At 47.9% G+C, this 141,602-nt stretch overlaps 10 protein-coding genes across 10 annotated transcripts in view; 5 read left to right on the forward strand and 5 right to left on the reverse strand.

Moving 5' to 3' along the window:
• The first annotated feature begins 7,141 nt into the window (after positions 1–7,141).
• LOC128724976 (uncharacterized) lies at positions 7,142–60,335 on the forward strand. Its single transcript, XM_053818695.1, has 10 exons — positions 7,142–8,187; positions 36,448–36,560; positions 49,687–49,838; positions 50,976–51,125; positions 55,437–55,607; positions 55,692–55,871; positions 55,939–57,951; positions 58,052–58,174; positions 58,245–58,380; positions 58,469–60,335. Exons 1-10 carry the CDS (start codon positions 7,142–7,144, stop codon positions 59,356–59,358), a joined length of 4,974 nt encoding a protein of 1,657 aa, XP_053674670.1. The 3' UTR covers positions 59,359–60,335.
• A 544-nt stretch (positions 60,336–60,879) lies between these two features.
• Positions 60,880–62,492, reverse strand: LOC128724977 (uncharacterized). The gene is made up of 5 exons (XM_053818697.1): positions 62,372–62,492; positions 62,207–62,271; positions 62,014–62,136; positions 61,238–61,714; positions 60,880–61,152 (listed from the first exon to the last, which is right to left on the reverse strand). The coding sequence occupies exons 1-5, from the start codon at positions 62,490–62,492 to the stop codon at positions 60,880–60,882; spliced, it is 1,059 nt and encodes a 352-aa protein (XP_053674672.1).
• Positions 62,493–63,395: 903 nt separating this feature from the next.
• On the forward strand, positions 63,396–64,449 carry LOC128724978 (uncharacterized). Its single transcript, XM_053818698.1, has 2 exons — positions 63,396–63,542; positions 63,628–64,449. The coding sequence occupies exons 1-2, from the start codon at positions 63,396–63,398 to the stop codon at positions 64,447–64,449; spliced, it is 969 nt and encodes a 322-aa protein (XP_053674673.1).
• A 2,223-nt stretch (positions 64,450–66,672) lies between these two features.
• LOC128723632 (nuclear factor NF-kappa-B p105 subunit-like) lies at positions 66,673–76,535 on the forward strand. Its single transcript, XM_053817393.1, has 10 exons — positions 66,673–66,718; positions 70,315–70,827; positions 70,918–71,541; positions 71,628–71,732; positions 71,812–72,501; positions 72,567–72,837; positions 73,672–74,125; positions 74,196–74,843; positions 74,927–75,079; positions 75,951–76,535. The coding sequence occupies exons 1-9, from the start codon at positions 66,673–66,675 to the stop codon at positions 75,029–75,031; spliced, it is 3,456 nt and encodes a 1,151-aa protein (XP_053673368.1). The 3' UTR covers positions 75,032–75,079; positions 75,951–76,535.
• Positions 75,835–92,034, reverse strand: LOC128723633 (myosin light chain kinase, smooth muscle-like). Its single transcript, XM_053817394.1, has 5 exons — positions 92,001–92,034; positions 79,873–80,167; positions 79,556–79,697; positions 79,269–79,468; positions 75,835–76,180 (listed from the first exon to the last, which is right to left on the reverse strand). The coding sequence occupies exons 1-5, from the start codon at positions 92,032–92,034 to the stop codon at positions 75,835–75,837; spliced, it is 1,017 nt and encodes a 338-aa protein (XP_053673369.1).
• Positions 92,035–93,704: 1,670 nt separating this feature from the next.
• LOC128725355 (ninjurin-A-like) lies at positions 93,705–96,454 on the reverse strand. Its single transcript, XM_053819095.1, has 3 exons — positions 96,296–96,454; positions 94,336–94,668; positions 93,705–94,260 (listed from the first exon to the last, which is right to left on the reverse strand). Exons 1-3 carry the CDS (start codon positions 96,452–96,454, stop codon positions 93,889–93,891), a joined length of 864 nt encoding a protein of 287 aa, XP_053675070.1. The 3' UTR covers positions 93,705–93,888.
• Positions 96,455–97,643: 1,189 nt separating this feature from the next.
• Positions 97,644–98,848, reverse strand: LOC128725750 (ninjurin-A-like). The gene is made up of 2 exons (XM_053819517.1): positions 98,729–98,848; positions 97,644–98,661 (listed from the first exon to the last, which is right to left on the reverse strand). The coding sequence occupies exons 1-2, from the start codon at positions 98,762–98,764 to the stop codon at positions 98,287–98,289; spliced, it is 411 nt and encodes a 136-aa protein (XP_053675492.1). The 5' UTR covers positions 98,765–98,848; the 3' UTR covers positions 97,644–98,286.
• A 1,529-nt stretch (positions 98,849–100,377) lies between these two features.
• On the forward strand, positions 100,378–120,527 carry LOC128725243 (uncharacterized). The gene is made up of 7 exons (XM_053818971.1): positions 100,378–100,398; positions 104,794–105,129; positions 112,706–112,789; positions 113,673–113,874; positions 117,552–118,274; positions 118,335–118,777; positions 119,031–120,527. The coding sequence occupies exons 1-7, from the start codon at positions 100,378–100,380 to the stop codon at positions 120,525–120,527; spliced, it is 3,306 nt and encodes a 1,101-aa protein (XP_053674946.1).
• Positions 120,528–134,670: 14,143 nt separating this feature from the next.
• On the forward strand, positions 134,671–136,635 carry LOC128726485 (probable serine/threonine-protein kinase kinX). The gene has a single exon (XM_053820298.1). The coding sequence runs from the start codon at positions 134,671–134,673 to the stop codon at positions 136,633–136,635; it is 1,965 nt and encodes a 654-aa protein (XP_053676273.1).
• Positions 136,636–140,874: 4,239 nt separating this feature from the next.
• Positions 140,875–141,602, reverse strand: part of LOC128723405 (nicotinamide riboside kinase 1) — a 1,564-nt gene continuing 836 nt past the window's right edge. The window contains exon 2 of the mRNA XM_053817142.1: positions 140,875–141,602. This exon is cut by the window's right edge and continues 307 nt beyond it. Within this exon, the coding sequence (XP_053673117.1) occupies positions 141,109–141,602 (494 nt within the window). The 3' untranslated portion in view covers positions 140,875–141,108.

Consider the following 141,602-nt stretch of genomic DNA (forward strand, 5'->3'; position numbering starts at 1 on the left):
GACTCACCGGATCTTTTTGCTGTCGGAAAGAACCAAAAGACATCGCAGAGAAACCACGGAAGGAGCTCGCTCTCTTTGTATTTTGCTCTCACTCGTTCGCCTGCTTCGATCGCTTTCAGCGGCTCTAAAGTGACGGAGAAAATGCGTGAGAGATCTGCTGCGTTGATAGAGTGAGCCTGGGCTCCAGGGTAAGGGATGGATGGAGGTGTTGCAAAACGGTTGCGGATTTTTCATCCCCCTAAGCACCCGCCCATCATCCCTCTCTGCAGGGCCATCATCCTACGCACCGCCCCACAGCTCTCGAACCGTCCCGACCGCTAATCTTGTCGCGGCAATGAGAAGCTAGGATTTTAACGACGCCATTTCGAGCGGTAGGCCTGCTGGCCTCGCCGACCGCTTGATAAGCCGCTTTCGTGCATTAAAACACCATCTTTATGAAACCAGCTTCCCTACCTGCTGGCGCTCGCATTTAATGCCACCCCGAGGGTGAGTAGGCTAAATAAATCAGAACGATGCCAGTGGACAACATATTTTCCAACCGCAAAAAAAACACTGGTTGTTGTGCAGATTTGCGGACGAAAAGGATGTTCAAGACGCACAAAAAACCAATCAACCGTTGCGCACGCATACCGGCATTGGCCCTTCGAGTTGTTGAGTGGAACACCCGAAATGATTTCGCCCGTCCCGGGGTTGCTCGAAAGCTAAAGCCTTCATTCCTTATCCTTGCATTGCTGTGAGAGGAGAGCCTCGTCGTCTGCCCAAACCACTGTTGCAGCAGGTGGGCAAGCATTGCGCGCATGTCCTTCTGGTATGTTCGAAGGCACCTTTCGTGGGCGTCCGAACGGAGGCGCATCCTTTCCATTCTACCCCGCGCAGGTTACCGGGCCTTCGCCAAAGAAATGCGAACCCGAATAGAGGGCTCGCAGATTCTTCTCCGAGCGATCCCCGGAGCCGCGGGCGTTGTCCTGGCGATGGGTTTTTAGAGCAACGTATCTCCCTGCTCCGGTGGAATGTTTCTGCTGGCATATGCTGCTTGACTTCGATTGTATGCGATAACGATGGGCAGACGGCTGAGGAGGAAAAGGGTTTTTTTTTTAATTTTTTTTTGTTCAATGTAATTATTTTTCAAATATTTTTATTCAAATTTATTTATTGTGCTGATAAAAGAACTAGCTCTAGTATATGTCTTTTTTGTAAACATTATTAATGTATCAAACATTGTGGTATAAACATATATGTTTTTTCGGGCATTCATCCACTCATCAATTTCAAGAATACAATATTCCCTCACATCTTTACTTCACTCTTACCTCACTATTCATACTGCAAGAGGGGATCATTCTCACAAGGATACAGAGCCTGCAAACCTTCTCAAAAGAACGCTCATTGTTAAAAATCAATCACTTCTGCGCTTTGAATGCCTAGTTCACTTTCGTACTGCCAACGTGATTGTTCCTGCGGATCAACTACGGCAAGCTCGGTTGCTTGGAATGTTGGCAAGAAAACCACTCCCAACAACTCCCGTCAGCTCCGGTCACATAAGATAAAAAAAAACCTCTCTTCCTGGAAACGATCGCTCCCGATCCACGCACTGCAATCGCACAAACTGCACCGACACGATGAGCCACTTCCCCACCGGACTGCGGAATGCATTCCGAATTCGGTTGCACCACGAACCGGCCAAGCGCATCGCCGGATGAAGTGCGTCTGCACCGGGTGTGACACAACCGCCTCAACCTGTTCCATCGCTTGGCACGAAAAAGCGACACACGCGGACAGGGCAAGAATGGGAATGGAATGCACAGGGTGTCCTACACGGCGGGATGCTGCGACTATTTGCTCTAGTGGTGGAGGCGGCCGCTCCAGACCATAACGGAACGGCTGGAAGATGGCCACCGATGTTATGGAAAAATGATTTCAAACGAAGTGGAAAAGAACACCAAAACAATCCGTACGCACGGAAAAGCCAAACAGAGCAATTGACTCGAGTAGAATGGAAGCGGGAGGGAAGGAGAGAGAGAGAGAAAGAGGAAGAGAGTGAAAAATAGGAAAAACAAAAACGTCACGTCGAATCGTTCGGAAAGGGAGCAGTTAAAGAAGGAAGTTCATGTGTGGTTTGTGTGTGTGTGTATGTGTGGCTTTTCTTTCCCCGAGGAAGCATCCGTTGTAGCTTCCTCGATAGCACCTTAGGCTATTAAGAACTCCGAGCCACTAGAGCAATAGGGCTGCAGTAGAAGAAAGATAAAAGAACTCCAATTCAAGATGCGCAAGCAAGGCGAAGAAGAAAAGGAAAACCAGCCCCCAGCATCTCTAGTTCAAGCGGCAGGAAGATGCCGCTTCTAAAGCCACAACACCGAAACCGACCGCGAATGGGTCGCGTTGTATCCCCCTTCTCTCTCTTTCCCTATCTCTCTTTCTCATTCCCCGTCCGTATCCAACTCGCGTCCCACTCGTTGGAATGCGGCTCCCTTTCGGGCGGAATTTCTCGGGAAGCGAAGGAAGAAATATAAATAAAGGCAAGGCAGCAAAACAACAACAAAAAAGAATGTTTCCAGTTTTCTATTCTTCTTCGGTGGTTGTGCATTTTGCCGCATTTGCCACTCTTTACCATCACCACACCAAACCCAGCAGCCCTGCAGCAGCGCCACCGTTCTGCGGCGCATCTTTCTTTTCTGATGCGCCTGGACTGGAGCCTGGATTCGGAGAAGCAAGCCGAAAGCACACCTTATTCTTCTCCTTCACCTGGCCCTCGTTTGTGTAGCGTGGTGCTAAGGAATGCAGAAGCGCATTCGTCGATAAAGTGCATCATCGACGATGACAACTTGGACAGCTTGCGCCAATTAGATGTCTATAATTCAAAAGCACGCTTTGTTGCTCGCTACTGCCTGTTGTCCGTAGCTCGTACGGGGGCTCCATTGCGTGTGGCTTGGGGGGGTTTTCCTCGTGTTCTAGTTGTATCTGTGTGTGCCACATAAATTCCCCGTTACACCGACGGTGAAGAAAAAATGAAAAACCATCAACGAGAGATGTGTCTGATGAATGGGTCGAAGAATCGTTGGGGAATTTCGGTGGGGATTCCCGATCGGATGACAGAGTCCATAGCAGAAGCGTGAGCTAAAGCTTATCACTCTTTCTTGTTTTTGTGTAGAAATACTTGCCAGTCTGGAAGAAAAATTCGTGTTAGAATCGAAGAAAATAAATATCACTCAACTATATTAAAAGTGTTGATAATTTGATGTTAAACTGTTAATTAAATCCGATTTTTTTCGATTTGTTTTAGGAAAATGATTTGAAAATAGATAAATCATACTACAACTACTAAATATAAACTTTTCTTTTATTTCAGGTTTGTACTGATTTTTGACTCTTGTGCTTGAACAGATGCAGTAAGTAAACACAACATACTATCAAATGCATTATTGAACTCTGTGAAATAAAAATTATTATGCAATTATAGTACTTGTTGTATATGGGACGGTAGACCTGAAGTTTTCCACTCAAAAGAAACTGCAAATCCATTCAAGGGTCATTTGGATGCTGCAATTGAGCATCTACCGCTCTTTTCCAACCATTATTACTAAATCAACCTATGCCCGGTACTAATACTCGAGCAACAAAGACATATTTCGCTGCTGTTTCATATGTGTACTATCATTTGCTCCTCCGCTTACTACTAACACCACGCTACAATCATAGTATTCCTGGTTCGCAAGGATTCCTGGTTCGCGTGGTTGTATCTGTGTGCTTCTCATGAATAATCGTGACCGGGAAAACTGTAATCAGTGCGGGTTTCACAATGGGTATTTTTGGCAAATACCTGTGAGGTATGGTAATGTACATCGTGAATTTAGCAAACAAGCCCTTTGGAGTATCCTTTATGTCTTGCTTGCTGTAACATTTCGTTTCTAAAGCATATAAAAACACTATTTGCATTGCGGCGAATTGGTTAGTTTTGGATTCGCCTGCAAAACACCACCAATACCTTCGTCGACGGAAGCGCGCGCGCTGTTGCTATGAAACCTCCCTTCATGAAAGGGAAAATATTCGAGTAGCGAGCACAGTGGAAAATCTCTTTTCCATTTCAGCTCCACTCTTCACTGCCGTTTGAGGCGGTATCGCATGAGCTTTCTCTCGCGTTTTATTTTGTTTGCTCTCGGCCGCAAGGACACACGGTATCGAAAAGGATATCCGGCCCGCCGGAAGGTGAGCGGGTTTTTGCTTCCGTTGGAGAGTCCACGCGATAAGAGCGCCCCTTTTTTGAGAGAACACAAGCGAGAGTGAACCGTCCATAGACCGGCAACTGGCGACACCCCATCCTAGCACTTGCCGGTAAAACATTGCCGTTCCGGGCAGGCGGAAAATAAAACCCACACTAGTGAACGTGCGCGCAGCCTGTCGAACCGCGACAGGATACGCTGCGAATGCTAGCCAAGTTCTCGACAATCGCTCAATGTGTTGTTCCGATTCTTGCTGAACGGGTGCGATTTTTATCATCGTTTGCTTCAGAAAAATGCAAAATAACGTGTTGTGTTGTTAGCTACTGCCGGAATCATCTTCATGCAGATTGAGAGCAAGACAAGTGGAAAAGATTTGCTTACAATAAATGTCGAGAAGCAGACCGGAAAACGGTATTGCGTTGGCAAAATGCACCTGAATTTGCATTCGGTCTGCATCAACGGGAAGTATAATCGTGCGGTGACTACACGGTTGTGCAAAATGCATCCAACGTGCTGACAAAGGTGTGTGCGTGTGTGGGTGTGCATGAGAGTGATGGCAGAAGGACATCTTGGAAATAATGTGTGTGCGAGAGAGCGAGTGTTTTTTGGGTGTTTCTAAACTCGGGGAAAACATTAGAATATTTTGGAAAATCTTGGAAGAAAAAAAAAACAAAATGCAATAATATTGCAGTGTGATATGTCAAAAGAGTGTTGTTTTTCTTTACATGACGTTGGTTAAATGGCATTAGCAAGCAATGGATTATTCGCATCCTTCATTTTGTGCAGTGTCCTCTATGTTGATTTTTATTATTTTTCTATTATAATTTGGTAAAAGCTGTATAATTTCATATCTGCTGTTTTCAACCAATTTTTAATTACTATGTTGTATGTGTTACCCTTTGAACCGGCCTGGAAAATTACGTGTTTACATTTTCTCTCCGCTAAGAAAAATTGTGCTCCAAACGACGTCATCACACAGCGGTTTCTCTTGCTCCTGCGTTGAGTACATTTTTCCTCGGCTTACCCTCTGTTTGGTGTGCGGTTGCATGCGACCTTTCGAACACGCATAACGCTGAAATATAGCTCCAAGTATCAACTAACAAAATGAGAGAAAGCGATGAGAGCACGAGCGGGGTCTCGAGTACGATAAATCGAAAGCGAAAAGGAAAAAAAAGGCTATCGCCTGGGGTAAAGAACAGCTAAGCCCGAGGATGGCGGCGACATTCGTAGCGTAATCGATAATTTTCCGTCTATTCACCCCAAAACCACCGTTCTTAATGCGACGGAACGGAGGTGTAGGTGTAGGTTTTGCTCGAATAGACAACGGCACGGGCGCTGTAGGCAATACTGGTTAAGGTGCAGCAGAAATAAGGGATGGTTGAAACGATCATTGAAAGGAGTAATCCTTAGGGCGACGCGTGACGAAAAATTCCATCCCTTAACGTTAACTTCTATTAAATAGTTGGTCTATCGGGGAAGCCATCCTGGTTTTGTTGTAAAGTTTTTGAGGATATATTTTCGAATCTGCGATGAAAGCAAATTTTCAGCAAATTCCATGACGCTTTGCGCTTCTATATGGTTGGAATCACTCGGTATAATCCTTAAAATCAATAATACTCCGGTTACGGGGTTTTAAAAAAAAATAGTCCACTCGTAAGCAGACGAAAGTAAACCAACTAGAGGGTGCCGTAAGTCACAGTCCCATTGCTTTCACCGGTTTCGTGCTCATGAAGGATGCGTATTCTGAGAGAAAATGAACATTCAATTGTCTTTACGGCTGTCCCTCTCTCGCTCTCTCTCTCTCTCTCTCTGTTTCGCTCTGAATGAAAATTCTCCATGAAAAGCCCATACATGCAAACGTTCAAATTCACGCAAGGATAACACCGCGCACTTGTACTTGTTTGCGTGTGGCTGATGTCGTTTGTCCAGGTGTGAGTGTGCAGTCATTTTCCCAAACATTCAGCGTCAAGACCGGCGCATAAAAATTTCCCTCGAGCCATCGAGCCAAGAAGCTCCAAGGGTGGCAGGGGCGGCTAATACGAGGCATTTGGGTGTCTAATTTTTCCACCCATCCGAAATTTCCATCCTGGGGTGGAAAAATGGTACAAAATACACGCCCTTGATCCTACTGAGGCACGCGCCCGTACGTACGACCGCCGGGCGGTTGCGTATTAGGTTACATGGAATTAAATCTCACCGAAGCGCCCACTTTTCCATTGGGGGACGAAAAGCAACTGTGATCTATTTTTGTACCACTCCGACTCTGTCTGTGTTAGCCTTTTTGCTTGGGGAGACGACAAATCCTTTGCTTCGCTCGCCATCGCCCGCATTCTATTTCAGCATACGGTGGCCCGTTGGCCCTTGTTGAACGCGGAGCTCCTGTGCATTTTTTTGAAGCCGAAGCCTCTTACTTTCTTTCACGATGTATTTATTTTGATTTATACTCTCCATTCTTCAGGGCAAACGAAGAAGGTGCATGGGTTATCGGCGTGCCATTTCGTATATGCTAGTTTAAACAACACAATTTGTGTTGACACACAGGTTGACAGGCTTCAGTTCCATGAATTGACTATACTTGTTATGCATCCGAGGAAAACTAATCAGTATTTATTTTATTTCACTGTACTTTCGTTGCTTTAATTTTGTTTTTGGTGCCTTTGTTTCGTATTTAATTTCTAAATGTTTTCTTTCCATGAATTAAAACACTTCAAATCAATCGGTTTCTCTTAGCTAGTGCGTCGAGCTAATGCAACGTTCTGTACATAACTCATGCCGTACCATGCTCGATGGTGCATTGCTTTTGAAAATAACTTTTCCAACTAAGTAAAATTCCAAGTGTGTGTGTGCGTGATCAAACCAAGTGCCAAAAGTGCCAAAAAAACCTACATTTCTACCCTACGTCTAATAATTCGAACCATCCCGGCATGTCCTTCTCGCACAAACGAAAGGCCCACTCGCATGGGGTTTCTATCGGTTGCACTGATGACACGATCAACGAAGACGATCGACAGCAGCAACAGTCAGGTCGGCGCCGTGTGTTCCTGTTGCCAACTGCGGACACTAGCGACGAGGACGATGATGACGCGTACGCCGAAATAATGTCTGCAATCGCCGCGACTGAGAAGCGCGAGCTGGAACGTTGCAATGAACGCAATCGCTGCTCCATCGAATCGCTGGAGCAACCTGACACTGATCTTAAAGTGTTCGATGACCACGGAGCAATGCTTGACCACAAGTTTGATCGGCTAGTGTCGGAAGTACACGGTTTGCGTGATCAAATTGGAGATCGCATTGAAACGTTGAACCGACGGTTAACGCAGACAAACCGGCTCTTCCTGGCGCATCAGGACTATGGTCAGCGATCGAACCGGGCCGGGGATCTGCTACTGGCAGGTATACCAACCGATTACGAGGGTGAAAGACTGCGCGAGTGTTTCGTGCGTATTGCACGTAAGCTTGGATACGCCGAGAGTGAGATTCCGATTGTGCACATCCGGCGTCTCGAACTCGGTACAACTACTCCGACTACCGGAAAACCACCTTTACCTACGCGCTATAGTGCCAACGTGCTCGACAATGTCGGAAGGACTCGTAGTTCTTCCAAAATGCGAGCGGTAGTTGTTCAGCAGCCGCAACCGGCCGCCGTTCACGTGCAGTTCGTTTTCCGGAATGCACGAAACGAGTTCTATCGGCGGTATCAAGAAGGAGGCCGTGGTGGCACCGGGTTGTCATTTCAAGAGCTCGGCTACGACGGATCCACCGAGCGGGTGTATGTGAGCGAAAATCTAACCCGTAGCAATGTCAGCCTCAAGGCAGAGGCAATGCGATTGAAGCGCGATGGCAAGATCAAAAGTGTTTTCACCGTGAATGGTCAGATCTACGTGAAGCGATCGGTTGATCATCGGCCCGAACTGATCACCAATAGCGTTGATCTGCTGCTGCTCGACGAGATCAAGATGAAAGCAAACAAGTAAGTCGTCGACTCGACGACCCTCTCGTTATATGCTGCTTGTTTTAGGATGGCGTTCTATTTTTATTTATGCAGAAAATGCATTCGTTTCTTTTTCTTTCTGTTTGAGTGCTTTTTATTATTGCTCAACCTCATTTTATGTTGCTGCTTTGATGTGATAAAGCATTAATTCATTTGTTGCAAGATTTTAGAAAGTTGTTATATTTGTGAGACTTTATCAATGATTTATGTTTATGATTTGGTTGCTTAGCAATATTCAAGTAATTCATGCGTTTGACAAATAGATAATTATATTCTCTTGCATTAAAAAAATGCAATCAAAAATTTGTCCGAGCCCCCCTCCCCTTAGCCATTTTTCGTTAATAATAATATAATCGATGTAATTTCATCAACTCACCGCTTCGTCCACTTGTTAAGGCGGGCTTCTGGCTCCGGTGGCTGATAAAAAGGCCTCGTTTGCTGGGAATTATTCCGTTTTGATGCCCAGTTTCGGACCTTACCCAAACCAGGAGACCATCGGCCCGTTTGTGTACCAGAATCGTGGCTCAAGGAGTTTCCTTCCATTCACCTCTCGACACTACGTACCGCAAGCACACCATCGCCGAGGCATGGCATTGTTTGCCATCTGCGAAGTTCCAGTAGGCTGGAACTAGTTTTCGACGGTGCTCTCGCCATTACAGTTGGCCGTCGTTTCCGAGTATGGGATTTTCCTATATTTCCTCCCGCCCCTTTCGAAGGGCTACACGCCCTCGTTGGCCTTGGGTGAAGGCTTCCTGCGACCAAAATCAATAAGACGTGCTAGGGTGGCCGTGTGAAGCGAGAGCGCCCACATCCTTTACCCAAGAGGGCAGTGAGCAGAATCGAACCGCAATCGATCGCCCGTCCGTCTGTGTTCGCGGCCTCGGGCGGGCGCCTTGGGGGTTTCATCCGCCATTAGCTTTGTGTCGCTGCATCTTTCCGCCTACCAGGACAACTGGCCGGAGGATTGTAGCGTGCTCTGGCGGGCCCGGGGAGCAAAAGATCAATAATAACTCATTTTACCGCCTTCCCACCGCAAGCTAGATGGAGTCTCGCCTGTGCCGGTGGGAATGCAGATGCCACCCGGGGGGTGGGCTGCGCCACCACCGAGGGGGTGGTTTCCCACGAATATAAAATTGATAATATATTAAACTGGCCCGTCGCCGCGCCTGGGGGACATCCTTCCATAACCACAAACCGCCGTCTCAGGAGTGAAGTGGATCTTTGCAGTTGTGATGGAGGAATGGAGGGAAGGATGGTTAGTGAGGGTGGTGCATTAATTTCGTCCACCGGGGCACTGGTAGATCGATGGTTTGCATTGCTTCCCGTGGGTAAATCGGCGAGACCAGTCCGACCGGGCGTTCCTTCGGTGCGGTTTCTCGCTTGACTGGCGTTGGCTAGTACAAATCACTTTTGCGCGCCACCAGTCGGATGGGGGTTGATATAGAGGAGCATTTTTAGCATTTTCTCATTTTTATGCACTTTCAGTAATCGGTGATAGTTTTAAAAATGATTGAATGAATGCAACAAACTCGTTTGAGAGAAAATAATTAGCTGTAAGCTGATTTTTCTAACAAAGTCATAAAGCAAACAATGGGTATTGCAGATTTATAATATATCATTACTTTATATTATATCCTGATTTATGCAGATTTATAACATATCCTGATTCATGCATGAAATACCCATATGAACAGATAGTTTTTTTTACTGATTGTGAATTTTCATTAAATAAGTAATTTAGACAATTCGTTGCTTAATCAACAATCATTCGTAGCTGTTATGGCATTTTCTTACATTTTTTAAACTTTTTCATGAAATTCGGTGAACAAATGTTGCGAGTCACATGAAAAAATTTTTTTTTTTAATTTTGCGTGTCGGCTCAAAGACAAGCAATATCCTTCTTCTGCTACAAGGATGACACCTGTCGATCGAGTGATTAAGGCAAGATGAACCCTTCGAAAGTTTAGCCTCCCTTCAGGAGAGCCACTTGTGGCCGGTTGTCGTAATCCATTTAGGATCCCTTAGGCAGTACTAACCCTTTTTTTATGTCGCTTGCCTGCAACACTTGAATTTTGATGTTCATCCACTCTCGTCCTCCAACACCTGTCGTCAGCATCATCCCTTTTTTCGTGTTGCGTTCTCATTTTCCCCACTTGGCATAAATATGCGTTTCCGGCGGCATAGCTCACCCTGCAACGTTCCAGTCTCCCAGCGCACGCCATCATTACGGAGGTAAATGCGTTGGTAATGCTCGCGTTGATGGGCGTGGCGAAAAACATTACCCTTAGCTCGATTAACGCGAAAATGGGGATTCTTAGCTCGACCGACGGTGGCTTACGATGAGAGGAGATGTAGGTGACCGATAGGGGTGGTCGATGGTCGATGTTTTATTGAAGGAAAAATTGTGAAACGATAGCCCTGCCGACATGAAGGAGTCGCCTACAAAGATGTAGCAAGGCTGGAAAATTGAGCCTTGCCGCCCTTTTCGCGTTAAGAAGCTAGCTCCTGCAGTGCAAGGACGACTTCGTGGAAGACCAAAAATAAAATGGGCACCAAAAGACCGTCAACGCCCGTATTATTAGCACCGTTTAGTAACGTAGCATCCTACCCCCCGGAGCTTAGTAGCCGGCAAATACGTTGGGGTGAACAATCGCCCCTTTTTCACACGCCACTCTCATCAAACGCCAGGCAGCAACTCACTCTCCGAACGCGCACTTCAGGGTATGCGCTTACTTTCGGTGTTGGGGAGGGGAAGCGTGATGTTACTTAAACTCAAATATCATATTTGGTCCACCATCATCATGCCACCCTCTCGAACGATGCCCCAAATCACCACCCTTAGCTAGCCTATTTTTTTCTCTGCCAGCTCTCGTCCGTCGAATCGCGCGCGCGACGACACTCACGAGAAGAGGACTCGCTCACGCCCAGCCCAAGCTTGCCCCAAACGGTGGTGTGAGTGTTTTCCTCACCCCCATCGCTGTGCTCCCCAGTGGCTCTCCGAGCCACCCCGCGTGTTTTGTGTGGCTTTTTTTTTACATTTAGATTCGTTGTTTTCTTTCTCGCGAGTACGCAACGCACGCGGCGCTCTGCGCGGCGACGATGACCTTGTGGCTGGTCGAGCAGTTCGTTGAACTTTTCGTTAAACGCGCGCGCCAAATAAAAAAAAACAACACACCGAAGAAAAATAAATAAATACCAACACACGCGCGCAAACCAAATGTGTAACCGCCGTGTCGCGCCGCGCGCACGCCGCTTTCTGGCCCGAAATCAAATTGAGAATCTGTCGCGCGCGCGTTCAACTACACCCAACTCCCACCCCCCTGGTTACTCCACACATACACATGCGTGCACACATCCAAAAAACTATTCCCTCCCTCCCCCTTCCCCCCATCTTACCTAGCCCGTCCTTTCACCATCTTTAGATCGGTTGGGGTCGTCTCCGCCCCATTCGGTCGGCCGCCATCGTTTCCATCGCTACCCCTATCAGGAAATGTCGGAATGGACTTTGCTGCTGGGGGTGTGTGCGTAGGCTCTCTAGGCACATGTTGGGTGGGTAAAGGGTTAGTCCGTCCACACGTGTGTGTGTGTTTGCGCGCTTGTAACAAGTACCTCATTGTGAAGTTGATGGTGGATTGATAAGTTTAGGGAAGTTGGACATCTCCCGGAGGTCCCGACGATTGATCCCTCTCGGTGAGCAGAACATCCCTTCAAGCTCGACGAAAAATGGCAACCGAGCACAAAAGCGTCATTGCGGCTGTTTGGTCCCGAAATCCCTGTAACGATGATCCTCGTTCGTTGCGTGTCCTTGTCAGCAAGGATATCCCACCCCAAAACAGTGATCAAATGTGTGCATCCTTATTCCACGCTGGGGCGTGTTCCGTTCACTTTACAACGCCTGCCGCATTCTGATCGCTGGCGCCGCAACGATTAAATATTCGTACTGGTGTTGCTGCTGTTGCTAGCGCTTTGGTGCGCATTTTTGGGGGAGCCTAGTATATGTGTGTCGATGCGATCGACACCGAGCCCGGTCACACGTGCTCCATTTTATCTCGTCTGCCCTTGTCGGTGCGGTGACGACTAGCCGTGGTTGACGTCTTAAACTCGCAACCTAGTCGGAGTTAAGTTTGGAGGTATGAATGGTTGGTCGAGGCTAATTTTTGTACACCTTCTTAATGGATACACACTAATGAAGACTGTCTTTGGATCCTTCCTAGGGTAGTAGAGAGTAGATTCAGCGAGGTATTCTGCGTGAGTGTTCACCAGCGTGCTCAACATAGCTTGGGGCTTATGAAGTTGCGCTTGTAAAAAATCCTTTTGCTTTCGTTTAATAATTCTCTCATTTACATGTATGCTTTACATCATTGGAACACTGAATTGGTGTGTTAGAAATTTGTTAGCTACTTTTATGCAATTGATTCAAATAAAATTCGAGTAAGTCATGGAGGCGCTTGGTAGCTCATCGAAAATGGCGCTAAATGTTTATATCTATCTGATCAAGGAGGTAACTTTTTGGACGTAATAAGTGTTTAAATTGTACCTTGTATGCATCTTTGTTCATATTGATTGGTTATGATATTTCTAAAATTTATCTTATTTCCAATTGAAATTTGTAATGTGCAAATGTTTTAAAACCAGTTATAGAAAATTCAAACTTATTTATTGTGAAGTTACTGCCCTATCAAATGAATTGAAAATCATCTGCAAGAGGCGTATCCTTCAACCATGAAGCATAAGCTCGTAAACAAAACCGTGTTTGGTATCGAGTTGTGCTTTTATGCTTCCGTCCATGTGAATCAATCAATGCACATGTGTTGAGAAAAACGGTCCTCTTTCTTCGAGGATCGACGCCAAATCTGCTGCCAGAAAGAAACTAACGCCCTGTAATCGCGACTGGATTTTGAGTGTGCTGCTGGAGGCAACGCGTATGTGCGTCGAAATAAAGATATTCAAATTGGCGGAAGAGCTCTGTTTAGCATATATTGTCGTTGCGTTAACACAGCCAAAATGGTTGGTGGTAGCTTTCGACAGAATCACACCAACACTTCCCAAAATCACAACAATCCCAAAATCTTCGCGAACGAAGTAAGAAGTGTCACCGGAATGGCGCAGGACAACGTGATAATGGCGTCGTGAACGTGGCTATATAGTTTTAAGCGCCACAGATTCGTCTAGGCTGGGTGTTATTCGTGTTGCTTTCTTTTTCGAACGCTAGTCGAAGTTGCCAAAGCAATTGCCAGACGTGCAAATATGAAATACGATAAAATGCGACATATAGCGATAAAATTAGGCTTATTTAGATTTTTAATAATCTTCAAAAACCACGATCGATCGAAGTACCAGATAAAATTGTTTTTAAACTATGTCTATCGATAGTCACTTTATTGCGTTATCACCAAAGGAAAAGCTCTCGAGTTATGGCAATGAAACGAATTATCGGTAGCAATGGCGTCCGTCTCGTATTCTACAGCTCACCCAACGATTTCTTAATATGCACCGTGCTGCCAAGAAATAACACGGTGAAAAGAGAATAGTTAAAATAGTTCAAATGCTTTTCTCTTCATGGTGAGTTGAGGGTTTGTGACTTGTAATGGGAATTATTTTCCACATTCGTTGTTTGTTTCAAGCAACTTTTGTTCAACTATTTTCATTGCTTTCCTTTCGATTGATGTTAAGCTTGAACTGGTGAAATAGTACCTCAGGTAAATTCAATAGTTGTTCATCCTTATTTAGCTGGATGAAGGCTTTTACCGATGTGGCTCCTGGTCGATTACTTTCGTGTCTTTAATCTCGTTGAGCTCGTTGAATTCTCTCGCACTATTTACCGCACTTTTAGGTACATACAAATGTGGGAGCAGTCCAACGTGACGTCCCGTTAAACCCTTTTCTTAGCGTTTCATTTTCTCAACTAACCCCGTCAACGGCTATAGGTAATGCGGCGTGCATCAGAGTGAGATAATCGGCAGTTTCACTTCGAACCCTGATAGCTAATGGGGAGGCTTTGCCGTATGCAAGCTCGGCGTGTTTTCGTTTTTTTTCCCGTGCGCCGTCGGCGGTTCGGAGGCCGAAATGTAATTATCACACTTTGCCGGCAATTCCACCAATCATCGCGCACCCTGTTGCATATCGATGCGCATCCTCTTATCCTTTCGCCCTTCGAGTTGGCACGGCTCGGGGATTCCGCGACCGGCGCCACTGGCGAATCCTTGCCGAGCGACCCGGGGCCGGATGTGCAATCATCAGCTGGGAAAATGAACTGTTAATGGAAAACAACGCCCCCAAGGCAAATTGCGATGATTTCCTTGCTTCCCGCAGCACCCGGGACGAAGAGTGAAGTGTATGGGATGAGAAACGCGCAATGAAGAAAAATCCTTCACCATAAAGCAATTTCATGCGCCCTTGCGAAATGCCTGCATGAGCGTAGATTTTTTTGCCATTACCAGCGTTTATTATTTGTTTGCTTTTTTACTTGAGATTTCTTTAAGGATACATCTTTGTTAAATGTTCAGACTTCTAAAAATCCTTTATAATATGTGACAATTACTTCAAGTTTGCAATTGTTAAAGTGCAATACCGAAGAATTGATACATTCAGAGTCAAGATTTTCATAAAGAACCTTGCGTCTCCATCAAAATTTTATTTTAGTTACCAAATATCAAACATTTAACGGGGGCATTATATGTAAAAAATAGAGTATTTATGCTAATTTATTTTTTCTTTTCCTTTACAGGTAAGTGTTCCTGGCTATTGATGTTCGATTATGATTCTGCCTAATATGAGTGGATATATCAGTGAGTGATTCATTCGATTTTCTATCTATTTTACAAATGAATTAACATTCTTCTAATCTGCTTGACTTATGCCATTTCTCTCAAATTCGTGTATTTTTCCTTAAAGCTTGATAATGTTTGATTATATAGTTGTTTCTAAATGTTTGGGTGTCATGCAATAACGTTCTCGATATGTGACAAAAATAAGAACTATTTCTCTCAAGATGCGTTCTACTTGATGCCATAATCAGTTCTGTAATTTAGGCTGGAAGTGCGTTCTTCACTTGATTTCAAGATATCATGCACGTTCCCATAGCTTGCAGTCTTCAGATTCGACTTTTACGCATTCTCTGCAATCTACGTCTGAGGCAGCTTACGACCTGCAAGGTCTGATGTTGATCACATACGTATCCACACACACGCAAATGCCACCCGACAATAGGCACCTACACCACGACGATCGCTCGATCGCTTTTACTATCGTTGTTTATGTTTCCTTGCATCCTCCGCCACCTTCCGAACCGGTCCAACGGCAGCAGGTAATTTCTCAGCCCACAAGGCGGGCCCACTGATCCTTCCTGGAATTTCATCCGAAGCGAAGCGCAGCATAAATGCCGTACGACGCCGTTTGGTCCCTCACCAGCCACCGCATCCCACGCTTCTTCTGGCCCCGTTGGTGCGTCTGGCATGTCTGGCTGGATTCGTTTGAATACTCACTCTCGTCCCGCCCAGACCCAGATGCATTTTTTCTCTCCATGCTCGAGACGCGATCTCCGCGTGGCGTGTGCATGTGGTCGTGCCTGCGTGTGCAGCGCACTTCCGCGTCTGGCTTTTTCTCTTCTTTTGTTGCTGCCGTTTGGGTTTCAACTCTGTCCTCTGGCATGTTTGGTGGTCGGTTGCCGCCGTTTTCGACGCTCCGGTGGTGGTCAAAAGCTTGCTGGGTCTTGCTTGGGTTGGCAAGAGAGGTGGACAGAATGGACAAGGAAGCCTCGATCACCTTCCCAGGTCCTGCGTCGCGTTCACCCAACGACGGGTTGGCCCAAGAGCTGTTCCCGTTATTTGCAGCGCCATTGGCGTCGACGACTTAAGGACCTCTGGAAGACGGGTGTGTTTTTTCGTCGTCTCGATGCTGTGGCATCACTGACGCTTGATGGTGTTGATGCAATCGCCGATCTCTGCGCGTCGTCTGGTCAGCAGCAGATCCAACGGCGATGCGGGCGATTTTCTTGCATTCAAAACACCAAGCTTCCTTGTGTGAGCAAACGTCGAAACTGGCTTTTGCAGAGGCCGAGTGCATTCGTGCGTTCTCTCTTTCATGTTCTTGCATTCTCTCTTTCAAATTCTGTCTGCCTATGTAACCGGTGTTATTGTTGATGAAGCGAACTTCGATGAGCTTTGGAATATTATGGCGGGAAAACTCAGTTGTTATTGTTTGCATGCTGCTTTCGGTTCATTCCACACCATATTTGATAAATATTTTCAATGGGCTTACTCTTTGTTTGTGCAATTCGCTCTAATAGATGGAATTTTATTGCATTACAAATATTTCAAACTGTTTGTTGTATTATTAGCTCGACTCTTGTTTGTTTATGTTACCATTTCGAAACGCTATCAATGCCTTCACATGAATTTAATATATCTTTTTCTACCTCACTAACGTATTGTTAACGAATTTTGAAGGGCTTGTTTTTTTTAATCCAAATCAAACACAAGCTCATAGTAACCCAGCAGCGAAACAAAAAAAACGGAAGTAAGAAGTCATTGTACCGCACACACGTGGCAAGTTTCCATTAATTAATTTTTAAAACACGAACGCGAGCGACCGAAATAATCTAGCCTCATTCGACGGGCCAGTGATCGCGGGCTTCCGAGCTTTTATCGCTAACTGCTAAATGCTGCTAATTGGAATATGATTTAGAGAAAAAAGAGAGAGAGAGAAAGAGAAAAAAAACTGCTAGGCCACCCCAGGGAAAATGACGAGCAAGATCTGTTATGATCATCGGGTCATCATCATTTCCCCGTTGTTCTTTGTTGTTGGTGGCTACCCGTACTCCATTTTCCATAGGTGATTTTTATCAGTACCTTGATTTTGGCGCTTAAATTAAATATTTAAAGGATTCTGCAACCACCGGTAAATGGCTTCATTGATATTTTTTAACGAAGGGCAACATTTATTTATTTTTCATGTAGTATAGTAGTCTATATTAGTACTATTTGTTCTAATTCGCATGTTAGAATAATCTTCATGCGTGTGAATACTTCGTTTGCAGACCATAGGCTTCGTCAACACACGGCATGTGCCAGACGCGCGCTTTTAATCGTACCTAATGACTAGTTCCGCTCAAATTTGTTGCGGTCTATGGATTATTGCGGCAGGACTCCACCGTCCTCCGGACAAAAAGTGTAATCTGCGAAAGCCTGCTTCAAGTCTTGGCTGATTCTCGAACGCCTTATGCGGTCCCACCTCTGCTTTATGAAGCGCGGCGACGAAAAGCCGTGTATCACGCACTAAAAGGAGTGTGGAAGCAAAATGTACAAGCTGCTTGGGGAAGGACATGAGGGAGCAAGATAAGAAGCATGACGTCGTAGGGTGGCAAATGGTTGGCAAATTTGTGATTCGAATTCAATCTCAGTTACGATAGCCCCTTCGTAAGGGGAGAAATGGGCGCAGAAGGGCATCAGAAAGCATAAAATAAAACACACTCACACAATCGGAGCAAACACTACCATGCCGAACAGCCAACGGCACGTGACTGAGATGATTATGACATTAGAAGACGAGCCACCTGATGAGCCAACAGGTCCGCCTCCGGGTTAGGCCTTTGGTTTGGTCGTTTGATGCGTTTTTTCTTGTGCCATCCTTCTCCTCAGCCTTGCTCTCGTTTTCTCCCACACTCGGGACTTGACTTTGGTGGCGCTTTTCCTCGCTCGTTTCCTTTGCCAAGCCGCTGATTGTCGCCCAGCAGTTCCGGTTGAATTCCCGTCCGCGGCGGAAATCAATTCGCTGGGCTGGGCTGGTGGTTTTTCGCCCCAAACCCTCTCCCAACGTGGCTTAAGGTCATGTTTTCACTTAGTCCGGATGTTTTATACACGAGCCGAAAAAGATTAAGGTTTTACAAGCAAAGTTTCCACGGGCCTGTGTGTGGGTACCATTTTCCGCCACATGAAGTGCGGTTTCCTTTTGGGTGTAGCTTTTCGTTTTGAGCTCATCCCACCCCACGGGTTGTCGTACGAATCGGGGAGCCCGCTTTCGGTGGAGTGAAATAGTTCTCCTCGCCCGATTGCTAATGAGGAGGATTTTGTTGTACATACCAACGAACGAGGTGCCAACTCTGTGGCCCACGCGGCAGGGTTAAGTGCCCTCGTTCTGGATCGTTTGACTCTGGCGCAATCCATCATGAGGTGCCTCAGCACTACAGCGAGCTGGTGAGCTGCACGATCCGGCGATTAGCTGGACGGGTATCATTAAACAAAAAGCCCAGTGCGGCGTGATTCTTTATTTGCTCTCTTGATAGATTCTTCAACCGAACAAGCAAAATTAATGCTCGATTATAACCCCGTGGGCTTGAGCTACAATTGGGTGTTTACGCGGTTGAAATTATTTATAGTGATAGATACGGTGATAATAACATTCTGTTAGCCATCTTCAATCACAGGGTTATTGGAATAGAAAATGCAACTGGGTGGAGCCAGCCAACCTGTCTGCTTGTGCATTATCAGCAAATAATGCCTCCATTCGGGACGCACCGGTTCTTTGGCTGGAGGAGGAAATTTTCGCCGAGCTTTTCCTCCTTCTACAACATCACGGCCCACCGGAACCGGTCCCAAAGCCTCCGAAACGCAGGGCAGTAACCTTTCACCGCTCCGAAACGAAACCTGCTAATTTCCACCGGCTAACTGGACTGTTTCATTCAACACACGCCACACCCGCTCTGTGCCACTGCCGAGGATGACCCGATGTGTGAGGTTTTGGGTTTGTTTTTATCTTTTGTTTAGCATCTTAAATCCCGCTGCACGATTCGCTCATTAGCGAAACGCGGTGAAGATAGATCCGTTGGCCACCAGCGGCGGTCCTCCATCGCATTTCGCCTTTTCCCTGACCCGAAGTCCACGGCGGTAATGGGTTTTGATGGTGAGCTTTTGCCGCGCGTGAGACTCATCTTCTCCTCCAGACCAGTTGGTGCCACAGATTTTTGCCGCAAATTGACGGAAGCCCCACTCGAAACGATGCGCGGAGATGAATTATTTATATTAGCACGTTGCTGTCGTTCCTCGTCGGTGTGCGCTTTTTTTGCGGATTTTTTGTTTTGTTTAAATTTACGTTCGGAGATCTTTTTAACGGTTTCGACGAACGGTGGACGAACCCTGTGCGAGATGCGATCGATGGGTGAGGAATGGATTAATTACACCCAATTTGTGCTGATTTGCTTCTCAATCTCACTTCGGGAATTCGGCATCAAGGCGACCAAGGAAGTATAGTGTCCTTATGCAATCTGTTAGAGGAGAAGCGCAAACTCAAATGCTACCTGAAAGGATTTAACAACTGCCCCACAAAGTTGCACGCTGCCTGCATGGATGGATGCTGCATTATTAATGTGTTCCACCCATTTTTTGTTTGCTTTTAAATTGAACCGTAGCTAGCACGTTGCCGGTGGGCTAATTGTTTCAATAAAACGGCAACCAGTGTGGAACCGGTTGCGTATTATCAGCCCATCTGCGCTTAACTGGCTGTTGATGAAACGAAAGTGAACGTGTCCACGCCCACGCCCTTCCCGTAGGGCTAGAAGAAGCCGTGCCGGTTGGGTGGGTGGCGGCGTCGGCTGGGTTATAGGGTGCAGGGCGTTCGGGGATGGAGAAAGCAAAACTCTGTTGGCTTCTTTGACCAGACTGCCTGGCTCCTGCGCTTGCAGCAACGAGAGAGATTATAAATCGGAGCTCCTCCGTTTCGTGGAGCCAGCAAAAGGGCGGTGCACGCAAAAAGGGACTCAACCACCCAGTCAATTCTCACGGGTGGGCCTCTCGCTTTTCAGGGCGGGTTTTTCTGCACAGAAAACCCGCTCTGCAGGCTGCCGAGTTCGCATTGGGGGATTATAAGATTAGTTTCAGTTTTAATTGAAGTGCAATTTAGCGTTTTTCTTTTAATTTTATGTTGAACTTTCTTCGAACTGCATGCAGTGTTGGTTTGAGCGTTTTTTTTTTGTAATTTGACACGATCGTTGCTTAGTTGGAGGGGTAAAGCTGAAACACAAGCTTTGCTGAATAATTGCATGTTTAAGTGACAGAAATATCCTTTTAGTTTCCATTCGAAGGACCTACTGTTTGCTGCTGATTTTCTTGCGGTAGCTTAAGAATAAATGTAAAAAGCATGGTACACTTTTTTTTCAAAAATTGCTCGGTTAAAATCGTTAGACTCTGGGTAAAATATTTTAAATATCAAATATTGTAAAAATCACCTGAACAATTTTGGAAACAGAAAAAGATTTGTTTGAATAAAAAAGGACACTGCTTGTGTGAGATGTAAACTTGCAGAACCGAAAGGGCGCGTTCCGTGACGACAGCAGCTCAATCCGTTACGTAATGATAGCGTTCCGTATCGCTCTCTAATCAATGCGTTTAGCCTCTAAACAAATGCAGCATTCGATACAGGAGCATGAGGAAAAAAGGACGTGTCGCTTAAATCTAAGGTGTGCTTTCTTCCTTTTTTCATCCCACGGAAAAGCACCGCTTCCTGCGAGAAAGGACTCCGCACACACGACCGCGACATTTTCCGTGCGCACAATGTCACGTGCTCGCAGTTCGTGGAATGTAGCGTGACAGCGCGTATGTCACGCCGCCGTTCACACTCGCTCTCTCCTATTCGTCACTCTTCTTCGAATACTCGCTCTCCCTCTCTTGTTTGTTCGCTTGTTCTTTCGCTCTTTTTTTTTCTCGTTTCGCGCTTCGAAACGTGAGCACACTGTTTTTTCCCGCTCCATCAGGCACGCTCTCAAAATGAGTGCGCTCACAGTGTGAGTACCAGCATAGCGCGAGAGCCCACACGCGGAAGAGAGAGAGAGAGAGCGAGTGATCGAGAAGAGAGCGAACGTACAAGCGCGGCCCAAGGGAGCCGCTCGGAAACATTGCAGAAGAAAAAGTTAAACTCATTCCGATTGCGAAGATCGCGGCGGAGGTATCACACGCGCGTTGCGGCTCGTTCGTTGTGTGTTTTTTCCCTCTCTTCCTTGCATTCATTGTTTGGCTGCGGTTTTTACCTCCGCAGTTGATAATTGCGCATGCAAATTTTGCGCGACCGGATCGAAAGTGAGAGTGTGCCCGCCGTTGGCAGCCCGTGAAGCGGAAACCTCCGAAAAGCTCTGCTAAAGAAGGTGGTGCAGAATTGACCGCGCGCCTCGTGCGTGAAGCTGAATGTGCCTGAATGTGTGTAGTGTGGGTAGTGGCGTCGCAAAGTGTGAACCGCCGTCCTGTGCTGCGCAAGAAGCAAGCCAAAGGTGACACTGTGTAAACGCAGCAGCGAAAGGCGCGCCTCGAAGAAACTGAAAACGCCAGCAAAACTTTGTGAGAAATCCGCGCCACCGTAGTGTGCTCCGATACCGGGAAAGCCAGCGCCGCGGTTTTCCTGGAAAGCGCGCGTGTGTGCGACCGACAGTTTTCCGGATCCTTTTTTTTTCTCTTGTGCACACGTACACACACACACACACACGCACGCGTGTGCGCGCGTGCACACAAACACAGTAGCGGCATCCCCGTGAACAAAACATCGCCAGTGTTGCGGAGAAGCAAAAGGGGGAAAAAAAAACATGGAAAAACATAGCCGCAGCGTTTCACGTATGGTAACGGTGGCGGTGGTAGTGGAGCAAAAGAAAATGGTGGCCGCCGTCGGTGGTGAGCTGCGTCGCCGTCGCCGCCGCCGTCGGGTGGTAGAAACGCAATATTTTCGGGTTCCACCGTAAGCGACCGCCGACGATGACACGATGATGATCATCATGACGATGACGGTGCTGATGATGAAGTGCTAATGAATTGTCGTCGTTGGCTTCGCACGCCGCCGCCGGATCAAAAGCACACTCAGAGGCGCTTGTACGGAAGGTTCCGTCGCGTTAGGAAGTATGTGTGGTGGTGGTCCACCGGAGTTGGAGTGGGTGTTTTGGGGAGGGACAGGAAGAAAGCACGCGTGTTATTTGTCCACCCTCCCTAGGCCCTTTACTTCCTTCGTTCGTTTCTTCCAACTTGTGGTAGAGGGAGGTCGAACAAAAACAAACAACAAATCCTCCCAATGGAAATGTGCGCGCTAAGAGAGTTTGTTGTTGGGTTGGAAAAGCGTGTTTCGCGGAAAATCGTGAAAAATTCGCCGCAGGAAGTTTTTGCGCGCGAACACCAAATCCTCTTAGCAAGGAGAAACGGGGAACTATTCGCGGAAAAAGAGACCCCCGTGTGTGCCCCCCGGAAAAGCTGTCCTCATCTCTCTCTTCATCAACCTGATGGAATTTTCGGTCCACTTCCGGATTCACGAAACCCCAGCCCCACAGTGCGTGCGTGTTGTGCCGCCGAAACGACTGAGTGTAAAGGAAGTGCATTGAAGCGAGAGAGAGAGAGAGAGAGATAGAGAGAGAACGGTGTTCGTGTGTGAGTGCGTGTGTTCGCTCTCGCTCCGTCATTTGTTTGCTTGGCGCGCGTCGTGTGAGAGATGGCCTTGGAGTTGGAGCAGAAGGAGGCCGAAGGAAGCGCATCGAGTGTACGAGACAGAAGCGTCCAAGCTGCAGGAAAAAGAGAGAGAGAGAAAGAATGAGAGTTTCCGCGAGAACAGGAAGGAGAATGCGTTCTAAGTTTGTCTCTCCCCTCTCTGTCACTCCGCTTGAACAGCACCGCGTGTGTGTTTCGCAAGGATATCTAACAATTTGTTCCCTCTCGCGGGCGCTTCGGTGTGCGTGTGGAATCCCCCAATCAAGGCTCCACTCCATCGGTGTGGAAAACGTCCCCACACTTGTCGCTGTTTTGGTGGAAAAATGCGTGTTTTCCCAAGTGCTACTCACGGTGCGCATTGAAGGTGGCGTACGCGCGCGCGCGCGCGCGTACCAATGTATTGCTCTCTCGCTTGCACACGGGAAGTATGTGCGTCTCGCTCGGTTGCACATGACGTTTCGTGCGGCTCACGCGGACCACTTGGATCGGACCGAGACGCGCCAAAAGCACGCCAAGGAGCGTGTGAGTGTGTGTATGTGTATGCGAAGGGGGTGAGGATAGTACCACCGGTGTTGCAGAATTATGGAGCCCTCCCCAAGCCCACTGTGCTTCTGAAATGTACGCGAGAGCGAGATAGCGAACGCGTAAACTTCTCCCGCGTGCGCGCGTGATGATGTGTGTCCGCTAGCGTGAATGTCGAAGGTGAGTTTGATTTTGGGGAGCGTCTGCTGGGTGCACGTGCGTACGCGTGTGTGTGTGTGTGCACGCTCGCGCCTGAGGGGGTGCGTTGTTTTGTCGGCTCTTCTTTGAGGCTTCATTCTAAGGGATGTGCGTGCGTATGTTTGCGGTGAAGATGGTTTTGGCGCGCTCCATCACGAGCTCGATGTTTGCTTCATGTAAGCGAGATGGGAAATGAGAGAAAGAGAAAGAACGAGTGCGAAGAGAACTTGTGACGAACTCGCGTTCTCGTTCGAGTGTATGCAAGAAAGAGAGAGAGAGATGTGAGAGAGAATTTCGAAAAGTATTTTTCCTTTACGTGGCTCTTTTCGCTTTCGCACTCATATACTCTCTTTCTCTCTCTCGTTCTTGTTGTACATTGGCTAGTAAATTTAAACCATGATCGACTGGGTTATAACGGCCGGTTGTGTGGTGGTGTGCGTGTACTCGCGTGTGCGGTGTGGCGCAGCCGCCCTTCGCTCATTCACGCTCACTTCACGCTTGTGGGAAGTTGGTGCGGGTTGGTGGAATGGCATGAAAGAAGACTTTCCGTCCCGCGGGACACGTAACACGAAGAAGACTGGCATCCCGTAGTACAACACAAACCGCGCGCTTCGTGCGAGAGAGAAAACGAGTGAATGAATAAGAGAGAAAGCGGGCTCGTCCAAGTGTAGCAGCTCGCTCGCTCACGCACCCTTCTTTCAGACGATCGTTCGTTTGCTCTCGTTTGAAATATATGCAACGCGTGCTTATCGGGTCTCGTTCGTCCCGTCTCTGTCGCACATTCTCACTGGACGGTGTGAGAGCGAAATGGGCGATGTAAAATTCCAGCAAGCCATGGGTTCGCCCTTTGCCGTCGCCGCCGAGTGATGGTGTGTGGTTTGTGAAGCGAAGCATAGGTTCTGTTTTCAGAATGGTTTGTACGGAAGGAGTTGGTGTTTGAGAGGGGTTTGCTGGGGGACATGGAAAGGTGGCACGCGGCGGCCGGGAATGGGAACGAACGGTTTTTGGCTTCTCAAAATATGAGGAAAAAATCCCAAGTAGACGGACGAGAAGAAGAAAAGTGGACGAAAGAAGGCAAGAAAAAGGCATGTAATGTCTGGGAAAAAGGGGCGCACATCTCTAACTAAGGTTGTGCGTACGTTTGTCGTTTTAGTCCGGTGAGCTTCGACCGATGGTCGAATCCCGGGGCGAGCATAGTTTACCTACTTTATAGATGAAACTTTTCCTACGAGAGCTGTCGCCCGGAAAGCCAGCTCCTTTGGATGATGGTTAAACTTTTCCGGAAGTTCGTTTGAATTTGAGGATCAAATTGGAAAGGAATTGTGGCACAATATTCGCCATGTACTTTTACTGTTGATTAAACGGCTGTTACGTGATGGAAATGGCTATCAGACATGTAAATAAAAAAATAATGATTTTATTAATTTTAATTTTTAAATGTGATATATACTTTTATAGAAGACTGACAACAAAGGTTTCAGAATTGATCATTGATCACTCACCAGGAAGATTATGTTTGAAACTAATGTAAATAGTTTAAAACGCATGTTTTCAAAATTGAACAAACCAGTCAATATATTATTTTAGTAGTATTAAACTGCCTTACTCATCACTTCTTGACCTAACAAACCTCGGGGAGACCCGACCGGAAACCATCACGACGTCCATGTATTTCGATTATTTTTCCACTTCCGCTTGCTTCCTCTTGCGGTTTTTTTTTATTCACCAATGTGTGGGCTCTTTTTTCCTTCACTCGGTTGGGTCCTTTAGATTAAAAAAATGTCTTATAGGCGCTTTCGACACACGCGCGCGCGCTTCTTCATTTCGTCCTTCCCGTCGAAAGGATGAAGCATGTGTTGGTGGTAATGATGGTGGGGGAAGAGGGCTAGAGTGGCTACAGCCGAAGAATAAGATGATCAGAAGCGAGTAAAATGGAGGTATTTATTGGTGGAGAAGAGAAGCATTTTTCGACCTTCTCGCTCATGCATCAGGACCGTTGTGCGTGACGGTTTCTTTCTCCATGCCTGCTTTCCGTTCTTCTTCTGCTTCCTCATCCTCACGCACACGCAATAGGAACGCGATTTTTCTTCTTGCCAATGGTGCCCTGTTGTTGTGCGCCTGCTGCTGCTTTTCTTCGATGTGAGACTATTTCTCTCCTCTTGCTCGCACCGTTCTTCTGTTCTTATCTTCCCTCGCCGGTCTGCTGCGTTGCCTTGGTGTCTTTTCTGATCACCGGATCGTGTATTCTTCTGCCCTGAAGAAGCCCGCGAGAACTCACTCGTATCGTTGTTTTTTTCTATCTCTCTCTCTCTTTCGCTTTTTAACCACCCATCGAGGCTCTCTTGAACCGTATGCGTTGGTAGTTGTCCGCACGGCCGCCATTTTGTGTTATCCCGTGGAAGTGAGAGCGAAAACAGCTCGTATCGTGCGGCCTCCGTCTCGCATCTGAGAGAACGCACCGTAGCATCGCTCTTTTGTCGGATTCAGTGAGAACCCTGTGAAGGAGAACTGTCTCTTTCTCTCTCTTTCTCTGTTATGTGCACCCCAGACAGATCCTTTTCTCTTTGGTGCGTTTCTCTTGGGGAAAATTCGGCCAGGGATGCTCATCACTGTTGTTTTGTTGCTACTTGCGACTGGAAAATTAGATACTGCGAATTTGAAAGCGGCATTTTGCGCACAAGCAAACTAAAATATGTTATCAAATAACGAAATTGTATTTAACTCCAACATATATATTGTGTATTAAATTAAACTACATCATAGCTATGATTGTTTATTTGAGGAGATTATTCTCCGACGTGCTTTTTAATAGATCATTCAAATCCTATTCCCTAAGGTAACTAAAAATTAATCGATAATTTCCTATGCGCGCAATGAAAGGAAAATTATATAAAATAAAAGTTTTTTGTGCCTTTTGCAATTTTGCGTTTTTCGGAAAAGCTAGGCTGGCTTCTCGTTTGGATACTTTACCTTCATCTTTAACTCGTTTTGGAGAATGTGTAAGGGACAGAACGAGAACAGCATAAAAACTATGCTCCGTCTCACACACACGGCGTGTACATTGTATGTGTACGCTAACGAGCCAACACACGAATACCGCGCTGTGACTTCGATGATAATGCCGATGACGATGACGATGGAGAAAGTAGCGTGGGAAAGAAACGCCCCAGCATAAGACATTTTTCTTATGCGTGTGTTTCTTCTTTTTCTTCTTCTCCCTCTCCTTGCTGTCTTGTCCTTCGTAAGCCGCCTGCTTTTGGGTCCTCCACTCTTTCCCTGTCCATTTGTCTCCATTCACGGAATGTTGTTCTTCCATCTCTCTGTCGTATGCTCTTCTTGCGCCCTTGGGCGGTTGCGCTTTCCTCCTTTTATCCAATCCATCCTTTTCCTGCGCTTCTCATCGGTACCGTTCGGCTTCCTTTGGGGCACAACATTCCCGGATGTTTTTTTCTTTATCATATTTCCATGGCCGTTTGCTCCTGCTTCAGGGACACACAACAGAGAATATTTATATTGAAGGAAGTTGTTAGCCTTCGTTTCAAATTTAGAATGAAATTTCTAGCATGGGTACATGAATAAAATTTAAGAGTTTAAATAGGAAATAACATGCTTAAGGCGTTTGGTCGTGTTAGTTGATTATACGAAAAATGTCTTTCTAGGATGCTAGAACATTGCCCAAGACGTATGAACGGTCCCACATATTCTAGCACTGCGCTCAAATAGGCTGCATATGTTTAAAGAAATCGTAAGATGTGCAAAAATATGTTTTGATTTGTCTTGAATTTTGAATAATAATAATAATAGTAATAGAATTATATAAATCGCTAGAAATTGTTCGAACTCTTGATATGACAACATGTTCTGCGATAGTTCAAGCTGAAAAATTAAATCAGCTATGGCTTGCATCTCATTGTGGTGCACATCTCGCGGATTATCAAGCATTACGTCATTTCCGGGACATAACTTTCTGTTCTGTTTTTTTTCGGTGCTCAAAGCGATGAAACGAAGAGACGACAAGGTTCGGAAAATAATAAAAAAAATGTCTCAAAGCCCGCCAAACCGCGGCAGACACATGCTCATTCCATGAACATCGTTCGGCAAGTAACGGCGGCAACAATATTAGAAGGCATGTGAAAGGCAAGCATGAAAAGAAGAAAAAATCTATCTCATCAAAAATCTACTCGAAATACGGTTTTTTTCTGGGAAGACAGTAGTTCGTTGTATGTGTAACACGTCTTTATGCCGTTCATTCATCGTTTTCTATGAAGTTTCTAAAGGACCAAAATGAATCGAAAAAAGTGCGCTGTAGGCTAACATGACTTTTGTGTAAGCACATTTTTATCCTTTTCCGTTTTAGTGACCTAATTTTTTGTTGTTGTACTAATCGCACAACAATGTAGGTTGAACTTTGTGAACCATTGTTTTTGTTACATGTAACATTATCCAGCTCTGGTAGAGATGATAAATAAATTTACAAGAATATAGTTTTATTTCGTTCATTATAAAAAAACAATCCTTTAAATCCGTTACCTTTATTATTCGATCCAATTTCATATAAATTGAATTAAACACCAAAATCCCACGATCAAGGAAAGAAACGCATTTCGTGTTTCTTAAAAATTCCGCAATTCCGGTTTCGCGGAATTCCCCAGGCATATCGGTGGCTTTGCCTTCGAGAATTACGGATCATTTCATCCAGGCGCCTGCACAGCCCTTCTTTTAAATTTCTCTGCCTTTTTTTCAAATCCCTCCTCGCACGGCGCGGTTGAAGGAGGTAGAGGTAATGTTTTGTTGTCAGGATTGGCTCTCTCCACTGTCTTTCGAGGGTGATGATATTTTTTAGGGATGCTTTTGTTTGTGTCGGGGGTTTTCCCGATCAGATCTGCAAAAGTTCCATGCGTCGGCTTGTTTTGTTCGTTCCTTCGTTCCGGCGGGTGAATTCCACCGTTTAGCGGGGAGCGCAGCGGGTCTCTTCCACCTCTTCTGGCCCGCGCGAGGCCTCCACAGTCGCTCGACCGGAGGACACATTGTGTTGCGCCGAAATCGGGAAGAAAAGCGCTAACCAGAAAATATTCAAAAGAGACTCCAACAACGAGCGTGCGTTCGCGCCGGCAAGAAAACATCAAAAGTGGCGCGAAAAAATTACACACGATCGTAGGAGCGCCAAAGAGGACGCTTCTCATGGGTGGGGTGGAGGTTGCAGAAGTGGAGCACCACTATCCAAGGGGGGGGGGGGGGGAGGCTTGGGTGGTGGGAATGTGTTGGGGTTGTTTTTTCCACGTTCCAAGAGCAGAGCTGGGAATAAAGTATGAAAATGTGTGTGTGGTGCTCATCACGCGGAATGCCGCTGCGTCTCCTTCTTGTTGTAATTTTGGTGGCTTCTTCGGAAGCTGGTGGAAAATGGTGTCGAACGGGGGGGGGGGGGGAATGATTGCGCCAAGAGATGACCCACCGCTGATCGCGAGACGCGTCTCCTCGACGTATTATTATTTTCTTCTGATGCTGCTGCTGCCCGTGGAAGCGAGGAAAACAAAACTAATCGAAAAAATAATATGCGGGGCAAATTATTTCACTCCCGTTCGTTGAATGAAAGGTAGAGAAGGGGTGGGTGGTAAGAAGGATGTTTGGCCGACGTTAGTGTGGCCGGTTTTTATCCTTTCTTTATCTCCCTTTCTCTTGTTAATCATTGCATCGTGTGGTCCACACACGAGAAGGACGCGTTTGCGTACGAGAAGATGCTGAATGCTGTTTACGTCGTTTTGGTGTGGCTCCTGTTCAAAAAGGACCTCTTGATTTGCTATTGCACAGATCAGTTTATCTGTAGGGCGAATTTCTGCATCACTTACCCTAATTTATCGAAACAAAATTCATCTTGTTTTCTCACATTGCAAAAATCTTACGCTTAAATCTCATCGTGCGACAACCATACGTTTTTTGTTTGGGCTGAGTACCTCATCAATGTCTAGAAAGCCTCCCATCGTAACGGCTGAGAAAGTGCATCACGTAAACTAAACGTAAAGGTGAGTGAGTCTTTTTGATGCAATCTTCGAGAGAGCCGCTACCAGGCGCTGATAATCTCTTCCCCAAATGCAATCTCCGCTTTGCTGTGCAACGAGTGCAACATGAGAGAGTGAGAGAAAAATGAAACACAAACACATCTGCATATGTGCATGTGCATTTAAAAAATGGCTTTGTCGCAAGGGCGTGGAGGAAAATTAAAAGGCGTCAAGTTGTGCGGTCATGTTTCGTTTCAATTTGGGGCGATATGTGGTGGGGTAGAAGAGTGGGTGGAAATGGAAGTTGGAAGAGAAGAAACATCCCACCCAATCCATCCCTCGTTTTCTTCTCCCATGGGGTGGTCCCTCGGTAGTGGGGTTGGATGGAAAAGAGCACCTTTCCTTCCTCCGAAAAGCGATAGTAGCATTCGTAGTAGTAGTAGCCATAGTAGTTGTAGAGTTGATCCCGTGGGATGAGAGTGGTTGTGATTGCAGCATATTGATGGTCTCTGCGCGTGGCGTCATGAACGAGAGACCGACCAGCAAAAGAGAGACGGAGAACAACCCCCCAATCGTCATGTTTACGTGTATTGGAAAGGGTGTTGATCGAAAAGGGGGTCGGGAAAGGGTGGACAGGTCTATGGGGTAGCGTGGTGAGGAGGTTGGAGAATGTTGGGCTGAGGTTGTGTTGGCTCGATTTTTTTTATCAATGGGTTTAAAGTTTCATTCATTAATGATTCCACGCCGCGACGACGCGATGATCACGACGACTGTGAATGTTGTTTTTTTTGTGTGTCTCTTTGTGCTCTTTCGCTTTGCCTTCTCTACCTCTCGGGTTATCTTTTGTCGGTGTTTTTTTGGTTGCTTCCAATACTTTTTTTTGTACACTCTGAATTTGTGTCTTGTGTTATTTGCTTCTCAGCTTCTTGGGTTTCTTCGTTCTCAAAATAATGCTCCTCTACGCTTTACTTTTGCGTTGGTTCTGATATTGAAAATGGAAAACGTATTTGTAGACGGAACCAAATTTATTTTTTTTAATTCAAGAACATCGTCTTTTCTTAACTCATTATGATACATTTAAATCAGACACTAATAAGATTTTCTTTCAATTTTGTCTACTTCCAGGTACGTGTTTCGTTTGTACAGAAAAATAAAGGAAAAGTATCCTTATATCTCACGATAATGCGTAAGTGGTTAAGGTGTCTTAGAACCAAAATAAACGTCCTTTCACATTGATAATGTTAAACGCCTATTAACTCAATTTGTGTTTGCCCAACTTTTCCCACATGGAGCACATTTTCCGGCTCATACAGGGCGATGTACCCCGAGTAAGTTGTTTATTTGGCAACGTAACAAAAAAACGCTTAAATTCAATTCCAAATCGGGAGGAAAATGAAATGGGTTGGATTTTTTCCTGTTATATTTTAGACAGTTTCCCTCCACTTAAGCTCCCCTGGTATGCGACGCAGAGTGCGCCAAACGAGGTCAAACGAATTCCGCCACGCCGGTTCGTGGGGTGGTTGCAAGGTGGGAGCAAGGAAATGGGATGGAAAAAGGGGGGTTGTATGTGTAGAAACACTCTTGTGTTATCTCTCTCGCTCGCTCACTCGCCGTTCCCATCGGTATGCGGTCAATGACGGCGATGATGATCGCACTGATGACTGTGTCAATGATGTGTCCAGGTATATCCGTGGGAAAAGTCAACAAAACTGCACCCGTGGCCGACCGCACAAGCCCTCCGGTGTGAGTGAACAAAATAAAAATAAAACATCGGTGGAGCAAAGCAAGCACAACACACCCCTTGGAAGCGCTGGGGGTGCGATTGTGTGAGCGAGACAAGAAAGCACTATTTGGGTGCGGTTGTGCGTGCGTGCTTGTGTGTGTATGAGATATGCTCCAAAAGTGGCCTTTTTCGGTGGGTTCAATATTGTTTATTTTGCTGTTTTTGGCGTTATTCGCTTGATTTGATGGAGGCCACGGTAATTGGGAACGCGGATGGGATGTTTGGTGGATTGGGTCGTGAAGATTGAACCCCTTCAACAGTGTGATCAAGTGTCAGTGCTATTGCTGAAAAAACCGGCACTACGATGACCTAATAGAAATTTATTTTTATACATTTTTTTCATATAATTATCGCTTAAATCAGGTTGATATTTTTATTTAAATCCACCAAAATGCTAAGCTAATTTGTGATACATTTTTATGTTGTATGTTTACTCGAAAATGTCTTTAAAACATTTAACTGTTGTTAACAGACACAGGTTTGGTTACACATGATCTTTGTTTGTTTCAAGATGACAATAAGTTTATGTTTATATTTTTACTCATTTTTATTATCCTTAAAATATCGCCAAATGCAACACGGCGGTATGAAACATCGCATCATCAGCCACCGTTCATTCCACGTTGGCGGCATGTCGCCCGGGGGCATCGTACTCGTGGTCTGGAAAAGAGACAACATCCACCATTCACTGCGTCACCCCCACCCTTCCACCATGGGCGTCTGGCCATACCTCATCCCTTGTCCTTCGATCAGCACCCCGGTGTGGCATGTGGCCAGAATTTACCGTCAGCCAAGCACGAGAAACCCCTGCACTTGGGGTGCAAGCCTCGCGTCCCTCAGGCTTCACATACCCACACCCCTCTTCGTCGCCGACATTGGAATGTGGTCCTAAAACGGTTCCAGAATCAGGTATCCACCCCAAGTGCACACACACACACACAAACGTACCCTCGGTCGCATAAAGCATACATTTCGTTGTCTCTCTGTTTCGTCCTCGCTCCTGCGCTCGCGCAATTTGGGTTTGTTGGGAGTTGGGGAGGAGGGAGAGGTTGTTTCGAATTCTCGACGCGTTCTCTGGAAAGTCAAGGGTATTCCGTTTCTCCGCCGAGTCATTTGCAATTTGACCACAAAACGTGGGGCGTTGGTCGAAGGATGACTGAGCTTTACGGATCGTCCTGACTGGTGACCGAGTGCAAATTTTGTGCCAAATGGCTGGGAGAGAAACAGAGACTTTCAAACTCGGCAAAAGATCCGCTCGATTCGTTTGTTGATGGTATTGATGCACTGAAAGCATCTTGAGTAGGAAAAATGATAAGCATTTACTGCACTACTATACTCTTTTTGTTTTTCATCAAGCATTGAATGTTTTTTTATGATTTATTTTTCCACAAATTTGTCGGAATATATCATTTGCAATATATGTTGGCTGATCACGATGGCTAAATGTTACACAAACGTGAAATTGAAACAGGTATCTTTTAAGCGAAAAATATTGCATATTTTGTTCCCCTAAACTATTGAAACAAGCGCACCGATACAGTTAAAGGAGGAAAATTAGAAAAATCATCCGCTACATCTTCTGGACCACACGGTGATGGGGTGCTGGTGACGACGGGCAGGGAGAAGAGAAAGGCGAATAAGGCGCACGTCGCGCCACATTCCGGCACACGCGGAAAGATTGGCATCTCCAGCGGTGAGAGTAAAAAATGCCGACGAAACTCTCCCAATCCGTGGAGGAGGGAAGTTCGCTGGGAGTCGTACATTCCAAGGAAACCACAAGGAAGAAAGGATGCGAGGGGGTGGTCTTGTGTAACGGCGATTAGCAGCGGGGCCGGTTTTAGCCTGTCGACGCGACGGCTGCTTGTGCCCCCGTAGCTTATGAAAGGAGGCGAAATTATCTAGCATCGTCGAAATGAAATAAAAACACACACAGTTATACGCGCACGCCAAAATACAAACTGCGTGTGGTGTTCCTCCACCGAAAAGAGGGTGTGTGAACGCTTTAAAGGCACCCCCCTCCCACCCCCACGCAGGAGGAGGAAAACCACAAAGCTCACCATGTGTTGTTTTTTCTGCGAAGCTTTTAAACAAGAACAAGAAAAGCACGCATGGGTGTGTGTGTGTGTGTGTTGAATTCGTGTGTGGTTTCTTTTGGTGGTTTGTTCCAGAAGCCAGGAGCCTGTGTGAGAAGGACCAGCCCCCCTTTCCCCTCTCCTCCCTCCTCTCTTCTCTTAGTCAGCTCACGTCTCTCTATCTCTCCCGAAGCGCACGCAATCCATCGATCGATCGGTCTGCTGGCTGGCGGAATGTCAATGACCGCCGACAAGTGAGACTCTCCCCCTTCGGGTGATCCCCCCACCAACCGCTGCTGACCGTTGATCGATAGAGAATGTGTGATGGGTCCACGTCGTTGGGAAAAAGGGGGATGAAAATGAAGGGAGAGCGCGAGATAGAGAGAATGAGAAACAGCGGCAAAATGGGGAAGAAGAAAGACAAGCATAAACCGCGCGGATGAGGATGGGAAGGCAACTCCCCGACAACGGGTTCGAAAATGGGATGGAAAAGGCAAAGGAAGGAGAGTGAAAAACTAGAAGAAAGTCTCCCAACACAACCGCCGTAGCGTTTCTTGGCCTCTCTACGGGTATTTTCTTGCCCATTTCCTTCGTCGTCATTCATCGATCCCTACGCAGGGAGGGCTTTTTCCCCAGGTGGTACAAAGGTGAGCGGGTGGGAAGGGGAATGATGAGAAGAAAGAGAAAAGAGTCTAGATAAATTCTCTCCCATCCCTTCGTTCCATCGATCGTGCAAAGCACAACGATCGTCACATCTGAGCTAATGTGGAAAAAGAAAGGAAACATTGGAAAGCATATGGGTTGTAGCTGATAAAAGGGGCATGATGGAGGACTACCAGAGGGAGAGGAAGGGGGGAGTAGGGGTGGGGGTGGGGAGGTGGAAGAAGTAAAGGCTTCAAATAAACAACAACAAACCAGTTCGAGACCACGTTGAAGGAAAAAGAGCCTCCCGGGAATGCCTCGTCAAGGCGCATATTGGGGCAAAAAGGTCTCTCGAAGGAGAAAAAAGGGATTGCGAAAGAATGTTTAGGTGGCTAGAGTGGGGTGATTTGTAAGGTGTGTGAGGTAGCAGGGTCGGTGGGTGGTGGTAAACACTCGTGAGGGGAGAAAAAATCGAATCGATTGAGGAATCGACGGATTGATCCCCGAATCGTTTGGGGAATCGATCCCCGAGTAGTGGGGAAAAGTTGTTTAAAAACCGATGGAAAGGAAAAAAGGAGAATGCCTATACGCAAACACACGCAGTCGCACACTACTTGAAGCTCTACGTTTCATTCTGTCTGCGATGTCCCCATGCCAAGCTGCTCCCCTCAATATACCCGTTACTCATAAGCTCACTTATGGTCGTTTTAAAACGAAAACGAAACGAAAGCAGCAGGAAAATAAAATTGTGGAAAGACGATAAACAGGAGAGAAAGAATGCGTTAGCTCGTTCATATTTTCTTCTCCTGTTTCTCAATCTTTTACCGATGCGCTCCTGTGCCGTTCTTCTGTCTTAGCCTTTTACGTCCCATGCCTCTGGCAGTGTTGTTACCCGTTGCATTGGAATGCGTGTCTTTCGTATCCCGCAGCCGTATCCCGGTTCTTCTTTTTTCTGTTCATTTCCCCCCTTTATGTTGTTCTGTGTCCATTTGCTTTCCTCTTTGATTTCGTTTCCATTTGGTTCGTTGTTGTTTATCATTTTCGGTTTGCCCTTTTCGCTGCCGACTTTGGCAATTTTGTCATTTTTGTCTCAAAGTGTTTGGGATTTCCTTTCGTTTTAAATAGTTTGTGCTGGTTTTGGTTTCATTTATTACATATGCTTGTGCTATTTGACATATTTCTTCTATTAATTTTTATGTTTCACTGTGAATTTTACTATTTTTTGCCATTTTCATTAGTTGATTTATTGTGTCTAATTTTTTTTCTATGTCGATGTACATCAATCAAGCATAAATTTAAAGCGTTTTTTCAAGACTGACAACTATGCAAACTCTTATCCCGACCGTAACTAATGTTCAGGCAAACATTTTGCAACAGCATGCCCCCGTGAACCGCGAATAGCGTGTACTGTTACGAATGGCGGCGCGTTTGGCTCGTAAAAGGAGACCATCAGCTATTCTGCCCAAGTCCGGTTGTCGCGAGTACCCAGCCGGAGGTATTTGTGTCACCTAACGGCGGCAAACCCGCCTGGAATGTGCCGGTCCGGCTCGCAGCGGAGTCTGGCCGAAGAAGAAGCCACTACTGGAAAGTTGGAGAAGAAACAACGCCAGCATATATCAGGGGCAGATCTCTGCGGAGAGAAACCGCGGCCAAGTTCTCCTTTCGCAGGCCGCAGAACTCCTTTCCGAAGAAAGTTCCCCAGCGAAAGGAGTCGCAAAGAGGAAGGCGAGTGTGAAAGATGCGAATGCCAAACCTGACCCAACCACCATTCCCCCTTACGTGGCGGTGGGTGGGCGTTTGAGGGGAAGGGGAGGAAATGGGTGAAGGGTGGTATGCCAATAAAACACTTGCCACATTCCACAGCACTCCGGTGGCGGCTTTTACAGTTAGGTTTTTATGCATATTTAACAACAATCTGAGAAGCTCTCCTTCTTTCACTTCGAAGCAAAAAGCCACCGGTGGGAGGGAGCATAGCTGTGGCCAGGGAGAGAGGAAAGGCATAAAAGCAAAGACCGGCTTGAATATCAACCTACCTTTGCGCCCCCAGGGGGGGGGGGGCTCCATCGGGATCGGGTTGTTTTTGTTTTCTCGCCGCAAATCTCGACCGGTGTGCGGTCCTCACTTATCACGCTTTTCCACGGGTTGATCTTCAACCCCTTCTGCTTCTACAGGGTGGCCCCGGGGAGGGTGGCTTTAGCTAGATTGAGAGTTTTGTGTGTTGCCCATTTCGTGTGGTCCGCCCTCCCTTCCCATGTCCCATGTGAAGATCATTCGGAGAATGGTATGCGGTTTCGCCGGAGGCTTATGGCCTAGCCCTGTCCGCCAGTTGTTGTTACAGAAGTCTTCTATATATGGGCAGAAGTTTTCAGAATTCATTCGAAAGCAATCTCTCATCCCTGTGTGCTGCAGGAAACAATGTGTTTGCTGTGAAACCACCGTGATCTTCTTTAATTGAATTGAAATTCCTCGAATCATTATTATCTTGTTGGAAATTGTTCTGGTTGAAATTGTTTTAAAAACATACGAAAAGTTGTATTAAAACTGTAGCGTGACATTTCGTCTATTTTACTTTTTTACAGAGATTTCTACCCACGGGTCCTGGAGCACATCATCAATACACAGTCACCGCAAGTGCTGTGTCGAGATTACAAGGAGATCCTGGGCACGCTCGATATCATCTCCACCGATCAAGGTAAGAAAGAACACCATTGTGCATTAATTTTCGATTGGTATTTAAGAATGTTATCATTAATATTCTGAGCATATTAGGTAGCTTATTTGTTCCCCGTTGGCATGGAAATGTTGGTGGTATATTATAAATATACTTAATTTGGTAGCGTTCAGTTCATCGAACCCGATCTCAGAGAATGCGCACAAGAAAGTGCAGCGTAATTGGCACCCTCGGTTTCGTCCTTCTTGGTTTGCGATCGTGACGAACGGAGAGCTGCGTTTTAGTCGTAATTTACGCACCCCTTCAACAACCCTCTTTTGGTCGATAGCATCAGGCAGAATTGGTTGCATTCTTTCTGTGCTTCACTTTACTTGCGATGTATATCTCCAAACGTTCGCTCTTTTCGCTTCGTTTGACGTCCTTTTCCGCTGATTCTGGATTTTACTTCTGGAGATCTGATCCAGTTTGGCTACTCCTTCATATTCCTTCATATGATCCCCCCACCCAGCGTCAAACACAACCGTCGCGGCGTGGCACTTTGCACGCGCCCTTTTTCTTATCGCCCGCCCGACGGTCGCCTGCCGGTTTTAGTGCGCTCCAAAATTAGCCTCCCATTTATTTTGCAACCAAAAAGCCAGAGCCCGCACGAACGATTCCCGTTACAAAATAGGGTGGGGCCGGGAGCGCATGCAGAGAGGGTGCGGTTTTGTTTTGATTTGATAACATTTCGCTTCCCGTGCGGGCTTGTTTTCGCGCGCCACGGTTCTTTTCGATGCCTTTTGCGTGTTCTTCATTGCCGACCGACGAGAAACGCAACACGACGACGCGTTCCAAAGTACGCCAAGGGATAGGGCGCAGGGCCACGGGGCCACGAAGCCGCGGAGGGGGCGGTTAGCAAAACAAAAACTGCACTTGTTGTGTGTTGCCATTTTTTGTTGCGCCTTTTCGCGTACGCGGGCGCGCGTGTGTGTGTTGCTTTTGTTGCTCCACGATGTGCCCTTTTATTTTCGCTGCTGCACGAACATACGTTTAAGGCACGACGATTGTGCTTATGCACTTGCTTGTTGCACTCGTTCCCTTTTGATCCCTTTTCCGACAGAAAGCGAGAGAGAGAGAGAAAGAAAGGGTCCGCGTCAGGCGGCGGGTACGAGTTTGTTTCGCGGTTTGCCGTTGCGGTCATTGAACGGACAAAAACGGGCGCCGAAATCAATGAATCGTTTATTTTTGCGATGGGCCCCCAGGACCGTTGCAATTGCGCTGTTGCAGTTTGGGGTCGTTTTCCTTTTTCGGCCTTTGTAGGCCTTTGTATGTTGCCGTCAATGACCTTTGGTAGTAAAGGCGAGGCTTTTGGTAGGCGGTGCACTTGATATTTGGAAGAACTTGAACCAAGAAGTAAATTGTAATTGTTAACTCTATGGAAGAATAGCTTGAATCTGAAGTTTGCTCGTCTTACCTCGAATATTTTGAAAGAAATTCTCATTCGTGATGAAGATATCTCAAACTGTAAATATTATCCTGATCTTCAATTATGTTTACACAATTCCATCATCTCACTCGTCGCGCACATGTAAAATAGTTCAATAATGAAGCCTAAAGACATTGTACAATATTTCCAAACGCACACGAGTGCTGCTCCCATTTCCCAAGTCGCAAAATAAATAAAACTCGATGAGTATTGCGCGCCCCCCTTCACGCTTCACTAACATCGCCACGTTGGCAAACAAAAAGGGGTTGAAATCGTCGGGACTTTTAATTTGTCGCCTGAAATAGATCCGATTGGCCGACGCCAACACTCCAAGGCTCCTTTCCCATCTTCCGATGCGTTTCTTGCAACTCCGAACGCTTGCTTAAGACTTCCTTCCGCCTGCATTTGCACTGTGAGCAAAGCTCCTCCTCAACGGAATGGAAATGTAACATCCTCACCCACGGCATGAAGGCGCGCTTATACCATCCAGCTGCTCCCAGCCGTGAGAGAGATGAAATGCAATTACCCGGGAAAAGTGCATCGAGAAAATGCGAGACTTAAACGCCGGCTGAAGCAAAGCGAAACGCGACGATCGCGCACGTGCCCAAGCAGCAAACCGTAAATGCGCCTGCTGTACGCCTTCGTGTGAGACGGGGAGCTGCGCAACCTTTCTCTACCGTCCCGCACGCGAGACGGTGGTCTGTTGGGGGTCTGCTTTAAAAATAAATATTGTCTCCAAAATAGATCCCGTTCTCGTGCACAAGACGACGGATCAAGGCAAGACGGCTTGGCCGCCGCCCTCCTTCTGTTCAGCTTCCATAGGAAATGCGCGGCAAAAGGAAATGGTGGTCGCGCGACCCCCAGCAGGGCTGTGCAAGAAAATTCCCCATCCTGTGTGGGAAGCACACGTGGGAGCATGGAAAATGGGTGCACCGTTACCCCTGAGTGCATCCACGCCCGGAGGGATTCGTTGGGGAATGGTGATCCTTCTCAAGGGACAAGGTGTGAAGAAGGGGAAGAAGTGTAGAAGATGGGTGGGTTCTATTTTCGTTGCATCGCCCTCCATTTCCCGACATTCATCCCCTTCCCAGCAGGATGAAGGGAAATGACGATGCACACGTCGGATGCGCCTAAAGACGCATGAGTTAGAGTGAGCCACGATCCGATGATCGTCGTTGTGTCGTGAGGCAGGCGGTATTGAAGGCGGCCGTCTGTGTGTGCCGTGGCGCGGGTAATTTGAGACTTCCCAGGCCCAACTTCCTGTGTCCGAATGGATGGAAAAAAAAGGAGGCCGCCTGGGAAGCGAAGTCGGGCGCGCACATGGGGCGCTTCGAACGCGCGCGCATATGTTTTCGGTTTCGTCTTTGCCACTGGACGCGCGCCGATGTCTTCGACATCCGGTCCCCTTCGGGAAGATGAGTTTTCTTCACCCTCATACCCTCGCCTTGCTTCTGGCGCACGTGTGTGTGTGTGCCCTTCGGGGGTCCCAGAGATGTGTGCTGCTAAAGATAGCGCTCGGAGTTTCCCTTAACACTGCACGGCACTTTCCCGCCAAAGCGAAGACTCCTGTGGGTGTGCGAGCGTGTTTTTTCCAGCGTTTTCCCACTCCCGGTAGTCCCGGTTGGACGACGACATGCGGGTGACTCTCGACACTCTTCCTATATGATGCCCGAGCAAAGTATTATTGTTCTAAAGAAAATGAATTTATTATCACCCGTTGGGGAAATCCAATGTCGATGGAAACAAAATGGGATTTATGTTTGTTGAAATCCGCATCCGTCATTTCCAAATGCAAATCGTGCTGTTGCGCTTGCTGAGAATTTCATTTGTTGTAGTAGTTTTTCTCCAATTTCACTCCTAAACAATATACAAATGGCAGTAAATTGTGGAGTTAGTGCGCTCGTAATAATTACTCATCTTGGAAAAGATCATCACCCTTGGGACGAAGGGGCGGCCAAGAAGAAGGAAGGGGTAGGATAGGAAAGGGAAAAAACGGGAGCGGAAGGAAGCAATCCATCTTTCCTGGCTAAAAACAGAACGATGGCACACGCACACACCGACGCCACCAGCCGCGCCTGTCGAGTCAGTTAGTCGGCACAAGAAAAGCCCTGGCCGCGGCCATATTTTACCCAACGGGAAGTGACGCAGCAGCGGACTATCTTTCTCTCTCGCGAACCCCTCTCTCCCTCCATAAATCTTCTTCCATGGGGGGATTTTCCCGCCTAAGCGCGCTCCACCGCGAGGAGATAAATCTTCGCCCAACGGTTCGCTGGGGGAATGAGTTTTCAAACGCGCACGTAATGCCGACGAGAGCTGGGAATGTTAATTGTTCTAATTTTTGGAAGGCAAACCCGATGAAAATGTGTGAATAACTGTTTGTTCAAATAGACCCATATGCATTAGATATGTCGTCGCGTTTGCTGCAGAGAAATGATTACGGCCTAATAATGCTATTGAAAAGTGTATAAGGTATGGAGCAAAAGCGAAACGCACAATGTCGCTTAATATATTATTCAATTAGCCCGCCAATGTAATGTGCCAGCGCGAGCTCCACCAAGAACTGCCTTGAGGCCTATTTCGAGCATGGCATAGCAAAATAGACGAGCTCCATCGAGTGTAACGCAATTTTCCGAGCCTTCTTCCGGGCTGTGTATGCGAAGACAAGAAAAAAAGGGTGCACAAGAAGGGTTCCATGTTCGATCGTTTCCACATCGACCAGTCTTCGCTCACCCGGCAAAGAAGTGTATCCTATTTTTGGCTAAGGTGGTTCGGCAAGCAAGGATCGTCGCAGGGGAGGCAGAAGACATTCAAAAGGATATTGTTCAGGGGTGGGTTTAGTTGTAGGAGTGGGTCACCAACGCCTGCTATGCTTGCCTGCTGTCGTTGGGTTTCCTAACGGTCGTAGGACTTATAAATTTAATTTCTGTCGCTGTGTTGAGAACCAAGCCAGGTGGACGGGTGGCCACAGGGCCCCGAAGGAATTTCGGTTGTGCATAAAAATAGATTCCCCCACTCTGCTGCTCCTTTCGCGGCCGATCGTCCCTGTGGCCATTCTATCCCGATGGAATTGCCGGCCTATGCTTAAATGGAAACTTCCTCCAGAGCGCCATAACAACATTATGTTTTCGTGTGGAACAGAAAGAAAAAAGCGTGTACGGCAGCGGCATCTCGTCACAACCGAGGCCATATTTTCATGCGCCATTCCATTTTGTGAAAACTTTTTCCGATAGGCATGGCCCCAATAGCGAGATGTCGTACAAAAACATGCTGTTGTTCCCCTCTATTTGACACGTTTTCCATCATATCGAGCATGTGGGGCTCGTATGTGTAATGGCGGATCAAAAATGGTGAATTGTTCGCTAGTATTCTAGTTAAAAATATTGAGCGGGCTTAAGTTTAGCGAAAAATAAAATCAAATCGTCATTGCTGGTTCTTCCTCCGGAAGCTTTCGATGCGTTTCTCTCAGTGGGCAACTTCCGTTGCTGCTCCCTCGGTCGCACTTTCCCGTGCACATTGGACAGAGTGCGATGAAGCATGGGCATATTCTATTGCGCTTTCTCCTCGCAGCAACACGCAACCAGAGGCCGGTTTTTATTTCTGCACACGCAAGCACACGCGTACCTCCATTCTGGCGGATATTCCGTGCGATGATAACTAAATTGAAACTTCCTTCCTTCCTCTTTCGATGGGCCGCTGGAACGGAACGCGAGAAAGGGGAATGGCTGTCCCATTACGTGGCATTAATTTTCTCATCCCCCTCGTGTGCTTCGAAATGAGAAGTATATTTTTCTCTCTCACATATTAATCACGAACGCGATTAAGATCAACATTTTAAAAATGAAGTTTATTATAATTATTGCTTGAATTGTTATAATTTTTGTCTGGTGGACAAATTTTAATTAAACCTTCCGTTTATGCTTCTCGTTTCTTCAACAGGTCAGTATACTAGAAGGGTTTAGGAACGTAATGGTAATGTAAAATATTTTCTTTATCAAACAACGCCTGCTGACTGCGTGCAATTCACCTTTCTGAACGTTCTGAGTTATAATCTTCAAAACTGGAGCACACATGTTTCGACATTTTGGGAGAAAACCCCACAAGTGTCAATCATCTTGCTTCCGGTCCGCAAACTCCATCATTCGACTTGGGTTTATCCAAGTTCTTTTCCTTTTTCTTGAAGCACGAACACAAGGGCATTAGCCCACAACCGCTTAAGGGTATTTTTGGGGTTTATTTGGCCCATGGTGGGTGTAGCATCACCATCACCATTTGTTTCGCATTTTTCGTACACGGGTGTCACACGATCGTGTGGCGGATTTGTGTGTGTTTGATTTTCGACAAACAACGGAAGCCAAAAGAGCGAACCGGTGCGCGTGTTGTGGGGTCTGGTGGTGGAGAGTGGCACATGGTTTGCGCAATTCCAGCGGAAGTACCATGTCCGGCGGATCTTGCTTTTGTTTCACATTAAACGTTTTGTTTTCTGCCCACACGATCGCACGCATCGCGCCTGCATCTCCTTTCAATTGGTGTCGCTCTCTCTCTCTCTCTCTCTCTCTCTCTCCTTCTCTCTTTCTCTCATTCTCTCGGCTACACTTGAGTTCGATGCCCGAGTGTGGCCTCTTCTTAAGCGAAGACGATGTGTTCTTCTACATGCATCGAATAGTCGCCACTTGGTGGCATCTTGTGTCCCTATCCATCACGCGCATTCGTCTCCATCTATTCCTCTTCCCAACCAATGAGTGGACATTACGACTAGATTAGCTAGCTTCATTCTGTTGGCTCCAGTTGGCTTTCGTTGACCGTCTTCTTCGGCGTGGAGGGCTTGAAGGCATATCCGGTGTCTCGCGAATTTCGATTTCATGTAACCCGTCCTGGTGGTGTTTTAATTGATTGCGACACCTACAACACGCGACATTTTACGGAAGCACGACTCTGGAGGAGGTGGCCAATGGATGGTAATTTCTCCCACCGGAAGACGGGTCCAAACGCGATTGCAAATGTCCGTACACCAAGCAACCGTGTCTGCGCGTGATGTGTCCGGGACATTGGCTCGATGTGCAGCGAAGAGCCCATATGCTCGATGGCGAAAAACCCTGCCCACTGTCGCCTTCGGGACGGAAATAGTGCAGACTTCCGTAAACGTCCCAGTAGAGGGAAATGGAAGCGTATGCATTTGGTCATTAGTCCGTTGTCACCTCTCTACTCGAGGAGGGCCACCCGCGTAAAGGTTGCTTCCTAACTTCCTTTCCTAGCCCAAGCAGGAGCGCGGATCCCGAGTCGAGCCTGTAATCAATTATAAATTACCCATCGGTGTGGGGTGAAAAATAGAGAAAGTTAACTCAGCGCTAGCTGTCTGACTCGCTCCATATGTGGTGTGTTCTATTTTTATGCGATCAATATGCATAACAGTATGAAACGGTTTCTTCACTGCGATAAAATTGAAATTGAATCTGCGTCACTGTTATGGGGGAAAGGGTTAACAAATTCGCAAACCCAAAGAAGAGGGAACAGCTTACTCAACATGAGCCGGTTTTTAATGCCGCTCCGCTCATATATCCTAGCAAAATCAATCGAGGCAAACAAATGAATGAATGCAGGATGAATGAACGATCGATCTGCCGTATTCATTTGTTTCTACCCCCCACCCACACAAAGATAGAGCGCGAGCTGCAACGCTTTCAATGCCTCTTCCGAATGCATTGTGATTGTATTGCATTTCGGTATGCATCCGGTTTGCAGTACATAGGTGGGAGGCAAAATGGGAGGAAAATTGTACATCCCCTTGTCGCTGATTGTCGGGTGTTTATTTTTAGATGCTTTTAGAGCGTACATTTCTGAGAAAAGTGTCGTGCCTAGCGTGAGCGTACGGATGTGAATGAAGCGTATAGCCGTATATGGAGACAGGTTCGTGTGTTGAAATCAAATAAAATTAATAATAGCAAAATGGCATGATATTCTATGAAGAGGAAAACTTGTAAATTGACACTTGACACTTTTCCAGCGTTTGATGTTCCTACTTTTTTATTTCAATTCAGCCATAAATCCAGCGGCACGTTTTTGCGCTTGTTCGATCCGTTTTATTCCATTTTTATGCTCTATGTTAACCTTGAATAGAGTAGCGTAGAGGAATAATGCGTCCTTTTTTGTAACAGATGGAGGCGCCTGGTATTTTTTGTGGTAGTGCGAGTAATATTTGTAATAATTATTTTCTGCTATCATCGGTGCACCTTAAGCATCGATAAAGGCTCATTTTATTTTCGAACAGAGAATATGAAGCGTGTATTTATGTGAGATTTCTGCACACGTCCTTCGATAGTCCCCGATTGCGAATTGGTTACGCGGCCCAGCTCCACCCAAGAAGAGAGGCAGCAGCCTGTTTGTGTGTTCCCAGGTGGAGCATCATACCTGTGTGAGCGAACTCTTGCTTACGTGTATGCGGTGGACCAATGCCCTTCTGCACATACACACATCCGTGAGTGCGAGAGTCCTTCTTAAGAATAATAATGACGGTGCTGATGATGATGATGATGATGATGGAAAATCTAGTGAATTACTACCTTTCTTTTCTCTCGATTGTACGAGATGAGTATCATGTGAAGCCGTTCGCACGATCCAAAATTAGGCGCGCCCTTTTTACATGGGTGCGTACGTGTGTGTATGTGTGTGTGGGCGTGTGTAAAACAAAGAGAGCAAGAGCGAAGGATCATGCGAGAGAAAATGTTGCTACTACGAATGTTGCGGGAAAATTGGTTTGTGGCGGATGTTGGCATCCTTTCCTTGCCACATTCTCACCGGTAAACGATGTTCAGGTTCCCTAGCACCTGGAGTACCCCGCAATGCTTGCCTTTTGCAAAGAAGTACTGAAACATTCGCGCTCTGAAAACAATGCTGTATATGGGAAAAATCATTCATACTTAAGATTTCGTTGTTGCAAAGTTCCAGCTTTTGGTAAAAATTGAAATGTACATTTTTTTTTCTTTAACATGTGTAAGTCCCGTTATCTTTCTATGCCATCGGAGGGCATGATTCAATTGCGGCATGGCGCTTCCGCCTCTGTGGATGACTTTTGGTCGGTATGCCTTTTACGTAATAATCCATCAAAAATGGTGCTGCGATAGGAAAGACGGATGCTTCTTAGTAGTAGGTGCTGTCCCCGCGACCCGTCGCCCACGGTAGAAAGACTCTTATTACAATCACATACACAAGCATTTCCATTTCTGAATGAGTGTGTAGGCTAAGGCACCTATTACGAGCAGAGAACAAGACGACTGATATCCTCGCGCCTGCAGAGTGACAAGGAATTGGGATGAAAAATTGCATTTTCCTTTTTCCAAGTCGTCGCCATGGTGAATCTCAATCTTTCCCGGGCGGTTCTCTTTTCCCATTGATTTCCTCCTGGCTGGGCTGCGACGCAAAGCGCCTTCCGTGAGGGCGGGAGAGAACGAAAACAGAGAGAAATTGTGCGGGACGGTGCCGCCCGGTAGTCGCAAGGATATGCCGTTGGATGAGGCCAGCACGAGAGCGAATGTGAGAGAATGTTTGAGAGATTGCTAGAATCGCAGAGGATGTAAAAGCAGCCGTCAACGAATCGAATGCTGCGAATCAAAAATCAAAATTCGCAAAAATAGTACCCGTGTTAATTGGTGCTTCATCGTTCCTGATTTTGTTTTCAATAAAGTCCCTGTCAAGGGATTCTGAGAAAGTCATAAAAATTATTTTATTGATTCTTTGAAAGGAAAAAGACGTGCGTATGTGCTTGTTTGCATCCATTTACACTCTATTAAATTGATTTCGAGGGGGTTTTCGCAGTTCTGAACATTAAAAAAAACTAATACATGTATGAGTGAAATATGTAAGATGTAACAGCTGTTAAGTTTTCCCAGATATACTGTTTTTTTACATCAGCCATGCCTTTAACAAAAGCAAAATATTGAAAAGCACATTTGATTTATTTATCAGCTTTGTTTAAATTTTCAGCTTTGAAGAAATTCGTCCGAACTTTGCTCATTCATGACGCAGGGATATCACGTTTTATGCCCACCAAAAGCATATTTTATTTGAGCATAACGATGCAAGGACGCTCTCAGGTTTAACTTCTCGTTCCTGTACAGCTTGCTCATCTCTCACGTAAAACCACCTCGCTTGGGTCATTCCAAAGATAGTTTAGGCGGCCATAGCAGCCAGTATACCGTGCCAAAGTTGAGCAATTACTCTTATCGTGCAATTCTCCGCGGCCATCGTCGCCACCGTCGTCGCCTTTCGCCACTTTAGTTTGCACACGCACACGAACATATGCTACTTTTGGACCAGCGCGCGCAGGACGACAAGTCCTTTCAACCATGGTATTGGTGAGGTTATGCGCGCCACAGCATCCGTTATCTCTTATCAGTGTCGTCCCGCAGTCTGTGTATGTACAGACGAATAAGAGACACACACCGGGAATGTTGGATAAAACAGGACCGATGGATTTGTTCCGCATATTTTAATGGTTGTGTTGCATGTCCTCACGTGTACTGTACTCCTCTCCCGTCGATCTCTTTCTCTCTCACACAGCACTAGGTTACGCGTGTGCAAAAGGATGCTGTGAGCTTTATATGCCGATCAGATGAGGATGTTGCATCTGTGTGCGTTTTTGTTGCGCGTACGAGTACACGTTGGGTAAATGGAAGGATGTACTACTCCGTTCTACGGGGAAATTCTACTACTCGGCTACTACACCCCCTACTAGCATCGCAGGTGTTACCACCACACACACAGACCTTAGGAAGCGAGGAAGGATGCGCTACAAGCGCACACCCACTCGTACACTCTCGCAGTATCGTGAGCTGTTGCTACACAAGGGAAAGCACACGGACCCACCCACACCCACACAGAACGGGCGCACGTGTGTGCACGTCATCATGTGCTGTTTCGCGAGCTCTCCCCTGTGTTTGAAGCCCCCCTGGACAGCCAGTCGACGTAGCAGCATCGGCATGTCGAGTTCCTCGGAGGAAATTGTGCGATTACAGCAGATAGGCCCGATGTCATCACCCGCTATCTTGTCTCGCAACCGAGAACATCCTGCTGAACCAAAAGGCGACCTGGTGATAAGGCGTCGGTTTTCCCGGGTGCGTGTGTATGTGTGTGAGTGTGTCTGTGTGATGCTGGTGACGAGGATGCATCATAGGGCAGGTCCTTTTTCAAGCTGATCGGGAAAAATGGATCATTTGCTTCAGTGGTCTACTTTCGTGTAGCAAACTGTGCTTGTCGCGAAAAATACGCGATGGTGACGCGTATCCGTGCACTCTGATGATGTGTTGGAGTGATTAGGCGTTGATAGACAAGCCTTGTATGGGGCATTGTGACGCGTGTCATACACACCATGAGATTAGTGACAAATTGCCCAGCTCGCAATCACCGTTAAGGTGTGTTGTTCATCGGAAGATGGGAGTTTGAACGGAATTTGCATTAATATCCTGTTGGTCACTGGCACGAGAAAAAGGTAAAGACGCAAGGTAAAGCGAGATCTAAAAAGCCATACGATCTTAAAAAGCAGTTGGTTTAGTGTTAGAAAAAGGAAATCGGCTCGTGAAACCACACACCTGTGTCGTCCTGACAGACGCCGCCGCTAACCGATCATATTCTCTGTTGTCAAAAAGAACATGACATAACCTCGATTTAGGGTGTAGCGTCCACCTGCACTTGCGCTCTTTCTCTCACACCTATCCAATCTCTCACTCTCTCTGCTTTCACCATTATATCTCCCGAGAAGCTAGACCTAGAAAAGTGCTCCACAGGAGTTAAAGGCAAAAGTGTTATTCATCCAACGGAGTGCACACCTGCCTTCCAAACTCAAACGAAAGCATCTTCAGCATCTTGCCACTCTCGTTCACGGTTCGCATCTCTCTTCCGCTCTCGTTCCTACCAACGCCCTATCAAAGAGGTGAGTCCTTAGTGAGTTCGCTCTCGCCCAGGAATTCTGCCGGATCCGCGTATGCCCACGTACCAGCGGAAGGATATTGTTTGCCTTTGCCTCCCTCTTCCGTCAAGTGGCCGCTAGTCGTGGTGGTTAACTTTTCCCACCGATCAGTTGTGAAAGAAAGAGATAGAGTTCTACAGAAAGAGAGAAATGTTGAAAAAAAGGGAACGAATCCTTGCTGTACTATTTTTCCTCTCTTGCTTCTCTCCAAATCATTGGTGAATGCCTTCATTGAATTATCGGCAAGCATGTTTTTAATATACACACAAAATACACTCCAGTGTGGTTTTGCTGTAGCAATTGATTAAAAGAAACATTTCAAAGGTATGCTAAATTCATACTCGATAATGAAGCAAATATATGCCCTAATTATTCCTTAGCCAAAGTAGGAAAATCGACTACTACGACATACGGAACTCGGACGACACTCCCGATGCTATTAAATGTTCATGTTCTTCCCTCGATTGATCGATTTTTGAAGGGTCCGTATTTTATCTTTCCTTCGCGCGATAGGGTTGATAGGACCGGCATCTTGTCCAGCTACCTAAAGGCTCGCTATAGGATTGCTTTGCTATAGTCGGCTAGTTGTTTTCTCCTCGCGTCTTTTTAATCGATCAATAAATAGTTTATTTCTTCATTACCCCATATATTCCCACTCTTGGTTGTGAATTTTTTGCCAAGTTCGTCAACAACAGAGCTTCGCATGTTTCCGATAGTAGTTTATTAAAATATGGTTAACTTATAAGTGCTAACGGCGCCTGTCTGGATAAGGACTATTCCGTTCGAAAAATCACAAATATAAATTGAAGTGTATTTGATTTAGTGAATTTAGAATTGCGTGAGTGATATTAGAATTTCTGATTGAAAACCGAAGCATATAGCATTTCATCTGTAGCAATGATGCTAAAAAGGATATGCCACCCCCTTGCAGATCAGAACGAGTGAGAGGAGCACCGTGTACCCATGCACACATACACATTTGCAACGGTTTGCTTACTGGAGCCAAAACCGCGCCCATAGTATTATAAAAAAGGAGCATGGTTTGGTTATAAATTGTATGAGCATATTTGGCAAAAAAGCAATTAAGTTTTCTTAAAAACTGAGCATATTGATAATGAAATATATATCTAATTCGTAGTATATAAATATATATTTCGTTGTTATCAAAATGAATAATTTTTTGGGCTTGTGCGTTGCTTTACCTTCAGTATCACAAACATCGTGGTGAAATTATAAAATTAACCTTGCATCATGGTAAAGCCAGAAATGAAAGCGATGAATGTACCACGAGTAGAAGGTTTCCTCCGGTGCGGGGAAACGGAACGGAAAAGGGTACCTTAATTAACCAAACGGGATGTCCCTAGGTCAAAATAAGACTCAAGGAAAGGGCAGCAAAATTAATTCGAAATTAAACACAAACAGTTGTACTCTTCACCATTCCTCAGCAGGGTTTCGTACCGTGCATGTAGTCTCGCAGGATAATGAGCCTTGGAAATCGAACATTCGCAGGTTCGCGACTGATCCATGGAACCATTTTATACGTTTATTATGAAGCGTTGGTGTTTGCAGGATGAACAAGTTTACAATAAAGAATCTGGAATGGGGCCGTTTTTTTGGCTATTTTATTCAACGATTGACCATGAGTTTGATCCCATTTTTCTGTAGTACTTTTCATTTTTTTTTCAAGATACTAATTATTTCCCTTCTTTATGCCTCGTTTACAGATGAGTCCGTGCGGTTGTATCTGGCCTGCTGGCTGCATAAGTACTGCGCGAGCTGGTTCAGTCGAGACCTGGACCAGCAGAGCATATTCAGCAAAGCATTCCTGGAGAAGATCCTGCAGATCATCCTCCGTTACTTAACAGACGAGCCGAATGTAAGTACATCAGTTTGGGATATAGGCTTCGGTATTGCATGCTCAAAATCCCACCCAATCAACCCTAGTTTTAGGCTTGCTCTAACATAAAACATAAACCCACGGAGCTTTTATTCAAAGTTCTTCTTGACGCTCTAGTGCTAAAATATACTCATCCTGCCATGACATCGAAAGCAAAGTCTTCGTTGCCTTTAGTGTAACTGTCATGATACTAGAACTAGATTTGAGAAGAAATCAATCCAACCATCGCGGCGCGGGATGTTGTTGCTACGTCTCGGACTGTTCATTCACGCCCCATTTACTCCCGGTACCGAAGTGGGAGTGAAGAGAGATTTTCCATCCTTCTAGAGCCGGCTTGGAATCCTTATCTTTTCCTGCAAAATAGCATATGGTTGTAACTGCTGCTGCGCTTCTGTCTTGGGGTTTTCGGGCGTCGTTTTATATAAATGTTCCTATTCCGAGCGGACGAGACGACGGAAAGCTGAAACGAACAGCATACACATTCAAAAAGGGCGATGTCAGCTGCACTCATCCTCGTACTCTCTTACCATCCTTTGCTCTCCTTTTAGTCCGGACGCCCCTTACCAATTGCGTTACATAATACACTTTCGGTTAACACTTTCGCCCGGGTGGATCCTTCGGTTGGGTTCTTACAACGAGAGCAAGGGCCTGGCCCGCTGACTGGCTACTTGTTGATACGGCTGGCTTTAGCCAAAATGCCTGCCTCAAATCCACAGAGCACTCCCAAGGCGAAGACACTCGTGTTCTTTGGGATGGAAGGACGTGTTTGCACTAGTGCCACTCTGCAGCTCCTAATCACTGCCGTTGCTCTCTCGTTCTGTTAGTGTTAGGGTAGTGGGAGTTTTAACTCTCGAGAGAGGAAGTGCATAATTTTGAATTAGAAAAGCACTTCCGGTAAAGAATGATGTTACATGAAGCATTATGAGAATTGCTACTAGAAAAGGATGAACTCACACGGTACTTGAGATAGACATCTTCAGTGGAAAGCACACATTTCAAATGAGTTGTTGATATAAGTACACTCTTATATTTTGTCATTTTGGACAGTGTAAAATCACGCGCACACAAAGCTCAATTTCATGGATCTTTTTTTCGTTTTCGTCTTCCATCTCATAGGTTCGCGCGTCGACATTCGAATCGCTGACGTATCTGATCGAGAAAGGCTACCTGGATCGCGCCACGACGCTTAAGCTGAACATCGTCGAGGAGCTTGTCAGTAAGCCGATCAATGAGCAGTTTATGGACATGTGCACCAACTACATCCATGTAAGTATCACAGCCGAGTGCATTTGTTCCCTTGTTTTTCCCACCTTCCCCTACCTTCGATCACCGAGGACGACGTGTTGTGCTCCTGTGCTAAAGGGTGTTGTTACTCTATATGTTCCTACGATTATCTAACCGTATCCTGCAGCAGTGTGCGATAGTGGTGAAAATGTTTACAGCGTGCGTTTTCGGAGCACTAAAGCTAAAGTGCTAAACCAAACCACCTTCGTTCGATCGTCTTCACAAGTTATCAGCTTTTTTTTTCGATTTCGATTAATACGCGAGCAAGTAGAGCGTCCTCGGGGTGCGGCATTAAGTTTTATACTCGAACGTTCTGACACATACACACGCCTCAGGACACAATTGAATGTCACGATAATGTGTGGGTAATGCTCGTTTTATGCGAGACACCGTTCAGGCTGCATTCAGTCGCATTTTTGCGTTGCAGCATTGACGATGCTACATCCCTCAGTCGATAGATAATGGTGGGTGCGGCCAGGCGAAGACCCGTCCTCAACAGGGAGGAGCCTTTACTAGGGTAGAATACAGAAGTTCGGGGACGCATTCGGGATAGACGGAGGAGATATTATTGACTGACATTCGGGATATGCCATAAGCCATCATCACCGCGACGAGACAGATAAACCCCCCGACTTCTTCATCGCGAACAGAAGATAGTGCCTATCAAACCCGCTCATATTCCGACCAGAATGCGGTTCTCGTATCTTTTCGTCTCAGCAGCAGCGTGAATAGCTCGCCAAGACATGTTCCTTGATGATGGCACACCTCACGTGGGAAGACTCGTTCGATATCTCCTCGGTGGCAGTCGCGGTATGTCCTTTTGAGCAGAATATTGGTTTATTTAGCCTTCAGCGGTTAGTTTTACACACCAAAACCGCAAACCTGCGTCCTCCTCTGCTTCACCGAAATGTCATTAGCCTTTCCTCTGGTGCATCAATGTATGGTTCAGCAGAAGAATAGGAAAAACCGCTTCGTATCTCACACGTACCATATTGAGGTCGCGTATGTTGTGCGGTGTAAGAGTAGGTCCTTGCTGTGTGAGATGCTTACAGTAGGTAATGATTGTAAGATATTGAGTACACTGGTTGGTTCTATTGGAAAATGTGTGTGAGCGTGTGTGCCAGCGAGTATATGCATTGCGTAAAAATAAGTTTGTTCCAGCCTAAAATAATGTATCAGTATATTATGTCCTGATATTAGAATAAGGTTGTACATATATTTTAATTTATTAAGTTGGGTAGTTAGTGATTGGTGCTGGTTTAGCGGCTGTAATGGTGATAGCAATAGCCAATTAGAGTAAATAAGGACGAAAAGATTAAAAAGTGTGAATCAACGATGGACTTAAGGAGCTAGCGTACACCGGACAGGAAGGTGTGCAAGAAGGTGCATCCTTTTGGTGTTGGGTACGTGTTTGTATTGTTTGTGTGTGTTTGTGTGCGTGTGTGTGTGTTTACTTGCTACTACTAATGTTGATGGTGGTTGTGCTGAATGGTGGTGGATTTCAGTAGGCGCGAATCCTTTACGATCGTGCCCGCAAAACGTACGATCCGGTATTTCGTCTGCAAGAAAGACATGGGTAGTGAGATAGTGGCGTCCCAACCCTGCTGGCGCCGGCTTAGTACTGGTAGATCTCACTACCTTGTCTTTCATGTTGATAAATACAATAGAGTATTGATGGTAGGCGATTCCTGATCTTCTCGTCTTCGCGGGCCTAAGCTTCCCTCCACGTGTATAGACAATGATCTGTTTCTGTCCGCAAACTTTCCTGCTTTATTTTGCCTCACTAATATCAGAAACCCTTTATTTTTCATGTTTGTGGTGTGCTGGTTTGTACTGTTTGGTACAATTTGCTTCCCGCTTTAGTTCCTTCCCTCTTTAGAATTTACGATGAATGAGTTTCTGCGGTTTATCATTTGTTCCAAAAAAAATGAGAACTTTTTATGTGTATTTCTTGCCTTTTTTAAATTATTGCTATTATAGACAGATTGTGATGCGTGATTCATATTTTGTTGTAAGATTATTTTCATCATCTTTCATTTGCTAAAATACCTTATAGGGATGTATGTTTCTTCATTTTCTTTCCGTTTATTTAATCAATTATGTTTTATACTTTCTATTGCATATTTATGTTTTTTCGTGAATTATCATAAGTTTTTTTATGCGTGTCAATATCCAACTCATAACCAACCAAACTAGTTTTGTTTGGTCCCGCCCGGAATCAAAGCCCAAACGAATGAGTGAACCGAAATGAAATCAAGACGAGATAGACGAATATCGCGGGTGCCACGCGTTGTCATCAAACTTGGTTGTTGTAGCTTGTTCTAGAAATTGCTATCACAGCCAGCTTTGATGAGCAATGCGTCACTCAGAATCCTGCACTCGCCACAACAACATATGATGCATTATCTTTGCCTTGATGCACCAGTGGCAATCAATCTTTTAGGGGGAATGCCTTTCTCCATCATATATAATTTTTTCACCTGTTTCGAATTTGTCATTTTCATATTTTTACTTCGCAATCCTTCTCATTTGACGTCCGGTACGTGGCCCATAGTTGGCCAATCTAACAGATCTCCGTTATAAGGTTTTATCATTCATCTTTTCTCTATTGCACGAAAATATGTTGAAAGCTAATCTGAAATAGGGCATTAGATTATGATTAATAATTCGGAAGCATAAGGATGTAAGGCGAGATAAAGCCACTACAGATTTTTTACAAACTCACTCTATGCAGGACTTGTTTTGGTCATCCTAAGTCAGACCCTTGCGAAGGAAGTAAGTTGATTCAAGGACGTGTTAGGGAGGAATAGAAAAAAAAACGAGTTGTAGAAAACGGAGCAATAGAGAGAAGAGAGTCGAATCGAAAAATGATACGAAAAACCACACACAACGGACTGGGCTCATCAATTGGCTGTGGCTATGTGTTTATCACCAAATAAACCGGACTCGTTTTCCGCAATTCACTATCATATCACAGCCATTTTGATGAGCTCGGTCGGGTGCTGAAACACATCTGGTCTCGGGTCTCTCCCCCCTATAGTTCTCGTGTTTTTTGTCTCCCTCTTGTCTGGTTGGATTGTATCTTTATTTAGTTGCTCTCGAAGCTATCGAATATCCTTTTTCTTTAGTTTGATTTCGAATGTTAGCTTTTTCTCTTGTTTGGTTTGCTTTACCCATTGTTACGCCATATTTTTAATCATTTGGTACATCACATGTTCACAATTTTTTTTCTAAATGCCCTATTTATCTAGTAGTAAGACTGGACCGCAAAAATCCGCGCTATACAACATATGAAAGAGGTGCGAAAAAAACTTCTTTTAGTTGAGGGGTTCACCAAACACTGGATCGAACGGAAAAATAGACAGAAATGATAGGACCTTTTACAGTGACGATTAATGGTTTTGTGTAAAAATTTTAATGAAAACGATCATATGGTGTACAAACGACGAAACCTGACGTCGTCCTTCCTGAACGACAGCTCGCGGTCAGGTCGTAAAAATGGTTGTGCTGTGTCGAATTCAGCAATGTTCATATCACAGCCATTTTGACGAGTTTGACCGCTGTTGAGCAATAAGCAGCAACATTATTGATTTCAGCGCCGTTTTTCGCGTCTCATAGTGCGTCCTTTATATGCGTGTTGCTGTGTCGCTCTCAAAGTGGCTGTGAAATGCGTCCTCTATCAACCCGCATATCACAGCCAGCTTTGAAGAGCGCTACGGTGGCACCAACGACAGTGAACACCTGCTCTGTTAGCTATCCCGGCGTGAGCTGCTTAGTGCGCGAAGCGTGAACGTTAAAAGTAGTGCAGTGACGAACCTCATTCGAATAACCGCGCGCGAGTGATTTGGGAGGGCGGTGCAGTGCGCAAGGACGATGGTAATCAGAAAAAGGAAACCGTGTGCATGTCCTGTCTCTCAAAGTGGCTGTGAAATGGTGCCCTTCGATACGATATCCCATATCACAGCCAGCTTTGATGAGCTAGGCCGTGTAGCAATGCATTTTCCGTCAGAAGGATTCCGAAAGAAATATGCAAGGATTCGTCTACGATTAGACGAGAGGACGCGTTTAGAACCGCCAACTGAGCGAGCCTAATGACCCCGCAGCAAGGACACAATCACACACGTTTTTCGTCTCTCTTCCTTCCCCAACGGTTGATGTGCAGGCGTTTCCGGGGAGGATTTTCTTTTGTAGCTCATGATTCACGAGATGATCATCCTGCCGCTCCGTTTACTCGCCTCTAATTTCTTTATTCGTTTCTCTTCTCTTTCCGGCATTTTTCCATCGGCTGTGTAGCTGATGGTGAAGATTGCTCCGCTAGTGGGAAGCGCCAAGACGCAGGAGCTCTTGTACAGTCGCTTCGTGAAAATGTGTACCTGCAAGATCAACTTCGTGCGCAAGGAATGTGCGACCGCCTTCCCGGTGATGTGCGAAGTGCTCGGGAATGACGTGTTCGAGAAAAATCTGGTAAGTTCCGCACTCCCCGTGTTGGCTCATGCACGGCACTAGGAAGCAGTTAAATAATGCCATCTTTTCGTTTTGTGCTTGCAGCAGCCAATATTCATGAAGCTGTGCGAGGACGAAACCTGGACCGTACGCAAGGCCTGCGCGGAAGTCATGCCGTTCATCGCGCTGCTCTGTTCACTCGAGAAACGCCGGAAGGTGCTTGTGCCAGCCTACAAGAAGTTCATGTTTGATACTAGTCTTTGGGTGATCAAGGCGGCACTGAAGGTACGTTCATACCTGTGCACTCCTACTGAAGTGGTGTCTCTCATTAACATTCTCCTTTCGTCAACAGAACCTAGGTCGATTTTTGGCGACATTCGCGCAGCTGCAAATACTCGGGTTGGCGTACAACAGCAGTTTGGAGCTGTCGATCACGAATGCGGCGGACGAGGCGTTCCAGGAGCTGATGGGAAATGCGCGCCAGCTCGCACACGGCAGCCAACAACCAGCCGCCAGCGTGCTGCTGAAGAACTTCGAGTCGTACGAGCAACGCTTCAAGGATTCGATCCAGCGACACGCGTTACTTTCGCTGGTTAAGTCGGCGGATGACGACGGACCGTCATCGTGGAAAACATCGTCACCGAGGGGCGAGGATCGCATCAACGTCGAGGCATACCTCACGTCGGTCGTGTTCGTCGAAGAGCACCTGTCGCAGCGCCAGTCGACTGGTTCGACCTCGGATGATGGTGGCGGTGGCATATCGAAGCTGACCGACTTCTACTACGTGCGCCACAAGTCACTGTCGTCCAGCTCGTCGATCGCGTCCACCTCACCAACGCCGTCCCCGCTGTACCGCACCAACCAGAGCTACGATGAGAAGAATCCGCTCAATCGGTTCATGCGCTACTGCTCGCCACTCAAGAACAACTTCGAGCACGCGTTCGCCAACCCTTCCGGCAGTGATGGTGGCGATCAGGGCGGTGGCAGTGACGCTTTCGACAACCACGGCCATTGGGACTCGGAGGATGATAACTTTGGTTCCAATCATCTGCATCACCTGCCGGATCTCAGTCTGGCTGGACCGGACGTGGAGGAAGGCGGTGGTAGCGGAGTGATCTACGATAGCGATAATCCAAAGCACCTGCAGGCTGACGGTGGCGGTGGTGTTGGAGGTGTCGGTGGGCTGGACTTCATAATGGAGGCTGGCGAGGAGGACGAAAACGCGATCGACGAGTGTTTCAATTCGCATCAGTTCTGGTACATTAGTCCCGGGCTCGCGCTGGATCTCGAGTTCATCGACAAGGAGGAATCGCCAGCGGCTGACGACGAGGAGGCTGAGCAGGATGCGGGGTGCAAAGATGCAAGCAATAACAACACCACTGCGGCGGTCTGCGAGAGGGCACCGGTGGTAACCGCTGAAAGCACCACTGAGGACGACAGCAGGAACAACAACCTGACGCAGCAGACGACCACTGGTGAGGAGCAGCAGCAGACCTCGTCTTCCGCCGCGCTCGTGGTGGAGGACAACGAGAACCAGAACGATAGCGACTCCAGCTACGGCAGCATCAACAACAACGAGTCCGACAACAGCAAGCTTATCTACCTGTACGAGGATCTACTGCCTTCTCAATCGCAAACGGGGGCGACGTCGGCGGCAGCAGCAGCCGGTGGTGGTGGTGGTCCGGTTGCAGGCACGTCCGGTGGAGCCGGTAGCAGCAGCAGCACGGTTACGCCAACTATGACGACAGTGGAGCGTTTCCGGGCGGCTGAGCAGCTGAAGACACAGATCCGCTGGGAGAACGAGGAGGTCGAGTGGAACCTGTTGGAGGATTTCCTGCACATGAAAAACGTGAACAAGGAGCTGTGCCAGGACTGCGCGTACAACTTCCCCGCCGTGGTACTCACGTTCGGCGACAAGTTCTGGCCGATCCTATGCCGGTACTTCTTCGATCTATGCGCCGATGTCCAGGATTCGGTGCGACGCACGATGGCCGCGTCGATCAGTAAGATCGCACTCATCATCGGGCGTGAGCAGGCGACGCGCGATCTCGTACCGTCGTACACCGAGTTCCTGCTGGACGCGGACGACATCAAGTTCGAGGTGGTGCGTACGCTGGCCGAATTCCTGCGCGTGATCGACGCCTGCGAGCACGAGACGCTCATGAACCATCTTGGCATGTGCCTGCAACCGCCGCTGAAGATTATGAATTGGCGCTTCCGCGAACTCGCTGGTCAACAGATCATCGAGCTGGCGCGCATGCACACCACGATCCGCAAGGAAAACTGTCTGCTCTTCCTCACCGGGCTCGCGATGCGCCTCATGCTAGACAAGTACGACAGCGTCCGGAAGGCCGGCATCGATGCGGTAAGTTCTCATCCACCTGTGGCAATCTTACCGGATATTCATTTTTTCTCTCTCTCTCTCTCTCTCTCTCTCTCTCTCTCTCTTTCTCTCTGCGTTTTAGTTCGTCGAGTGCAGCCACGAGTTCCAGCAAAACGAAAAGGTGTTCGAGTTCTTCAACAAGCACTTTGCCTTCGACAGCAACTGGCGACGCCGACAGGCGTATGTGATAGCGGCTGGAAAAATGGTACGATTTCTGAATAGAGCGTGCTGTGAAGGACGATTTCTTACCATTTTCTTGTTCTTTTGCTCTACAGATCGAGACTGATCGTGTCGAGGTGAAAATCTTTCGCAAACATGTGTTCAACAATGTGCTCAAGCTAGCCGACGATGCGGTGCCGAACGTTAGAATACAAGTCGCCAAGTGCCTCAAAGAAATCATTGAACCCCATGGTACGTGTGTGCGTCTGCCCTGTTGCTGTTTCATCTCGGCTTAAAGTTAACTAAACTTTCGTTTTTTATTTTCTTCGCTTTTTTGCAGAAAAATTTGCAAACGATCCTCAGGTTGAGTCAACGCTGCAAAAGCTGCGCAACGATAAGGACTGCGACGTGCGGGGCCACGTAGACGGCTACCAGAGCCTGGAGGAGGAGATGGCTGCGGCCACTGTCCACTCGACCGCATCCAATGCCAGTACGGTGATGATGACATCGGGTGAAAGCGACCAAGAGCAGCAGTCATCGTCGCCGTCGACAGGCTGTTCCTTGTCGGAGTCACTAGTTTCATCGCACCTTTCGTACGCGGAAATCACGAGCGGTTATTTCGATTCGGCCATGTCTTCACTTACGCTCGACGACCATCAGTTCTCGTCGGGTGGCATGCGCAAAGAAGGAGGAGAGCTGCTTCCCTCGAGCCAGCAGGAAGGACGAGCAGAGCGTGGGAATGAGGCCAGTGGCTTACCACCCATCCACCACACGGTGAACGAAACGAAAACCGAGGAACACGAGCAAGAAGACGACGATGATGAGTGTGGCGAGGAAGCGATCGAGCAACCGACCTCCTCCATGTCGACCGACGATGATGCGGCCTACTGCTCCGAGATGGATACGTCCTCGAACGTGTCCACACCGTCGGTGGCGGCGGCGCTTACCACCATTCCATCACAGGAACCGGTAGTCACGGACAGCAGCGGCCAGGTCGTGCCTATGTCCAACAGTACGGAAGATTTTCCGGAACTCGTCAATGGCGAAAGTGGACCGGCAGCGCCGCAAACAAACTTCGTCATGGGAGGCGATAGTGGTTCTGCATCGAAGAAGGGATTTGATGGAGGTGCCACCACTACCGGAACTGGCAACAGCAATACCAGCAGCAGCAGCAACACACCGAAGATAAAGGACACCTTCTTCCGGAGGCGCAGCAAAGGCAAGAAGTAACCTGCCGGTGGCGATAAGGCGCGCCAATATCCACGCCCCTACTACTTAGATGGCACAGCGCGAATCACGTATAGGAGTAGAAGAATATGATGGCCCGTCTAGAAGGGGGAGGCTGTTAGTACTAACTTCCACAGGCGTTATTGTGTTCTCGTGTAGCCATTTATGGGTTTTTAGCAGAATTAGAGATCAAATCCGTTCGCGCACCTTGACCACCGATAGAATTCAAACGAAGTAGTAAAAAAGCCATGAGGGATGAATACGGAACGAGGATAACAACTCCATCATACTTACACACACTCGCTCGCGCGCACATACACACACACACACACACCTTTAATCACACGCGTTAAATTTGGATTACTTAGTTCAGTAGGTTCGTGCGCACAGAGAGGTTAGGTTTTGTTAATTTGCTGTGCTACTCTACTCTTGCTTACAAAGGGAGTGCGTGCAGTTGTGTATGAGTGTGTGTAAGTCGCTTCTGTATTTCAACCCTAAAACCCGTTCGGATTTAAGTTTAGGATCGCTAGGCACAGGGAGCAGTGGACGAAGCTGTACCTCAAAAGAAGGAGAAACCATTCGTTTTTTTCTTATTTTTTTAACGCCACCGTCTGTTGTCTTTATTTAGTTTCCTGCAAAAAGACCGAGTGGGGTCGTGAAAGAGAGATTGTGAAAAGAGAAAGAACAGAGACAGAGTTGTGAAGGTGGGGTTGGCCGCCGTGCCAGGGAATGGACGGACGGGTGTACGTACACGCAAGGTTTGTTAAATAATATCTACCGCATAGAAACCGGTGTTTCTGTTATATCGTTCCAATGAAATTCAAGTAGCACAGGCGCAGACGGAAAGGATGCATGTAGTTGACAGGAGCAGAACGAAGGATAGAAGCGGATGAGAGGAAATATTATACTTTAAAAACGAATTATGGACTGCTGTAACGAGAGAAGCACGATGTGATTAAAGAAGATAAAGAAAGATGTAAAACCACAACTTCCGCTCCGCTCATAATTAATATCCTTTTATTCCTTTCCGAGTTTATCTTATACTTTTCCGATACTGTACTGGTTAAACAATTGTTGTTCTCGGATCTTCAGTTATATTCTTGCCAACTTTTCTTCTAGCACGTTGTCGGTTTGGTTACTTTCTTTTTCGCTGTAGTGTATTTCTTTCGTTACTCTCGAATTCATTCGTATTGGAATAGCTGTTTAGTAAAAAGAGCACAAACAAAACCCCCTTTTTCTAGCTCCAATCGTCTCTGGATTGGTATTGATGGTAGGATACAAAGAGCGAAACAAACTACCCAACACTAGCAGTAGCGCATAAGTTATAACAGGTTAGTAAACGTGAATGTCGAGAGAAAGATGAATAGGAGCAGTTCAACACATTAGGGTGGCTACAGCCGCCATACAGCAAGGAAGAGGAAAGCGTACATTTTGCTAAGCCAAACAGCGGTTTAATAACGAGAAACTAATCTTATGGATATGTACAGGACTAACAAAAGTCACATATGGATATGTACAAAAGGCTTAAAATCGGCGCCCTGGCATGAGCAATGGCGATGGTGCACGATGGAAGTAAGAGGAGAATGCGTTCTGTCGCACCGGTGTCGACGGATACGGCATCACGTGCTGTTGCTGAGGATGGGAATCCAGCCCGGTGGCGTTTCCATAGCTCAGACATGATCCAGGCGTTTGCATATCGGAAATGCCCGAATCATCCGATACGCCGCATCCCTTACTCGGCATTCGGGTGTTTCCTTCCCACTGGATGCTACCAACGCTGCTCCTCTGTGAGTACCGCTAAAAACACATTGGGAAAAAAGGGCTCATGATATCCGAGTCCTGTGGGATTTGGATTGGAATCGGGAGAGAGACTATAACTTACGTTGGTGACCGTCACGTGCTGCCCCGTAGAGTTTACGGAGACCGTTGCTGGTCGACTCGCGTAGGCAGGAGTGCAAAAGCTGGAAGCCCTCGAAGATGGGTGCTGCTCGGTACGACTGCAATAGCTCATCAGGCTGGAACTGTTAGCAAGGTCATTTAAATCCGAAGCTGCCATGTGGTGCTCAGGCGGAACGGGGACCGTTGGAGGTCGATGCGTGAAAATAGGATTGCTGAAGTTAAAGGGGCAGGAAGATGGCCGCTGATCGCTGCGACTAGTCTGATCGTCGGTGCGATTAGATAGTGCAAGCAGATCACTGTTGTTGTTCCGGGGCCTATCGCTAAACCGGGGTGATATCTGACGCAGGTTCTCCTGCAGATTCCGCCGGTAGGTACGACATTTTTCGTAACGCCGCTGTGTTTCCACAATCTGCTGCCGTAACGAGTTTTCCATCTCTTTCAATTGAGCCAACGCTTTACGCTGTGTGGTAAATGTAACAAAAAATCTTCTAAGGATTAAAACGTTTAGATTAGATTGAAGAGAATTAGTTGATTATAAAAAAAAAAAGATTGAGATGATCATGATGCATAGAATTATCGATGATGACTCTTTCGACTACTTGATAGAATAAAAATATCATGCACAATTTTAGAGCAGGAATTATTAGAATACCCTAAGGGTTTTTGTAATGTACCCTAGTTATCTAAAATTCTAAGAGTTATCAAAGTTATCACAAAAAACTATGATTAAGGACATTTGTTCAGGAAAAAAGTTCCTACACATCGAAGAATCCCTCCTATCATGTGTTCACGGTGCTTGTACTGAAAGAGGATGCTATGGTAGGTCACATTGTACACCCTGAATATAGCTGGATCGTAGCACATCTTCTCCTTACGATCCATCTGAAACAGCGAGACAGAAAGGGTTCATTTTACGAGTATTCTTATCGCCCGCTGTGTGATTTATTCTCACCTGATTGCTCAGCTCGGTGTAGCGCTCCAGCGGCTTCCGACACACAGGACACGTCGTTCCACGATCTCCATCGATTGGTGAAGAATGAAAGTAACAAAAAACTTCGTTAGTACTGACCAAGCTAATTGCAATCTATTATGCAATTGTCGGAGCTTCGAGACTCACCCGTTTTCGCCATGCATGGTTTGCACAGCACATGGCGGCAAGAAAGATGATAAAACTTTCGCCCTTTCTTTGCAAACAGATGGAAGCACACATTGCAATGAATCCATCGAGGGTTAGACATGTTTTGGTTGTAATATTTTCACTACGGCCGACGTAGAAAAGCGATTTTCCTTCGCATCGGTGACGTTCCGGCCGTTTGACATTGTCGTCCAGGATGGTTGCCGATTACTATGATTCGGCGGCTCTCCTACTCACGAGCAATGTGCAGCCTACTGAGGCTTTTTATGTGTACTCGCTTTCAATTACTAATCGGACGTAGTGTTTATCACGAGGAAAGAGTAAATAAAGCAGGCACATGGCTCAGTGAGAAGTAAGTGAAAAGAAGGAGAACCGCCGTTTAACGATGATTCCAACGGCTTTCATTCCGACAAGCTGAACACAAGAGTTTACTTTTCCTTTCAATCAACTTTTTGTCGTTACAATGTTTTATTTTTCTAAAAATATGCCAGACTGTAGGGATTATGGAGACATTGCTTTGAAATTTATAAATTTTTTAACGTTTTTCTTTTAAATGCAATCGATGCATTGCTGATCTTGCATTGTAACGGGCGAGTAACGGTCCCATTTGACATTTCATCGTTACGTCGTTTAGCTGATTGGCGCGATACCATTCGTTGTCTCTTACTCTCTTTCGCGTATTTTCAAGGAAAAAGTAGGACAGCAAACATTAACCGTTTACGTCACACGTATGTTTACAAGCTATTCGAGATATTTTAAAGGCGCTATTTTCTCCACACTAATCATATTCCTCCCGCGTGCCTTAAATGCGTCTTACACCGAACACCAGGAAGTCTCTCGTGTTTTAGATCAGTAATATACGCACGCGATGAGCTCGTAAATGAAACTCGTTGCAAGAAAGGCTGTGTAATAACGTCAGTGCGACATTACGTGCGCAGTATCAATAGCCACCCAATCATTCCACATAATCGACAAACAACTGGTTGAATAGAGTGAAAATTCAAAGATGGCTGAACGAACCAACCCCTGTCGTGTTTGTCTCGGGCAAGGTGCTCGCAACATGTTTCATTGCAGCCCCGTCGACGAGGAAAAGTGTTCCGCAGCGTCCATCAGCTATCTTCCAGAGAAGCTGCAGTTCGTGACACTGTTGCAGGTATGCCATGTTGCTAAAGAACTTGCTCGTAAGCCATTGTTCCGAACGGCATATTTAGTGGTTAGTGACGGTGTTTATTTCCCAGGTATCAGAAAGCGACGGTCTGTCTAATTGGATATGCGAACTGTGCATCATTCAGCTGAACGTAGCGTTTCAATTCAAGCTGCTCGCCACCGAATCGGACACGAAACTACGCCAGCAAGTGGACAATGCATCTGCTAAAGTACCTGTAGAGGGCTCCTCGATCATGCCGGAGTTCAACATAGAATCAACCATTGAAATAATGCCGCCGGTAAAGATGGAATTCGTGGACGTCGGCTCGTATATACCGTGCAGTCCTGCACAGGCGATCGCGGACCAGAGCTCGGATCCGAGTTCATCACGAACGGCGATGAACAGTTGCAACTCGCCATCGACCATGGTGTGTCTGCAGAAAGATCTCATCGATCCCGAGAGAGACGCAGCGTTCATCAAGTCTATCATCAAACAGAGCGAAGTGGACGTAAGCAGTCCTGCTGACGACGGCAAGAACACCACCACCGTCGGCGCAGGTACTCCCAATGATCCTAAGACTAAGACTGTTCCCAAAGAAAGCGCTAGCTCTGTTCCTACATCTTCGAAGCAACAATCGAAGGACAAACCCAGGCGCAAGCGTAGCCGGGTCTCGTCGAGGAAGGACAGTCGAAAGCGACCTCTGGAGCAGAGCAGCAAAACATGCGAGAGTAAAAACACAGTGCAAAACAAACGTCAGCGGGTAATGAAATTGTTGGAAAAGCTGCGCATCGATATGGTGTGCGATTTTAACGTTGACAAGTCCAAACTGGACATACCGAGTCCGACACGGTTGATTAGTTTAAACATCCCAAAGAAAATCATAACGCGTCGTAACTCCATCTGTGTGTCGTAATTTAACTTCACTGGGGTTAAATCAAACGAAATCCAGTATAAGGCATGACCTTTTACGAGAAGAGATTTTCAGTTAAAAGTTAAGTAATCGAAACGCCTCTCAGATCAAGACACACGGCAACGTAAGTGTGCAAGAGCCTCGGTACTGCTTCGATAGAGTAGAACAGGAGAGGGTTTTATCTCTGAAGTTGAGGTGTAATTAGTATAGGTTTATTTCATTTACATAAAAATTGTATTAGTTCAATCACATGTTGTAAAGTCCAATTGTTACGTTGCCCTTTGCCAAATAAATGAAAGCAAAAGGCAATCCGACGGGTAGCACTTAACTCAAATTGCCCTCTGGATTGTCTTTAAAGGCCCCTGTCGTATCGGTGCGGATGTCGCCCTTCATATTGGACGATGACATCTGCCCGGCTTTCTCCACAGGTCCACCCCAGCTGGAATGTAGCCTGGAGTGGTTGTCGTACAGCTTTGATGACTTTATCTGTTTCTCCTCCGCCTCCTCCTACACATTCGGTAATTGATAAGCGAGTGGTCTTGTAACCGATCGCAAACGACACTGTTTGAACTTCCTTCCCAGCGTTCCTTCCAGCTGCCTTCCTCTGGCTCCTTCCGGAAGGTTGAATGAGGAAAAAGTCTGTGGTGTAATAAAGCTGGCGTTCTAAACAGCACGTGCTCAAAGGCTGTTTCGTGTCAGCTCAGGCGTGGAGGCAGGCATTGGGTTTTTCCCAATGGCGCGCCAGTCCGCGTTCGCAGAGAGACGATGCATTTTGTAGTTAAATGTACGCAAAACATGCATAAAAAAGCCATGACGTACCAAACGGGTTCCACTTATGGCACCTGCTCCAGTGCTCCAACGGCTGATTAGAATGCCGCCATTACGCACACCACTGTGCGGTCCGAGCCCACCGAGCCGGGGATTCACCAGAGAATACGTACGTAAATTACCACCCATTGCGAGTGGTGCATTTCGTCCAATGGTCCCTGCAAATGGAATCCCTACCAACGGGAAGTGCAAAAGGGGAACCATCATTTCGGTGATTCGAAAGCGTTGCGTTGGCAACGAAAACAAGCAGATCGGTGCGTTGTCAAAGTAACCCGTGACGCAATCGGTGGGATGCTGCTGCTGCTGACCGTTCGTCTCACAGCGCCATTTGTCTCACGCGCGTCACGCTCACTCTCACACCGGTACGCGGGCGAAACTGCAGCGGCTGGACCGTCGGCTGGCCGAAGCTGTGCAGTACCCCATCGTGAGTCCGTCGGTGCGGTTGCGCGAATTGTACGCCCGCACGTAAACCACCGGAGTTCCAGCGTACGGTAACGTTGTGACCGTGTAAGTGGCCGTTGTGCGTTGTTAGATCGTTGTCGCGTGTTGGGGCACGTTAGGTCAAGCGGGTTAGCGACCATCGAGTGGGTTATACGTTGGCAGGTGTGTCGCCGTGGGAATCGAACACTGAAACGCAGCGCAATTGCTTGCCGGTGCGGTGGCAAGTGTGACACAGCGCGCACCGTGTGTATCCGTACTGTTTGGTTTGTGTGTGCCTTTTTACAGTGCGCCGGTGATAAGGGAACGGTGAACGCAATCGCTATTTCTGGCGCGGGTAACAGTTGGTGCGCGTGCACGACGCTCCAGAAAAGTGGGCTCGTGAGACAGAACCATGCAGCAGTTGAACGGCACCAAGTGGGCGAGTGTTTGCAACAATGTATAAGGGCACGTTTTGGTGGGGACGACAGTGCATTCGGTGCAACCGGAAGCCGGAAACCGAGGGCACAGTGAAGGACTCCACGTGGGTGGACGTGGTACGCAAGCAAGACGCTCACGAATGCCGCCATTGTTGGCCTTGAAGTGAACGATTTTTGGAGCGTCACATTGCTCACCACGGCCTACTGTGACCACCACCTGTTGCTCTATCGTCGTTATGGCGTTGTGACGAGTGAATAGTTTCACGTTGTTTGAGTGCAGTGTTTTTTATTCGTTTTTTCATTGCAGTTTCATTTTCTGGTTTCCAGCAAGCAGTGATAAGCCGCCCTTAAAACGGGATTCAAAACGCTAGACGCACACTTGCGCGGGTGTGAGGCATAAAAACGATCCATTAACGCGCATTGTCCGTGCGTGCGCTGCGTGTGGGTGTGCATTGTGTGGCGGATGTGTTTTGTTTTGTTCGGTACTCGATCCTTTGTTTATTCGTTCGCCAGTGAGTGTGCGTAGGAAGGTGGCGCAAAAATGTCGACGCTGCTGAACCTGGACAGCTATCGGCATGAGCTGTACGGTAAGTAATCGTTACCATCCCAAACCTTGCAATCTGTAGTAGACCCTTTAGTGCAACCCTTTTGCTTGTGTGCATGGGGAGTTGTTTTGTTTGTTAGGTTGGTACCCGGAGCGACGGCCTTGGGGCATCCGTTTGAGGAGTCATTCTGTGTGCTGGCCGATATGACGATCATGCTGTGAGTCATCTACTTAAAAGCACAGTATTGTGTGCGTGCATGCGCTGGACACGATCTACCGATCGTTTTATGATCGTCTCCGTTCACTTGCGCACGTCGCATACGACATCACGAACCGCTCATTGCCATTATGTATGCGAAGGGTGGCCCAAGGGGTTTATAAACCGGTACGCCTCGATCGCGAAACAATAACACTGGGAAAGCCCGCTCCAAGCCGACGAATGTTGATGGGGAATTCCCCAAATTCGTGGCTCGCGGTGCTTGGTTATCATCAATTGGCTGGTAAACTAGGATTGGGGCGACGGGAATACAGCTTCTCGATCGGCACAATGATCCCGCTGCGTGCTTGACGATCGGTCATAATTGGTGCGTCAATTTCGTAAATTTTCATCAGCCGCAAATCATGCCCCTAAATCACACAGAGTGAGAATCATCCGATAATAATTGGCTTATGCAACTTTGATTGAACAAATCCCGGAGTATACATCGACCTGAAGCTGAATCACATCCACAAAACATCGAAACGATTGGTTTCTTTCAATTTATTTTAAATCACTCAAGTCTCCGCTTTACAATCTTTATCCTTCCCTCAAGGGTTTGTTGTCAATTTGTCATTCCACATGCTTCTTTGGATGTTATGTTTTGTTGGGGGAAAATACGCGCCTCGGTCTCGTGCTGATCATAGACATAATTCCAACACACATCCAAATTAAACAGAGGTCGTCATCGATACTAGCGCAGCGATCGTTTGTTGAGGTACCCAATCCAGGTGCCGTGGGGTTGATTTTTATTTGTCTAGACAAAAGCGTTTACGACGCCAAAGAAAAGATGCATTCGATGACGAAAAGATTTGCGGTTTTCGATGACGAACTTCAGCGGAATCGGACGTGTGATTCTATTACAGCATCCACAGAAAACCAATAGGATATTTTATCTGCATTACGACATCCGTGTTACTTGCGTGAAAATTAACACGTGGCGTGAGAGTCATAGATTCGATGCATGAATTACTTAGAATTGTTAAAGCGGTTTCATGAATCGCCTCTTGCTTCGTTTGACATCGAACGCTAACTAATCGCGGATGCAAGCCTTGCGAGGCCTTTTATTTACCTCGATCTTGATTGTTTTATTCCCATCGTAGTAATATATGCAGGAAGGTGTCAATCTCGACGAAGCTTGGGAAATCACGCTCCCGTTGAGTCATTCGCAAACGATTAGATGGGTGGATAATTTTTCTTATCCCACTGATCTCTAGCTCGATCATTGGGAAATTTAATAGTTGATCGTACATGTACAATGAGAGCAAATTGCAAATCAATATACCTCAACCATATGACTTTGATTTCTTAAGAAACAAGTCGTAAAAACGCTATAATTCAAAGCGCTATATATCATCGTATATCTTAACATTATTTTAATTCAACGGGTTACCGTCAGCCAAAACAAAAACGAACCCCACGATAAAAGGACGATGAAAAGGCATAAAAAAATCAGCCACATTTCCATAAACACATTCCAACCGAGTATTCACCCAGCAAATCGGTGCGATTATTTTGGTGGCGAAGAACGAATGTTTTACACCAGAAAGCAACTTTTGGTGGCAATTTGCGTCATTGGGACAGGTTTTTCGGGAAAGTGTGGCCGAAATAGTTGTCTCCCGGTGGACTCCAACGCGATCTTCATCTGCGTCATTTCTTGATCGAACCATCCATAATCTTGCTTCACTTCAACGGAACCATCGAAACGAACAATCGGAGAAGTAACTCCAGCATCTCGGGAACCATCAATTTCAATAGTGATATATCAGACGACAGCATCAGAGCGACTAAAAGGACGCATTTCTCGTATGGTGATATTAACTTTCTACTTTTTTTTGGAATTCACATCAGAAATGATTAATAAATTCAACTCCGATTACCATTTGGCCCGGGGCGATCATACGATCACTTTATGACTGAGCGAAAGTTCTCAAAAAAGGTGATCGTTCTGAGGCTAATCCTAGATATTTGAACCGGTTTTACCGAAATATTCCTGTTTACGCTATTGACGTAAATTACGTTCATTTTCGGTAGGTTCTTTTCCCGAATCCTTGATTTAGCTTCCCATGCGTTTCTTGACGTCATGCCCAACGATAGATTCGCTGCAAGGAAACCACTCTACCGTCAGTTCCATCGGGCATGCGAGGATCTTCCGTGCCGCGAAGATCGCGTCATAGCCTTTTTCGGTATTCGCCGCAGTCTAAAAGTAGATTGGCCCAAAAACAGCTCCAGCTGGTTTATTTTGGGCTTACCCGTGTGGGCTATTTCGGGCAGCGCTGGATACCGCCAAAGGACCCTAGAAATTCCAGTTACGTCACCAACCGGTGACGACAGACATCGATGACGTACGTGCCAACCCCCGTGATCTTGCCCTGGAGAGTTTATTGTGAGAGCGTGAGAGAGAGAGAGAGAGAGAAAGGGCAGGTAGATAAGTAAAACGGAACGAGGGCACGACACACCGAAGCAAGTTTTACGCCCTATCGCGAATTTGTCCCTTTTTCCGGGCCTCGAGCACCATGATATAGGTACGAAAAGGCATCAATGACAGGGGAAGGCGACCTCTCCGGCAGTAGTGTGCGAGCAGCGCGGAAAATCGACCGTGTGAGAGAGAAAGATTGGGTCCGCTTCTTTATCAGCGATATCAAGTCAAGTCGCAAATCGCTCCCCTATCTACTTCCTTTCGGTACGATTGGGCACATCTCGTATCTTCCTTATCAAACACCCCTTCTTGCGAGAATACGACGCTCTGATTCGCTATCTCGCTCGCCGATTCGGAAAGTTCCGGTCCTTCCCCACCATTCCACCGCCCCCTCCTCTTCCCCTCCCTCCCCCCACGCTTCCTCATCCCAAAAGGCGCGTGATGCTTGTTCTTAATCGCGTGCTCGCGAACCACGAGCCTCTCCATCCTCATGATGGCGATCGCGTTTAGTTGCCCGTCGACACCGATGCGGTTAGGATGCAGTAGCAGTGGCAGCACCATTCATCTTTTAAAATTGACATATTATGTCGTTGAACTACTGCCCCTCCGCGATAGATCTACTGCTTCAACAGCTCCTACAGCAGCAACAGCAGCCTGGGGCCTGCCCCGACCCTTTTTTGCCGCTGCAAACAGGTACTGTACGAGCCGCCTCGAGCGTTTTGATTTTGCTCCCTCCCCTGGGAGGCACGTGCGCGCGTGTGTGTGTGTGTAAGTGGGGGGTGGGTATTTCGTGGGTTTTCCGGTCCATCGTCGTTCGGGAAGGGATATGAATGTCGTGTCGTTTTGTTGTCAAAGCCAAACGCCACCACGTGCATCTCGAAAAGCCGGATCGTGATTCAGCAATCGGTGTTTGTCCGCCGTGGTTATGGTTTTTCAATCTCTTCTCGGTTTCCCGCGTTTTCAGAGCAACAGCAGCAGTTGCTGGCTGCATCGCCGGATCCGTACACCATTCTGTCGATGGACACACCGCCAACGGCAGCAACAGTGGCCAGTGTTGGAGATTCGCACCATTTTATGCTCGATCCCGACCGATCGTACGCCAGTGCGCGATCACCTTCGTCATCGTCCGCATCACCATCGTCTCCGGGATCGATCGCGTCACCTAGCAGCCGGGCCAGCACCAGCATGTCCCCGCAGTCCAGTGCCAGTGATCATTCGGCATCATACACGCTCCAAAACCTCACGCTGTCCGGTAACAGCAGCTCGATGCAGTATTCAGGCGTCGGCATCGGTTATCCGCAGCAACAGCAGCAACAACAACATCAACAACACCAGCAGCAACAGCAACAGCAACTTCATCAAATGTCACAACAGCACCAGCAGCAGCAGCAACAACACTATTATGCTCCCCAGTTGCTGTGCCTCGAGCAGGATAACCTCCAAACGTCATACGTGTACACGGTGCCCGCGAATGATGGTGAGTTTCAGTGTGTTTGTGTGCATGTGTGTGCATCATGTGTGATCTCGTTCCGATCCGTGACATTCAAGTTCTTTCTCTCACCCGCAGCATTTGCAACCCCGAAAGCGGACTACAGTAAGCCACACCTGGTGATCCTGGAACAACCCGTCGACAAGTTTCGGTTCCGTTACCAATCCGAGATGCACGGTACACACGGTTCCCTCATGGGCATCCACACGGAGAAAGCCAAGAAGACGTTCCCGACGGTGGAGTTGCGTGGGTACGTCGGTGAGGCGAAGGTACGGTGCTCGCTGTACCAGGTCGATCCGCAACGGCGTGCTCCACATTCGCACCATCTCGTGATCAAGTCCGGTGAGCTGGATCTGATCGATCCGCACGATCTGGATGTGGGAGGACCGAGTGGAGAATCCTCGGCCAGTGGAGGTGGAGGATATGTGGCCACGTTCCAGGGCATGGGCATCATCCACACGGCAAAGAAGTTTATTGGCGAGGAGCTGTACAAGAAGCTGCGCAAGCATCGGTTGTGTGAGCTGAACCGGGAACCGACCGAGCGTGAGGAGCAGCAGATGCAGAAGGAAGCAGCCGTAATGGCACGCTCGATGAACCTGAACCAAGTGTGCCTGTGTTTCCAGGCGTACCGGGTTGAGCCGGCCACCGGTCGTTGGTTGCCACTATGCGAACCTGTCTACTCGAACGCCATCAACAACATGAGTGAGTTGAGGAATTGGCACCTGGCGGATCGGTCTCGAGTCTAATGGGGCGTGGATTTTGGCTTGGGGTTTTATTTCATTTCACAGAAAGCGCCCTCACCGGGGAACTGAAGATCTGCCGGCTCAGCACCGCCATCAGTGGTGTGGAAGGTGGTGAGGAGGTGTTTATGTTTGTGGAGAAGGTGTGCAAAAGTACGTCCGATTTGTGCACCGTATGCCTGTTTGGATGTGTGTCCTTAATGATTCTCTTTCCCCGAATACCGTTTCACAGACAACATCAAGATCCGGTTTTTCGAGCTGGACGAGTACGATCAGGAGGTGTGGCAAGATATGGCCGTGTTTTCGGAGGCGGATGTGCATCATCAGTACGCGATCGCGTTCAAGACGCCCCCGTACCGGAACAAGGACATCGTCGAGCCGGTCGAGGTGTACATGCAGCTGTACCGGCCAAGGGACCGCTGCCAGAGCGAACCGGTCACTTTTAAGTACAAACCGCGGCCAGGCATGCTGGCTGTTGGTGGTGGTTCCGGAAGTGGCTCCCGCAAGCGACTGCGCGTCAGTTCCGGTAACGTGTCCGGCGAAATTCCAACCGTCATCCCGAACGATCCCAACGGTCCAGGGAGTGCCGGTGGAGGAGGAACAGGCGGTGGTGGTGGTGGTGGTGGGTCAGGTATCAACGTTGGTGTCGGAATCGGTGTTGCAGGATCGAGTGCCAGGCTACCCCCGTTGCATCAACCCTTCCCGATGTTAGCCAGTCACGGAGGTTCGATTCCAGAGGAACATGAACCCTCCTCGACGACGGTAACGACAACGACCACGACGCCGCATCATCAGGATATTCTGGGAGCGTCGACGGCTAGTATCGCTCGGGCAAGCATCATACAGGAGATACTGAACATTCCGACCACGATCGCCACTGATGTGGCGTTCGATTCGAGTGACTTCCGCTGCGACTCGGAAGGTAGGCTCGTTTTCTGTTGGCGACGATGGATATAGCAACACTGACGCTTTTGCTTCTTGCCACAGAGTTCAACAAGCTCATCCAGGAGATCGGCAACCAGCAGGACCTCGTGAAGTTGGAAACGGACACGGGAACCGGTGACGAAGCCACGGTACAATCGACGGACAGTGCGCTGGCGCAGGCCATCGGTGAGTTCGTCGCATCCGGTGACGACGCCAAGCAGGGTGAGATGCTACGGAAACTGCTCATGTTGGTCAAGCTGTTCGCGAGGGACACGAACAGATCCCGGCAATTGCTCACCTCCCATTGGACCGCATCCAATCAGCAGCAGTTCAAGTAAGTTCTCGTTCCGGTGTATGTTCACCTGTCGTCCGATCATTTGTTTCATGCTAATGCACTCGAGTTCGATCCTCGAAACAACGGGAACTGCGAATGCTGTGGCCTAATCTGGAGCATTTGCTCCTGTCGTTCTGCTCTCTATCTATTTCTATTCGTTCCATTCATCTTAATGTGCTCAGATTCGATCCTCAGCCTTGGAGTAGCCACTCCGAGGAGCACGGATGGTGATGAGCCCGTCGGCGGCTCGGTTCATATCCTGGGCGCTGGTTTTTCCTCGCTCTCTGTCTCTCTCACTTGAAGATTTATTGTAAATAAATTATTTGCTTGTTTGCTACTTTTTTATATTTCTAAAACGAATATCTATTACTTGTACGAATGAGAAATTGCACACTTCCGCGCCCACGTTTTTCGTGGTCAAGTGTACCAGAATTCCCTATGTCACAGCGGAACATGGCGGAAATTCCACGATGCTTTGAGCATTCCCGATATGTTGGGCATTTCCGTGGCGGCTGTGCCGATATGGCGGCTCCTTTCACATCTAATTGTGCGATCTGCTACGACTGGTTTTGGTGGGAAAGAACTGGATTTTCAAGGTTTCCGAAGAGCTTTTGTGTTTTATTGGTACCACCGGTGGGAAAGTTATCCTGAACCCTTAGAACTGGCCCCTTGGTGCGCCCTCGGGACAGAGCTAATGATATACTGTTTTGATGATTGAAGGGCGGTATTTATGCGCTTGCCTCCGACGAGATCGAACTCGCGTTGCTGTAGCACCGGTCTCTGGGTCGTGTAATTAGTTGCTAATTTTCCGTTCCGTTTGGTTTTTTGTTACAGTTGCCTACACGCCGCCATTCGACGCAACGATACAACGGTTGCTACCAAGTTGATCGAGTTGCTGGTTGAGTTGAAGCTGGCCGAGGAGCTGCTGGATCTACCGAATGATCGCAACGAAACAGCCCTCCACCTGGCGGTATCGATCAACAACGTTTCGATCGTAGAGGCGCTCTTAAGAGCGGGCGCTCAGCTGCACTACTGTGACTTTCGCGGAAACACGGCACTGCATCGAGCCGTGGTCGAGAACGTACCGGACATGGTACGGATCCTGCTGCGACACGATCACTCCACGTCCCGGCTTGATTGCACCAATGACGATGGACTGACGGCGTTGCAAGCGGCCGTTTACGCTCGGAATCTAAAGATCACCCGTATCCTGATTGAAGCAGGCGCCCCAGTACACGAGAAGGACCTCAAACACGGCAACAACATCCTGCACATCGCGGTAGACAATGTACGGTGATACGGAGGGATAGGTTTTTTTTTCGATTGTGAATGTTAACGTACGCCTTTCCTCACGTCAGGATTCGCTGGACATCGTAAACTACATACTCGAAAACGTGGCCCACGAAGTGGGACGCGAGCGGAACAACGCCGGCTACACCCCGTTGCAGCTGGCAAACGCCAAGAGTCAGACGGGACAGGGAAACAACAAGCTGATCGTGCGAGAACTCCTTCGCCACGATCCGGACGGGTTGCAGTACGCGCTGAAAGCGTCGGTAATTCGCGATTCAGCTGAGGACGGCGAGGATAACGAGGACGAGGAAGATGATGAGGACGAAGACGAAGAGGAAGCGGAAGAGGGCGAAGCTCACAGGGACACGGTGATACGAGAACGGGGACCAGCGAACGGCGGATCCGTGCTGGATTCGATCGATCTCAGCTGCGATCGGGCTAACATTGCTCGTTTGCTGGAGGAACACGAACCGGAGAGCTCGGATTACCGTCAGCAGGAAACGCAGCAGGAACGTAACGGTTCTACGGTCTCTTCCGGTCCGAGCGAACGGTCGGAGAGTGCGCTTTTCGACGAAAAGTGCCTAGATGAGTTGTGCCGGCTGTTAAACGTGGATGGCACCTGGCGTGAGCTAGGATCCCTGCTCGATTTCCACGCGTTCTTCAGCGTATGGGAACAGGTTACGGATCCAGCCCGGATGCTGTTCGGTTACGTCGAGGTAATGCACGCGGAGAACGATCCAGTTTAACGTGCTTATCAGCAGAACGTTAACTAACGTACCCATGCATGATTCTTTTGTAGATGCAAAACATTCCAATTGATCGAGTGATCGAGCTGTTGCGGCTGCTGGAGCTACGCGAATGCATCCGCTGTATCGATGAGATGATCTGCCGCCGGATGAAGTGACCGCTCTCCCACGTTCCCGCTTCTTCCCCCATATTGGGCAACAATCAGGTTTGAGCACCCTTCCCGCACCTAATTAAGCACTCGATCGGACAAAAAAACCGCCCCAGGCTAAGCTCTGCTGCTACTCGTCGAGCTTGTTTAGCATAAGTAAGCTACAGTGTAGATCTCCCTTCTACGTGTCCTCGTACCTTTTGTAGCATTTTATCCGACAAATCAACACACACCGGTAGTATCACGCGCTAGAACAGTGACTTCGAATCCCTCGCGAATGGTTGGGGTTAGAAACGTGACTTTGGAGGCGTTGGACGCTGGTCGAAGCTTGTAACATCAAAAGCCAACCCGGACGGTCGGTGATTGGTAATCTTAGTTTTATTGCTAGTATACACATATATAACGAGTAAATTACAACCTATCCGTTTCCCCTCGCTGGGAAGGAAATAGAATTCGAGCCCCCGTTCCCTGCCGGCGGGTGGCAAATGCATTATGCAACACGCGGCGCGAACGGAAACATCGCGGAACCGGTTTTGGTGGTGCGATCTAGGTGTTGAGAGTGGTCATGCCGGCGATGCGGGGCAGGGGACGACGATCGTTGGGAATATTTTGCCCACCCCCAAACCACTGAAACCCGCTCCTTGTCTTATCACTCCTACCAGGTGGCCCCTGCTGGTGGAGGGGTCTTCCTGTGTCACTGAAGCGAGTGTGGTCCCTGTGTGGTCCAATGAGGGTGTTCGTCTTCCGATCGCTGCTACTAAGAGGGAAGGGATTTGAAAGTAGCGAAAAACCCACCACCCTCCCGAGCCTCCCTAGACGAGATCGTAATCGATCCGCGCGCCCATCCGCCGCAGGGCGATGATCGTATTGACCGCCTTGATCCAGCGCTTCTTGATAACATAGCGTTTCAACTTTGTTTTTGTCACAGATAGCTCGGTGGTGCTCTGGGCCGTCGTCTCCGCCAGCCACGGGTGCCGCAGGGCCTTCCGGGCCGTCAGTCGCCGCTCGCCGTCCCGCACCAGCAGCTTGCGGACGAAGTCCTTCGCGCTCTCTGACACCGCGTCGAACGATTTGTACTCGAACGAGTACGTACCCTGCAGGACGTTGTACATCGTCGCCTGGTCGTCTCTGCCCACGAACGGCGACAGCCCGGACAGTCTGTCCGCGGTTGGTTGTGGCCACAAAACGGCAAAGGCGCACCATAGGATGGCGCGGTCAGACAGGCACGAGCATGGTGAGCATATGTAAGGACGATCGCGATGGTGGATGGGCGAAGGCAGGATGAGAAGGGCGAGATGATGGTGGTGGTGCGCAACGGAAGGATAACGAGAAGGAGAGAAAGAGAGAAAGAGAGAAAAAGCAAGATACAGTGAAACAGGCGAAAATCAAGACCGCGAATGGCCATTCGTGACAAGTGTCCGGAAGATCGGGAAGGCGACACGGTTCGGGGAAGGATAGGATAACGTAAGCAGTTAGAGTGGCAAAGTTTCACGTTATTCAGTTTTTCTATAAGTTTTGAGGTTTTTTTTTTTACAAATATTCACTACAAGAATATGTTTCCATATCACTATTTCGTATGCGCTCTAGGAATCTACGAGTAACGTGAGGACAATAATAGTTCTATAGGGAATGATCACGCTTGATCGGTATAGTTTTAAAGACGAAGAAGTATTTTATATACAGTTTTGTTAGCAGATCCCAGAAAGTGTGTTTGAGATTTCATTCCATTTCATCCACAAGCAGAACGATGTTAAGCTACAAATGAACCATTCGCTTGGAAATGCTTTAATAGACCATTCGTGACACCTCATAGCAAAATGACTTCGCTACGAAAAGTGTGTCAAATTACGCTCGATCGATTAGTCAGCGTGGTGCGATTGAGCTAGTTAGCTGATCAGTGTGCATCCGACAGGTACGAGTGCAAGCGCATTTTTAGCTTTCCAGGCGGAATTTCTATCGGGATTCCTCCGGCCCGTGGGTTGGTTGAATTTTAATCACCTTATCGTGCGCCGGGGAATTTCCAACACGTGAGCCTGCTCCGGCAGGTGGTTTTTTGTGCACATCTATGATCACACTTGGCGCACGAGACCGGTTTTTGGAGGAAACGCTGCTACCTACGCCTCGTGCGTTGGAAAAATCATATCGCTGATGATGTGGGGAAATTTCTGTTCAATGCTAATTCTACGTTTGCGTGGGGGAGTGTGTTACGTCATGCGTTAAGGTGGATTTTTTGTTGGGACTCCGCCCATGCCCTAGCTGGTCGGTAGTGAACGTGTTGCACTCGTGTATGCATGTTCGTATGCAACGGAATATGCTAATGAGACCATAAATCTTACGAATCATAGGTGGAACGGTTACAGCTGGCGAGGTGGGTGGATGTTCCCCGCGGAAATCGGCACCGGATCGGCTTATCCATTCCATTACAACCTCCTTTTGCTCCTTCCATACCATCGTGGAGGGATTTTTAGCGAATGTGGTTTTGCAAATTTGTCGAGCGAACACGTTGTGATACACCCCGATGGGAATTAGTTGCATTATGGCTTTAGCACCTTCCATACAGTGTCATTACTAGGATAGTTAGGCTTTACATTGGTTTAATTTTTGGTGTGTGGTTTTAAATAAGGACATCGTGCAGAGAGGCTTTCTGCTCTCTCTGGTGTTTACAGTTTTAGTAAGGAATACTCCACTATCCAGCATTGATTAAGGTTAACATGATTCAGGGAAACGGAATGTGATCATCAACAACGAAACAAAAAAAAATACCCTAGAACTGTAAGCATGTAAAGGAGTTGGCTTTCCAACAACAACAAAAAATGATTCGACATGAATATTTAATGGTTCCTTTCTCTTGCAAGAGAAAGAGATTGTTAATGGAATGATTGTATGTACAAAACGATAGCATAACGATAGCACAATGTTCACGATGATACGCGCAAGCGAACCGAGCACAATGGACGAACATTTCGCTTTGGGAACACCATCGTCGGGGCAGGAATGGCCACGGAAAGGGAAACTGTAGGCAGGAAAGGTATACAGCAAATGGGGCGTTGTTTCCCCTGCCGTGGGCTTTTCTCAGCCACCCCGTCGGATGGTGGTTCCCTCTGCTCCACCAGGAGCTCGCGAGGATGTCCGCGACGACGCCTCAAATTCCGAAGTTGTACCGACGAGCTGCGTCCATCGGTTACCAGTAATAAAAACCAAATCAAAACGGTATGTTACCAAGAACACCTGTACGATCGTTCGTGGGAATTGCGAAAAAAACCAAAACCTAGCCACGCTTGATCTGCGGTTGATCGTGCTGGTCAATACGCGCGTGAGTATGCGTGTGTGAGAGAGATAGAGAGAGAGATAGGGAGAAAAATTGGGGTGGTAAAAAGTATTTAGCAAAGATTTATCGGCAAACCACTACTACAAAAGGGAGAGAAGAACGATTAAATGGGTTCCAATTGATCGATTGCGAGTTAGAAAAGAATGTCCTCTTTAGGAAAACCATAAGAGAACAAAAACTAGACAAAAATACATCAGTTAGGAACGAGAAACATGGCCTAGATAAAGATCGCAGTGAAAATGAACTACACAAATATATTATACACAAATCTATAGATTAAACCTAAACTAGAACGTAGTAAAGATAGGTCGTGACACAAAAAAAAATCGATGAAAGTAAATAAAACAATAGACACACCACCCAATACACACATACACACACTGGGTCATGGGAAATCAAACCCCGAAGTATAGTCTCAAGTACTTCGTCCCTATCCCGAGAAAAAAGGCAACAACCCCTGTGCTCTAACAAGGGCGTTTTAGCTGCCAGGCGCCCCGAGGGAAGGGGAGCAACACCGCGGCACACGTTCGTGATTTCCATGAATGAAACGGCTCTATCACGCGAGGATGATGGCAGCGACAGTGCGGGAAATGAGTTTCCGGTGTGAAAATTCACAACCCAGCAGCCGGCTCGAGTTGAGGAAGCACGGTTAGGAAGAAGCGATGGTAGGAAGCATATGCGTCACTGGCGTGGTACACGCGACCAGGCCACGCGTCATGCTTGTCCGCGCGGTTCTAATTAGTAGCTCAATTAAACCATCCATTCCGAATGGCTGGCAGCCGGTAATGACTTGCGTCGGTTTCTCCCGTCGGAAGCATTAAAGGGTGGGCGGCGATCAAAGTCCTTAAATCCAGCAGCAGTAGCAAGCACACATACACGCACGTACACGGCTCAAGATAGAAGGCAAGCATTACTCACAACACGTAGCAGATCACGCCCAGACTCCACATGTCGGTGTAGAAGTAGATCTCGTCGAAGTTCAGCACTTCTGGGGCGGCAAACTCGGCCGTTCCGAACATCACTTGCAGCTTCTTGCCCGGATCGTACCGTCGTGCGAACCCAAAGTCGATGATCTTGATCCGATTGCCGGTCTTTGTGAGACAGAGAATATTTTCCGGCTGGTCCGGCAAGAGAGAAGAAGAGACAGGAGAGTTACAAGCTGTGAGGACACTCCCGGATCGGGTGTGAAGGTGCGATTGACTCACCTTCATGTCTAGGTGGATGATGCTCCGGCTGTGAATGTACTCCATGCCCTCGCAGATCTGCCGCATGAAGACGGCACACGCTTTCTCCGTCAGCACGAAATCGTCGTCAATGACGCGCTCGAACAACTCGCCACCTTGAATGCTGCGGACACACAGTGAGAGAGCGAACGAGAAAGGATGAGGGACACGAAGGTCAGCGTCGTCGGATGGGTCTAGGTGAGTCGACTCAGTCGTACCACGGTGGAAATCTGATTTGTGCTTCTATTTTACTTTCTTGCAGGACTAGCACACACCCCCAAGGACGACGCCATACTTACAGCTCGAGAATGACGTAGAATTTGTTCTCGTAGTCGAACGCGTCGTACATCTGGATCAGCCGGGGATGGTGCAGGCAGCTCATGATGTTGATCTCGCGCACCATGTCACCGCGGTCCTTTTTCTTCTTGTACTCCACGATCTTGGCGGCCAGCTCGAGTCCGGTCTTTTTCTCCCGGCAGTGGAACACCGTGCCGTAGGTGCCCCGGCCTAGCTCGGGAAGGATCTCGAACTGGTGCTTTGGGTCGACGTCCAGCTTTAGCTCCACCTCGCGGAACGGGAACGCCGGGTCGAGGTCTGTGGGAGTAGAAGAGAACGTGCAAAAGAAAACCCGACACCGAGATGGCGGTTTGTTTAGTTGTGCGAGCGCTTAGCGAACGAGATCGTCCTTGGGCTGGACAATTCTCGCATCATTTTCCCACCGTCCGATCCCCGACTCGTACGTGTGTGTTTACTCGTGGAAACACATCGGAAAACTCGTAACTTTTGCTTGTTGACTCTTTGTCTAATGAATCGTGCGAGGGGGAAAATGGGTCTGTATAGCGTGCGAATGGCGTTTGAGATATTTATGCGTTTTGGGATAGTCTCGTATTTGCGTTGCGGGACACAGAGCCCGCAATGGTTTATTGAGCGAAACAGTGACCAACGGAAGCGAAACAAAAATCCATGACGTTGGAAAGAAGGCGTATCGTGAGTGTTAAGAACCGATCTAAGGTATCCGTGAAGAACAGATAAAGGGGACTTTGCTTTAAGGATTCTCAGTAGGCTGATGTTTGACTTGAACAACGATACGAGATAAGGTTGTTAGCCTAAAGGACAAAAGAATCAAACAAACTGAAGTCGGTTATACTGACACTAGCCTGAATTAGCATTGGATAATTCCATTCCATTCGATTGGAATTCTATTCGATCCTTTAGTGTCTTTTAACTTAACAAATAATCCGTAGTTTATTTTGCGTAAAAAGCATGATTATGTTTAACGGTCCATGATAGAGTTTGACGATCATATGGGAGATTTTTGACAATTTTCTCACAACTACTCAGAATGGTTGTGATGGTTTTACCGCATAATATTGCAGCCATGTTCTCCAAGCCGTATTGTATTTTTCTCCTAGTAATATTTTGCCAAACGTTTCAACTGCTGCTGCGTATGAGTGGTTACGCTTTATTGCACCACCTGAAGTAACTGAGACGCCACAAAAAAGATAATATAAACCACTCCGAGGAATCCTACTAGTTTTTGACACGTTCACTTGTTCTTGCGCACTGTTTGTTAATGTGACCACAATGTGACCGAAAATGCGTATTTATCACGGCCGTAGACCCACAGCAAACAACACTTTGTAAGTTGTGTAATCACGCGTTCACTACGCATCAGCAGATATTCTTGCAACCCAACTCTATTCACAACGCAATTTTCCCATGATCGGTCCCACAACGTCCATGCTCGCGTTGGATGGTTTTCCATGCGCGTTCGCTTTCCACGATCGACTGAAAACCGAGCACGATCACGTCCCCGGCATCGGTGACCAGCGCGATCGGATCTCTTAATTGGATGAGGTTTGATTCAAAACGACATCGCCCGGGAACGACAGAATGAGATGGAGAAAAGCGAGCACGAATGTGCACGTGTGTGTGTATGTGTTTGGTCACGTTTAATATTTCGTCCTTTGGCCTCCGCCATTGACCGTGGGGACAGCTTGCGTTGTTCGGCCGCGAGTACTGATGCGCCGTGACAGATCTGCAGACGTGATGGAACGAGACGGGATGTGATGACCGTCGATGAACCTTGGGCGGGAAAATCGGGTCACAGTTATGTCGCCTGTCCACCAGCAATGGCGTGGGATCTCCGGAAGGACGCAAACAATGCGCCCACCGGGCGATGAAACGACCTCCGGCTGCAGGTGCACCGCAGAACCGCCGGATCATTTCCGTTCGAGCGTGTCTAGGGGTTTTCCGCACCAGCTCCAAAACATAAAAGAGACGCTCTGTTGTACCCTCCTTGGGGTGGCTTGTAGAGCGGCTGTACCACCCTGGTGGTGGGTCAATAAATCACCTCAATTAGGGAATTAAATGGAGGTGTCCGCGGCGTGTTTGTCGGTGTCTCAGGCCTCGGTGCGGTTTCATTCGGACGCGAGCATCCTACCGTAACCGACGTTTGTGACGAATGGCGTCCGAGCCGCAAGAAACACGTACACGGGTATTTCTGCCGGTTCGAAAGGGTTAATCCTTTGAGAATGGCGTCATGTGGAAAGTGGGAAAACCTACCGAACCGAGCGGCACACGTGCTCTCTCGATTATCCGGTGTTTAACGGGACGGTGTTTTAAATTTTCTGGTAAATCGGAGCGATTTTGTGTGTGAAATTTGGATAAGCGATCGTATGAGTTAAAATAAGGTTTTAAATGCTTTTCCACATGTTGGTGAGCGTGATCAGTGATCTGCTGTAACTGCGATTCAAGGGTTAAGAAAATGTAAGGACTGAGAGTTTAATTGTATCGTTTGCCACAACAAAACACACGGAGAGTCTGGTCCAATGTTTGCACCCTTACGGCTTGCCATTTCGGCGTTCTGGGAAGCGTTGTAAGAAGCATGCGATCGGCTGCTCGAGATTTGCACTCAAGCATCCGTAAGCACGCCCGAGCGGATGTAAATAAACGTTAAATTATTGTCTCGACCTGCGAAGCCGCGTACTGTAGTAGGAGCAGGAGCCATTTCGAGTGAGATCTTGCCATTTTGGCGCGTGCGTTTTTGTCTTCGATCGTGAAACGAACGCCGGACATGCTCTCGTAAAAATAGAGCACCAAACAAGCGTGTCAGGAGGACGACACGCCGGCGGAAGGAACCGACATCCTGGCACGGTAGATGCGGTTGAAACAATTGAATTTGGGGAGAAATCTCGGCGACGGTGATGGTGACGGTGGCGCAGAAGATCGCCCTCGGAACAGAGAGTTCAAGTGCGCAGCATGCTACACGGTTCGAATGGCACGAAATGTGAGAATGTGGAAACTAATGGCGCTGCTTTCAGCACGATGTGCGGTTTGTGAATGATCCCGACACATGCCGCAGCAGCATATGGTTCTCGCTCAGGGTCACCCGGGGGGAGGAAATCAATTATATTCATAGGTCATGTTGGGACGATGTTTCTAATTTCATTTTTCACCTTCATACCAAACATTCCGCACATTTTCGAAAGAAATCTCATCTAAGCGATCGGTATTTTGGTAAGAATCTAACATAAAATACAACATCCTTCTTCGGGAACATCGTTTTGTTCGTACTGAAGAGAAAACTGTTTCCAAATAAACTTCCTGTTGGTGGTTTTATTATATTTCTTAGAAATGGTGAATAAACTGTGATGCTGCTTATGTTGCTTTAATATAAGATGAGTTCTTTTTGTATCGTTTCTGTATTATAAATCGTCTCACTTGTCGCTATATGTTTGTTACGTAATAAACTGAAAGAAAAATGTAAGAACTGTTAGCATAGTATCGATGCATAAATAAACCATGCTTGGAATAAGAAAAATCTGCTCGAGTCACACTGTTTTAATGTACGTTTTCCCTCCCGACGATCGCCGAAAGAGTAATATGTACCTTCGCTTTTCTTCGCATGGCGCACATCTTGCCGCACAACATTGTTTTCCCACTGGTTTTTCATCTTCTCGATCTCAACGGTACGCCGGTGGCCGGTTGAATCTATTTTCGGCATTGACCCGCGCCACCGATTGTCCGCGTGTCCGGTGATATTCGCGGACACTGGCGCGAATGCGAGTGCGATCCCCGAACAGCTGTGGCGGGGGTTGGTTGATAAAATGAAAGAAAAACATACATACGGGCACATACATCCCGGATGAAAATCCCATTTCCCGCAAAGCCCCTACGTTATATCCACGATCGTGCGCCACTATGGGGTTTTCCGCAGGACACAGAGGTTTGTTTGTTGAAAGAAAACGTTGAAAGAATGTAACTGAAAGAACGATTAAATATAATTACGACTAATCAGAAGTGTTCGAATCATTTTTAATCTGAATCAGATTTTTTTCTTGATTTTCTTGCATTTATTGCATTTTTTACTAGAGCAGTCCGTCCATTTCGACAATCTCTGTCGCTGGCTCCGCGCGCTCGAAATGAAGATTTTTGCGAAACCCAAGAACGAGCCAAATTGACGAGATTTGTAACAGGGTCACAGGAAACATAGCAGGTAGATCACTGGTAGCAATGCGGTAGCACTAGCGTTCTCGCTCGCACCGGTTATCGATCGTGGGAGCGGGACAACCCGATCAACCGATGCGGATCAACGTACACAGCCTGCTATGATGCATGCGCTCCCGTTACTTTCGTTGTTCGTCGCGGTGCAAAATTTCATTATTTTGGGGGGCTTTTTTGGATATTTGCTTAAAATTTCGCAATAAAGCAAACATCTGTTCTCGGTGAAGGCGCAATTCGCACTGCTGATAACATTTAATTGGATATTGGATTTATTTTGGAAGAAACAATTGGCACGTGGTCGTCAGCGGCAACAACGCCCCAAAACGAGAAGGAAGATGTTTTCCTTTCGCGTTCTGAGCAAGCGTCATGATTGGGCGAATCGATTATCAACAGCACTATGGAACTGTCGGTGACACATAGCAACTGTTTATATTCATCACTTTAATATCATCTTGTTTTCATACAAAAAACTGCAAAACATCGATTTACGGAACAGAAACGCATTGCTCAAAATTTTCTACATCGCCGTGGGCGAATAATGTAACATTTATATGCAACAAAATGATTTAAGCCGGAAGGCAATCTCATAATATTTGGCCACCAAGAAGATCATAGTGCGCACTAAATTTGCGAGCAACAGCCGATCGAGGCAAAAAGAGATGGGATGCGGATAATCGCGTGCCGGAAAGAACGACGATATGGACTGATAATGGAAGAGCATGCTAGAGATCATAGTGCTATTGGAGCAATCATAGTTGCAATGCGCGGAAGTGAGAAGGAATTGGCAGCAATATATGCGAAGCGGATACCAGCTGGTTGCAGCCTCTTTGGTACATGTTCTCCTGGTATCTTTAACGGTATTTTGGATAGCAAATTTTGTCGTCGAAAACGCCTTTCGCTGAGCGTCGACGTTACGCGCGTTCGTTCTTCGCTGGTTTCGGTGTTTCTGGATTCTGGTGGAGTTTTCATCTCAATTTCGATCATTTTCGATACTTTTTCATCCCGTTTAAAATTCTGTGCATCTCTGCATCGTATGAAATTTCATTTCCTCGTTCGTTATTTTGATCTTTCGACGACTTTTCGCACATTTTTGGCCATATTTTCTCCCCCACAGTGCGGCTTGTTGCAGATAGGAATGCGCCGAGACGACATTAACGGCCTAGGGAGGGCATAAAAAGGAAAATGTCTGTTTTCTTGTGCTTTTGGCACTTTCTCCTCGACCAATCCCGTACATCGCTTCCTGCATCCGAAAGGAAGTAACAATTTTCGAACGTCACACATCTGTTTTCCACCGCGGTGTGATCCGTTTCGTGGACTATCGCATCGATTCCGGTCCATCTGGAAAACATCCCCGCCATCGTGTGACAAAAATTGTCGCTCACACTCTGCTTTAATGGTGTGTGCGTCTAAACCTCTCATACACGTTTCCCAGGGCAGTTGGGGTTTTTAAGGGGCATTTTTTTTGTTCAGGAGCTCTCTTTCGCTCGCGGAAAAAAGCACTCGCCCCAGCCAAACAGGAAATGTTCGTGTCAATCGTTTCACACCCCCATCCTGCTTGCCGTGCTTTTGCGTGATCCTTTTGCGAACCGATGGGGTTTGTATTTGGCACGACTCCACCATTGGCCGCCAACGGTGGATGTGGTGCAGAAAATGTGACCACGAGACGAAACGAAACGGCCAACTTTTGGGACATTATTTACGGGTTCAGGGGGACCGGCCAGAGAGCGATCCCAAGGCGTGAAGAAGCTAAAAGATCAAGTGCAAGGCAGTCCGTTGATTCATTGTCAGCTGATGTGCGGGAACGGTGTTCGAATCTACCTCTGTCCCGTGTAAAGCAATTAGTCCTCAACTCCACGACCGGTGGTGAGTGCGATTCACCAGGTTGGTTGAGGAAAACCGTTGCTTTAGTCGCGGCACTGTTCGCTCGTGTCGATTTTCCACTACGCAGAAGGAATTGACAGCAACACACAAAGCGAACAAGGCATCATGATTGAGTCGTGGTTTTGATATTCTTTGCTTACCATATAGTGGTCACAATATCGTGGGATGGGCTTGGAATCTAAGCAGTTTTGATTGCGTTTATAAATAATTTAAAATGTGCGGAAGATGGATGCCGGGGTTTTAACATGCCAAATATTCGATCCTTATTCATGCACCGCTAATAGAATTAGTCCTATTGATTATTTAACCAGCTGAATACGCTATGATTTCACCCAAACTTTTAGCCACAGTAATTTAAATAACAACGAAGCGACGAGCAAACAGCCAGTTGTGTTGACTTCGGTTGCCAGTTCTAATCCCAAAACCGTGGAAACCCGATCCAACCTGACATTCGTTTATTTCCATACCGGTCTTCTGTGCTCTTTTCCCTCATTAAAAAAGCAAACCTGTCAGTGATCTCATCTCACGCGTCACCATTTATTTTCCAAGGTACGAGCTCGCTACGGGTTTTGTTTTAAATGTTCAACCCAATTTGTTTGACACACGGGATCAATTTAGGGCAACAAATCCGTGCTCTAGTTTATCAATCATCAAACTGCATTCATGGGGTGTTTTTTCGTTTACCTGGCGTTCCACAGACGTTCCTTTCGGGTTGGCGCGCGTTTGCCAAGCAGGAAGCATTTTAACTGCATCCCATTTTCATTGCTTTCTCTCTTTCTCTCTCTCATTTTCCCCTGGGACAGTGCATTCGTGCGCACCGGCGGCAAAATGGCGCAATCGAAATAAATCCACGTCCCCGCCAGCCCCAGTACCTCAAGACTTGCCCACCCAGCCAAACCCAGACTTACCCGCGTGTCTATGATTTATGCCACGGTGACCTTCACGATTTATAACACCGCTGTCGCGATCTGTCGCGCCACGAGGCCATCCATTAGCGATCCATTGCTGCACTCCTCCTTGGGGAGGCCCCTCTTTCTGGGTGCGTCTGGTGATGACAATCCACCAACTCGGTTAAGCCAACGAAATGAATTGGAAAACCGCTTCCGTAAGCGTTAGATCGCTTGAGCTATCGCAGTCCCGGTGGAATCGCAGCTACGGATGATTGTTTTCCCAGAGCGCACTCGAAAACCCGGCTCCGGATTGGCATTGGCAACGTCGTTCGGTCGTTGCCAGATTGGGGCCACTGATCGGTCACATCTGGATGGATTGGTGAGCGTGAAAAGTGCACGGGAACGTGTGGTTGGTGTGTCGCATTTCCCCACACCAGGCGCCTCCATCGATGGGTACAAACCACCGGGCGTCTCCATCGGCCTCTATCCGATGAACCACCTTGACACACGGTCTCCGATTGTCGCCTTGACCTTGACGCTCGCATTCGTAGCTCGTGTCTTGCACGCAGGTTCTGTTATGTTTATGTTGGCTTCGCGATGATGGCGTACTTTCGCTTTCGCAGCCAAGAACCCGGCCCCGGGATCTCGTTCTCGCACCGCCATTGTGCAGCACAATGGTCAGTGAGGTGTTATGCAATCGATTGCCCGTTTCTGAGACGATCACATGCGAGACCTTTGAGGGACGAAGACCTAATGCAGTTTCCTCGAGGCCCGCGGTGCTGTTGAACTTACTCTAGGGTGAAAAGGATTCAATGGCAGGCCATTGAAGTTTAATTGTGTTCATGCCGGTTTGCGGGGATTTGTGCCGTTGAAGTTGCGTGGTTTACGCTTGCTTTCAATCTAGGAATTTACGATTATTTTCATTGGATGAGGAAACGAGACATATGATGTTTAGCACGAGTCTAAAATGCCTCTAAATTTAACAAGAGTATTGAAGGGCCGTTTATGTCGTAAGTTCTAGTCTATATTTGCACTTTAAAATGACGTGAAAGAACCAAGCGGATCATAATGTCCATTATTTGTTTCTTTTCTTTTTTTCTCTGTCCCGGGATGTAGGTAAACAGACATTAAAGTCAAACTGCCGAAAATTTACGACAGAATGTGCGCTGTACAAGGCGAATGTGCACTTTCTGTCAAAAGGACTTGTGTACTTATTGGTTGATCTTTTTGTTTTGTGTCTGGGAAAAGATGCATATTGCAATTTTATAACTTGATTGCTCGCTTTTGTGTCTCGTTTTAATTGGTTAATGTTCAGTAATAGTCTACGTCACGAAAACTGTGCTACAATGAATCCCAATTGTTTATCCAATTGCTTATTGACTGTGGGTAATAAACGATCGTTTGTATTTCGTATCAAGTCCATAAAACGATGTATACATTTTTTGTTCCTTCAAAGCAATGTGTCTAATTAGTTCATTTCGGGAAGGTCGCGAAAAGATTTTCCATTAAAAATCCCCTTCGACAGCTGGTATATCATAGCAACCAGGAAATTGTTTCACTTTGTGGACGAGCTCGAGATATATGATAATGGATGACGTCGTAAATTGAAAAGAAACTTGCGAACGCACTTTCGGCACGTTTCGAGTTGCTGGTATTATATTAAAACACAAGCCAACAACCGTTGAACCGTCCCCAACCGCACGTTACATCACCTCACAGCAGGGAAAAGCGAGACATGCGCGACGATGACGCGTATTGGCAGGCGTCACAAAGCAACCAGATGTTATCGGAACCAGCTCGGCTCGTTTTGTCGGGAAAATGTTTCGCATCACCGCAAAGCGCCTAACGGACCACGGTACGTCGAGGAACACGTTTCGCATCAACAAATTGGCCCAAAAAACAATCGGTGGAGTGAGGAGGAAGGATAATCAGTTCGGCACTGCTTACCATATCGCGGATCGCGTTCCATCTCTGGGTTTTCTTTGCGTGAATGGCAGGATTTATTTGGTGCGTATCAACAAACGATCCCACGGTTGCGATTGTTTCGCCAAGCAGATATTTGCGTCCGATCCGCAGCGTGTTGAAGATGTATTTCTTGTTGTTCTGTTGTTAAATTAGAACAGCAGCTGTTTATTAGCAGTAACGAGGATACGATTTAGGAATACAAAACGCGTAAATCCTACTGCTATCCGTAAAACAAGCAGGCACCCAGCGGCCAGAACGTTATTTAACTTATATAAAGGCAGAACGCTGATCTTCTGGTGTGACCGTAAAGCAAAACGAAAAGAATCAAATATCAACAACCACATCTCGATGAATCGATCTCCTGTCAAACAACCGGAAAATGTTTAGATTTGTACCGTGGTAGCTACGACAGGTCTTTCAGGGTTTTGCTTCTCCGTGGGATGTTTAACAAATCTCTTCTAATCCCGGGAATCAATTATCATGTCTTAACGTGGTGTGTCGTGCTCACCAGATTGCTTCCTTATCGGTGGCTGGGTGTGAGAATGGTCCGTCTTTAACTCGAGTTCGAAAAGGGGCGCGTTACGCAACCTTAACTCGTGCCCAAGAAGGCAAACAACTTGGTGTGGTGGAAAAAATATATCACAGAACGATACATCTCGCCAAACCGGGCACCGGAAAGCATCGAAGTGAGACATTACCGTTCTAATTTTAGTTGACACTATGCCAAAGTACCGAATGCCTGCTTTCGTAGGGGTTTGACCGGACCCAATCTGATCCTGCCACCCATCGGAGTGTTCTATTGGCATAGGGACGAAGGAAAGATGGAACCGTAATCATCCACATTGACTGATCTCTCGATCTCACGATCATTATGATCATCGGCTTGGGAAGTGATGGGACGCGGTGGGATTGATTTATGGCTGGCAAATATTTCCATTGACAAATAAGCCAAATGGTGTCGTGGCATGGCACCCTCCTGCGGGGACTAAGGCATTATAATTTTCATTGGTGTTTGGAGGAATTATTTTTATTAAGCTTGACAGCTTGCGAAGCATGACGAACTCGTGCATTCTTGAGCCGTTCTTCTCTCTCGTGCGCGATCATAAACACGATCGTTGATTGGATGAATCGAGAATGCTGCTGTCTTTTCCGGATGTCGCATTGGTTTGAACATCGTGTTTTTCCTTGCCGTCCTTTTGCGCTGCGCAGCACCGGAATGTAAATCATTATATGGCACTGATCGTTTGAAAATAAACAAGCATCGGTGGCAATGGTTCGCGAAAATCTTCGCACGCGAAATGGAAATGGAGGATCTGGGTGAGTTCAAGGCGAATGACTGCAAGGCATAGAAACGGCTTTAAAGATTTACATGCACGCTGTATCTGGGAGCAAGACATTGAAGAAACCGGGCCAAAATTCACAGGTGGCATCCGAGCTAGCTCACAGCACCACACAGATGGAAAAGGATCAACTTTTATGAATTCGATTTCGTTTCGTCAGCTGCTGTTTGAGAGCACGAAATAAATCATTCGATCATATGGAATGATCACTCCAATTTTTGAAGCATCATTAAGTTTTATGCATGGCTATATTTTACCATTTTATTGGTGCTCTTTCGTATGCAGTCTTTGCTTAGGGGCATATTTTCGTGTTTTGCCATCTCTCAATAAGAAGAAAATATAATCTTCGAAGTAACTGCCAATTTTTCTTCTATTGATAACGTAACAGATGCTTCTTGCTCTTATTTCCTTCTCATAACTCAACCACCCAAAACACAAACACGGCCACCTTGTCTGACCTGTTGCTCCTTTTGCTGTTCCTTTCGCGGGGAGTTTTATTTTTTGCTCATGAATGAAAGCGACACCACCCATTCACAACCCAGCAAACACCTTTGCGCGTTCGCTGTGTTGACGAGCGCAACAACCTTTTCCAACACTCACACATAGCCACGTGTCAAGTGCAAACCACCTCACGATCGGTGTGACGATTTGTGCGCTCGTAGCGTACACTTTTCCCACCAGGGGTGGCAATTAATCAGCAGCACCAAGCAGCACCTTTCTTTCATGCCGAACTCACATCAAATCGATCAAACGCAGCACGCCCGCGGCTGAGTAATTGCAACCCCGACGCTTGTTTCCAGTTACCACTGGCAACGGCGGCATCCAAGGCGGCCATATTTTAGCACCGATTTATCTACCTGGCTAAGACGCACGTGGTGTTCAGGGAATTGAAGGTTTGTATTCGAATATCGTGCAGCTCCTGGAGTGTGCACTGTAAACCTGCCCGGTTCGACAACCGGACGTAAACATTTTCCGCGACCTGTGGTTGTGTGATGGATGAGGTCCACGTAGCGATCTTCGACAACATTCGGCTTTTTTTGTGTGTTACTTAATCCTTTTTTTACGACAACCTATTGTTGTAAACCGGACTGAAACACGTACGACCCATCCCGACCGGGTCTTTGACGTCAACGGGTCAACCCTACGACGAGTGGAACACCCTCGAAACGACCGGCAAATGGAGGAGAGTGATCGAGAGAGAATCGACACGAAATGGTGAAAGGACACGGACTCGAAGCGCACCAGCGGTGGCAGGAATATAAACGAGCTACATTGTTTACCGATCGAGTCTGCGGTAACGGCGTCGTAAAGAAGAATGGTCTGGGCCGAGATTAGTGGAGGTCGCCCATTCCAGGGCGTTCACGTGGGCCGTGAAAAAGGGAAAATCACGGTCTAATCATGGCACGCGGAAACGGCCCATTAGCGAGCGGTTAATCGGGCGGTGGATGAAAACGCACCACCATCAACAGAGGGTGGTGGGTTGAGCGCTAAGGGGTAGAAAAACGCCTCACGCAGGGTGTTGAAGCTGTGGATGGGCGTTTAGCTACGCGCGTGCTCAAACAAGACAAAATTTGTTGCTTTCGGAGAATGGTGAGAAAAACGCGCGAATTGGTTCCGCATAGGAAAATCTTTAGCAGAACTTTAGTCCCAATAAACAGATAGCATGATCCTCGTTTAAGGTCGATCACACGGAGACTCTGTTCTTACTTTTCGGCATTACTTTAGCTCAATTTAAATTGCCTGAACACATGCAAAAATGAATTGTTTTTGATCGATTTCCCAAAATATCACGCACGTTTACACGAGTACATTTATGTTCTCAACCATGCTCCTACATCATCTTACCTTTTATGGGATAGTTCTCGTCGACTTTATACATTATGTAGCTCTCTGGAAGCGGGTTAGCCCTGTAGTTTTATGGTATATGTTGTCTTTTGTAGTGTTACAGCGCCTCGTCAATCAGCAATTTCACGAACAAGCACGCTATCTATAGCACACAGTGTGTAGCCTTTGCAGTATATTTACATCATTTTATGCTCTTTTCGCACGAGATTAAACACCTCAGAGCACTCTTGACGCGTTGATATGATATTTCTTGACCCGCTAAATCCTTTTAGCAAAGCAGTGTGGCTTTTTGACACATTTATCCACACTTTTCTCGGTCGGAAAAATGAACACCTCTTCACTAGAGATGTACACAGCACAAGAAATCACCCAAAAACCTGCCGGATTGAATGGCAACACCGATTCCCTGCCACACTACACCTCACCGCACCATTCCCCACCGTGTTTGGTCACTTGTTCCCGATAGCACGCGATCCGCGATCCAAATAAGCTGAGGGAATTGGGCGCGTGCGGATCGGTCCAACAGCCCAGACCCAACTCAGCACGCTCGCTAACCTGACCATGCCGAAGTGATCCTGTCGGGAGGTCGGCTCGTTGATGCTCAAAATGCTCAGCAGATCGTACGAGCAAAATGGGGGAGTTTTCCACAGTTTCCACAGACGCAAGTGCGCTTGCGAGAGAGACAGAGAGCGAAGGAGAGAATGGGCTCTCGCACCGTATTTTCTCGATAGCTAGAGTGCTCTCTCCGCTTGGGAATAAGGTTCAGTTTGCTTGGGAATTTTTTGTTATGCGTATTTTAACACCAGCATGAGTGATTGACCCACACTTGTTGACCTCCAAATTGGCAGACGCCTGCCCAGGAGGGCGAGCATATCAGAATGACCGTCTCGTTGTCGCATGATCTATTTTTCCGCTCGACGCGCCGCAGATGGCGCAACCGGAAAATCGCTCTCTCGCCGATAATTTGTGATAGGGCCGAAAATATGCCTCGTGGTTATTGTGTTGTGTGGGTATGTGTGTCATTTTCTTTGAGATAACTAAAAGAGATCGATTCGAGTGTATTCAATTATGTCATCATTTTGAAGGCTTAAGCTTAAAATTCCATGAATTTTCTGGGTTTAATGGATTGATATATTTATGATATTATATGCACATAAGTTTTCTGTTTGTTGTTTCTTACGTCAGTATAAACAAGTGGTTGAATTAACTAGAGCAAGTGGTTGAAAGAAAATCGATTTGCGATCACAACCCACAAAGCATGACTTTTTTGATGGTTTTGATTCTCAAAGCTGCGTAAAGGATTGAGAAGCACGAGTCATAACGCCATATAAGAGAATTAGCTCGACGCATTGATTTATTGCCTTTTATCAATTATTACTCGCAAAGCGATAGCTTTTCCATCATTTTCATCCAGTTGTACTGTGCAACTGATTCAATTGCACTCAATCTTGCACGCTACATGCTTGTGTGCATTTTACATCCATCATTGCGTGCAAGCTAGCAAGCAAGGAAATGCATACTTTCGGATTCGATTTAAAATAATATGTACAAACCCCTTTCCAGTCCGGTATTTTTCAAAGGTAGGAGAATTATGATGAAAGAAAACTATTTAGTTTCAAAAACTAGTTCGACTGTTTATTTCAAAGTAAATTAAAATGTTGCTATCCAACAATATATCAATCTCTGTAAAATTTTGAGCTCAGACTTAACTAGTTGAACACCCACAACGGCACACTTGCAGATTTATCGATTTTAAGTTCAGAATCTTGGCTATGCTAGAACTCACATAAGATTGAAGCCCTCATTTGGGTACCTGGTGCACGCCGTTGTACGTTAGAATCTATCCTAATTCTATGCTCATAAGGTCCTTCTGGCTTGCTAGAATACGTCACGTGACTGGCTGAGGACCGGCCAAACCGAATGCCGATATCAATACGTTCACGAGCGTGATGATGAAGATGCCGATCGTGATGAGATTGTTGAGACGATCCGCTTTGCACAAGTCACGGTTCTTATTGATGTTGTACCGACTCTTCCAGATCAACCCGATCCCAACGACAACCTGCGCGATGATGCTCGTCGTGATGAAGATGAGATTAACGTAGAAGTACGGGTGGCTTCTGCTCGAGTCCAGCACGTAACGGAGCTGGTTAGCATTGGCAGACAGTAGCGCAAGATCCATCATGCCCTGAGCGAGATTCTTCTTTTGCTGGTACACGTTCACGTCAGGGATGATCTCCCCATTGATGGTGGTTGGAACCTTGTTCGGAAAGAAGAGTTCACAAGAGTGAGTATGGTGGGTCATATTGCAGGAGATTTAGTGCGATTGGCTTACATCTGTAGCGATACCGGGCGTGAATCCGGTAGGACCTGTCGGAAAACCTGGTTGTTGATTACGACGACCCCCACGACGTCCAGCTCTCGTTCCACTGTCATCCCGTTTACCGTTGTCGATCGGATCGTAAAAACCATCATCTATACCATTATTTCGTCCAGGATCATCCAGATCGAGCGCGGTGTCAAGCGTGTCCTCGTCGTCATCCAGCTCCGGACCTGCCATGGGAGGTTCCTGGCGTGGTAGTTCAGACTCATTTTGTCCCGGCAACAGCGGAATCGCATCGGTGCGGGCCTTCTCCGTGTCACGCTTGGCTCTGCGGGCAGGTGAACGCTGTTGGAATAAAATCGACGCCGTGTGAGTGTGAGCGATTAATGAGATCGCAAATCCGAAAAAGGCAAAATGCACCGAAAGTGTGGCTCATCCACCGACACGAGATGTTGGGATCAACGGCCCAGCCACCGGACCTGCAGGTGAAAGCGATGTTTGGGGTAGCTTTCGCCGTCGTCTTGCTTTCTGGGGCGTTGCAAACCGAACCCGGACGATATAAACGACCACGGGGGCGAGTGAATCTGAGCAGGAAACATTGCAGACATCGCGAAAAGATTTGCTGCCGGACAGCCAGCGCAACAAGGGTTGGAATTATGTCACGTACCACCCCGTGGTGTCCATTGCGAATTATCGTAAATGCAAAGGCATCGAACTAGCGTTTGGTGAAAAAAAACCAGTTCCACGGAATATGTGAAATCGCCACTCACTAGCTGCAATAATGGCACTAATAATGTAATAAATGAATGAGATGCAATAAATTACAATTCAAGAGGTGTTTTAAAACAAGTTCCTCTCCAACCGCTCGAGAGCTGCTTCTATCGTAACAGAAACACTGCCAGCTATGCATTTGCTAATAATAATAATAATAATAATAATAATAATCGTCAATTATATCCACTTTCAATGCACCTCTCGGTACAGTGGCACTTGCGGCTGAATTCGTTTGACACGCTTGATCTTTTGCCGAGCAAACGCTTTCCGCTTTGGCTTGTATTTTAATTACGCTTATCGCAAGCGTCTGCAAGCGAGAACAAAGCGAAGCACAACCAACCCAAACTATGCTACTGATCGTTCTCGCCCGTTTTGTCGGCTTCCCGTTAAGGCGTGTGTGAATTAAAGTACGATAAAGAAGACTCATGAAAGAACGCACAAGGTCATGCTTAATGGTTTTTATGTTTCAATATAAAGTGTATGAGAGAAGTAGATGGTTGATGGCAATGCTATTCCACAACGTGCTGAATTCAATCACCCAAGTCGGCAAGGCATTTGTCAGATTAAACTTACATGGTTATACTTATTGGCTTAACCATTTCAATGTTAAGTGTATGAGAATAGTTCGTTGTGCCAGAGAATGCATTTGACGGATTGTTAAATGCATTTATCAGATTCATCTTTCCGCAAAATCACAACAAAAGGCAACTTCCAACCGGTTACAGGAATTGAAATCTATCAGCAACCCGGTAGTGTAGAGAAAGGAAATTCACCACCGAGATAATAAGCACAATGACAACCCTCTAAACGGTATGCTACGAGAGCCTCGGCAAGCTTATGATGTTGAATGCCATAACTGCGGTTTGGAATCCGTAATGTCATCAAACCGGTTAGTTGTCGGAGCGTAGAATGCCCCATTCTCGCTCTCTTTCTCTCTCTCTCTATATCTCTCCATGTTATCACAACCAACCGGCAGGCGATCGATGGCGAGCTGGTCTCGATCGCGTCGGAAAATCCCCACCCTTAACATAAAGCCGCTTGGCTACCGAGCGTGCTTCCCAGCGTGCGTCATCATGGTGGCATCAAATTTGCTCTTTCTTTCGCTCACTCGCTCGCGTACGCCATTGATATGATCCCGTGCAATGTTTCGATGCGATCGTCGACGAGAATTAATATTAAAAACAAAAAAAAAACTCACACTATTCGATCGGCTACGGTTTCCATTTCGATTGTTCCCGGTTACGTTAACGGCTAGCGTGCGTCTTGCATTGACCCGGCCAGAATCCGTCTCGTCGGTGGCGGTATCTTCGATGGCGATTTCCACCGCTTTTGAATCGCGCTCGATTGAAGATGCCATGTTGAGAATTTCACTTGATTTCCGTTCCGTTCTGCTATCGATCACATGTGACACACACACACACTAGCCACTCGTTTGATGCGCTTCGAAGAGGCGATTTTCGAGAGCGAATAAAAGCACAATCAATCACAACAGAGACCAGCAGCGGAGACGCAACCAACGTGCCCTTTTGATACACGATCACAAACAACGCTGGACACGGTTGGCTGAATGCGATGAATCTATGGTCCGTTTGAATTACGACGCGCGTGTTTTGTAGATCCACGACACTGGAAAAACGAGAACCTCGCCCCAACGCGGCTTGAAACGAACTCGTTCGTCACGTTCGCAACTGTGATGGAAAAGCTAAGCCAAACGTATCCTTGCATTCGGTTGTGTGGCTTCGTTCGATCGCCGCTTCGGATAGGGGGGGTTAGGGTTGGTCTGAAAGTTTCCACGGACGTGCGATTGATTTTGAGGTGGAAATTTTCCACTGAAAACTGAACAAGTATGACTAATAAAATCTATTTTTGGTTTGCTAGATTATATGCTTGCATAATACATGGATGAAAATATTGAATCATGCCATAAAACTGTAAATTTATATAATAAACAAAAACGTTACTGAACGCTTTCCGCAAACAGTATGAAAGAAAATTCAATCGTTTTTTCGTACAGTTAACACTTCTTAAAAATGTATTCTCATAAGCCCCATAATTCGGTTTCTTTCCAATCCACTCTCTGGGGTGGCAACCGGTTGCCGTGACTCCCATGTCTTTCCGTCATCTCTCTCCACCTCCACCATTCCCACCGAACTGCTACAATCGCGCCGATTTTAAGCCAGTGTAGTCAGCGTTCTGTTGATGCTCCATGACGCATACGCATGTTCTTTCGATTTCTCTCGCCCAGCCTCTTCGACGTGTTAATTCCCCGCGGAACCGGTGAATCTCTCTTTTGGTTAGCTTGTTTTTTTGCGCCTCCCAAAAACTCTTAGCACGTGTTCGCGACGGGAACGGACACGGTTGGCGGTTTTTTTGAGGCGCCTAACTCGTTTGCAAGCTAATTAATAAGGCCAATGTATTCATGGTTTTGCGGGTTTCTTTATTTGGCAACTCGAGCTCTAGCTTAATTTCGCGATCCGCAACATTCCGCAAACATCATAAGTCATTCTAAACTGCACCATAATGCAGATAAGCAACAACTATTCGTACAGCAACCGAGTGGAGAATTTCATCTAAAAAGTTATCTTTTATCTCCCGTAAAATACCATGTACCAAGGTTCGCTTATCGGGCGCGTAACTCTAGCGTGCAAAAAAAAACCTAACATGAAAATAAACCTGAAAAATTCACATTCTCTGGGAGTAATGCTAATCGGCAGGGCATAACGAACAAAAACATACACCCCTGGTTGCATGAACGCATATCGTGATACGAACGTCACCGAGTCCGACTCCTGCTAGGGGGTTGGAAAACCCGAGCGACCAATTAAAGTGCATTATTTAAATTTTCGTTCGAAATGGGATAGTTATAAAAACGGCGCTAGCGAGAGGGTAGACGTTGCGCTTTGTCTACCATCGTCAAACATCGTCGTTAAAGGGGTCTGTAAAATCGAATAGTAAAATTCTTGGAAAACGATCCAACCACGACACTTATTCCTTTTGCGAAGGGATACACTCTCGATGCACCTGCAGTCCGGTGCATTCTGCACTGCGTTTCTCTTGCAACCGGTGGGAGGAATTGCCTACACACACCCACAAAAACACACGCTCCGTCTCACTCTCTCGATACGATCGTAGCTATTTCGCCCCAAAGATGGTACTCTACAAGGCACGAGCTTTATGAGCTGCGTGCTTTTATTTGGCTGCACGTGGAGCGACTCCAAACGCGGAAATCAACACGTTCACAAGCGTAATCACGAAGATGCCGATCGTGATGAGGTTATTGATCTTATTTGCCTTACATATCTCGTGCCGATCGTTCACATCGTAGCGGCTGTTCATGATGAGCCCAACACCCACTGCGACCTGGACCAGCAGGCTGACGGAGATCGAGACCAGGCTAAGGATGTAGTACGGGTGCCGTTCGTACGATTCCAGCACGTATCGGAGCTGATTCGCATTGGCCGACAGCAGTGCCAAATCCATCATACCCTGGGCGAGCGTTTTCTTCTGTTGGTACACATTCACGTTCGGTATCACCTCTGGCAGCGGCAGTCCGGTCTCGTGGGTCTGTTGATGATGCATTTGTTCAACATAGTACCTGGTTTTACGATTGATTCGATGCACCGATACTTACGGGGGTTACGCCTCCGGCCTCGATGATGTTGGACATTTTTCCGAAACGTCGCTGAACCGCAGGCGTCGTCCAAATGGATGAGTATCGCGCTGGCAACTATCCGTTCGAAGTGAGGGAAACGCACACCAACCGTTTGTGGTGTTGAAGCCGTGAAAACAAAAATAAACCCCAACAGGGAATCGGTGCGGATGGTAGGCAGGGTTGGCTCGCTAGTTGCAACCGGTTTGAATTTCGGCGATGGTTCAGTCATTCGTTTTCTAGCGTACTTCTTACCTTCTTGTTTGTGCGCGACCGATGTATGGGAAATATCACGCCATATTCGATATGAATCTCAACACATGCTTTTGATTGATCATTCTTACCATCATTCGTTTTTGTTCGAGCCATATTATGTATTAATTTAAGCTAATTACTTATGTAAATCGTTCAGAAATACTTAAAACATTACGTGATGAAATGTGTCTGAAATATTTCCGAAATATTTCACACGACTCGACGTTCATTGTTACTACCCTGTGCTGCCAAAGAACCAACAGGGCACTATCGATTGGCCACGTGTAAATTCGAAATTAATTCAAAGGCTATGCAATCAGATTTATCAAATTGAGTATTATTTATTTATAATTTACAGAAGACTCATTTTTTTGTGCAATTAAAAAACATATTAAGGCTTCAAACCGTGACTGTAATTTTTTTGTAGCGTGAATTAATTAATTGAAAATAAGCGAATTAGCAAAAGTACAAAGGTCGACAATATGCTGTTCGAAATGAAGAAATAGTATTCCATCCCCGAGAGCCGTTTCAGATGCGTTTTACTATAGAAAAATAACTGAATTTTTGGCCACTAAATTTACACATATTTTTGCTTCAACTTCAAACAATTTTGATTTTTTTCACTCCATTCGAAATCGAGTAGTTCGAGCTCCGATTCTACGGTTTTTCCTTCAATTTCCTCGTTTTGTATCATGCTCCATTTTCTCTCACTCTCACCCAATGTCATCTCAACGAACTGAAAACGTTTCGAGCGTTGTTGATGGCGCTCCCATTTGCTGGCGTGCGTGCGTCGACGGTTTGCTTGCGTGAGCGCAACACGGCACACATACGCGAGAGAGAGAGAGAGCACGCCTCATCGCTTGCGGGCGTTCTCGCGGGCAGGAAAATCCCTACACCACAACTCACGGCCGTGTTTTTCCAACGCACTCGGTCGGTTCGGTCGGTTCGCGTGCGTCTCGGGGAGCCTTAACGCGTCGTACGCGCGTGTGAAGAAGTGCAATTGTGGCACGGGCAAGGACAAGTGCGAGTGAGAACGCACGAACGCACGAACGCACGGACGCACGGGAAGCCAAGCAAAGCCTGCCCGAAAGGAAGTGATTATTTACGAGCGTTTGCCCTAGATGTGACACCACCGTTTTTCCACCGTTTTGCAGTGCTCACACAAAAACCTGCCAAATCGCTGCGATCCTGCGGCATCCGCGTCGCGGCCATCTCGACGTCCTTCGGGCGTCTGTTGTGCCGTAAGAGCGTCGCAATTTTCCGCCCCGTGATGCAAGCCAAGTGCGTTGGCTAGTGTGCAGTGCCAGCAGCAAAAACAACGGAACCAGTGACGGGGTTAAACGATCCAAGGGAAACCCGAAACCGAACCCAGCAAAATGTCGTCCACCAGCGAACAGGTATTACGCATCCTGTTGTACACCCATCCAACCATCGAGAGGAAAAACGCACCCTATCATCCGTGCGTTCCGGGTGTCCTTTTGACTTCCCGTTTCGGATTTTTCCGATTCCGGAATCGAGAGGGCGCTCGTATGTGTGTGTGTGTGTGTCTGTGAGAAAAGAGCATGTGTCTTCCGCCGTATGTATGTGTGCCTGATGTGTGCTGTTGTTCCACCCCCCCTTTGAAGGTTCTGCAGTAATAAAGACACACACACACAAAAAAAACACCGCGAGAGAGTTTCGACCCCAGGCGCCGATGAAGCCAGCCCCGTTCGTTTGTGGCCAAAACAAAACAAAACCAAAAACAAAGTCGCAAGCAAGAAAACAAAGCAAAACGGCCAACCCCTTTCCACGAGCATTTCGAGCAGGACAACGTAACAGTGGAGCCTGACAGAGGAGAGAAGGCGCCCCTTGAGTTCTGGGTTGTGGGCAGAATTTTAAATGCCTATTCCCTTGGTGACGCGGGCGTGCATGCGTGAGGTCAAAACGTGAGCCATTTCCGTCCGTGGGTTCCGTCCGTAACCGGCCACCCTCACAGCAACACAGCAAACGGGAGAGGAAAACCCCCCAGTGCGAAAGGTGTCTAATCGAGTCGGTCGAAGGCTCGAACATTTTTTATGCACCATTTTTTTTTTTCGCTTTGCGTCCTCTGGCGCAGTGTTTGTGTTGATTCGGCGTGAGCCAGCCAGCGTGTCCCTCGTCTGTGTGCCGCAGTGGAGTTTGTGGTCGGGTCATGCCCAAGGTGGTATGTAACGCGAAATGGGGATGAGAGTGTCAGTTCACGTATCGTACCTTTCGCCCCTGGTCGATGGTTCCCTTTTTGGTCGTAAATATCCTTCCTGCTTTGCTTTTGCTATCACACACAGACCCACCGGTCGGTCGGTGTAATTTCGTCCAGGTTTCTTTGTTCGCGGGGCCCGACCACCTGGAAAAATGGGGAAATCCCCCCACAGTGCCAGAAGCTTCCCCTTTCGGGTGGAATAAACCAAGCACACCGGTGGTCGCGTCGTGAAATTGTATTTGCGCACACAAAAACGCATCGAGGGCACGGTGAACTGCTGTGGCCGGTTGGGTGATAGAGAAGGAGAGAGAGAGAGAAAGAGAGAGAGAGAGAGAGAGAGCGGGAGTCGATGAATTATCGGGGTGAATTTTGCGGATGGGGTGAAAATTTCCGAACCCACCCTCGGTCTATGTCTTCGTTCCCTTTTTCCAGCCACAGGACGCGCCGAAGGTGCATTTCCTCGTGACGTAAACCGGATACCGGTTGTACCGGAGCGAAAACGAACTAGGATGCTCTTCCCGTGCTCATCTACCTCCCCCCGTTGGTGTGGCCCTAATGTGACGTGATTACGTTAATGCAACTTATCCCGGCGCTCGTCGCAAAATGCAATTTCTGCAGCATCGTTCCGAGCTGCTCGTAGCTGGGCTGAGCTATTGTTACGCCGCACCGCGTCGGTTGACTTCCGGTGGTGGATGGAGCGCCGTGCGAGTACGAGGACGTTAATTTTATTATACATTTTTTTTTAATTAATTCCACCTAGCTGGAAAGCTTAATTGGTTGTCAGCGGGAGTCTGGGCGCCCTTCTGACGGCACAGACGAAGGAGATTTTAATTTGCAACAGGTCGTCCGTCATTTCCCGGTCTCGATCGAAGGGGAGTTGAGCCACCCGGTGTTGCTAAGGATCGGGAAGGAAATTCAATTATCCTTACACATACACACACGCACAGCATGTGGTGTAATAAGGGACCCGTGGGTTGTGGCGAAAGATTTCATCATTCATTTACGATAATGTCGCGATTGCGAAGTTTTCCGCGGACACGACCCGGCGGACGTGAAGTGGAATTTATATAATCATACCCGCGTACCCGCCAAGGAGCCACTGTTCGTTAGGCATCCTGAGAGCGTTGTTAATATTAAATGAGCGTTTAATATTGCGAGGGGGTAGGCGAAAACAGAACAGCTTTCTTTGCTGGCACCGCAGAAACAGCAACTCTGGCAGTGGCATCTTCTTGTCGTTCGCGCTGAAGTAAGTCCGCTCCAGAGCAGATGAAGGCTGGCATCGTCTTCCTGATTATGTGACCGTGCTACCTTTATTTTTTCATAAAAAAATCTGAACTTCATTGCCGGCAACGAGCGTCATCTTTCCAGAAACGGGTGCTGTACACCCGGAACTCGGTCGAGTGATTATTTCGGGACGCGATTCCCTCAGGGAGCACCGATAGTCTGTGACCTCTGCTGCGGCAATTCCGCCCTTATTTCTGACACACAAAACAACAAAAACGCTCCATCTACGCTACACATGCTACAGCGTTGAACGGGGTACCAGTTACCCTGAAACCTCTATCGCATCTATCAAGCGAGCGGTTGAACGTGGCGCATCTTTCTTATCACTCGAAACAACCGGCGAGAAGACGAACCGTGACTATCGCCCGTCGCGCAGTCGCTAGCAATGGTAGCCACAACCCTCCACTTCAAAACCCACCCATCCACCCTTCGGGGGAGGGTTGAACCGCGAGCATACCTTTTTCGCGCGATAGCGAACGAAACAGTGTAGCCTTTTTGGCGAGGGCGTCCTCCCGTGGGTGTCTTTCCGTGGCGAGAATTACACCGCAGTGAAGCAGAAGACGCGACAGAGGTGCGGTGTGACGCTAGATTAAACTGTAATAAATAAAATTTAAAACACGGTTAACACGATTACGGTGCGCTTCCCGTGCTTGGTTGGGCTTGGGCGATGGCGATTCAGCGTTAGATGCAACACTGCAACGGTCGCAGAGCAAAGCGGAAACAAATGCACTCGCTGCGGCATCCACTGGGCCGGTGCCTATCCAGATGAGCGACAAAATGGAATCGTAAATCAGCGAGGATTTCGCAATTTAATGATGAAACGGAAAATGCTTATCATCCGTTCGTTGGCTCGTGCGTTCGTTTCGTGTGGATCGTTGAAGTAGAAGTGTTTGCCAGAGTGGATCTACGAACCACCAATGGAGTGATGAACTTGTGTTTAGGAAGCTTTTAGGAGCCGTACTTGGAAGGTTACTTATCAAAATTGTTTTCTCAAAACTCCTGGGGATAAGCTGTCATATGTTTGATTCTTCGAACCGGATTAGAGAGAAACAATCACGAAAAGGTTGCTGCTTGTGGACGTCATGAAGTTATCGAAAAACTTTCCCACACTTATTGGCTGGGGCTTCAACTAAACAATGAAAAAAGTTCGGTGTACTTTAACTCGTTTGCTAAGCTCCTCACAAAACAAAGCACGTTCGCTTTTAAGAGCATGCATTTCCACCGCTACCGACGGCAAAATGCACATAAAGTCGACATTCATTAACCATTCGAGAGGGATACATGTACGGCGATAATTCGAAAGCTACCGACGTGCAACAACAACAAAAAATGAATACAAAAAACATCACAAAAGCAAACCCAAACGAGCTCCGTGCGAATGTGCCGATTTCGAGAATGCGCCTCCACCGAGGTATGAGAGCACGTATCACGCTGTACTCATTTGGGGAATTATTCTCGGCCGCTGAAAACCACATCCGCGAGATAGCGAGCGGGTGGCCGATAACAATGCGAAAATGTCGAAAGTGCACCGGATGAAAATATCTACCCTCTAATGGTGATCCGCGTGCGTGTATGTGTGCTGTTGAGAATATGCCTTTCATTGCGGTTGGGCGTGTGTGTTGGGAAGCCTTTTTTTTCACCCAACCAAGGGATTCGGTTGGTGTCGAAATAAAAGCAAACCACAGTAGGCCTGGGACCCTGGCAGGACGGTGTTTACAACGGGTGGTTGGAGAATCGAGTGTCACCAAGGGGAAGGTTTTTCCGAGCGCCGTTTCTGGTCCGTCTGGTCGCGTCTGGTGCGCGTGTTATCCCGCAAAATCCACATTACTCACGGGTTTTTGTTCGTCTCGTTTGTTTTGATGATCTACCCTCTGCTACACCACCACTTCTAGCACCCAAAAAGCGACCACGAAAACCCCGGTACTCAAGGGACGGTTGGAAAAAGGGGATAGAGGTCGTCCCAAAATCGACCATCGTTCGTCAAAAAACCACACACTGGTGGGGCCATGTTTTCGGGCTCGGATTGACATGCGATGTTTTTGGCTGGCCGATGTGCCCTCGCCGCCGGGTGAGACGTCCTTAACGGGTTGACGTTTGCAGGCCGATTTTCCGTGTTTGACTTTGTACCTAGCGATGACCGCGCCGTGGGCTTTTGCGTTGTATTATCCGTTGTATGTTCGATCCGTAGTGAACACCCCACTCGCCGTAAAACCTCATTATGTGGTTCGTGGAAGGACTTCCTAACATCTTCTCTCTCTCTCTTTTTTTCGCTTTTTTCCCCGGTGAGTAGAACTGCGAGGTACAGCTGGTGGCCGAAATCGAGGTGCTTAAAAGCGCACTAGCGGACAAACACTCGCAACTGCTGGCGATGGAGAGTGCCTGTCTGCAGGAAAGCGACCGACAGGTTGAGCTGGAGGACAGCATCATCGCGTGGCAGGACAAGTACGAGCGGCTGTACGAATCGCACAAGCGTGTCCAAAAGCTGAACCAGAACCTGGAGGATAAGCTACTGAAGCTGGTCGATCGGAACTCGGGTGAACGGGCGCAGCTGACGAGCGATGTGGCTACGTTGAGCGTCCGGTTGGCGCAGGCCAACTACAACATTCAGAGCCTGAAGCGAGAAATTGTAAGTACATCGGGCGGGTTGTGGATAATTCGAAGAAAAGAAACGTAATCAAAGACCTCAATGGAATGAAACTCACCGAAAGTGCGACACATTGTAACGGAAGCCCAAACAATCGTTTGGTGGTTTAGGTAGGAAAAAGTTTTTTTGCAACAAACAAACGAACGAGTTCCAATGAATGGCAATTCAAGCCCTTCTATGAATGGCAATTTTGTTTTGTGGTTGTGAATTAAACTTTTACCTGTTTTGTTTCATGAAACCGCTTTCTTTGGGTTGAGTTTTCACCCAGAATTATTCAACTCCCACAATGCTGCGCTGGTTCAGCCCACGATGGAGGCGCCCATTACTTTTCACCCGCAAGCAAACGATCACTTTATGGTACCGTAGCGTTTCTGTGATTACGCCACACAAACACACTCAAACGATTCGATGTTCGATGGTTCTTGCTAACGGACCGAGAAGGTTCCGAGAAGTTCAGAATAATTACGAAATAGATTGCACTGCACGGTGGTTGAATTTTCCCCACAGCACAGCTCGAACGCAGCTCGTATCGAACGCGAACCAAACCCACCGAGAAGAGCAGATTCAGATTGGTTCGGAGTTGACCTCGATCATTGAAGCGAGCCTCGGGGATGGTATGGACATGATTCGATTAGCAACACTGTGTTCTCGGGCCATCGTTCGGTCGATGTTATTCTGCATGTCGGCTCGGGTCAAACCCCGACATCTCAACCAAGAACCCTAACGGCGGTCTCGGCAGCCGAACGGAGCACAGTTTGGTTGAACTTGAACCGAGCATTGGAAAGGGGGTCGACTGAAAAACGACCGATGACTCACTTTCGAACGGCGACGGACGTTCGCATTTTGTAGGCTCCAGCGAGCCTGCTGACCCGTTTGGCAAGCCCGGTTTCGCACATCGTGGTGCCTCGAGAACGCGCTTTTGGTTGGGCTGGTTGGGAAAATTGAAGGACACTCGGCCTCCCCGATGATGTCACCGCAATCGAGCAAATTTCTCTCCGATCTGGCCACTCGACCGGCCATGCAAATGGGCAAATGGGCCAAAGCATGATGATCGGACCGAGCTAATTAGATTCATCACACGAAAGATTAGGTGGCTATTCAAAAGGTCCTTCTCAGCCCACGGTTTTTGTGGGTGTTTTAGACCGGGCACGATAATTTTGCGATTGCCCGATTATGACATCCAATTCTCATTAACGCACGTTCTATTGTCAAGATCAAACTTTCGCAGCGTCGATTGAAGGAAAGCTCATGAAAACTTCTGCCCATTTGCTTGATAGTAGTGGAGGGTTTTTTTCCGCATTTTCTTTCGAATTGGTTTTGCTTTGACCAACAAAAACAAACAACTCCAATTTGGAAAGCTAATTCGGATTTGATAAAAAACAAACTCTTAGAAGAGAGCATCCACTTGGATCGCAATGTGTGTGTGCCCGTTGATTAGGGTCAAGGATAGATCAGGATAAATTTATAATTGCGTTCGAATAGACCACCGGAGACGGAGAGCAAATTTGTCTTAATTGAAAAAGGTCCACAGCAACAGACAATGAATGAAAAAATAAGAAATTACGCATCATTTATATCTGATCTACTCTCTAGCGTGCAAAGTTGAAGTTGAGTGAATATTGATACAGGTTCATGCACACAACACACTGCTACAACATTGCATGCCAATTTTACCGTCTCAGGTATTTTCAATCAATCTGCAGTCCCTGCCACAAACAGCGAAAAATCCAACAACGCCATGTCACGTTGCTTCACTGCCATTAGGTAACGGAGCATTGCGACACAAGTATGTTCCGTTGTTAGCCGCCGGTTTTATGCTCAATTTAAGATACAACAACCCATCGCAAAGCTGCTGCTTCCATCGAGAAGGAGCGCAACTATCGTCAACACTCGCACGATAAAGGCCACACGTCTCGAAAAACGGGTGCGCTCCGTGCTTCGTGGGTTATCGATTTTTATTGATTATCAAACCGCCCCACACAACCTGTTGGATTGCGTAGGGTATTGATCCAGTTTTCGCACTCGACTGCACCCTCCAGAGCAGGCAGCAGCATCCTCGCCTCTCACCATCTCACCATCGCCTCTGTGGGATGGAAAAATTGTGTCCCCTGGTGGGAACGACGAGAGGACAAAATGGAAATATCCATTTTCTTCACCCCATCACTGCAGCTCGAGTGGTTTGGTTATCGAACGAGATACCACCCACCGTTGTTTGATCGGTGGGGTTTTCCATATTTTCCAACAATTCCTATCCCGGCTCCGGGATGGGCAGGAAAATGGGACAGTGCGTGGTCGGGTTGTCCTTGTTTTTTTTTTCGTTTTCCGTTCGTTTTCCCCAACCCGAAATGGTTCGAGGCCGCTTGTGTTTGCCGTGCGGTTATGCCCCGCAGGTGAAATTGATTTATGGAGCGTGCGGTGAAGGGAAAATTCACCACCCTCTTTTGCTTGTGTGTTGGTGGCATTCCGGGGCCAGTTTGGGATGGGATTTTTCCGTGTCCCAATTTGACTGGGCCTGCTGTGAGGCTGGAACATGAGGCAGTTCTCCGTGGAGAAGAGTTTAGAATGGGACACTTTTCACAGGGGTTTCATATTCAATGCCTCTCTTCTGGTCGTGTATATCGGTGTGAGGTGGTAATTACCTTGAAAACAGTGCCACGTAAGCTGCGAACATTGCGATGGTTGGCATCCGTTAATCCAACCCAACCATCCTTCGGTTGGAAGGTTTAATTTTATTCGGCTTGTTGCGCCACTTCAGGTCACGGCGATTGGGGATCGCCAGCCGGTTCGAGAGCCTACGCCAACGCGCAACAGCCTTTCCACAGAAAGGTAAGCGCTCGTTAGCGTAATCCGTTCGGGTAGTCCGGAATTATCCCACCAAAAAAATTAGAAAAAAAACTCCAACCCGACGACAACCGATGGCCGATGGTCCGGTGGGGTGGAATAAGTGTCGACGACCTTTTGCGCCTTGTGCTTCAGTGATCCGAATAATTGGGACTTTCCTGGGAAAGGACACCCTTGGGATGGTGCCTCCCGTGACACGCTAGCCCGGGAACACGCACCAAAGTAACGAGCTGTCGCTTCGTGCTTTGAAAGGTGCAAAAATGCATGTGACATTTCGTATCGAGTGTCGATGGGAGATCACCCAAGTAACTGGAAACCGCTCGAGCCCGAGCTGGGGAAAGGTCCTCGTTTTCGTTTCAGGACTCTCGTGTTTTTTTGCCACAAAGCGGCAGAATGTTTTTTGCCTTTATCTGTGGCATCGAAAGCTCTGCAAAATGCGCAATTCGGCGATTTTGAATTCACGAAAGGGGTGGCCGGAAAATATATGCTTTCCGAAGCGCTGCCATCGCACACTAGCAGCCGATGCGCCCCTCGACGGTGTTTGCAGTTAGCGAAAGTAAAAAAGGCTGCACTCAGCGTCGTTCGCCTTTGTCGATTTCCGCTACCGGTCGCAGTTTATTGGCGTGAAAAATGATGGAAGGGTTTCCTTTTTGGTTGAAAAAGAAAAAAAGCGTAAAAGTGCTGACTGCTGGCACAGCGATCCGCCGTCCCGTGGAGTTGATGGAAGAAGTCGAATGGATATGGCAAATCATTACAACAAAAAGATCACTTTGCAAACTCGCAGGAGGTGAGAGTAAATATTCAAATGCCGGAAACCATCGAATCATGTTTTAAATCCTCTTGACCTACAAAATGGAAAGCTCAGCAGCCAGCAGACCGTGGCCGGAAAAATGGAAATGGAAATGGAGGAAATAGCGAGCGCTCTCAAGTGGTCTGCACACCGAGGGATGATCGAAGCGATTTACGAGTGTTTTCATATGTTAGCGGCTCAAAAGATTAGGCTTTCGGTTTGTAGCTAAAAATGTGAAAGCCAAATCGTTTTTTTTGACGATAAAATTTGATTCAATCCGATGCATCTGTTACAGGAACGCTTCAGCAAACGTTCAACTGCAGAATGACGAAAATGCAAAATGTAAGCAATACTTATTTATCCAGCGAGATCCCATTATGACTCTGTGCTACCTTGTACAGGTACCTCAAACTGGCGGCTCGCCTCGAATCACCTTCATTAGGATGCTCAAAGTGAAAGAATTCTTGCGATTTTGGGATCGGGCGAAAGTTCGCGCTAAAATTGAACCTCATCCCAAGGATGCCACCCACCTTGAAAGGCATTCGTGCTATTTTTTTCCCTCCCAATCTGCTTGTTGAACCAATGAAAAGCGCCTTTTTCCCTGTACCCGGTACGAGCGAATGACTAGGCCATAAAAATACATGCCCCCTTTTCGGTGTGGTTGAAGCGATAATCCGTTCCGTTCCAGCTGAGCGGTGGAATCGTTTCGGTTCCCTACGCCCGAGCACGCGCAAGCCCGCCGTGGTTGATCCGTTTCCGTGTTTACGGACGTTCCGGGGCTGGCATCCGTTTACATTGCGCCCTTAATACCGTCTGATTGCTAGTGGAAGAAAACAATACCGAGCGAGGAATCGGCGAAGGTGAAGGCATTCGGACACGGCTTTGATGAGCGACCACCGGGATGGATTACGTCCGTTTTGCTTATTATTGGGTCGAGCGCTTCAAAGGATGCTGCCAACCTGTCCGTGAACAGTAACCCCTACTCGAAGCCTGTGAGCCGGCAAATGCTGGTTGGATTAAACGCTCCCGCTGTCGAGCGAGAAGTGTTCAATTGCTGGAACGAAAAAGCCGAAGCCGAGCGATTAAAGATGACTGCAATGTTACAGCCCAAAAGCGCTTCCAGCGACGCGTTGGGGACATTGGGTCGTGGGTGGAATTGGGAGGCTCGCATTTTGCACACCACGCCATAACGGATGATGAAGTGCAGATATTAAGCTTTTTATTGTCCTTTGGCAGTGGGATTTTTGCCTCCGTTCGTTCGTCCCAAATCTCTCCGGGCGCTGGTTGGGGCGTTGTTTTGAAGCTTCAATATTTATTGCCCACCTGGCCGGCAACGAGCAACCGAGCGAGAGTGTTTCGCGGGAAAAGCGCCTCATTCCTACATAATTAACCACCCCAGCCGAGTCCGTACAGGAGTCAAGCGCACGTGGATAAGGTCTCCAAGGGAAGAAGAGATTCGCCGGCTGACGGTTGTTGATGATTGCGATTCGCTTGTGCTTACGCTTTCGAACGGCACGTGCCGGGCCCACTTAGACGTGCTTAGAACGGTCCAGTGATTCAATTAAAAACACTCGCAAACAGGCTTTTGTCGCAAATGGCGGTGGCGTTCGATAGCGATGGATTAAAGGCTGGTGGTGTCGGTTCGGATTCCATCCACCAGGTGGCACCAAGTGTCAGCGAATGTGCTCGTTTGGAATGTAAACCGACACTTTTAGCGCTGTTTTCAACAGTTAAACGCCAATGGTGGACAAAGGAACAGGTCCTGGTAGTGGCGTATTGTGATTAAATTTTAGCGTTTTTTTTATCTCGTTTGATTTACGAGCGTGTTAGTGAGCCCAGCTTCACACGGTCCATTATCTCGAGCTTGTTTCGATCCACAAACACATCGGGAAGGATATTCGAGATTTGAGCGAGCTCAGCAGTTTTTCCCTTAATATCCGGCCGTTAAACATCATTGATGATGGTCAAAACAAAAATCGATAATTGTTTTTAGGACAAAAACCATCAGGTAGCTCTTTTGGGCCTGTTTGGGTTACAACAAGGTTATCCTGTTCTATAAAATTTTCAATATCCTTTTTATCATTTATCTAATAATACTAATACTCAGATCGATAAATAAAACATCTTAAATCATGCTAGAGCTGTTACATCATCGCTCAAAATGGCATAAAACAAGAGCTGATAATATGGCGGTTAGAAATCAATTTCTATATAACGATTCACCCCAAATATCATCAGAAACTGTTGGATTGCCAAACCTTCTGAACCAAGATAGTTATCCTCTCATTCCGGGCATGGTGTGCGAATGAAAAAAATAATCCTCCCTTCACCGACGAATAGCCCTCACCAAAGGGAACGTAACGTAATGCGTATCGCATCCTCGACGTACAAGTGGAAGGCTCACTCCGAATTCCGGCGTACTCAGGCCACTTGCTACCGGCAGCGCAGCCATCAGCGCTGTGTACATAATTAAATTTTTCCATTCCCACCCTCAGGGTTCCACGGTGGTGCAAAAGAATTCAATCCTCCTGGGGACCGGAGCGGCCAACTCCTCGCAAGAAGTACGACGGAGGGTCGGTTTGCCGAGCTCGTCATCCCCGGCAGCGAAGCATTTTTTTTCCATTAATCTTCCTCCATCATTGAGCCGGCAATGGGAGGGCAAACTCCCGAGAGTAACAAAACTGCACCACGATTGCGTGAACCCTAGGGGCGTTTCGGGAGGCCCTGTCGGTGGGTGTGGGAGTATGCTTTTCTTTTATGCCCTTCACTTCTCAACGAGCGCTTTCGGGTCATGCGTCATACACGACTGGGCGCAGAGGAAGTAGGAGGAGAAAGGGATGCCCTCATGACTCATTCGTGATGCTGGGCATCAGGGTGGAATTAAAAAATATTAATACATATATCGCAATCCGGCGAACGGGCGCCTTTGAATCGAGCGATGTAGTGTAAGAATACGATTTGATGGGTTGCCAACGGAGCGAAAAAATACAAGGACACAGGCTGTACGGAAAATGGTAGTGCTGATGAAAGATATGGCAATTGAGTTAAGTTGAAGCATTACTTAGAATTTCGAGCTCAATGCAGTCACATATGAGATATAAAATGAGCTTAAATTGTTTATCATGACAAGAAGCTGCTTTAGAAAAACTATTCCATAGCCTCATATCCTTTTTGGGTTATATGTTGTGTGATTGCATACATCCCGGCGCTTAAAAGTAACCTACTATAGTCCGCTACCGAAAACTCCTAATAAGTAGCCAATTAATCAGCAAGCTGTTAAGCAATTCGTTTGCGAAAATATCCGTGTTTTACTGCTAAAATCAGCTCAAAGTGGATGATTTCTGTTTAGAAATTCCAATGAACGAGCTCAAAGAAACCAGCATACGATGCGTGACATTCGCCAAAACAAGCCACCCGCGATTTCGATTCCGTGAGCCACACGCATTTGACACTTAAACACCTCACCCAGGGACGGTGTGGACTTTTGATGCACTCTGTAGCTATGGCGAAATAAATTAGACGTAATGGAAACCGCTCAGCCATGGCAACGGACGCGCGTCAGCAATCGCAATGTGAGATTGCGCGAACAAGGCCCATTCTTGGCGCACGGTGCCTGGACGACAACACACCACGGCTGGGTTGGGAATGAATCAATCTTTTTCCACTTTCCTGCCACTTCTGTTTGCTTCCGCGCAGCTGGCGTTCAGGACGTGGTTTCATCGTCCAAGTGGCTCCCGGAAATGGTTCCTGTGCGGCTGATTGAACGCAGGGCGTGTGAACCGAGACGAGATCTCATTCCTCAGCTTCGTTCGAGTGTTCTCGCAGCTAATGGGTCATCCTGGGGCTTTCATTTATTCACGGAACGTTTTCGCTCTGTCGGTGATCTAACTCCAATCGGTATTGGTTTTCCTTCTTTTCCCATTGCAGGAGCGCTACAAGACGGACATCAGCGTCGCGATTCAGCTGCTGCAGTGCAAACCGGACAGCTTCGTCTCGCCAAAACTTTCCTCGGTAGGTCGGGTTTCCGGTAGTGTCGGGATCCGCCGGCGATACGGGATCGATCGATGTGCCAGGAGCTAGTGTCACACCGGCACTGGAAATGATATCCATCATCCATCATTTAGGGGAAGGAAAAGTTTTCAAACAAATGTTGTATGCTTTTTTTTCGTTTGCTTTCTTGTTTTTCGTTTCGCTCGCTTTTCGATCACTAAGTTTGGTGGCAAATGCCCGTCACGGATCGTTGGATGAGTGAGTGTTTGAAGGAGCAGGATCACCAAAGTTTTGTCATCCATCCGCGTACGTCGAGTTATTTATAGATACGGATTAAAGTGCATTGTTCAAACACCTTTAAGGCGTACTTTCTGCGTTTGCAATCCACGTTTGAACGTGCGAACAGTTAGCTTCTGATTATCGATCGATAGAAGCAGTAACACAGTAGAGGCTTCCTAACTGATATTCCTATCCCATAGCAAGTTTTATCGATTAAATTGAAGTTAGATTCGCGTACTTTGTTGATACTGCAGAAGAGTTTGTGGTATGTAAATTGTTTTACACGAGCTTCGAAATTTCCAAAGAAAAACTCTCTCTCTGCCGATCAGTAAGTTTTCACTAAGGAAAGTGTTCCTTCTAATCAGGGTAACTCGTGGAAAAATAATACCACCGCTATATGTACACATAATTATCAGCTGGAAATGGATATCATTTCCGGCCATGTTACTAGGAACCGATCCCATTAATCATCGTACCCCATGCGGCACAACAGGACACAGGGCACGACCGCCATAGGAGACCCGATGACCAATTTCACCATTTAATAACCGGCTGGCTACGTTTTTCTTTCTTTTTTCTCTCCTTTTCTCTTTCGCCTTTCTTTTTCGCCCAATTTCCGACCCAGCTTCCGATCGAAATCCAGTCAAAGGTGGCCACGTACATGCGCCTCGACACAAACTCGCACTCGGACTCGGAGGGTAGCACGAGTGGCGTGGGCATGGCCACCACCAACTCCTACCACGTCCTGCCGGCCTCTGACAGTCCGCCCCCCATCTGCCCCTTCCCCCCGACCGCCATGGTCTATTCCATGCGAGGACTTGGTAAGTGTTAGTAACCGAGAAGTGTAGCGGTTGCATAGTTTGCTCTTCCAACGTGCGCTTCTAAAGAGTTATAAATGCACATACGAAAACAAAATCCGCATCGCCCTCTCTCGCTCGCGCTTCCGATAGCTGTGTGTACGTGTGCGTGTGTGTGCATGATCCTTCTTTTCTTCTATTTTACACTCCTTTGTCATCCTTTTGAACTCTTCCACATGGCTAAAGAGGCGCTCATGCCGAGCGAAGCAACACTCAGTAGTGGCTATTTTTTCCCCCCGATATAGTTTGTAGCTATTTTCGCTGGTCTCATTTTGTAAATATAGTTTTCCTTCTAGGAATTATTTTTTTTTTTGTATTGCATACTTTCTTGCTTCTAGTATACTTACCCATTCCCCTGGGGCGTCCAATTTAAAGCGATAATGAATTAGATTTCTTTTCAACTCATTTTATCCGACGAGGTCACCAGATTGCCGGCGCATGGCACGGACGTTTGTTTTTTGTTTTTGCTTTTCTTTTGCGACTGCTGCTGCTGCTGCTGCTGTTGTTGCTTTAATTTTATTTTAGCTCCAACTCGCTCGCTTATTTATGCACCAGCATTCCAGCATTCGGCTACATTAATTTCCATTATTTGCCACCGGCACCGGCTTCATTTACTTCCTTCCGCGAATGCGCCATTTTCGTCCAGGCTGTTTCGTTCGCTTTTTGTTTCTCCTCTACCCCCATAATCCAAAAGAGTTTTCTCCCTTTCCCGGTATCGGCGATCCGTTGGATAGGACGCACGGGCCGTAGTTGTTTGTTTTGCTTCCCACACCGCCTCTTACGGTGGAAAAGCTGCCATTCATTATCCTCCGGCAGGTACTTTGGCCGCGCTAATTGAATCCTTGCACTTTCTTCGTGTGAGTATGTGTGTGTGTGTGTGTGTGTTTTTTTTTTTACACTCCTTCCCTGCTCGCTATTGTGCCTTGGCTTCGCAAACAGAGGCGAATGTTTCCGGCTTTTTTTTTCTCGAGTGTCCGTTGTTTTTTTTTGCCCACCTCAGAGTGTGAGTTTTCGGGACCATTTTCTTCTCCTTTCGCTCGGCGGCATTGTGCACAATCACACCCACGGAGCGCAGTGAGGCGTTGGCGGGATGCACTCGTACGCGAAGACGTATGCCGTCGACTTATGGCATACGGTCGTGGCACCTGCACCTGGACGGAAATTATGCACAAAGTACACCTTCTTCAAGCCCTTTTTTAGTTCGTAGCGTTAGCGGTAATTAAGCTTTAAGCTCTGGCGGGCTGGCACGTGAAGCTTGAGAGTAAGAGGTGAAAAAGCCCTTCACCGTAACAAAGTAACATCCTTCCATGGGCGCTAGTGGGTTAAGATTTGTTTGCCGTAATCCTTGCCCCGTGTACAAGTAAGCCAGCAGCGCTAATTAGCGCGGGGCTAGTGGGTCAGAGAAACGCCTTTTCCGCGCTGCTGTCTAATGTGCCGCAAGAAACTCATCGGGCTTCATTTGTGGAGGTTTTCCACCTAACACTCATCGTAACCCTTTGCCCGCTTTTCCACGTTTAATTACTAAAAATAGAGGCTATCTTTTAGAAATCATTTCACTACACCACGACGGCACCTCATTTGCCCTCCATTTTCGCATGATCGCACATAAACGCGTGGATCCTCCGTGAATGGGGTCCGCTCGTTAGATGCACATTCCTTGCACGCTTTCTCGGGCAACAAAATCACTTAACCGCGACGTATGCTGCGTTTAATGGAAGGAGCATTCCACGTGTGGAAAATGGTTGCCTTCCTAACGACCCGTGTACCAGGTGCCCCGGTTTGTACCCAAGTCCGGTGGGAGCTGGAATGAAAAATGCAAATCCTGCAGACGGTCCGCAGATCGGGTTGGGTTCACCTGGTGCCGCGGCACAACCGCAGGATTACGACTAATGGGCTTCCCTCGGGTGTGATGATATGGGCTGTAATGACCCCTTCGACAGCCGCCCGAGCAAGGGTTAGCTTCGCATCCTTGTTCGGAAGGATAAACAACCCCTCGGAACGGGGTTCAGAGCGCAAATCAAATGAATGGACGGATGAATATCATTTCGCCATTATCATAATTTCATTTTAATCCAATCCAGCAACCCACAAGAAGCGAAGTAGAGAAGGCACTCTTGGAGGGTCCTTTCGTAAGCACCGGGATGCGGTATCGAGCTGCGGTTGCCGAAAACTCACCTCCCGGAAGACAAACAAAACGCGGGTGCAAAAAGTTTCAGCATCGTAATCAACGCGCGGTGATTATGCAAACACCTCGAACCATGGGAAACGAGCACTCCTATGTGGCCGATCCTTCCCGGATGATCCTTGAAGCACCTCGCGGACGAGGCGGAAAAGTGCCACCCGGACACTGGGCGGTGGATAAATTATTAGCCCGAGCTGTCATCAGCAATCACTTCGGATTTATATCGCCGCGACTGGTGCTTGAGGCAGTCGCTTGCGCACGATGCCACTACTAAATTGCCATTACTTATTTACGGGGCTTAGGATTTCGGTGTTACGCCGCCCGGTGAAAGCTCGCTCGGTGAAACTGCACAACCTTCGTGGGGTCGAATTTTGCTCAAATGCTCGTGTGCACCAGCACTCGGGACGCTTTAATTTATGCCAGTCCCACGCGCGTGAATAGGCCTCCGTTTCGCGGCAATTTATTGGTTCCTACCCGGTGGAGATGGTATGTGTGTGTGTACACGCGGGCGGGTTTTCGTTTTCCTTCCTGTTGAATCCTGACCATCCGTGGAGGGGCTCGTTTTTTCGCTACCGTAACCGTTTTAGACGCGAAATCGCGTGCTTTTTTAACGTAGCGGCGTTTTTGTTTGTGCGGGCTCAGGACCTCCGATGGTCCTGGCTACGGTTTACGTTTCGCGTGTCAAACCACAGGCCCGGGTGGCCGATCGAAACGAGCGAAAGCCACCCCCGGGGGTGACCGGGTATTTATAGAAGGATATATTTCCTTAACTTTGGCGTGGCGTTATCCCACCACGAACTTCGCGTGTGCGAGAGTGAGAGCTCGCAAAACGTGCATCGCATGCTGCATGGCATGGAGGATGTGTTGTGAAGTGAAGAAGAAAACATACACACTCACATAAAAAAAGACGACACAGGCACGGGGAAAAGGCGCAAAAAAAAAGGAAGAAGAAAGGTGGAATGCGCCACTCGGAGCTGCCTCGGATAAATCAATACCGGAGCAACCCCCGAGGTAGCAACGCGCACGGCCGGCGTCGTGATGGGGCGAGCACGAAAGTGTGCCGTTAGTTTCCACCCGAATGCACACGGAACTAGAGTGCCGGTCAAAGGGCGAAGGACGAAGTTCTCGGTCAAGCCGCGTGTGAAGGCACGGGTTCAATGGTATCGCTGCTGTCCGGCCGGGAGGCTGTTTTAGTTCCGGCTCTAACGAACCAGTTGGTGACCTCGTAGTGGCCATTGCGTTGTATCGATTGCATGTTAGTGTGTTTGGTGTAATGTGTAGCTTTGTGTAGTCTAACCCCGCCTGAAATTCTGTAGACTTAGTGTTTGTTTGCGCTAATCGATTCGAATCGCTGCTCACAACTGCTCGAAACTGCTCGAATAACACGAAACGTGCATGCTTTTCGCTGGGTTGCTGGTGGGTCCTTTCACCCATACTAATGCGCTTTCGTTTGCCTTCCCCGTAGACGGATCCCAGGACGGGCAGCCAGGCGGGAAACCAGGCGCCACACAGCAGCAGGAAGCCACCCTAGTCGTACCACTCGGAGGTCCTGGCCCGGTTAGCTCAACCGATAGCCTGCTCGGCAACGGTCAGGGCGCCGTCTCGCCATCCGTGATGGCAAAGTTCCTCGAGGACGAGCTCAAATCAGGCAACACGTTGCTCAGCACCCCGATCAAACACTGTGATACGTGCGTGTGCACGCACGGCCCTGATACCCGGCGGTTGGCCGCTTCCGGTTCACTCCTGCTGGCTGATCTGCTGGGCAGTGAGCAGAAGTACTACAGCGTTGCGACACAAACTCTGCTCAAGGGTGACTCGAACCACGCGCTGTGTCTGCGGTGTAGCAGCAATCTCAACTCACCGTCCCACAACAACAGCCCGTACATGATGAAGCTGATCAAGTCGAGTGACAGCGTCATCTCGGAGACGAAGAGTAGCGTGTCGGATTATCTCACCACACCGGACAAGGTGTCACCGACGGGTGGGCCAGTGGGTGGTGCGAGTGGACCCGGTCCGGTTCATTGTGAGGTCGGTTCCGGTGGGGATGGAGATCCTGCTGACACGCTATCGCTGTTGGTGTCTTCGAAGAAGGACGATCTGATGGTTAATCCCATCCTGGGGCACCATCGGTTGGGTGTAGACCGTGCTGCATCGCTTTCACCAAGTTCGGGAGATCAACAGCAGTATCATCTGCAACCGACGCCACAGTCACAGTCCCAACAACTGCAGCAGCAGCAGCAGCAGCAACAGCAGCAGCAATTTGCCAAGATAGGCCCATCAAAGATGACTCCATCACAGCAGCACACCAAAAAGCCCGTAGAAGTTCAAGGATTCAAGGCGGGTAAGGCACCGGTGTGTGGAGGGCAGATACAGTCGACGCCACCGGCGCCACAACCGACACCCGCGTTGCCACCCAAGTTCTCGCACGATTCGCCTTCGTACATCATCAAGGACACGGACCAGATGAGTGGCAGCCACGCTACACCGATCTCGTCCTCCGGGAATGGGGTGGGAATGGGCCCCGGAGGCAAGTACGTTGGGACGTCGGCCAGTGGAAGTGTGGGTAGTGGGCTTTATCACACGGTCGGTAGCACCAACAGCTTGTGGAGCAGAACGAGCAGCAAGGACCCGGAGAAGGATGGCGCGAAGATGTTTGAGATCTTCAACCGTAATCTCATCAAAACCATCAAGGTAAGGGTTCGGGACACGCGTAAAGGTCGTGGGGGGGGGGAGGAGAGAAAGAAGAGGAAGAAAACTTTGTTGTGAACGAGTAGAAGGAAGGAAGAAGCGTGTAAAGAAAATTGATCGTGGAAAATGGGTAACGCCACAAGGTATGCAATTTGCATAACATAGTTTGTTTCAAAGCCACTACTCTTTCGAAAGGGAATTTCTAGACGCCATGTGTTATGCTAGACCACTAATGTTTCGTCATTTTCCACCGTAGGCCGAAAATCCCAAGATGTCTGGTCCACGGATTTGCGCGTTGCGAATACAGAATGGCTCGAGCAACATTCTTCTGGACAACCTCGTTGATGACGGACTCGAAGGACTCGATTCCAAGCCAGTCACACCCGTCATGTACACGCGACGGGCCAAGTTCCTCGACGAAGAGTTGCTACTCGACGACGATCCTTCAATCGGGCTGAATGGAGCGATTAAAACTACGAACCTCCCGACCGCTGCGTCTTCCGCCGATTCTATCTCACCCACGAGCTACGGGCAACCGATGGTGACTCCGGTTAAGATGCCCCCAGGAGCCGCTACCGAAGATGGTACCGATGGACACGGCAACCTCGTTAGTGGTACTATCAACCGGGTTGACGAAGGAGGTGGTGGTGGTGAGTGTGCGGGTCCATCAGGAGCCATCAAACAGGTGTGCAACATGAGCACAACCACGTCACCACACTCGTCTGATCGACTGTGTACGATCGGTGAGGAAGTGAGCAACTTGCTGATCAACACCAAGCTTAGTTCGGTTGGTCAGCCAAAGCCACGACTCGATATCAGCGTCAACAAGCTGGACGGGTTGGACGTGACCTCGAAGAAGTCCTGCACTCAATCCAGCTCGATTTCGAGCGAGATCGACATCCAAGAAAGCGCGATCCTGCGCCGTCAACAGCTGTCTCGCGTAGCTGAGTGGGTTCAAAACAACTCGAAACTGGGCAACACAGAGCCACTCAGCAACACCGAGTCAGATCACGAGCCAGCAGCCGCTCTCGCGCTCACCGACAGCCGCAACAATAACGCCCAAATGCACCCGTCCCTTCCGAAGGCTTCCAACGTTCGAGCGTCGATCCTCGCCGGTGGAAAAGCGCCCGTTATTCCTGTGACCGGTGAACTGAAGGTGGGTCGTCATACACACCCATATGGTGGCCATCTGCTCAACAACACCGACACCGGTGGCATCTCGAACTTTGCTCAACCAAAGCCAGGTGTCGGTGGCAAGCACGGCTACAATAACAACCTGAGCAGTGCGACCGGAACAGGACCTGTGCTGGATTACAACAGCAATTCGACGGTCACGCCTGGAAGCGCCCTGGGAGCGATCCGGAAGGGTGGTACCGTGCGGACAGAGAGCAGTGGACCGCTTGCCGAGTGCCTCATGGACGAAGTGAACCGGTTGGAGGTGGATCCGGACCAGGACGATGACAGCAGCAGTGTGGACCTGGCGCAGATGGAGTACAACGTGAAGCAGTTCCTGCTGAAGCAGAACGAATGGTCGACGGTACACACACGACGGCAATCGCTCATCTCTTCGTCTGCGTCTAGTGTGAAGGGTCGTGGAGACGATCGACCGGTCAGGGATCCTTGCAAAGGACTATTTCCGGGAATGGCCGTAGCGCAGCAGTCACTTCCGTACGCACACCAGAGTACCGGGAACGCGTACGCCGGTAGCCATCAATACCCGATCAACCCACACCGGACGGAAACGAATCTGTAAAGGACGCCCCGGCTCTTCGGAGGCCTCGGGGATCAGAGCTTCGGATAACTCGTAGGGTACATATACCGAACGTTGCTTACAATTGTTGACCGCGTAGTCGCTAGGTATCTTAGCTGTAGAGAAGAGATAGACCACACACACACACTCACACGCTCAAGCGCGCACTTCCCGGAGCTGATCCGGGCCCGGGTGGGTTCCGTGAGGTCGGGAGGCCATTTCCGCAGGCACTGGCTAGGGTTAGAGCTTAAGCGATGAGTCTAGTCACGAGTGGTGGTGGGAGAAAAATCAAAGTGCTCATTTATGTTTAGAGTTAATCGCCAAATTTCGCTGTAGTAACACACAAACCACACACACCCACACGTCCAGAATTAATGTGGTCCTTGCGCTTTGTCACCCCCGGAAGGGATGAGGGTGGCGTGTGGGCGAGGCGGCATCGATAAGAGATAGAAAAGTGACGGAACATGAAAATCGCAACATTCCTGACAGGAGTTGTGCGACTGGTGCCCCGAAGGTTGCATACATTTAGGCGCAATTATTTTTTCATCGATTTATGATGATTTACGAACGGTTCGGTTTTCTAGCAATGCAGTATATTTTTTATACGGGAGATGATATTTACACGCGCGCGGGTTTGGGTTCGTTTTTCGAATGGTGCGCATTGCACATGCGGTGCATCCATGTGGGGTAGCACGTTTACTTTAGCACAAAATTATGGCACAAAGCTTACGGGTGGACAGGGAGTGTTTTTAACATTTCATCCTATACGCGACACATCCAACTTTCGAGCCTTAAGCACTGGCGTTTAGTTGAATGTTCGAGCTTAGTTTTTGCTTTCAAGCCATCACATCAGCATGTGTGTGAGTGGGCAAAATAAGTTAACCAGACAGCTAGTGATATACGAAAAGAGAGAAATAAAAAGCAGCCAGAGAGAAGCGCAACAAAAGGATCCAATGCAGTGGTATCCTTCGATTGAGATCATCCCAACTAGTACCATCACCACCATCGATCGAGCTGGATTCTGGGATGGAATGTTCCGAGTCCGAGAGAGTAGTTTGTAGTATCGGGTTGTAAAATAGGGAAGCTCGACGGAGGACTGAAATACCCAGGGGGGTCCGGTGGTGTGGCAGAGGGCACAAAACCAGGCGTAGAAGTGCTACCGACACTAATCATGTAACCATGCCTTTTTCCGTAGACACAGAGCGAAAAACAGAACGCACATATAAAGAGTGAACCGGGATCCGGAAAGGATATTTACTCCACTAGCCTCCACAAGGGGCATCGGGCAGATAGCATCGTTATATCCTTAAAAGCATATTTATACACGCCGTACCACTATAATCGTATTCCCATTTAGAGCAAATCGAGAGCAGTCCCGGTAGCCGTGGAGGTGCTAGCAGAAATAGTTGAGCATGCAAGTAAGAAACCTTAACACGTCAACGCATGATGCCAATCCGCCACGAGCATAGAGACTACGTGGCCAGAGCCTGGAAGCGTGTACGAGTGTGCCGGTTGACGGCGGTAGCAGCAACAGCAGTTATAAGAAAAAAAAAAGGTTTATAATAACCTTCGCTTGCGTGCGTTAACATTCATATCTAACCGCATTTATCAAACAGACCGAGGAGTGGGATGATTCAGTGGAATGACGGCGAAACGCAATGCTTGTCGTTGAGTTGAGTTGCCCACCGTTTTATTTCCGTTCGCCTGACAAACAAAAAACCGCCCACTCAACCTGCGGTGGGTGCATATTTATTCTCCCACAGTGAAACATTCCCGGCCCATGAAAATGTCCATAGTGAAAATGAACGGTACGGTACAAACTAACCCATTCGCTCGGATGAAAATATTCGTTTGATGGCTTCATGTGATATACACCCGTATAAGCAGTAGATTAACCGAGACCCTGGCACTATACCCTCTGTCGCGAGGAGAGTGTCCTCTTTCCACACTGTCCTTCGCGAACGCTTCTATCACTGCTAAGGATGTTTCGTTTGTTGTTCCTGTTGCCTACTTTCGGGCGCTTCGGGACAGCGGTGCATACTTTAGATGTTCGTTCTACGATCGTTACCTGCTTTACCTGCATCTAGCCTGCACTGGTGCGTGCGTAGTCGCACTCACTCTCTTTCTCTATCTCTCTCTCTCTGACTCTCTCTGTCTCTGTAATGAACCACCGCTGCAGGAGAATAAGGGAGCCTCCCTTTTCAGCCCTGTGCTAGCCATCCTTAAGAGAATGCTTTAATTTAAAACAGATCAGCTTACCTATCGTAATGTATCTATTTACATGTAACTCGTATACCTATACACGTCATCGATCGATTCTACCCACAAAACTTCCCTTTCCCGTCACTTACATTACCAGGTCGACGGCATCGTCGCTTGCGTGCTGCGTTCCGATGCATTCCTTCTATGATTGTTTCGCTCTTATCAATGCGGCAGTTAATGAAATTCCGTTTGCGTGCTCAGCCGGAGAGCGGAAGGGACTAAAACACGCCTCGGTCAATTTCCGGTGCCCTGTTGCCGTGCGATATGGCTCCAATTCCAGTAGAAGCTATTTCACCGCGATAGATAACGGCACGAGACCGAACAAATGGACAAATAGAAGAAAAAAATGCAACAAAAGGATAACAGAGAATGGAATGTGCGTGCTTCGTTTTAGAATAGACTCATCGTTCATCGTCCTTATCGTGTCCTTTTAGACCCACTTCCTATACTCTCATACTGTCGTACTCTAGCGCACAAACATGCCGGTAATCAATTACTTTAACGTCGAATAATTAGTTCAGTGCATTACGCTCAGCACGATGCTGCTCTTTCCTGTTGCGGTAATTTAAAACATCAGTGAAATAACTCGCAGCCACTCGATCCAAGCAATACTGATCCGTTTCTTCCACCGGTAGCCATTTCTAAATAGTTTAAAACATAAGCGACAGGAGTTATTTTCGAATGGGATACTTATTTTTTTGATTGATTTACAAATTCGCGTGCCGACAGTTGTCGGGATGCTTTGTAGTGAGACGCATAGCTAGCAAAATTGTGACGACGTTCATTGAACGATGGACGTTTACAAGCAACAACTGTATAGGGAACTGAAGCACACCCAAGTAGCATGATTGAGCAGTGCGCGCCTAGCCTAGCCAAATTATTGACGTCCTTTTCCCTAACCGATGTCCCGAGATTCGCCTCTTGCATTTACATTCAACCTTGGTCCTTTTTGTCCCCTTGAACTCCTGGCAAAAATACCAATCCCAAAGCAACCAAAACAGCAGCAGGAAAAAAACAGACCGATGATATTTTGTCCGTAAGGAATGAATATGCTATTAACGCAAGACAGAAAATAAATGTGTTTCCAAAACTGATAATGAAAAACTTGGAGTTGTATTTGTTTCGAAGGGACTGAGAAAGAAATTGCTCAAAATTAATCGTTTGAAATGCATGCTAAGGTTCCTCTGCTATTTGGAGCCCTTATCGAGGATTCTTGCGTTAACTATCGTTTAGTATAAAAAAACGATGCCAACCTTGTAGCTATTTGGTATTTTTACATATTTATCATACCTCTACGATTGCGACTCACTAGCACGCGAACAAGTGGAATTAGAACAACATCGCGACCCATCAAGCCATCATAACTGTGTACCGGTACCGCTTCACGTGAAAAACCTGCCACCGTAAGGAGTAAAATTGCATCAACGACCTCAATTCGGGTGAGCATTTTTTATTGTCCCACTTTTTTTCCCGCCATCCCGACCGCGATGCGAACGGTTACCCTTAAATGCCCGCGGGCTCACCCCGGCTAACCCGGCCCCGTCTAATGGCCGCCGTTTTACTCGGCGATTATAAATATTAGTTGCGTAATTACAATCGTCGCTGCGGAGTCCCGTACCGTGGCTGCACGATCGCAAACGCAATTAGATCGCACCGTGCCGGGTTCACGGGCAGGGAACCGTGCGTCCTGCTCGCGAGACGTTTATGCTGCATTGGCGCATTTTCCTTTTTGTTTTTTTTTCACTCCCCACTAGCTGGCCGGGACGGGAGTAATGTATATTTCATGCGACGCCAGAACCGATTTATTATGTGGCGCCATCAACGCACGCGGTCAAGCCTCATTTGCCTGACGTGACGACGACGAACACGACCACGACGATGAGGGTTGTACACCAGCATTGGCAGCGAAAGGTGCGCCGGTAGGGAAAACAGCTGCAACCAAGAAGCCACCGAGAAGCCTCGATCGACGACGGACGTGATGGTTTGCGCGGAGCTCGATCCACGGCTCCGATCGCACTTTCTTTCGCTCACTCGGTCAAAGTCAAAGTCGTGTCTTTCACCGTGGATAGGATACCGGCACCGATTTGTCGATTAGGCTTGAGCGCACTTTTCGCATTCAGCGTAGCAAGAAACTCGTATTGGAGACCGTTTGCATGGTTTTTATTGCGAGGCTTGTGGCAATATGCATAAAAGCAAATGTCGTTATTAGGAAGGACAAGTTTCTTATCTTGTTCTGACGTGTGGTATTCCTACTGTGCATTTTCCGCGCCAATCGTAATCATAACTTTGTATTGAACGGAAGCTGTGCATGCTGCTGAATGATCGCTCTGACGTATAATATGAATCGTATAATATTTATATCAGAATATTAATTGCAAGCAAAATGCGTCTCATTTATTCATCAAGCATATTTAAAAGATTCTTTTCTATTGCGAAAATGTTTCAATCAGCTTTAAGTTAAAGCACTTTGTGTATATGAAATAGTTGTAAAATAACTAGCTAATTGTTTTTGAAATACAAATAATGCTCTAAAAGTACTAGAAGTTATCTAACCGTTATAAACAGATGATTTGTTGTAATAAATCGAATATTTTTAGCGCGAGTACACCAGCATATACCAACATATCACGTATTCTTGCAGTGAAACTTTCATTTTCCCGTCGACCCACTGATATGGTCTCTGCACGCAAGTGGACGTGAAAGTAAGTGTCAAATTTCGCAAATGACAATCGCAGCATGCCCTGTTCTCGTTGTTTGCACGAGAACACGTTTGCTTTGTTGCCGCTTGTACAAGTATTTTGGGGTGATTCAAGCTGGACAAGGATGTTTATCCGACATCACTGGATTTTTAGCATTAGCCTCTATAGCTATATTCTCTATCGCACACATGCCATCGTGTATGTAAATTTCCCCCCGATAGAAAACCATTTGGTGCATTTCAAGGCCACTGAACGAATGCAATCAGACGACTTGGTCCCTTCATTTAGCGAGCTTTCTGCACGAGCTCAAGCGCTCCTGCAGCTGTGTTCTCTCGAATGTGGGTTATCGAGAGGTTCACATCAAAAAACGTGTTCCCACCCAAAGGGCCAGACCCAAGACCAACATCTTGCTTCCATTTTCCATCGGTTTGGTGCTCGATTTCGTGAATCGTGATCCGTGTTCCGTGTTCGTTCGTTCAATCGAAACAACGTCCCATTTTTTTGCTGTTTTGCAACATAAAATCCACCCACCTCCCAGGCATGGAGCCCAGCCAGAGACCCAATCCGATCGGATGTTGCCCGTTCTCGCCACCGTGGGTCGCATTTCGCACCGTGTGGCGATTTCCCGGCTTCCCGAGCCGGTGGGTCATTCGCACCGGGACAGGCCACACAGGGCTCGAACCCGTATCTTGGCCCCGGCCGTATTTTACCCCGGGTCGGGATTAATTTATGCAAACGATTCGTGTAAATTATAATGCGAACATGCGAACGCACTGCGCCCCTTTCTTAAGGGAGGAGACCAGCCGGACAGTCGCTTCACACGGCCCGTCTACGAATTCGCGCCGGAAGGCAAGCTCCGGCTGTTGACCCCGAGAACAGGCAAACTCGAGTGATCCTGCGGTCCTTCGGCGGTGTATCAGATCGCCATATATCTGCGCACAGGGCCCTTTTTGGTTTTCTTCCTGCGATCTCGCAACCCGCCCATCCGTATCCGTATCCGATTCGGGGTTTTCTTTCCTCAAATTCGCATTAATTACGCGACCACAAGCTGCGTGATTAAGCGGGCGGACGTACTAAAGTACCGCTCGAGGCTTCCACCAAAAAAAAAAAACCGCGACTCGTTCTTAATCACGCTCTCCATTCATTCGATCGAGCCCTGGCCGGGCTTTCCATCATAAATAAGCTTAATTAGGAAGCGATATTCTTGCCTTTCGCTGATTGGTGTGGCGTTGTTGTGGTGCCTGTTTTTTAGCCTTTGTGTTCTTTATTAATTTCTCGCTTTCAATTCGCACACGAGGTGTGCTTGTGCCAGGCATGTTGATGCGGTAAGTGCGAAGAACCAGCAGGGTGGAAGAACGAAAGCGTAAGTCTTAGTAGGAGCTAGATGAAACTGAGACTGGTTGGAGGTGTCGTGAAATCTTGCGGGCTACCAAAGTATGGCGAAAGAAAGATCGACAAGGAGCATACATAAGAATGAGAGTAACGGGGTTTTTTTTCTTTTTGAAATGTGATTGTAATTTATGCATTAGTACGAATGTAAATTACCTATTATTTCAATAAATGAATGCCTTTCCTAAAGATCAAAAATTCATACAAATTTACACAAATTCCGTCAACAATAAAAGGTAGTCAAGTTGATGTCAATCCGTTTCCTCATAAGTTCTAGCATTTTCTTATTTCCACTTGAAATTTCTTTTCCAACTTTGCTGCCATGAGAACTACGCTTTTTCCTTTGCAGAAGCTTGTTATTTATGATCGCTCGTTCGTACGATCGCTCCTTGCGCGTACGACACCTTCGCCCGAGTCCACAGAAGGAGTACGTGTAGAACATGCTGCATGGGGCGCGGAAAAACATGCAATTTACATCGAGAAAAACAAGTAGAAGAAGAAGCAAAAACAAATAATCAACGAGGGGTACAAAAATTCTTCGCCTTCCGCGTTTCATACCCGATCGAATTGATTCGTTAAGCAGCTGGCGAGCAAATAGTGAACAATGAGTAAATAATTGCATTCTGATTTATAGCCGGCACGGCGCGCCATACGGTGCCATGGCTTTGGGCCCTCAGCGAACAGCCCTCATGCATCGGAAACTGGTGCACACACTGCAACGAGACGAGCAATTGCAATTTTCCCTACCTCACGCGCAATGCTCGAGCGGGTCATTTATCTGGCCCCTTTATGGTTCAGGTCGTGGTGCACGTTCTTGCACCCGATGTGGCCAATCGAACGCGTCTTGATTGGACCCGCAGAGACGCGGAACAACGGTGGGTGATTGATCATGACCTTTAACCACGAGCCACCATGAGGAGACCAGCAAACGCATCTACACGCCCGGAATGACACCTGCACTACCGGGTGTCCAACTCGATCGATGCACGGACGCCGTTCTCGGCGCGAGATTATCGTTCGCTAAATTGCGATGCATTAAAGAATGTCTTTCGCTTTTCACTCGGCGACGGACCGACGGGCATTGAATGCCCAATCAGCCTGAACCGCTCCGTGCTTAGTATGGGTCGCACGTTCTTTGGGCGATCGTCGGTTGAACATCGGTCGGCATGCTGATCGTCCCATTCCTGGCCGTGTCCGGTCGCAGCCAATGTCAAAACGTAGCTGGTGGCAAGGTGCGGGTGGACTGCGAGAAAAACTTCCATCAGCCCCGTGTAGGCAGAATTGGATGCAATTTCAATGCGATCGAGCCTCGGGTGGATCGGGCGTCATGCCGCGCACGATGACGCGCGCATTATGCTGCACGCCTGGAGTTTCCCGCGGCTCGGCGAAGGCACTTTCCTTTGTCGATGGCGACGGCGTGACGGTTTGGCGAAAATAGACTTTGCGGAAGATAGCCTGTTTGATGAGGGCGCATTCCGTCCGGTTGAATACGATTGACCGAGTTCAATTAATCAAGGCGTGCAGCTGGGGTGCTGATCGGATCGAGCCTGGATGGGGTGGCGAATTAAACCCTTTCAATTTATGACAGACAGCGCGATCGTCTGGGTCGTTTAATGGATGATAGTGGACACATGTTGCAGTTTTCTTTTTCTTGTAAAAAATATCGATCATTTATTCTAAATAAACGGGCACATTTTGATCGCTAGGATGTATGTTTTCAAGCTCATAGGATCGTGTAAAAGGACGATATGTTCCACCAGCAGAAAAACTGAACACAATCAGTCTTAAAATAAAATTTAAATAAAAAGAAATTCATTATAATGCATGGAGTTTATTTGTTACAATTCTTTCTTATGAACATATCCAAATTAGAAATAAATTCAACATAGATAAATGATTCTTGCTTGGAGCAAAAGGTGGTAAATAGGTACTTGTCATCAAAACACGGCTAAGATATTAGACAATCATAGAACTTATGAGCTTTCCGGATAATGATCTTTCAACCCTCGACGCGTCATTCCATTTTCACCTAAGGGTTGCCAGTTCGAAGGCGTTCGGCTCAACGAACCAACGACGGTACTCGTGTCAATGCCAAGGTCACAAACTGCATTTCTTTCCCGCGAGTACATGGCGGTTAATTCCTTTTGCATTTCTTTCCCTTTTGCCGTGCGACCACAGCCCTAAGCGACCTCTTCCGGTGACCGGTCTTACACGTACTTGCCACAAGCGCTTTGTCCGACCGTTTCTCGCTCCTCTTACCTTGTCCCAGGAGTGTCGATCCCGCGACAAGCATGTTAACCTGGCCGGTAAACATCCCAGTCCTGGAAGGGGATGTCTAAGAAGAAGCACACGAAAAAACGAATCATATCCGGAGCCACGATAAAAAACCCTTTCCCAGGTGCGAAGTAAAAGCCCGTGGCCGTTTATCTCGCAATCGTGGACCAACGTGGGGGGTTCGCTTTCGCCCACTCGCCCGAATTTCGCATCACACACACACATGTGCAAGTACACCCAAGTCACACTTTCCTTTTATGGTTTTACGGGCACAAGATTTGGCCCCAAGTTTGACCCAAATCTGGCACACGATCTGGCCCAAAGCGAGGCTGCCAAGCGAGAGGAACAGAAAGAAATGTCTCTCAAAACACGAAATCTCTTGGGCGAGAATTTTTACAACGATGGCCACGGGTGGGGTTATAAAAACACCCCCTTTCACACCTTTCCCTTCACCGAGCAGGGCTGACAGCTATCACTTCGCTGAACGAAAGCAATCCGTCAACTTTTCCATCCCACCGAACGGGAACGGTTAGAAATGGGTTGTTTACGCCAACGTCGGGATTAGCCCGGTGCCCCTCTAGGTGACCCTGTTTGTTTTTATGATCGATTTATATGACTCGTGGTGGAAGGGAAGAAAAAGAACAAAAAGCAGAGCAACATAAGGGAACTACGGCCGCTGATACGGAGCGAATTTCACCCGTCACTTGCATCCACATCATGTCACGTTCCGGCTTCTCGGAAACTGGGTGAGGAATTTGTGGTGGCGCAAAATAACCCCCCCTACAGGATAAGCCGGATGGGTTTCTCCCAAGAAGCCAAATTTGTGTGCTGTTTGCTTTGCCTGTCCCTTGAAGCAAGACCGACTGCCTTCCGGAGACTTGCAGCGGGTTCGTCGCTTGCGGACGCGTTCAAGTCTTTCGTACCAGAATCGCTCGTTTGCCCGTTTCGAGCGAGTTGGGTGATTTATTTTTACGTTATTACTTTGTTTTTGCTTTCTTTTTCCTTTTTTCATTCCCGCGGCTGCCTTTTTTGCACTCTTGCTCCCTTGTTGCTCCCGGTCTGCGTAGCCCGGCAGGACAGCGAACTCCGGCCGCGCTCGGATGGGTAAGGGAGAAATTAAACTGCGCGCAGGCCCCATTAAATCCCGCAGGACGACGATGGTGTTTCCACTGCTACTGTCGACGACGACGACGACGACGGGCTCGATGATGATGATGATGGACGTCCAGCCCTTTCGCCTTATCATCAAGCGCCATCAGCTTCTGACCGTAAGTGGCATCGTTCAAACGCTGGAAGTGGAATTATTTTTAGCACGACGTCCCGCCATTCGTCTGCAAAACAAGCAAATAAGGGAGGCACACTCTCCCCTTCCTTTCTCTCTCTCTCTCTCTCTCTCTCTCTCTCTCTCTCTTTTGCTCTCTTCATCTTATTATCTTTTTTCGTTCTCTATCACTATCGCTCGATCGCACAGAAGCGCAACCCGCGGGAAAGCTTTCCACGGTGCACGGTGCAAACCGGTAAGAATGGCAAAACAGCCCACCGGCAGTAACAATTGCAATGAAAATAGTAATAAAAAAGGCAATAATAAGGGATGGCGAGAGCTGCCGCATCACCGCGTGCAATGAGCGAACTCTGCATTGCAAAGATGCACAAAAATTGCATAATAACATGCATCGGCACAGGCTGCTGGTGGAGAAGGAGGCGTGATTCAACGCCCCTGCCCTGGCGGAACCCGGTTTTTCTTCCCGTTTTCTTTTCCTCCCCAACCCATGACAACGTTTGACGCTCGGACGGAACGCCCCGGACGCTCATCCCGGTGCCTTGGGCGGCTTCCGCGGGAGCTTCTGGTGCGGGTTCGAAAAAGCGACATGCATTCTTAAGGGCTCGCGTGAACCTGTTTTCCGGCGGCGCACGGTCCGGGACACCGCCCGGTCGCGCATAAATTAGCTCCTCCCCCATCCCTTTTTGCCCTTGCCCATTCAGCAACCCTGGCCACGGGTGTGGAAGAAAGCCCGGGCACCCGAGCGGCCGATAAAAATAAAAACACTTTATCTCCGGCTGGTGCTGCTCTCGTGTTGTTTCTTGGTGCCGCTTTCCGATGCATTCTAGCACCGGATCGCGCTGCTCGTTAGCGAGCGGTTCCTCTCCAAAGCTGTGGCGAGGGAAAGGCAGAACCAGAGTAGATGGGGTAGGCGATCAGGCGATCAGGTCAGCGGCCGTCCCGGGATTATTTATGCCGCCGTTTGCATCGTTAACCGCAAGCCCTACGCCGGGATTCGTAAGGGCTCCGATTCTAATGCTGACCGCAGCGACAGACGCCGACTCGCCCGGTGACATGACAACACGAAATAATAATAAACTAAATAGCAACGGTGGGTGAGATGAATCCAGCTGAATCCAGCAACCTTCAGACCTTGCGGGAAAGCCCTGGAATGCTTCAACCCGAGATCAGTCAAATCGGAGTCGGAAAATGGCTCCATTACATTTTATCGCCCACACCGAAGTGCGTCCAGGCGAGATAGCGCGCGCGCGCGTGTGTGTGTGTTTATTTTCTCCACCCTCACCCACTTTGCCGTCCGTCTTTTCTCTTAAATGGTTGTAACAGTTCTTTTTGGTCACGTCGCCACGATGGCGTTGACATAATGGCATCGATGAACCCCCACGCAGGAGGCGTCAGTTTGGGGGGGGGGGGGGGGGTGGGGGTGGGGGATGAAAAGGGCTTTCACGCAAGAATGCTCCACAAACCGCACGACGATCGAGCCCTGTCCATAGTGATGATCATCGACCCACAGGGCGCATTTATAGGCCACTGACCCATGGGTGGGCTTTTCCTCCCGAGGGTGCGATACTGACTTGGACCTAAAAATAGCACCACAGCCCATTAAATAGGGATGGGCGCCCTCGGGCATTTGGAGACGTGTGCCCACCGAGCGATCGCGTGTTAGGACGGCGTGATCATGGCGTGTGTGTGTGTGTGTGTACGCATTTGGTTTTTATTTTTGCTTTTGTTCCTTCTCGCCAGATCTGTCTCTGCTCTGCGTTTTGTTGTTTTATTCCCTGCTTTTTTTTTGCTTCCTTCTTATTTTGATTTTCATCTCACCGAGGATCGAGCTCGGGCGCGCGTTGGGAGAAATTTTATTGATCATGAAGTCCCGTTAACCGCTCTGACCAGCTCCCAAACCTGGGCGTCAACGGCGACAACGGTCCTGCCGGTGGTGGCGGTAATTTATTCCACGGCCCGCTCGCAGGGCCACGGTCACAGGGCGCCCGGTTTTCCCTTCCCTATCCCGATGGGGTCCAGTGGTGGACTAATTTGGCTGCGAACAGGGCGACTGCTCAGGACGAGGGCTCGATATAACGGCAGATCGCGCGAGCCGGTCCAGCTTTTGCTTGCGCAGCTTATCGGGCGAGATGCGAGAGAACTGTCGAGAAGGAAAAAACTTAAGCTTCTCGTTCTATACGCGTCGTGATATCTCGTGGGGGCCATTTTCTATGGCTCCAGTGGAAGTGGCAGGAAGTGAGATTTCACCCCAACGCGATCGGGCGCTTTACAACGCCTGCTATAATCCTGTGACCGCGAGGCCGCACGTTCCGTAAAGTTGATTGATATGCTTGGAGATGCGGCGCAAAAACAACAAAATAAAATACGGAACAGGAAAAATAGCAACGACAACACGCTTAGAAATAATAAAAAAAAACAACAGCCACATTTCGGGCACATGGGGTTAGGTGGGGCTGTATAATGGAGTGAAATTTCGCGTCTTTTTATTGCTTTATGTTCGGATTCAGCGCCCTCAAATACTCGCCCTGGAAGCGGGATGCCCTGGAAAGTAGAGCCGTAGTTGTATTTTTTTTGCAATTTAATTAATACCGGCATTTGCGGTTGTAGTGTTTTTATCGCATATAAATGAATTTGTGGCTTCAGTGGTACTTTCCCAGTTATAACTATTTTCTTGGTAGATGTATTGCGAAGAAAAATAAATTTTGCTGGGCACAGATAACTGATGTTTATTTAAGATTAATATGAAAAGTTATTTCCTCAAGCATGCAGCTGATCGTAGTTTTCAATTCAACAATGATTAAAATGCCACATTCGGAAACAAAAAGTATCATAAATATGATCACGCTCACACTCCTAATACTCATTGATTTGCCTAAATCAGCATTATTTCACCCTAAAAATCATAGAAAGATCAATCTCTAAAACACATGCCCATCTATGGCTGCAAAAGATTGATCATTCTAACGCAACGTTTCGAAAAAGGCTATCTTTTAAATCGCACCAACCACCGCAAACGCACATTTACGCTCACTTCACGCAGCTAACAATTTTCTCCATCCCTTCATGCCCGCATGAAAAAGAACTCGCTAAAGCTGCATCGCGATCGCGATCAATCGATGTCCTCCCAGTTGGCACAGGCTTCTGGAGCGGTTCTAACCATCCCGCGGTTCAACCCGTCCTCCATTGCTGTAGCGATTTTCCACACGCGCGCAACAGCCATTTCCAATCGCTAATTTATGATTGTGCAGCGCCCGCACAATGTCCTGCGCCCGATCTCGGGAAAGGCATCGAGGAAACATGACACTCGCGGGCGATCCTCGCGAGCGCGATCGTGTGCGCTGAAGTCTTTCTGCTCTTTTCTTTTCAACGTACCCTCGGCATCCACCACCACCGGATGCTTGCTGGTTTCTTTCTCTTTCTTTTGGCGTGCCCTTTGACGCTCTCTTTCTCTCTCTCTCTCTCTCTCTCTCTCTCTCTCTCTCTCTCTCTCTTTCTCTCTCTCTCTCTCGTTACCTTTATCCGTGCCTGTGCGTGTACTTTCTCGTTGCGTTCGCTCGTCCACACTCGCAGCGCATAAAGCTCCGTCGTCCCTGTCAAGCGATAAGGAGTCACCCTGTTGAGGAGGGACACGAGTGGTCAGTGGAAGACAGACGGAAAGCCGCTTCCGACCCACACACACACACACGCACGCGTGTGCGGACGCACTACGCCAGAAAGCTCCGAACGCCGAAGGAACGACCCATGGGCTACCCGGGGGTGGGTTTGGAAAATGGACCGAGAAGAGGATCGATCAGTGGGCAACATAAGACGCAGGGGTTTCCAGGGGTCTCAGGAAAGAGGACAGGACAGGAGACCGGGCTAACGGGTCATCGGCTGGCGTGTTGGCGACGACGAACACGATCGCCACCAGGAGAGCGCCGGCCGTATAAAACCGAGCTTCTTTCTCATTTTACATTCAGTCGGAGACATTAATTGGCCAGGTGCAGATCGCCCTCCGTCCGCAGAGCAAGAGCAGCAGTAGTAGCAGCAGCAGCAGTAGCAGCAGCAGCAGCAGCGACAGCATCCCGTAGGCCAAACGGGAACACCTGAGGACTCTGCGATCGAAATTCGAACCCATTGTTGTTGTTCTTGGTGGTGGTGGTCTGGTGCTGTGTGAAATTTGCGCGTGGTGATCACCCGAACTGTCCATCGATCAAGCGAGAAAGCGAGCGAACGCGCGTGAGATCGAAGAGGCGAGAAAATGCGGCAGCTTTTGCTGATCTGTGCGCTGGCCTGTGCCGTCGGCGGTGTGCTAAGTGCTTCGTTGACGCGCGTTGGCCGCGAGGATGAGCCAGCGGTAGTTCCGGCCGTTGAACAGGTGGAACCCGTGGCGGTGGAGCTGAAACGCGCCGAAGTCCCGGTAGCGGTTGAGGAGTCCGTGGCCGTAGCGGAACAGGCAGTTGAACCTGTCGCAGGTCAGCTGACGGTGGCTGAGCCTGTTGGCGTGGAGGTGGCTGAGGTCGTAGCTGATGCCACTGTACCTGAGGCTGAGGTTATGAAGGTCGTCGAACAGGTGGTTGAAACCGTCGAACAGCAACCGAAACAGGCCGAACAGAAGGTAGTTGAGCCGGTAGAGTCACTCCGCACTGTGGAACTCGTGCCGGATGTACCGGAACCAGCAGTTGTGGCCGTGTTTGAGAGCGCCGAACCCGTGCAGGAAGCCGTCCAGGTGGTCGAGCCTGTCGAGTCACTGCGTAGTGTAGCTCCGGTGGCTGAGGTAGCTGAGCCTGTAGCTGTCGTCGTGGCTGCCCAGGAGACCGAGAAGCAACCGGAACAGGAACAAGTCGTCGCTGTCGTGCCCGCTGTCAAGACCGTCGCTGAGGTGATCCTTGAGAAGGCTGAAGAGAAGGTTGCTGAGCCGGTGGCGCCTGTCCAGGCCGTGAAGGAGACTGAGGTTGCGCCAGTTGAGTCACTCAAGTCCGTAGAACCAGCCGTTGAGGTGGCCGAACCCGTCGCCGTCGTTGTGTCGCAGGAACAGCCAGCTGCCGTCCAGGTTGAGCAGGAAGCCGTCGTGCCTCAGGTCAAGTCGGTGTTGCCAGTGGAAGTTGAGGCTGTTAAGGTTGTCGCTACTCCCGAGGTTGCCGTTGAGGAGAAGGTCGCCGTTGTTGAGAAGGAAGTCGCCCCGGTTGAGTCGCTGCGTTCGGTTGCTGTTGTGCCAGAGGTAGGTGCTGAACAGGTCGTTGTTGAGCCGGTAGTTCCTGAGGTGCCTGTTGAGGAGAAGGTTGTTGCTCCGGTTGAGTCCCTACGTTCGGTGGCCCCTGTTGTGCCGGTGGAGCAGCCCGCTGTCGCCGTTGTTGCCGTGTCTGAACCCGAGAAGGTCGTCGAAGCCGTCGAAGAGAAGGTAGTTGCTCCGGTTGAGTCCCTCCGTCAAGCTTCTCCTGTGGAAGCCGTCAACGAACCTGGCGTCGTAGTCGTCCCGGCTGAGGACAAACCTGTCGTTGCTCCCGTCGCCGTTGAACAGGAAGCCGTCGTCCCGGCTGTCAAGAGCGTCCTGGTACCGGAAGTGGTCGAGAACGTCGAGAAGCAGGAAGTTCCGGTCGCCGTCGAGGAACCAGAGGCTGGTGTCGTCAAGTCCGTCCCGATCGCTGAAGATCTCGTCCCGGTAAAGGATGTCGAAGCCGAACCACATCAGGCTCTGCGTGGCAATGAAGTGCGCCAGGAAACGGGCAGCTCCACCACGCGTCCCAATCTGCTGCAGCAGATCATCCAACCCGTGAACAACTTCATCCAGAACACGCCTCTCGGTCAGGTCCTGAACCGTCCTTCGGCCAACCCACCAGCAGAGGGCGCTGAAGCGCCTGCTGTGGCTCAGGATGAGTCAGCCGCTGCCCCAACCACGACCGCCCCTAATCTGGTCCAGCAGCTCGCTCAAGGTGTGCAGAACTTCTTCAACCCGAATGCGGCCAATGCCAACGCCGAATCGGAGTCAACTACGCGCCCTAACATCATCCAGCAGGTGCAGAATGCCGTCGGATCCGTGTTCAACCGGCCGGCTACCAACTCCGAGCAGCAACAGCCTCAGCCCCAGCCTAACCCAATCCAGAACATCGTGCAGGGTGTGCAGAACTTCTTCCGACCAAGCACGGCCGCTCCTGCGAGCCAATCGGATGTAGTAGCACCAGCTGAGGCGCCGCAAGAAACACCCCAGGAGACGCCAGCCGCCTAGGTGGCTTTCTTTCGGGGGGTTGAGTTCCTTTCTTTTGCTGAAGGAGCCGACCGCGAAATGTCCGCCTTCCCGCAGCTACCCGTAGCTCCCTTTTGCTTCTTCATCATCAGCAGGAAACGGAAACGGAAATGCATCGAAGTCCCACGCTCCAGCTCCATCGCCATTTTGTAGGCTCGGTCGCAGAAGGCGCCCGAAGGGAACGGATTCCTTCGGCCCGTTGACCCGGCATTTGTCCAAACTTATTTATTTAACGCAACACAAATGCGGGAAAAGCCGAGCCGAGAGTGGGAAACTTTGCCTTTATTTTTTGTGCCTTTATTTTAAAATCGCTTTTCGCCATCTAATTTATTGCAATGTGATTCTCGGCGCGAGAAAGCACACAAGCACGAAGGGACCGAAGGGCTAGCTAGCGGGCAGATGCGGGAAGGTGTGACCTGTAGGAGTAGCACTAGTAGGCCGTGAAGGCCCGTCCCCTAGAGGACGAGCGAGAGAAAACGGACAGGGAGAGACAGAGAGAGAGAGAGAGAGAGAAAGATCGAGATCATTGTTCTGGGCATGCAACATTGCATAACAAGGGCGCGATCGCGCGCATGCAATGCAGTGTTGTGTGCCAGCTAAGGTACATAGATTTACACACACATACGAAGGGGAAAATGCGAAAAAAAATCAATAAAATGTCTACAAAATCCAGAAACTGAATGGCTTTTCGTTTTGTTTTTTCATCTTCCATGCTGGAACGTGCTTCCTTCGTAGGTTGATCGTCCGGATTTCGCGGTTCCAGAACACTGGCCACGAATCTAATTTATCCCCGGCACGATCTTAGAAATTGTGGCCCCAAAGCGGAACGGTGGATAATTGCACTCATGGCGGTTGCAGAGTTGCCGTTGACTGCCGCTGGCGGATGGAATTTTCACGTCGCCATTTCCATCTACGGCCGCACAAACTGCCCATTACGATGGCGATTCCACGGCAAACAGCACGATCGCCAAGTGGTTGGGGTCCAATAAATTGATTCCCTCCTTTCCAGAGGTTCTTCATGGTATTCACGAGCTCTCGGATATGGAGTCCGGGTTGAAATTCCAGCATCGTGTCGTTCCTGCGATCGCTGGTTGGCACCTGGCCGATAGCACAATGGACGCAGGGTTGCAGCTCTTTGAGGAATCGCGTCTCGGTTCAGCGGCTTGGTGCTTCTGCTTGCGCATGACCGGCGGCAATGGTGCAAGCGATCGCACCCCGAGTCAAGGTCAAGTTCAAGCGCAACGAAAGTGCCCTTCGCGGAGGCCCGATGGGACCGTTCAAGGGTGGCTTGAGCGAAAAGTTTACTTATGCTTTTAAATTACGGGGAAAAATGCTGTAATAATCATGATTGATTTTGTTTAAATAAGGGATCTTATTGGCTAGATAAAGTATCTAGATAGATAATATTCATAAACCATTACTAAGCCTCCGTATACTCAAAACGATTCACAATATAAGAGCATTTGAAAGACCTTTTTTGATTGAGATAAATGATGTTTCCTATTTTGGCACAGATTTTGTATAATGCATTACACGGAGCTTATAATGTATAGCAATATCAGGATGATTTTATTGGAAGAAAAGCTAGTCCTATTGGAACATTAGACTTGTGTGAGATCATAATCAATGCCCTTGATCATCGTACCTTCAATGATCGTAAGGACTCTACAATTATTGGCAATTTTCTCTCTGCATCCTGCGAGCCGCCATTTTTCCAGCTGCCTGTGTCATGTAATGTGTCGAATCTGATGCCTTTGAAAAACACTTTCATGTTCCAAAACGGAAACCAGCCCACGGATGAGATTACCCCGGGGTTTGGTTGCCCTCTCGAAGGACTGACATACAAACTTACAAGCCACCCGGCACGGTTCATATTTATTGGCGCACATTTTACGCCCAGAATGACAGATATTGCCATTGCGGCGTGTATCCCATTTCGCCATCCCAGTGCTCCCTAAGGTCCCTAAGATCCAACGATCGGGTCCAAAGATCGCCGCAAAGTAAAACCCAAGGGGAAGAAACATCGACATCGGCATAAATAATCATCCGTATCCTTTTTTTTTGTTTCGTTTCGAACCCCTCGTTTGGCTTGTCCGCCGTTCTTTCTCCTCGCGCGTTCTGCGCTTTCCAATCCGCAAATTGCCATCGTCCGTCTATCGTCCGCCCGGCCAGGCCGGATGCCGATTCCGTGCGGCCCGGACAGGTTTGGTTTCAGCCGCGCCATCGCTCGGGCATCGGGTTGTAAATTATATCTTCAATATCTCCGCCATCCTGCCGGCTCGGCAATGACCTCACGACCTGCCAGCGTTAGGAGCGCCCTTCCCGATGGTGGGTAATCGTTTTGCGAAAAATTGAAAGAAAAAGAACACAAACCCACTCCAGCCAGGAGTGCGCCTTAGATGGTCGAGACCGTGTTTAGACAGCGGTCCGGTTGCGATGCATGCACCTCTGGTCGTCTCCCTTTTGGGCCGAGACCGCACGAGCGATCACATAATAGTGTAATTGGCCCCGAGAACCGGCACCGGGGCTGGGCCGCTCAGCAGGGTTGGGGTGGGATTTTTGCAAAGATTTATAGGAGCAAGTTAATGAACCTGCGAACGAGCGTTGTTGGCGGGCCCGCGGGGGCTCGTCAGTGGTTTTTCCTCTTCGAAGTGCCTTCTTTGGCCGGTGGATCGTTAACTTCGAACCCGGCGAGTCCTCGAGCGGGCAGATTATGAAGAAGAGGGTTTCTCTCGGGACCGATGATTAGCAGCGTGCTCTAGACGCTAGAACATTCTGCTCGGTTCATGTCGCGCCAACCCGCAGGAAGGTGTTGCTGAGACACGTGTCACAAAACGCACACAACCGAAGAAGGTGTGGCGCAGGAAAAACCCAGCACAAACCATTGCGCCTTTCTTCCCTCGGGAAGGACAAGCCGAGAACGCAGGGAGCGAGATTTATGTGGGCAGTTATGCTGTTGGTGCAGAACGCAGCGGTTGCCTAGCAACTCGGGCAAATGGGCGCCGCTTACTGCGAATGTGGCGAGATCTAGAAACGAGATTTTTTATTACGCTTGTCAATCAAGCTGCACGTCGTTCTGCGAGAGTTCGCGCACGCCCGCAGGCGCGGATTTTAATTGCTGACGGACTGGCGGCCCCAGCATCCGAGATTGGAAGAAGTGATAATTAATTTAAACCCATATCTGCATAGTCCGCCAATGCAATGATCGTTGGCGTTTCCTTCTTCCCGCGAGGGGTTTTTTTGCCACGAAAGTTGCGCGAAGGTTAACGCTCTTTAACCCTGTTTGGAAAGTTTGTGTCCGGACGCCGGATCGCCTCATCCGGGCGCAACGTTGATCGCATTTCGAATTTCCGAGCGCGCACCCGACCCGTCTCCGGATGATGCCATTTCGGGGGTTTCTTCACGCATGAATTAAACATGTTCGCCTGCTCGAGCCGTATCCCGAATTTCGGTAGGGCCCGGGTTTTGCTTTCGATTTCATTTCTACTTTCGATCCACGCCGTCCGTCATTTACGGCGCGGGTCAGGATCGTCGCTTGATCGAATCCGGTTAGGCTATTTTTAAGTTCTTTCACCTTGCTCGGAGTGATTTGGGTGTGAGAAAAAAAAACATCCCACCGAGAAACAGCGAAAGGGCAAATGCAAATCGGGCTAAGAGTGCTTTAGCTTACAGGGAGATGCTCGTGCGGTGCATTTTGCGCTTTACAATGCTAGCACAGGCTACGATTTAGCTGTGCACCGTCTTGCTTCCTGCTCAAAGGTTCATTTTCTGCCTTTTCGGCACCGAAAACCGGTTCTACAGCGCAACGTATCATATCAATCGAAAAGATTCGATGTACGAGACCGGATACGCAATTGGTGAAAACGATTGGCGAAACGATAAAACGGCTCGAGCACAAATACGGCGGCTCCAAATCATACAAATCAACGAAAGAAGAAAAAAGATTCACAAAACGAAATCAAGCGGCGCCTATTTGAACTGCCTGGGGGTTGTTTCACCTTGTTGCTTTACCCTGAAACCATTCGATAACGTACGGTAAATGAGAAAGAAAGTTATTTGCATATCTTATTCGTGAAACCCGCGTCGCAAACCTTCACCACACGATAAGTGATGCCAATATCTTGATAGGTTCGAGCGACTCAAAGAGAAAGAAAGAGACATGGTCCATGGGTGATTCGGATGCGTCGAGAAAGGCGAACGGTTTTAACACGTCTGTACAAACATACGAAAGTGTGTAAACTTTACGACGTACATTTGATTCATTCGATCACCTTACATCGTTCATCCACAACGCCTAGCGTAAGAAATATGTTACCTTTTTACAGACCTACGTCCTAACTAGCCAGCTTAAATGTAAGGAACTCGTCAACCCGTTAGTGGAATCGTTTACATAGCGCTTGTACTGGTGTGTCCCTAATTCTAGAGGTTACTCAAAACCCGGCCCATTCCGCCCACTTATAGCAAGTCTTTTACGCAGTTTAACACGTAATTGAAGATGCTCTCCGAGGGTATCTCGCCGTTCAGCACGTAGATGTCCTTGCGACCCTTAAACTCCCGGTAGTGCTTTTCGTACATCGGCCACACGCACATCTCGAAGTATCCGACCACATCGGGTGGATCGTACACCCGCTGCAAACGCCGGGCGTAGCACCGTTCGTACGGCAGGTGGATGTGGAACTTGATGTTGCACAGGTCCCTCGTAAAGTTGTGATTGAATATGAGAAAACCCTCGAGCAGCAGGACGTTGATTTTGATGTTCATATTTTGGTACGATTCGTTCTTTGATTTCTTGATGAGGTTCGTTGTTCGGCCAGTGCCATTTTCGTCGTATTTGGTGAGAAAGTTGCTGAGGAAGTGATCGGAGAAGAGATTGTACGCATCCATCGGTTCCACCTGCTCGCCCATCTGGCTCTCGTCCTCGCTCTGCCCGAGCTGCTGGCAGTTGTACA

This window comes from Anopheles nili, chromosome 3 (assembly GCF_943737925.1).
Source record: "Anopheles nili chromosome 3, idAnoNiliSN_F5_01, whole genome shotgun sequence".
Lineage (NCBI taxonomy): Eukaryota > Metazoa > Arthropoda > Insecta > Diptera > Culicidae > Anopheles > Anopheles nili.

Bases quoted from the DNA above. Each gene is read 5' to 3' on its own strand.
- LOC128724976 (XM_053818695.1), top strand. From the start codon at position 7,142: ATGTCCTTCTCGCACAAACGAAAGGCCCACTCGCATGGGGTTTCTATC. The intron at 55,872-55,938 runs GTACGTTCATAC...TTTCGTCAACAG, and splicing joins TGATCAAGGCGGCACTGAAG to AACCTAGGTCGATTTTTGGC. The intron at 57,952-58,051 runs GTAAGTTCTCAT...TCTGCGTTTTAG, and splicing joins GGAAGGCCGGCATCGATGCG to TTCGTCGAGTGCAGCCACGA.
- LOC128724977 (XM_053818697.1), bottom strand. From the start codon at position 62,492: ATGTCTAACCCTCGATGGATTCATTGCAATGTGTGCTTCCATCTGTTT. The intron at 61,715-62,013 runs GTAGGAACTTTT...TTTACCACACAG, and splicing joins TAGGAGGGATTCTTCGATGT to CGTAAAGCGTTGGCTCAATT. The intron at 61,153-61,237 runs GTAAGTTATAGT...ATGTGTTTTTAG, and splicing joins AGCACGTGACGGTCACCAAC to CGGTACTCACAGAGGAGCAG.
- LOC128724978 (XM_053818698.1), top strand. From the start codon at position 63,396: ATGGCTGAACGAACCAACCCCTGTCGTGTTTGTCTCGGGCAAGGTGCT. The intron at 63,543-63,627 runs GTATGCCATGTT...TTTATTTCCCAG, and splicing joins AGTTCGTGACACTGTTGCAG to GTATCAGAAAGCGACGGTCT.
- LOC128723632 (XM_053817393.1), top strand. From the start codon at position 66,673: ATGTCGACGCTGCTGAACCTGGACAGCTATCGGCATGAGCTGTACG. The intron at 71,542-71,627 runs GTGAGTTGAGGA...TTCATTTCACAG, and splicing joins GAACGCCATCAACAACATGA to AAAGCGCCCTCACCGGGGAA. The intron at 72,502-72,566 runs GTAGGCTCGTTT...TTCTTGCCACAG, and splicing joins CTTCCGCTGCGACTCGGAAG to AGTTCAACAAGCTCATCCAG.
- LOC128723633 (XM_053817394.1), bottom strand. From the start codon at position 92,034: ATGTATAAAGTCGACGAGAACTATCCCATAAAAG. The intron at 79,698-79,872 runs GTAAGTATGGCG...GTGTGTCCGCAG, and splicing joins TTCTACGTCATTCTCGAGCT to CATTCAAGGTGGCGAGTTGT. The intron at 79,469-79,555 runs GTGAGTCAATCG...TTGCCGGACCAG, and splicing joins TCATCCACCTAGACATGAAG to CCGGAAAATATTCTCTGTCT.
- LOC128725355 (XM_053819095.1), bottom strand. From the start codon at position 96,454: ATGGCATCTTCAATCGAGCGCGATTCAAAAGCGGTGGAAATCGCCATC. The intron at 94,669-96,295 runs GTGAGTTTTTTT...TTATTCCAACAG, and splicing joins ACCGTAGCCGATCGAATAGT to CGTTCACCTGCCCGCAGAGC. The intron at 94,261-94,335 runs GTAAGCCAATCG...TTTCCGAACAAG, and splicing joins CGCCCGGTATCGCTACAGAT to GTTCCAACCACCATCAATGG.
- LOC128725750 (XM_053819517.1), bottom strand. From the start codon at position 98,764: ATGTCCAACATCATCGAGGCCGGAGGCGTAACCCCC. The intron at 98,662-98,728 runs GTAAGTATCGGT...CATCATCAACAG, and splicing joins AGGCCGGAGGCGTAACCCCC to ACCCACGAGACCGGACTGCC.
- LOC128725243 (XM_053818971.1), top strand. From the start codon at position 100,378: ATGTCGTCCACCAGCGAACAG. The intron at 113,875-117,551 runs GTTAGTAACCGA...CCTTCCCCGTAG, and splicing joins CATGCGAGGACTTGGTAAGT to ACGGATCCCAGGACGGGCAG. The intron at 118,275-118,334 runs ATCTGCAACCGA...AGCAGCAGCAAC, and splicing joins GGGAGATCAACAGCAGTATC to AGCAGCAGCAATTTGCCAAG.
- LOC128726485 (XM_053820298.1), top strand. From the start codon at position 134,671: ATGCGGCAGCTTTTGCTGATCTGTGCGCTGGCCTGTGCCGTCGGCGGT.